General features: G+C 41.8%; 9 protein-coding genes across 14 annotated transcripts; 3 read left to right on the top strand and 6 right to left on the bottom strand.

Annotated features, from left to right (window-relative positions):
* Nucleotides 1–1269: 1269 nt before the first annotated feature.
* Nucleotides 1270–8368, bottom strand: slc30a8 (solute carrier family 30 member 8). Its single transcript, XM_080734468.1, has 9 exons — nt 8232–8368; nt 7173–7339; nt 6238–6384; nt 5482–5635; nt 4087–4244; nt 3766–3878; nt 2790–2895; nt 2157–2291; nt 1270–1530 (listed from the first exon to the last, which is right to left on the bottom strand). The coding sequence occupies exons 1-9, from the start codon at nt 8297–8299 to the stop codon at nt 1385–1387; spliced, it is 1194 nt and encodes a 397-aa protein (XP_080590594.1). The 5' UTR covers nt 8300–8368; the 3' UTR covers nt 1270–1384.
* Nucleotides 8369–26569: 18201 nt separating this feature from the next.
* On the bottom strand, nt 26570–27148 carry aard (alanine and arginine rich domain containing protein; the record flags this gene model as incomplete). Its single annotated transcript, XM_080735562.1, has 2 exons — nt 26570–26692; nt 26927–27148. 2 exons carry the CDS (start codon nt 27146–27148, stop codon nt 26570–26572), a joined length of 345 nt encoding a protein of 114 aa, XP_080591688.1.
* Nucleotides 27149–38465: 11317 nt separating this feature from the next.
* On the top strand, nt 38466–51176 carry rad21b (RAD21 cohesin complex component b). 5 transcript variants are annotated; one of them, XM_080734465.1, is made up of 15 exons: nt 38466–38561; nt 39770–39963; nt 40631–40760; nt 41662–41761; nt 42037–42143; nt 42515–42724; nt 43077–43199; nt 43613–43750; nt 44515–44738; nt 45729–45882; nt 46611–46756; nt 47465–47662; nt 48190–48273; nt 49780–49975; nt 50216–51176. In XM_080734465.1, exons 2-14 carry the CDS (start codon nt 39820–39822, stop codon nt 49969–49971), a joined length of 1950 nt encoding a protein of 649 aa, XP_080590591.1. In that variant the 5' UTR covers nt 38466–38561; nt 39770–39819; the 3' UTR covers nt 49972–49975; nt 50216–51176. The 5 variants fall into 5 exon arrangements, with proteins under 5 accessions (XP_080590591.1, XP_080590590.1, XP_080590589.1 ...); XM_080734464.1 differs by having other exon boundaries at nt 49780–49994; XM_080734463.1 differs by having other exon boundaries at nt 49780–50002.
* A 185-nt stretch (nt 51177–51361) lies between these two features.
* On the bottom strand, nt 51362–55088 carry utp23 (UTP23 small subunit processome component). Its single transcript, XM_080734469.1, has 3 exons — nt 54711–55088; nt 53491–53665; nt 51362–52388 (listed from the first exon to the last, which is right to left on the bottom strand). Exons 1-3 carry the CDS (start codon nt 54896–54898, stop codon nt 51993–51995), a joined length of 759 nt encoding a protein of 252 aa, XP_080590595.1. The 5' UTR covers nt 54899–55088; the 3' UTR covers nt 51362–51992.
* A 7576-nt stretch (nt 55089–62664) lies between these two features.
* Nucleotides 62665–77955, top strand: rnf5 (ring finger protein 5). The gene is made up of 6 exons (XM_080734498.1): nt 62665–62942; nt 68898–68916; nt 72037–72149; nt 72480–72537; nt 72643–72754; nt 74788–77955. The coding sequence occupies exons 1-6, from the start codon at nt 62746–62748 to the stop codon at nt 74904–74906; spliced, it is 618 nt and encodes a 205-aa protein (XP_080590624.1). The 5' UTR covers nt 62665–62745; the 3' UTR covers nt 74907–77955.
* Nucleotides 77956–80910: 2955 nt separating this feature from the next.
* On the bottom strand, nt 80911–105610 carry slc44a4 (solute carrier family 44 member 4; the record flags this gene model as incomplete). The annotated part of the gene is made up of 22 exons (XM_080734534.1): nt 80911–81029; nt 82642–82726; nt 84565–84659; nt 85245–85315; nt 85689–85762; nt 89460–89563; nt 89698–89792; nt 90728–90987; nt 91562–91664; nt 91842–91934; nt 92397–92496; nt 93127–93249; nt 93964–94076; nt 94376–94459; nt 95379–95499; nt 95762–95822; nt 96161–96292; nt 96571–96670; nt 97415–97493; nt 99200–99273; nt 99528–99576; nt 105562–105610. 22 exons carry the CDS (start codon nt 105608–105610, stop codon nt 80911–80913), a joined length of 2184 nt encoding a protein of 727 aa, XP_080590660.1.
* Nucleotides 105611–108367: 2757 nt separating this feature from the next.
* On the bottom strand, nt 108368–130743 carry ehmt2 (euchromatic histone-lysine N-methyltransferase 2). The gene is made up of 27 exons (XM_080735561.1): nt 130708–130743; nt 129944–130013; nt 129534–129689; nt 128913–129151; nt 128098–128182; nt 127861–127940; nt 127184–127255; nt 124705–124822; nt 124480–124590; nt 123888–124024; nt 123580–123723; nt 120691–121001; nt 119892–120125; nt 119417–119499; nt 119182–119288; nt 118284–118406; nt 117840–117941; nt 117067–117171; nt 116376–116530; nt 113892–114059; nt 112706–112850; nt 112464–112541; nt 111812–111927; nt 111536–111622; nt 110988–111066; nt 108814–108989; nt 108368–108583 (listed from the first exon to the last, which is right to left on the bottom strand). Exons 1-27 carry the CDS (start codon nt 130732–130734, stop codon nt 108403–108405), a joined length of 3489 nt encoding a protein of 1162 aa, XP_080591687.1. The 5' UTR covers nt 130735–130743; the 3' UTR covers nt 108368–108402.
* A 1132-nt stretch (nt 130744–131875) lies between these two features.
* On the top strand, nt 131876–137251 carry LOC308292736 (uncharacterized protein). Its single transcript, XM_080735153.1, has 5 exons — nt 131876–131996; nt 132579–132797; nt 133492–133686; nt 134040–134195; nt 134429–137251. The coding sequence occupies exons 2-5, from the start codon at nt 132594–132596 to the stop codon at nt 135566–135568; spliced, it is 1695 nt and encodes a 564-aa protein (XP_080591279.1). The 5' UTR covers nt 131876–131996; nt 132579–132593; the 3' UTR covers nt 135569–137251.
* A 982-nt stretch (nt 137252–138233) lies between these two features.
* Nucleotides 138234–142632, bottom strand: nelfe (negative elongation factor complex member E). Of its 2 annotated transcripts, none has more exons than XM_080735099.1 (11): nt 142566–142632; nt 141716–141803; nt 141532–141601; nt 141221–141366; nt 140842–140916; nt 140675–140712; nt 140301–140569; nt 139478–139622; nt 139120–139174; nt 138662–138764; nt 138234–138470 (listed from the first exon to the last, which is right to left on the bottom strand). In XM_080735099.1, exons 2-11 carry the CDS (start codon nt 141785–141787, stop codon nt 138391–138393), a joined length of 1053 nt encoding a protein of 350 aa, XP_080591225.1. In that variant the 5' UTR covers nt 141788–141803; nt 142566–142632; the 3' UTR covers nt 138234–138390. The 2 variants fall into 2 exon arrangements, with proteins under 2 accessions (XP_080591225.1, XP_080591224.1); XM_080735098.1 differs by having other exon boundaries at nt 141716–141817; nt 142566–142615.
* Nucleotides 142633–144179: the final 1547 nt, after the last annotated feature.

Below are 144179 nucleotides of genomic sequence, written 5' to 3'. Positions count from 1 at the left end.
CTGATTATTTCTCTGCTCAAACCTTGTAAAAAAGAAGAACCTGTTTTGCCAAACCTTGAAAGTATAGATTGGAGTTCCTGGGCTCTCTTCCAGGTGGTGTTCTCTGCAACTTATTATTTTATACTTATAACCTAGCCACAGATGCAGGAAAGCTTCCTTTGCAAAGACAATTGATTGTGTTGGATATTGTTATTATGTGTTCAGATACATCAACAATCAAGTTGCTGCTGATGAGCCGATGAGAAATTTTAATATTGTAAATATTATTATTTGGGTCCATTCGTTGAACTGGATTGCAGCACTGAGCAGCATTCAAAATCTTTCACAAATGAACTAACACTAGACAAAACATTTCTAAAATATTATATCACTGATAAATAGCTACAAATAACATAAACAATAATTTGTAGCACTTGATGATCACCTATCATCAGATTCACAATACAGTGATGTAAACATAAATGCACTTTAAAAACGGAAACTAATTAAATTCCAGGCAAAATACAGCATGGGAAGAGGATAGCCACTTTTCAACAAAACAAGATGCAAACCAAAATGCATTCGACATTCATCTTTCATATTCAAAATAACTCAAGCTATGGTAATTTGACAGAGAAATACACAATATCCCTATTATCACGTGAATAATAACTTATTTGGGAGGGTTGACACACTGTCAGTGACTATGTTTAGTGCAAGGGTCACTCGACCCTTGCACTAAACAAGTTCAGTGCCAGTTCATAAAGTCCAGTTACTTACTTTATCACCATAGTTCGCGTCAATTAAAGGTATATTCAGTGTTTGTATTTCATTCTAATAAAAATATAATTGGTACATTTTCCATTCATTCTCCTCACTAGAATGTGTGCTGACCATATAAGGACTTCCACCATGGCCTGTGTTATGAGCATAGCTAGATTCGGTTTTCAGAGGTGGCCAGGCCAATCAGGGTAGAGTATGGCCTTAGTTATGTTATGTTTAGTTATGATGGTCGAAATAAAAGTTTTGAGAACCACAGTCGCTCTGAATTAAGAACGTCTGCTAAATTCCTAGATTGTAAACTACTGAACTGAATAAAATGCCACAGTCTCGTAGTAAATCAGTATCATACATATCCTGAAGCTGGAGTCGTAGCTAGCCTACCTATATTCAGTGATTGGGTCTAATGATCAAAACGAGAACATTATAATGGTGTAAAAAATCTATAAAAAAACTAAACATTTCCACGCTGTAAGGCCAGTAAGGGACAAGATGACCCCCGGACACTTTCATTATCACTGAATACACCTTTAAAGTGGTGTCCTGTACCGTAGCTTTGTTTAAAGTGGCTTATTAGGCAACTCTCAGCAGGGCTCTGTTTAAAAAGAACGCCCCAAGAAGATGCCTACATCTTGGGCTCCTCGCACAGGGTACACCCAGGCTTGAGGTCTGCTTGCCTCTCCATCTGGATGGTAACAGAGTGGAAGTTGTATGCAGAGAAGCAGACCTGTGTCATCTCCCTCAGGACAGACTGCTCATCTTCTGAGGCATCTGTGGGAGGGGGGACCAAAATGAAAGTGATGTGAAAGGGGACAGTGATATACCTTGATGGTATAAGAGTAACAAAGTCATGACGTCACTCGCTCATCCCCCGGTTCGCGGAAGTCATTTCTCTATGGAGAATGACATTGAGTCATCTTAACATCGTCTCATATAAGCACTGTGGTCCAAAAAGAAACAAACGGTCTCCGCGATATTGTCGGGGAAGTGGCTCTGTATGGTTTATGATAGTCAGCCACTAATATTTGATGCAGTCTGTTTCTGGTGAAAATGTAACTAATTCGGCGACAGTAACATTAGCATTTTCAGTTGATTCTTCATATCCATATGAGTCAAATCACTGAAATCATTTGTTTATGTTTGGAACACAGTTCTTATATGATGCGATATGAAATAAGTCTATGGGAATTCAGAATGGGGGGGGGGGGGGGGGGGGACCAGGTAGGATGTGTAAAACTTCGCAGCTCTATTGTCTCACACACACTAAAAATGTACTCTTACAGGTGCATTATTTGGGTCAAAATTTACAACAGTTAAATTAAAACTGGATTTTTACTGTGCACCTGTGAATTGAAATGAACTGAACTGAATGTTTTTGGGTGGCCATTTCCTCTCACCTATGGCTACGTGTGCGGTCAGTACAGCCTGGTTCATGGTGAGGGCCCAGATGTGGAGGTTATGGACCGCTGTCACCCCCCTCACTGCAAGCAGATCCTCTCGCACTTCACTGTACCTCACCCCTGCAGGTGTGCCTGCGGGAGGGAGAGAGAGAGAGAGAGAGAGAGAGAGAGAGAGAGAGAGAGAGAGAGATTAAATAAAATAAAATCTGAGAACACTTCTTCAAGATGCCTGCTTGTTAGTGCCAGGCTTACATTTTACCCACAGATTTTATTTTACATTAATTCAATGCGTTACTGAAGTACATCAGGGTCGGAATGAATTGAGATTTGTCAATGTTACAGTTTAACAGCAATAACATTTCAGGGGTTATTTTGTCTTTTATATTTTTATGGTTGGGGAAAAGTTCAATATGAGGCCCAAGTCAATTTCTGTGCATTTGAACACTTGCTTTCACAGACTGTTGCCACATTGACCCCATCATCTTAAAAGTGTAGCCTAAAGTCTGCTATGTGTTTCAGCAACAAAGAGTCTTGCGAGGTAGCACTAACACGGAAATAACATTTTTTCACATTTTAAAGGTGTGTGAGAGTTGTGTGACATAAATCAGGCGTATGGGATTCCTGCCTTACCTTCCATCAAAACAAGCAGGAGGTCCCTCATGACGGTGAAAGTGGTGCACAAGACAAATATAGAGAAGAGGAAGGTACAGATGGGATCAGCTATCTTATACTCTGGCTGAAAGAAACAAACAGTTAACAAACATTGTGAAATCACAGAAGCGGGTGTTGCTTAATGGTCCTGGTGGCACAGCATCACGGCAAGGGAGATTAAATGAGATTAAATTGTCTGGTTTCAGTTATTCAGTATTTCCCGTGAGCGATGGCCATAACACGGCATTACTTCACAGGACACATAAGAGGAACAAAGAGACTAGCCCAAGGCTTCGTGTCCACTCAGTCAGGACAATACTTGAGAGTGGTGGCTTCTTGTTTTGTTGTTTTCAAAGTGAAGGATGTGCTCCTGCATGTCCCCAACAGAGCAGAGAGCTTAGTGTGGTTTCAACATTAGTGTTATGAATGAAAGATGAAAGTAATAAGCCCTGGCCATGGTTCACAGTGACTTTAGAACAGCTATGGGGCGTTGTTGAGTTAGAGATTATTATGAAAAACCTGAGATGTGTTTTGTTAAAGGAGCATTTGTTGTGTCAGATTTAATTTGTCTAGTTTTGAAGAGAAGACAGAACGTTCTGGTACTCTGTATAACCAGTAAGACGCCCTATGGGCGAAAATCGACCTTGCCCTGGTCGCACAGGACAGAATTCGCACAGGAAGTGTGATTCGAGTTGTGGTTGGTTGTTTAAGTGGGACAAAATGTGGACAAAATATGTTCCCAAATATCTATATGACTGACGTGAGGGTTTGTGTGCAGGACACAAAAATAAGAATCAATCAAAATCAATCAATCAATAAATGTTAGGAATGACACGGAGGTGAGCACCTAAAACTCTCTTACTTTAGCTCTTCTAAAAACACTGAAAGAGTAAACTATGGCCTCATGTACCTTATTACTTTTTAAACGGTTACTTAATGCACAGTGACTCCTCACCTTGAAATAGATGATGATGGCACTGACAAGTACACTGACGCTCTGCAACAGATCTCCCACCACGTGGACAAAGGCTGCACGCACACTGGCATTCTCCTGCTTGGCCCTCCCTCCTAAAGGCAAAATGTAAAAAGGGTATACTATAAAGGTAACTGCAATTACTATAAACTTCATATTATAGTATAAAGGGCATTAATAATAATAATAATATTAAAAAACAATGTTGTCAAATTTATGATGTAATTGATACGATCATCTGAAGCTCCTGTTTAGTTCACACCATACCATGCGCCACCCCTTGTTGCTCCACGTCCCTGCTACTTTGCCTGGCATCGTCCCTGGTCTGGTTTGGGTCCGGGGTGCAATCTTTATGATTGGGGGTGTGATCCTTGCCCTTGCTGTGACTATGACCATGCCCATGTGAACTAAGCCCACCATGGCTGTGACCGTGTCCAGACTGATGCAGGGTGAGAGCCATGCTACGCAGAGAGAACGAAACATACAAGTTCCTGATCAAAACTCTCTTCCATTTTTAGAGGGAGCCTGTCACTATTTTGTAAAAAAATATCCACTCACTGACACTCTCTTTAGTGCAGAAGGAAGAAATTAAAAGTAACACAGACTGTATGTGCAGTGCAGTGACTAAAGTCACATACAAAAGCTACAGAAAATATATATGTTGGCCGGCCAGTTGGTGCAGGTGTAAGGTTTCCTGCGCTCCATGATGACTGGGGTTCGATTCCTCCACGGTACCTCCAGCTTGACCAGTTAGTCCAAAAAAGACATCAGTCTCTGTGCATAACTGTAGTTCTAGGTTTTCAAAAGGTGGCATCGCCATTTCCTGTTCCAGTTCATTTTCCGATAGCTTAATTTGATTGGCAGCAGGTTTGAACCGGAAACACCTTAACATGTCTATCCATTTCAATTCTGCTGCCAATCAAACAAAGCTATGGGAAAATGAACTGGAACTGTAAACAAAAACCTGGGACTACATCTATGCACAGAGTCTACTGGCTGTGTTCTTCGGTGGGAAGACGGCAGGGGAAGGAGAGTACTGTCGCTGCCCTAGCAACCTCTACTGTTTGGTCGGGGCGCCTGTTCAGCAGATGGCAGAAGTGAGGGGGATAGCATGATCCTCATCATACATTACGCCCTCCCAGTTAAACTCCTCACTGTCTGGAGAAAGAAGTGGCTGGTATGTGTATCGAAGGAGCCATGTGGTTGCACCCTCCCCAGAACAAACAGTATGGGTTGGAGGTGACAGAGTCTAGATACGAAACATGGGGTGTAATTACAGCTATATAGATAATAGGTGGCATGGCCATTTAATTGGGGTTGGGCCGCTTAGTGGGTGCTGTCACGGAATAATGGTATTATTTTTGTTTGTTTTTTCTTTATTGAAAAAAGGTGTTGATTTCATTTTGTTCCTTGTCTTCTAATCTAGTGGCATATGTTGTTTACCTTGGGTGATACACAGTAGAACTTTGGTTAATCACTTGGAAAATGTTTGTAATAAATAGTTTTTCATAGTATGGACTCCTTTCTTTTCACTAAATTGGGATTACCGGTAGGTTAAATTAAGGACGTAAAGGATAGGAAGAAAAATGTAAAAGATCTTATGTCGTGATTAATGATCCTTGAAGTTGCAATGTCATATACTGTCTGGGATATACTCTAAGATTGTTAGTAGGATGAAGTTGTGTATGTTTGACTTACATAACGTTGGCCAGAACAGCACATCCAGAAGTGATGAGCATGATAGTTCCCTCGATGGTGTAATCATCACTGATGAGGCGCTCAACAGCCAGGTAGACCAACACACCTGTTACCAGCCATATTGTGAACACTGACAGAAGAGCACCCAGGATCTCTGCAATGGTCGCAGAAATGGAGAGAGTAGGTTGGAGAGGGACAAAAGGTGGACAATTTGGAGGAGAGAGAGGGAGTGAGAAACAAGAAATGAGATGCATACGGAGTTGAGTGAGTCTGAAGAAGAGCATGGGAAATATGATATCACTGTGGTTGATAGTAATAAAGTTTTTCAAAATGAGCCATAGTGTGCAGCTCTACTTGTCTTTGATCTCACTTTAGGCCAGCACCATTAGGTCAGATGTGCGTGACTTATCTTTGATCATGCATTATTTCTAAGATATATCAAGATAACATATCGTCGTTGTCGGGTGGAAACCTCGTATCTCCAAGTTGCAAATGTGTACGTTCTTTCGCGAAGTAAAGCCCTGCTTCATCATAAAAGGCCGTCGCACAAAAGTAGTGAAAACAGCAGATCGCACACAACGCAGCACACACAGGCGTTGTGTGCTTGTAGTTTTCACTAGTTTAAATCATTTTTAAAATGATAAATGCAAAACTGACGGTTTTGGACTTACAAGGTTTTCACCCGACAACGACGATATAGCAAGATAACAACAGCAATAACAAAACTAAAAAACTGCCTAAAACCCTGGGCCTGACCTGCACGGTGCCAGCCGTAGTTGAGTGTGTGTGTGGCGGGTCTGGAGGAGAGCCACAGGGAGCACAGGCTGATGAGGAAGCTGGTGAAATCCACCAGCAGGTGAGCAGCATCCGTCATCACCGCCAGGCTACCTGCAAAGTACCCACCTGCAGCAGGGTGGAGAGGACGGGAGAGAGAGAGAGAGAGAGAGAGAGAGAAAGAGGGGATGGGTGTTGAGAAGGAGGAGGTAGGTGGGTTACAGTGCATAGGGAGGATATTAATAATCAAGAAAGATGTGAGTTGGCAAGGATTGGGATATGGTGAGGAGAGATAAGTTTGATAAATTAGTTATTGATACATTTCCATTGAGCGACCCTTCAAAAGCTGACATCAGAGATCTGTCTGAGATCAGACTTGTCCTGCTGTAGTGATCTGATCTGATCTATACCTTGGTAGATTCAGTAAAGGCATAGCTGAAGAAGTAGGCCTACTGTAGATAAAAGTGGAGTAAAAGCAGTATTGAAATGTGGAAATACTCAACTAAAGTAAGAAAACCTAAAAATTGTACTAAAGTACAGTACTTGAGTACATGTAGGCTACTTTATTTTCCACCACTGTGTAGGCCAGTGGTTCTCAAAGTGGACCCCCATGGGTCCTTGAGGGGTGTCCATGGGGTCCCCCCATGGTTAAAATCAGTTTAACTACTTTAAACCTATATACACTGGCTGTACACAGTGTGAGCAAGTGAAAGAATTTGCATATATTTTTTTAAGTATTTTAACACAAATCTTGTATGGGTACACAAAATATTTTCACATTGGGTCCGCAGCCAGAAAATGTATAATTTGGGGGTCCTTGACATGAAAAATGTTTGAGGACCACTGGTGTAGGCTGTTATGCAGCAGTCAGGCAAAGACAAGGAGGGGAAGGAAGCAGGATTGAAGGAGAGACTCACCCAGGATCTCCCCGACCATGAAAATGAGGCAGATGACAGAGACGACATACAGCCTCTTCCTGGCAACTTTCTTCTCTCTCTCACGGTCCTCCTTGGCATGGCTGTTGTCATGGCAATGATTGATTCCACCATTGCTGATTTTCTGAATGCCATCTTCACTGGACACACTGGTCAATGGATAGATTAAGTATTACTACACAAGTTTATTTAAACTTTTTTTATTGTTTAATTTGTTTTTAGTTCTTTGCTTGTTTATTATTTGTATGAGTGTTATTAATTAACAGGGAATAATCTATAGCCCAATACATCAAGTTTACTTTACAAGCTTTCTTTCAAGATGTATCTATTGAATTATTTATCAGAGTTTTGTTTCTTAAATAGCCTAATACAATTAAGATAATAAGTGAATGAATGGACATTTTCAGACAGTCCTGTGACAGGACTGTCTGGAAATGTTAATTCCTCCTGTCGTTTTAAGTTTTAACACACGTGAGTGGCCCTGCCGTTCCATCTGCTAGAGCTTACATTGCCATAATCATAACACCTGTAGAGGTCGCTAATATTCGGACGTTACGTCTCCTGTAACGTCCGAATATTAGCGATCTCTACAGGTGTTTTGATTTATGGCTAGAGTCATAGGCTATAGGCCTACTGGTTGTTGAAAATGAAAACATAACAGGCTTATTGTAGCCTACATGATGGAGCGAAGTTTGCGCACTGCTGAAGAAAGAGACCCGGCCGTGTGTATAAAATATTGGACATGTGGGGGAGAGAAGGGACCGTGAGCAAAGACTGACAAAAAGAAAGAAGGAAATCGATTTCTATCGACACACAAATCAATGTGAGGATGTACCGTAATCATTGTGTGACTCAGTGAGCTGTTAAATAGACGATAATGTAACCATTATAACATATAGGCTAAGCCTATGTTAGAATGGTTACATTCATTCTGTTTGTGTATAGACAGACACACTTCAAATACAAATACAATACAATTAAATGTTGCCAGCATTTTTCATATTGGACACAATTAAAGTCAATCAGTTAAAGGTTTCTCACCTGTCCATATACATTGTCCTTTCTTCGATCAGCAGGAGAGATCTTTCTGGATTCTTCTTTTTGAACATTATTAAGTCAGACAGTCAAATTTAAAGAAATCGATCTAAGAAATTAAATTATTAAATACAAATTATTTCCATAGCCTAGAAATCCTTTGCATATGAACTTCTCTTCATTTTGAATGTTCACCCCTAATAGAATAGACCCCCTAGATTAGACTATAGGCAATAGGCATATCACCCTGTTGACTATCTCTCAACTAAGAAAAAGAGAAATAATACCAAGGGTGCAAACCCTTCACATTTCATGAAGCCATGTGACTATTGTTTGCACCGTGTGCAAGCTAGAAGTCACAAGGCCTCAAAGAGCCGCTTGCAGCAGCAGCAGCACCAGCAGCATCTTCGGAGGTGGGTGACCTGTGATCCATTATGAAAAGGTCAAATCGGGTCAATTTACTTAACTTACTTAAGGCAATGAGGATAGGAAAGCTATGGGACTACAGAGTATTGCTCACTATACATTATAAGGAAGAAGATTAGGCCTACTTTTTTGGTTTATGAGGCAGCAAGATCATATTCATAACGAAGTTTGCTCAACAACAACAACACAATTGACTGCTAAATGAAACGCTAAATGTTTAGTTTTCCCCTGACTTTATTCCAACATTTGCCACACGGTGGCGACAATCCACACATAATTCAGTTTGGGGCAGGATTCTGCTGTCAAATAGAGTTCTTCAGACTGCAGGTAGTCAGAAAAATGAACAATGATGAATAAATTGCTGTTACCAATACTTAACATATTTAATTATGCTTTACGGGTGTTGTAGTGATAATTATTTAATAGCACAGTTGCATCTCTTAATACATCTATTTTTTTTATTGTTAATAGGCCTAGTTAATATTTAACACACACACACACACACACACACACACACACACACACGCACACACACACACACACACACACACACACACACACACACACACACACACACACACACACACACACACACACACACAAGCTACAATCAAGCACTGTGTACATTGCGATTGATTGATTGATTGATTGATTGATTGATTGATTGATTGATTGATTGATTGATACAGTTACAGAGGTCAAATTAGTCTAATCATTGGAACCATTAGAATTGCACCCTAATCTCCAGAATGTATTGAGAACACAGTTGTAATGGCTATAGGCCTACTGTACATGTTTTCCTTTCAGAAACAACTATCTACGAAACATAGATAGATTCAGCTTAAACTGTTCTCTAATTTCTTTCATGTTTCTAGAACATCAAGAACGTATGTCAGATTTGTTTTGTTTTTCTTTTCTTAGATACAGAGTAGGTTTCAGTCTTTTTCAAAGTGCTCTAAAAGAGAAACGAATTGGACTCTAAAAATAGCCTGCAGTGCGTCAGCGTCCAGGCTCTATTTTAGTCCTATATTGTTGATAGACTTTAGAATCTGGGCCTGGGGGTGGCTGGCCAAGTGTTAACATTTCTAAATGGCTCAGGCCTATTGCGAGGGTTGCTAGGTGCTGCAGAAAGAAAAGGAAATAATCGCCCATTCGTTGTTTGCTATAGACCCCAACACATACAGGGGACGGATCTTGTACCGGAGTTACAACTTATCTCAGTTCAGTTGCAGTGTGTGTGTGTGTGTGTGTGTGTGTGTGTGTGTGTGTGTGTGTGTGTGTGTGTCCATATGGTAATCAGTCACTGCATGTGGTCATAACTGAGCATACGTACTGTGCAACATGTTTGTTTTCTTCTAATAGCGGTAGGATGACTACACAAGCCTAGAACATCACATGGCAAGTCCTTGTGCTTAAAGCACACAATGACAGTATCCTTAGCAACCCCCCCACCCCATTCCCACCCACTGGTTCTGCTGAAGTGTGTGTGTGTGTGTGTGTGTGTGTGTGTGTGTGTGTGTGTGTGTGTGTGTGTGTGTGTGTGTGTGTGTGTGTGTGTGTGTGTGTCTGTAAAAAAGTCACTGGAGGTGGTCACTCAATACCAAAGTAGTGACGTTAGCTCTGCTGTGGCGTCACACTCACACTGGACGCCGGGCGACCATGTCAACCAGTCAGGGTATGTGTGACACAGTGAGGGAGAGAGACAAAGAAAGACAGAGAGAGGGAGGGAATTAGAGGGAAAGAGACAATGTGTCGGTCTGTAAGTAAATGAGACAGAACGACAGACAGACAGAAAGGCAGACATGGAGGAGTGTGTGTGTGTAAGGGGGGGGGGGGGGGGGGGGTCCTCATAAATTCTGGTAGTCCACAGCAGAGCATCCAGGGAACTCAAGGCAGAAGGACTGGAGAGAGAGAGAGAGGGGGTAGAGGGAGCATTCCTCAGACAACGCTGTGATCTTAGCACAGCCGAGACAGTAGTAGAAGTCACATCATTTAAACAACAAAAACGCCCATTACCGATCCGTTTAATTAACAGAACAAGCTGAGCCTGCAGTGTACCATGATGGAAGTGGTCCTCACCAGGCTGCGAGACTTCTCCTGTAAGACCAGCACCTTCCAGAACTGCCTGTCAGCAGGGCAGAGTGCGTGCAGGGACGTCCGGGACCCTCGGACGCCAGGCGGCTGCTTCAGGGACGGGGGTACCGGCCAGTGGCCCCTGCAAACTGGACATTGGGAGTGCACTGGCTTGGCTCCGTGAGGAACTGGTAAGACTGGGGCCAGATGCACACAACGCTCTCACTCAAGAATTCAGTTTTGTTTTGTTTTGTTTTGTTTTTTCATGACACTGTAAAGTTACAAAACATGTATTGGAAATTCACTTAGTTCAAACTAAAGAATTAGAAGGAAGCTATTTTAGAACTAACTTCTATTTAAGCTCTATTTAATCAAATTCCAAAAAGAAAGGAATAGCTTTTGACTACAATTGAGTGAAATATAAACCTTCACTGAAATTGGCAGTAATAATAATCCAGCAATTATCACATTAAGGTATGGTATTAGATGTTTTTCATAGCCATAGAGGCCAATACTCCCAAACTGTGAAGCGTCCTGTGTGGTCCTGTGGTGACAGTAGGGTTCCTTCCGGTGAATACAGATGCATTTTTATTGGCCATAAGGGCCCTAAGGTCAAGTCATTTGTCATCTTAACAAAATGACCAACAAGCTCATTCAGAATGTTATTGTGTGGGAGGCCCCTGTTATTGTCAAAGTGGTGTGCAGGTCACGTTTTCACACAGTCACTGTCTAGAATAGATCCTCCTCCCCAGTTAAATTGTGTGTGTATGTGTGTGTGTGTGTGTGTGTGTGTGTGTGTGTGTGTGTGTGTGTGCGTGCGTGCGTGCGTGCGTGTGTGTGTGTGAAAGATAGTACATACAACAAAGTCAGAAAGACATGAGCTCACGTGTGCACGTGCATGTGGGCTTTTGAGATCATCTGTGTAGTTGTATAGGTCTTTTGTCATTGATTGATATATGTCTTGGCATATACAGCAGCTTGTCATGGTAACCAACACAAGGTGTTCAAACGAGCCAGCAGACATGAAGGCCTTCAGATTACATCTGTGGTCTATGTCTGTTGGTCAATCAATCGCGAAAAGTTGTTGTCGCGCTAATCTCCTCTCATCTAATTCTTAGACATCTCCAAACAGAATATGGGATGAATAAAATATATGGGGCAAAGCCATTTCCACTAATTTGATCATTCATAAATGTTTTGAATGTTAAACCATTGTCTGATGGACTTTAGTTCTTAGACATCAAGCAAGCCATAGGACAAGATCAGTATCACAAATCCTCTGATAGCTTATCTATCGGCCCGATAGATCCACACACTATATTACTCCTGAACTCAAAATAGTAAAGTTTAAAATTAGATGGATAGTGACTAATTGGCTTATACCGTTTATACATTTTAATTGGTTATTTCATTAGGCTCATAGTTCATATACAGTAGCATTGTACTGTATTCAGTATTCAATATTATATTGCTCTGTTCACTTAATCGGCATGTACCGTACAGTATATGCGGCAGCTGTAGCTTAGTGGTTAGAGGCCGTTGGTATTCTTGCCGTTGGTATTCCTGAGCAAGATGCTTAACCCCTAACTGCTCCTCCAGTGCACTCATCATGCCCAGCTGAAGCTGAATTTCCCCTTCTGGATTAATAAAGTCCAAATGAATAAATACATACAGTACACTACTATAATGTACAGGATCACAATCTCTCAATCTACAGTTATGCAGATGTGATTTTATTTTCACCTTAGTTTTATTTGATTCTATAGAACATAATATGCTATACACAGATTTGTCAGTATCTTGCTGTTAGGAGGATCTAAGTACAAGAATATCATATGTTGCCACAGCTGCTGTATCATAGTGCATGTTAAAATACAAACTTTGAAACTTGAACCTTGAATTTAGATTAGAAAGAGTTTTTGTATTAATTTATTTACAAACCATACACCCACCCAAGATGTTTTTTTTAAAATAACGTTTTAGTGCATACACATCTGCTGCCCTATTTCAGACACAACAAAATGATCAACTAAGAAGTGAAGTAGAACTGACACTCCAGAGACAAACTACAAAAGACAACCACTGTTTCAAAAAAGCATATTACTTCCACTTCACTGTGACCAACAAACGAACAATGCACTCAATACACTGATCTCTAAAGAGAGTTTCGGTCACTTGAGCTGAAATGGCCCCTCTACACATGTGCCTGTGGCATCAAATAGGCACAAAAGAGGTAGCCTACATTAGTTATGATCATCCCTTATGATTAACGGCCAAGGCCCAGCATTCAGTGGCTCCTCATAAAGAAGTAGGCAAGAAGCTCTGAAGGGCTCGTAAATGTTTTTTGGTGTTCTGTGATCCACAAGGCCCTGTGATTCATACCACTATAGGTAAGATCCATTCCATGCCCTGAAATAATCAAAGCAAATGGCATTTGCACATGCATGCCAAGTGTGTGTGTGTGTGTGTGTGTGTGTGTGTGTGTGTGTGTGTGCGTGCGTGCGTGCGTGCGTGCGTGCGTGCGTGCGTGCGTGCGTGCGTGCGTGTGTGTGTGCGTGCATGCACGCGCACGTAGGGGGTGGGACCCCAGGAAGCCTTTAGGCTCAACATTTTTCAAAGGAAAGTTCATGTTTCTTCTCTCATTCCCCCCGTGCTCACAAAGACGACGAAACCCAGCATCTTTCAGCCTGAGCCCAGTCCCAGCCTGGTGCAGTAATTATCAAAGAAAAGAAATGCAGATTGGCCATGATGTGTTTTTGTTTCGGACATACCTCACTCCTTTGGACGAATTTGGACTCCGCATTTGATGGAATGCCAAATATTCTGTTTTCACAATGCATGCAATTAGACAGCCGCTCTCGTAGAGACAAGAAAGGCAAAGACGAGAAAAATGCATTTGCATCTGAAAGAGGAGGGTACTCAAATGGACCGGCTGGAACAGCACACAATATTTCACGCTGAGGACATGATCCTGACCAGCTTGAAAGAGCCTGTTTGGAAAAGGACATGCTCAGCTTTCTTCTCACTGACAGCTTTTGTCTGCTATAATGTTTCATTTTCATAAATAAATACACAATTAAATAATTGACTGATGATATGACTGTTTAAGTCATCAACTTCTGTAACATTATTTTAGTCAGGAACACTCACGTCAAAGTAGATTTAACCCATTTTTGCAACAAATGGAATACAGTTAAACTTGGTGTTAAAGGGCTCCGCGTTCGGAGATGTTCCCCGAATTTTGTTCATGCTTGCTTGCTTTCTATATGCAAAATCAGGGAACTTTAAGCCATACCCCCTATAGGGATACAATAGTAGTACAATAGCAATACATTGGAATATCAGCTTGAATCAGCAGACATAAAATCACAAGTATTTAAGCCAAAAGGTGGAGGCTGGGGTGGAGGAGGCAGCTAAGCAGCAGCAGATCCGAGGCTTCGGATCAAAGACTACCAACGTGCTTCCCCACAGCCATGTTGTCTGAAAAATATATAAATCCTAAGTTGAAACAAAAGTACTTCATGTTCCTACCTACTGATCCCTGCCTGTCTGTCCATCTGTCTCTCTCCTCCAATTAACGACATAAATGAATGACATAAACGAATGTGCCTACTGCCTATGTGTGCAGATGGAGATGCGTTCCCAGGACCAAGCTTTGATCCGCCAGCTGATGGACCTTCACACTGGCATCCAGGAGCTCAAGCAGGAGCTGTCCGATGAGGAAGAGGAGTCGTCAGAGGAGGAGGAGGAGGAGGAGGAGGAGGAGCCAGTTGATGAAGATGATGGCAGCTACTGGGATTCTGCGAGTGAGCGGGGAAGCGGTAGTGTCTACTCCAGTTCAGGGGAAGCGGGGTTCTCCACTTCCTGTGTGAGGATGACGCCACCCTCTGCCTCGGGGTCTTGGCCCAAGAGGATGTTCAACAGGAGAAGTTCCGTGCCCTGAACGCTCGAAAACAAAACTCCCCTCAACTCTCTACCTGACTTACCTGTCGTCTGTGATTCTTATCGAAGGCCATAGATAAGCACCTAATATGTTTCCTGTCTGTTTCCAATAAGGATTTCTCTGTAGTACCCTTGAGTTGAACACTTGTGATCATACTATGGTAATTTCTGGTAATATATAGATTACATCCCAGTTACACCCTCTCCAATGCTGCAGTTACTAACTGTACTGCGACTGTATTTCCCATTTACAAAAAAAAAGAAAAAAAGAAAAAAAATTGCTCTAATGCCTTCACTGTATCATTTGCCATCAATTGTGTATTCATACAAATGTCACATGATGATTTCAGACAAAGCCATAGATGGCTGCTATAAATTGAAAACTGATGTGTAAAGCTAAGATGTGTGACTGTGGACAGCAAATGTCCTACATTATAAAGACCTGAGGACAACATTGTTGCCTTGTATCTATTAGAAATAGGATTTGTGGGGCGCCCGCTGGCCTACTGGTCCAGGCGCATACCTACATGTAAGTGCGCCTTGCATTTCCACATACTGTAGGCATGGATTCCTGGTGGCGGCACCGGTTCGATTTCCGATCCGGACAACCTTTGCCGCGTGTCTCTCCCCCCGTTTCCTGTCAGTCTACTGTCCTATCCAATAAAAGCCCAAAAACAAATCGTAAAAAAAGTAGGATTTGTATTGTGTCTGTGGTAGTGTGTGTGCACACCAAACCAACAAACAGATGTCAACATTGGAAGCATATTTATATTTTTTAACACAAATAGGCCTACATTGTGTACATTAGCTTGTGTCTTGATACTGAACTCATGCTCAGGAGAGTATACACAGTATCTGATAAAAGCTCATTGACATTTTCCTGACTGACTGCAACATGTTGTTCATTTACGTAAATCAGATGCAATGGTCTGGCTGGACATCCTAAAGTTCACCACAAACCAATTATGCAGATTGTTGTTATGGAGAAGCCCTTGTCGAGGACCTCAAAGCCAATGTCACGGCTTGATTGACTGGTAATTGAGATTGATGTCACTATGTCAATTGTGTTTTACAAAAAGAAAGGTGAATTATGTGAAATCGCTGTAAAATAACTGTTAACTGAATAAGCTACAATTCTGTGTGTGTGTGTGTGTGTGTGTGTGTGTGTGTGTGTGTGTGTGTGTGTGTGTGTGTGTGTGTGTGTGTGTGTGTGTGAGAGAGAGAGAGAGAGAGAGAGAGAGAGAGAGAGAGAGAGTGGATGTATCCATTAACCATCCTTCATCATCCTACCGCTACATTAGAGACTATGACAGCACAATAAAGACATTAAGACGATCATAATTGTGCACATTTAATGTTTGTTGCAGATCATAAAACATTCATGGCATTACATAATGTTTAGTAAACACAACAGGAATCACTGTCACAAAACACTACAATTCAGACTACAATCTGAATTTCCTCTTCTCTATCCAGTACAGAAACAGAACCTGCTACATACTGTACATTACACCTCAGCATAAGTGCCAGTCACTTGAATATAACAAGGGCTGTGTATAAAAAAGAACGCCCACTAGTATCACACCAACTTTTACCATCAACTAGAAAAATATTGTTCCTTCGAAACAATTGTGGGCTCGCTTCAAGCCAGAAAACAATGGCTATAAAAGTACAAAATGTCAAGATCGCAGGCAGTGCTCTCTTTGACGTTACTGACGTCAAAGATTGGTCCATTTTGTTCCAAAAATGTGTTGTGCAAAAGTTGACCCGCTGGTGGCGCTATAACAGGCCAATGTAAGAAGGGTGGTATCTGTTCCTTGACCTATTGGGAATGTGCTTACAAGATTTCACGCACATTGCAGGCTGTGTTCATGATTTGAGGTGTTTTTGGCTTTGGCCACTTTATCGCTGCTTGCAGCTATATTCATTATTATTATTTTTTTGTGTGTGTGCACTTCATAGGCATATTAGATAAAGGTCCTTAGATTGTGTGTAGAATGTTTCATGCAAATTGCAAAAAAAAAATCCTAACGGGTTTAAGCGTTTCACAAACTGCTCAAAATGATATAACGCCCCCCTTTGGCCAATTGGGGTAAGATTGGTTTTAGTGATATTTGGACTAACACTCTACATCTTTGCCAAATGCCATGAACATGTTACTTTGCATGTATGATTTAGAGGCAGAAGAATAATTTGCATAAAACTGCAATATTCATTGAATTTATTTAAAAAAGCATGTTTCAATTTTAAAGAAATCCGATCTGACAGATCTTTAGATATCGGTCCAAAGTTCACGTAAAAAAAGTTTTGTGCACGTGGAGCGTGAATTCCAGAATAAAAGCGGGTTTACGCGTTTTACAAACTGCTCAAAATGGCGGAAAATCGAAGGGCGGAGCTTACTTAACAACGACACAGATGTCTTCCGCTTGAGTCAAAGCACGCGTGTAACAAGTTGCATGTCTTCAAACGAAACGAGCCATGACTTATGCCCGTTTGAAGTTTGAATTTTCAAACGCTTCGTATAGCGCCCCCCTTTGGCCGATTGGAATAAAATTGGTTTCAGTGATACTTTGACTAACCCTCCACATCTTTGCCAAATGCCATGAACGTGTAACTTTGCATGTATGATTTAGAGGCCGAAGAATAATTTGCATAAAACCGCAATATATATTGAATTATTAAAAAATTATATTTCACTTTAAAAAAAATCTGGTTGATCAATCTGACCGTATTGGTCCAAAGTTCATGTGAAAAAAGTTTTGTGCACTTGACGCGAAAATCCCAGGAGGAGATAGATTTTTACTGTTTTTCATATAATTCCAAATTGTGGGAGACCTAAAGGTCAGAGGTCAAAAGTTAGAGGGTAAAAGTTGTTCGGCATGAGGAGACGCATAAGTGTATACAGGTTTCATGGCTGTATGTATAACACAGCATGAGCTATACCTGTTCAAAGATCGCACTTTCGAAGGCTTCCTACAGCGCCACCATTTGGCCGATTGCTATAAAAAATAATAGCACACTTCGCCACTGTAAACTGAACACATTGATGTTTTTATTTTCATTTTCTCACTAAGTATGTAGGAGTAGAAAGGAACCGAAGTTCCCGTCTACAGTATGATATGACTGATAGATAAATAACTAGAAAAATATTGTTCCTTCGAAACAATTGTGGGCTCGCTTCAAGCCGGAAAACAATGGCTATAAAAGCACAAAATGTCAAGATCGCAGGCAGTGCTCTCTTTGACGTTACTGACGTCAAAGATTGGTCCATTTTGTTCCAAAAATGTGTTGTGCAAAAGTTGACCCGCTGGTGGCGCTATAACAGGCCAATGTGAGAAGGTTGGTATCTGTTCCTTGACCTATTGGGAATGTGCTTGCAAGATTTCACGCACATCCCAGGCTGTGTTCATGATTTGAGGTGTTTTTGGCTTTGGACACTTTATCGCTGCTTGCAGCTATATTTATTATTATTATTTTATAATTTTTTTGTGTGCACTTCATAGGCATGTTAGATAAAGGTCCTTAGATTGCGTGTAGAATGTTTCATGCAAATTGCAAAAAAAAAATCCTAGAATAAAAACGGGTTTAAGCGTTTTACAAACTGCTCAAAATTATATAGCGCCCCCCTTTGGCCATTTGGGGTAAGATTGGTTTCAGTGATATTTGAACTAACCCTCTACACTATTTTGTCATGAAAATGTGACTTTGCTTGTATGTTTTAGAGGCAGAAGAATAATTTGCATAAAAATGCAATATTGTTTGAATTATTTAAAAAAGCATGTTTCAATGTTAAAGAAATCCGATCTGACAGATCTTTAGATATCGGTCCAAAGTTCACGTAAAAAAAGTTTTGTGCACGTGACGCGAAAATTCCAGAATAAAAGCGAGTTTACGCGTTTTACAAACTGCTCAAAATTGCGGAAAATCGAAGGGCGGAGCTTACTTAACAACGACACAGATGTCTTCCGCTTGAGTCAAAGCACGCGTGTAACAAGTTGCATGTCTTCAAACGAAACGAGTCATGACTTATGCCCGTTTGAAGTTTGAATTTTCAGACGCTTCGTATAGCGCCCCCCTTTGGCCGATTGGAATAAAATTGGTTTCAGTGATACTTTGACTAACCCTCCACATCTTTGCCAAATGCCATGAACGTGTAACTTTGCATGTATGATTTAGAGGCCGAAGAATAATTTGCATAAAACCGCAATATTAATTGAATTATTAAAAAATTATATTTCACTTTAAAAAAAATCTGGTTGATCAATCTGACCGTATTGGTCCAAAGTTCATGTGAAAAAAGTTTTGTGCACTTGACGCGAAAATCCCAGGAGGAGATAGATTTTTACTGTTTTTCATATAATTCCGAATTGTGGGAGACCTAAAGGTCAGAGGTCAAAAGTTAGAGGGTAAAAGTTGTTCGGCATGAGGAGACGCATAAGTGTATACAGGTTTCATGGCTGTACCTCAAACACTGCATGAGCTCTACCTGTTCAAAGTTCGCACTTTCGAAGGCTTCCTACAGCGCCACCATTTGGCCGATTGCTATAAAAAATAATAGCGCACTTCGCCACTGTAAACTGAACACATTGATGTTTTTATTTTCATTTTCTCACTAAGTATGTAGGAGTAGAAAGGAACCGAAGTTCCCGTCTACTGTCTGACTGACTGATAGATAAATAATGACAATATCTAAAGTGTGCTCGCCTTATAGGCGAGCCCACAACTAGAAAAATATTGTTCCTTCGAAACAATTGTGGGCTCGCTTCAAGCCAGAAAACAATGGCTATAAAAGCACAAAATGTCAAGATCGCAGGCAGTGCTCTCTTTGACGTTACTGACGTCAAAGATTAGTCCATTTTGTTCCAAAAATGTGTTGTGCAAAAGTTGACCCGCTGGTGGCGCTATAACAGGCCAATGTGAGAAGGTTGGTATCTGTTCCTTGACCTATTGGGAATGTGCTTGCAAGATTTCACGCACATCCCAGGCTGTGTTCATGATTTGAGGTGTTTTTGGCTTTGGACACTTTATCGCTGCTTGCAGCTATATTTATTATTATTATTTTATTATTTTTTTGTGTGCACTTCATAGGCATGTTAGATAAAGGTCCTTAGATTGCGTGTAGAATGTTTCATGCAAATTGCAAAAAAAATCCTAGAATAAAAACGGGTTTAAGCGTTTTACAAACTGCTCAAAATTATATAGCGCCCCCCTTTGGCCATTTGGGGTAAGATTGGTTTCAGCGATATTTGAACTAACCCTCTACACTATTTTGTCATGAAAATGTGACTTTGCTTGTACGTTTTAGAGGCAGAAGAATAATTTGCATAAAAATGCAATATTGTTTGAATTATTTAAAAAAGCATGTTTCAATGTTAAAGAAATCCGATCTGACAGATCTTTAGATATCGGTCCAAAGTTCATGTAAAAAAAGTTTTGTGCACGTGACGCGAAAATTCCAGAATAAAAGCGGGTTTACGCGTTTTACAAACTGCTCAAAGTGGCGGAAAATCGAAGGGCGGAGCTTACTTAACAACGACACAGATGTCTTCCGCTTGAGTCAAAGCACGCGTGTAACAAGTTGCATGTCTTCAAACGAAACGAGTCATGACTTATGCCCGTTTGAAGTTTGAATTTTCAGACGCTTCGTATAGCGCCCCCCTTTGGCCGATTGGAATAAAATTGGTTTCAGTGATACTTTGACTAACCCTCCACATCTTTGCCAAATGCCATGAACGTGTAACTTTGCATGTATGATTTAGAGGCCGAAGAATAATTTGCATAAAACCGCAATATTGGTTGAATTATTAAAAAATTATATTTCACTTTAAAAAAAATCTGGTTGATCAATCTGACCGTATTGGTCCAAAGTTCATGTGAAAAAAGTTTTGTGCACTTGACGCGAAAATCCCAGGAGGAGATAGATTTTTACTGTTTTTCATATAATTCCGAATTGTGGGAGACCTAAAGGTCAGAGGTCAAAAGTTAGAGGGTAAAAGTTGTTCGGCATGAGGAGACGCATACGTGTATACAGGTTTCATGGCTGTACCTAAAACACAGCATGAGCTATACCTGTTCAAAGTTCGCACTTTCGAAGGCTTCCTACAGCGCCACCATTTGGCCGATTGCTATAAAAAATAATAGCGCACTTCGCCACTGTAAACTGAACACATTGATGTTTTTATTTTCATTTTCTCACTAAGTATGTAGGAGTAGAAAGGAACCGAAGTTCCCGTCTACTGTCTGACTGACTGACTGACTGATAGATAAATAACTAGAAAAATATTGTTCCTTCGAAACAATTGTGGGCTCGCTTCAAGCCAGAAAACAATGGCTATAAAAGTACAAAATGTCAAGATCGCAGGCAGTGCTCTCTTTGACGTTACTGACGTCACCGATTGGTCCATTTTGTTCCAAAAATGTGTTGTGCAAAAGTTGACCCGCTGGTGGCGCTATAACAGGCCAATGTGAGAAGGGTGGTATCTGTTCCTTGACCTATTGGGAATGTGCTTGCAAGATTTCACGCACATTGCAGGCTGTGTTCATGATTTGAGGTGTTTTTGGCTTTGGCCACTTTATCGCTGCTTGCAGCTATATTCATTATTATAATTTTTTTGTGTGTGTGCACTTCATAGGCATATTAGATAAAGGTCCTTAGATTGTGTGTAGAATGTTTCATGCAAATTGCAAAAAAAAAATCCTAACGGGTTTAAGCGTTTCACAAACTGCTCAAAATGATATAGCGCCCCCCTTTGTTCAATTGGGGTAAGATTGGTTTTAGTGATATTTGGACTAACACTCTACATCTTTGCCAAATGCCATGAACATGTTACTTTGCATGTATGATTTAGAGGCAGAAGAATAATTTGCATAAAACTGCAATATTCATTGAATTTATTTAAAAAAGCATGTTTCAATTTTAAAGAAATCCGATCTGACAGATCTTTAGATATCGGTCCAAAGTTCACGTAAAAAAAGTTTTGTGCACGTGGAGCGAAAATTCCAGAATAAAAGCGGGTTTACGCGTTTTACAAACTGCTCAATATGGCGGAAAATCGAAGGGCGGAGCTTACTTAACAACGACACAGATGTCTTCCGCTCGAGTCAAAGCACGCGTGTAACAAGTTGCATGTCTTCAAACAAAACGAGTCATGACTTATGCCCGTTTGAAGTTTGAATTTTCAAACGCTTCGTATAGCGCCCCCCTTTGGCCGATTGGAATAAAATTGGTTTCAGTGATACTTTGACTAACCCTCCACATCTTTGCCAAATGCCATGAACGTGTAACTTTGCATGTATGATTTAGAGGCCGAAGAATAATTTGCATAAAACCGCAATATTGATTGAATTATTAAAAAATTATATTTCACTTTAAAAAAAATCTGGTTGATCAATCTGACCGTATTGGTCCAAAGTTCATGTGAAAAAAGTTTTGTGCACTTGATGCGAAAATCCCAGGAGGAGATAGATTTTTACTGTTTTTCATATAATTCCGAATTGTGGGAGACCTAAAGGTCAGAGGTCAAAAGTTAGAGGGTAAAAGTTGTTCGGCATGAGGAGACGCATACGTGTATACAGGTTTCATGGCTGTAACTAAAACACAGCATGAGCTATACCTGTTCAAAGTTCGCACTTTCGAAGGCTTCCTACAGCGCCACCATTTGGCTGATTGCTATAAAAAATAATAGCGCACTTCGCCACTGTAAACTGAACACATTGATGTTTTTATTTTCATTTTCTCACTAAGTATGTAGGAGTAGAAAGGAACCGAAGTTCCCGTCTACTGTCTGACTGACTGACTGACTGATAGATAAATAATGACAATATCTAAAGTGTGCTCGCCTTATAGGCGAGCCCACAATGACAATATCTAAAGTGTGCTCGCCTTATAGGCGAGCCCACAATAATGACAATATCTAAAGTGTGCTCGCCTTATAGGCGAGCCCACAATGACAATATCTAAAGTGTGCTCGCCTTATAGGCGAGCCCACAATAATAGCACACTTCGCCACTGTAAACTGAACACATTGATGTTTTTATTTTCATTTTCTCACTAAGTATGTAGGAGTAGAAAGGAACCGAAATCCCGTCTACTGTTGATTGCCTGCCTGATAGATAAATAATGACAATATCTAAAGTGTGCTCGCCTTATAGGCGAGCCCACAACTAGAAAAATATTGTTCCTTCGAAACAATTGTGGGCTCGCTTCAAGCCAGAAAACAATGGCTATAAAAGTACAAAATGTCAAGATCGCAGGCAGTGCTCTCTTTGACGTTACTGACGTCAAAGATTGGTCCATTTTGTTCCAAAAATGTGTTGTGCAAAAGTTGACCCGCTGGTGGCGCTATAACAGGCCAATGTAACAAGGGTGGTATCTGTTCCTTGACCTATTGGGAATGTGCTTGCAAGATTTCACGCACATTGCAGGCTGTGTTCATGATTTGAGGTGTTTTTGGCTTTGGCCACTTTATCGCTGCTTGCAGCTATATTCATTATTTTTTCTTTTTTTTGTGTGTGTGTGCACTTCATAGGCATATTAGATAAAGGTCCTTAGATTGTGTGTAGAATGTTTCATGCAAATTGCAAAAAAAAATCCTAACGGGTTTAAGCGTTTCACAAACTGCTCAAAATGATATAGCGCCCCCCTTTGGCCAATTGGGGTAAGATTGGTTTTAGTGATATTTGGACTAACACTCTACATCTTTGCCAAATGCCATGAACATGTTACTTTGCATGTATGATTTAGAGGCAGAAGAATAATTTGCATAAAACTGCAATATTCATTGAATTTATTTAAAAAAGCATGTTTCAATTTTAAAGAAATCCGATCTGACAGATCTTTTGATATCGGTCCAAAGTTCACGTAAAAAAAGTTTTGTGCACGTGGAGCGAAAATTCCAGAATAAAAGCGGGTTTACGCGTTTTACAAACTGCTCAAAATGGCGGAAAATTGAAGGGTGGAGCTTACTTAACAACGACACAGATGTCTTCCGCTCGAGTCAAAGCACGCGTGTAACAAGTTGCATGTCTTCAAACGAAATGAGTCATGACTTATGCCCGTTTGACGTTTGAATTTTCAAACGCTTCGTATAGCGCCACCCTTTGGCCGATTGGAATAAGATTGGTTGCAGTGATATTTTGACTAACCCTCTACATCTTTGCCAAATGCCATGAACGTGTAACTTTGCATGTATGATTTAGAGGCAAAAGAATAATTTGCATAAAACCGCAATATTGATTGAATTATTAAAAAATTATATTTCACTTTAAAAAAAATCTGGTTGATCAATCTGACCGTATTGGTCCAAAGTTCATGTGAAAAAAGTTTCGTGCGCGTAACGAAAAAAACCCAGGAGGAGATAGATTTTTACTGTTTTTCATATAATTCCGAATTGTGGGAGACCTAAAGGTCAGAGGTCAAAAGTTAGAGGGTAAAAGTTGTTCGGCATGAGGAGACGCATAAGTGTTTACAGGTTTCATGGCTGTATGTATAACACAGCATGAGCTATACCTGTTCAAAGATCGCACTTTCGAAGGCTTCCTACAGCGCCACCATTTGGCCGATTGCTATAGAAAATAATAGCACACTTCGCCACTGTAAACTGAACACATTGATGTTTTTATTTTCATTTTCTCACTAAGTATGTAGGAGTAGAAAGGAACCGAAATCCCGTCTACTGTTGATTGCCTGCCTGATAGATAAACTAGAAAAATATTGTTCCTTCGAAACAATTGTGGGCTCGCTTCAAGCCAGAAAACAATGGCTATAAAAGTACAAAATGTCAAGATCGCAGGCAGTGCTCTCTTTGACGTTACTGACGTCAAAGATTGGTCCATTTTGTTCCAAAAATGTGTTGTGCCAAAAGTTGACCCGCTGGTGGCGCTATTATAACAGGCCAATGTAAGAAGGGTGGTATCTGTTCCTTGACCTATTGGGAATGTGCTTGCAAGATTTCACGGACATTGCAGGCTGTGTTCATGATTTGAGGTGTTTTTGGCTTTGGCCACTTTATCGCTGCTTGCAGCTATATTTGTTATTATTTTTCTTTTTGTGTGTGTGTGTACTTCATAGGCATATTAGATAAAGGTCCTTAGATTGTGTGTAGAATGTTTCATGCAAATTGCTAAAAAAAATCCTAACGGGTTTAAGCGTTTCACAAACTGCTCAAAATGATATAGCGCCCCCCTTTGGCCAATTGGAGTGAGATTGGATTTAGTGATATTTGGACTAACACTCTACATCTTTGCCAAATGCCATGAACATGTTACTTTGCATGTATGATTTAGAGGCAGAAGAATAATTTGCATAAAACTGCAATATTCATTGAATTATTAAAAAAGCATGTTTCAATTTAAAAAAAAAATCCGATCTGACAGATCTTTAGATATTGGTCCAAAGTTCACGTAAAAAAAGTTTTGTGCACGTGGAGCGAAAATTCTAGAATTTTTTACAAACTGCTCAAAATGGCGGAAAATCGAAGGGCGGAGCTTACTTAACAAAGACAGAGTCAAAGCACGCGTGTAAGCAAGTTGCATGTCTTAAAACGAAACGAGTCATGACTTATGCCCGTTTGAAGTTTGAATTTTCAAACGCTTCGTATAGCGCCCCCCTTTGGCCGATTGGACTAAAATTGGTTTCAGTAATACTTTGACTAACCCTCTACATCTTTGCCAAATGCCATGAACGTGTAACTTTGCATGTATGATTTAGAGGGCGAAGAATAATTTGCATAAAACCGCAATATTGATTGAATTATTAAAAAATTATATTTCACTTTAAAAGAAATCTGGTTGATCAATCTGACCGTATTGGTCCAAAGTTCATGTGAAAAAAGTTTCGTGCGCGTAACGAAAAAAACCCAGGAGGAGATAGATTTTTACTGTTTTTCATATAATTCCAAATTGTGGGAGATCTAAAGGTCAAAGGTCAAAAGTCAGAGCGTAAAAGTTGTTCGGCATGAGGAGACGCATACGTGTATACAGGTTTCATGGCTTTACCTCAAACACAGCATGAGCTATACCTGTTCAAAGTTCGCACTTTCGAAGGCTTCCTACAGCGCCACCATTTGGCCGATTGCTGTAAAAAGTAATAGCACACGTCGCCACAGTAAGCTGAACACATTGATGTTTTTATTTTCATTTTCTCACTAAGTATGTAGGAGTAGAAAGGAACCGAAGTTTTTTGATACTTGCACTGACTGCCTGCCTAGTATAGAAATAATGACAATATCTAAAGTGTGCTCGCCTTATAGGCGAGCCCACAATGACAACATCTAAAGTGTGCTCGCCTTATAGGCGAGCCCACAATAAGGATTTCCAGGCATCAAATTCATTTTATTTGAAAATCAAATTGAAATCAATGCAAAGATTCAGATTATAATGCAGAATATAATTAAAATGAGTCTGCAATGAAATGTGATTTACAGTAATTGAAGGAAAGGCATCATGAAAAGGTAAAGTTCCGGAACCTGTATTCAATCTTAAGAATCGGAACCAATACTGAAAAGAATTTGCATACTAGATGCAACAGGGAAATGCAGAAACTGTCATTACCGCAAGTGATTTCTTTCATAATTTCTTCCTCGCAAGACAGGTGTGCATTACATTTGACTACATTCAGGTGGTTAAAAAACGTCACCAGCAGCTTCAGCAACCATACAGTGAATTAATTCCATCTGACAAGGTTCTGTTGCATGCATCACTCCTTGGATATAATAAACAAATAAGCCATGCTTAGGTTTTTCCTCAGCGTTGTTATGAAAGAAAGATTCTTCCTGATCACTTTCTTTCTCTTGCCACTCCAAGGCTTCTCCAGAGCAAGAAGTCTGCTGGGTAAGGTCACTGCTAATCTCTCAAGAGAGACTTTCTTTTTCATTTTATTTAACCAAATGGGTTCCCAGGTTGGGTCACTGCTGCTCATCTCCCTCTGCTTCCAGGGCTCCGTAACTCTCCCTTCTCAGTCTCTGGATCTCTGTGTTGAGCCCCAGTAGTGTCTGAGCCAACTGACGGTCCTGCGAGCGCATCTCCAGCTGCAAGGAAATGATGAGGGTAGAAAATCTGATCAAACATCCTGAGCATCAAATTACATACACTTGGTCACTGAAGCAAAAGGAGACATAACCTGTGTAACAACCTGCACAAACCGATCACAGTTTGTGTGCTCTAAAATAAATAGTTGTGAGCAACAGTTCCCATTAAAAAGAAAGAAAGAAACTGTAAAAGCAACCAACAATTACTAGTTTTCCAGTAAACAAAGAACTTACCAGTTCAGTTCTAAGCCAGGTTATTGCTCCATCTATCTTTGCTCTCCGTAGTTCCTCGTTGGCTTGGTAACTCCTGCCAATGCTGACTGCTTGGACAGTGGTGCCAGAGTCATGGGCTTCTCTGGGCTCCCCTGTTGTCCTGAAGGCATGAATCAGTTTGTTTTTGATGTTCTCCAGGACCATAGTGGACAAAGTGTCCTCGCTGTGACTGTCCCGGTTCATGCTGTCCTTCAAGGGAAGTATGTGTGTGAGCAGGTGTGTGTAGCCTTGAATCCTTCCCTGCTTAGTAGAGAGAACACCCTTCGCGGCAGGCAGAACTGTACACTTTCTTTGGACTGAACTTTAACAAGGGTCTTCTCTTCTGTTCCACTACACTGGATCAACGATTCCCCCCGTGTCCTGACACTCTTCCCCTCTCTCCGTGCTTGTTGGCCTCCCTGCGCGTGAATAGGACTCCTCCTCAGATTCGCAGCAGAAGTTTCTGAGCCTCTGTTGAGCAGCTTCACTCATCCCATTGCCTGCCTGGTGTGGAACCGGCCTGTTTTGTCATCGTTACTATGGAGAAGCAGCCCTCTGCCTGCAGACCCCTCCCCTCGGTAACCCCAATGAGAATGGTGGAAGATCTCGAGACAAAGACCATTGTTGCCCCCGAAAAGAACTGAAATCCCCCCCACATCCCCACCCACCCCACATCCACCACACCCCCCCCCCCCTCCCCCTTTTTCTTTCTTTCTCTCTCTCTCTCTCTCACTCTCCTGAGTCTATCCCGCCCCCATACAATTCCAGTGTGAGAAATGTGGTGTGAGTGAGCTCTCAGTTGGACAGAGTGGCAGCGTAAAAACCTGTGTGTGTGTGTGTGTGTGTGTGTGTGTGTGTGTGTGTGTGTGTGTGTGTGTGTGTGTGTGTGTGTGTGTGTGTGTGTGTGTGTTTTTTTTTTGAGTGAGTGTATGTGTGATTGTGCGCATGTATTGTGTACTTCCATCCAAGCCCCGGCCGACTTTTCAGCACCTCTCCCTAAATAAGACCTGCTTGTCAGCTTTGGGAGACAGACAGGTTGGGTGCGGAGAGAGACACAGCCTCAGTGTTAGCTGATTCACTGGCATAAAGGCCATCCAACAGTGAAATATAACCAGGCCTATTGTGTCCGAGTTAAGTCCATTCCCCATGGGGCTTCTGGGATGTTTTTTTGGCAGCATTTATGTCGTTTCTTTCCCCTGACTTCTGTACACAGATAAGACAGGGGTCTAGTGTATTCTCCTCCCTGACATATGGGACTGGCAGTGGGAATTGTGCTAGGCACATTTAGAGGGGCATCAGACAGTGAATGCTTTCAAGCCTGCAGCATTTTCCCAAGGCAATTATTTACTCAGTGGAGGTATTTTGTCTTATTTTCTTTTACCCGCCATCCGAAACACAGCCTTAAAAACACTTTTACACTGTGAGGCATTATGAGCTTGTACATCAGCTATCTTTGCAGAATGTTGGCATGTTCTTGCCAAATGTTCACCTATTTTGGCAGAATATTCACCTATCATGACATCATTCAGGACGCCGGGGTTCACGTGGTTAAAGAGTTTCATTATGTGTTCTGTCATAGTGTGACCAGCAAGATGGATGAGCGTGTTATGGACAAACAGTCAGAAGTGCACTAGTGTCCAAGGCAAACTATATGACTCCATTTGTGAAGCGGTCTCTGGAGCGTGAGAAGAGCTTGGAGGGATTGGGCATTCAGTCTTGAAGGTCAAGGAAGCAGGGCAACACATGACGAGAATGACACGCACAAATGACCCACAAAGTCTGAGGCTCAGTCCAGATTTAAGTGTGATGGACAGAGTGGGAGGGTGGTAGAGACTAAAATGTGTAGCAATTAAATGTGTTTTTGCATGTGAGTGAGTGACAGACTGACTTGAGCTGCTCTCTTTGATCTGGAAAAATAACATTTTCATCTGAGTAATGGTATGCTAGTTTATTTATTTCTATTCTAAATTCACACTGTAGATAGGTGTAAGAGTTGGAATGGATGTGTCAGACATCCTAAAATGGTTAGGTAGCTTAGATACATTTAAATTGCAAGAAAGGAGTAGGCTCCCCTGTTGTGTGTATATATATATATATATATATATATATATATATATATATATATATATATATATATATATATATATATATATATATATGTGTGTGTGTGTGTGTGTGTGTGTGTGTGTGTGTGTGTGTGTGTGTGTGTGTGTGTGTGTGTGTGTGTGTGTGTGTGTGTGTGTGTATTCTGATCCAAAGTTAAGCAAATCCTTGACTCTGCAAAGACCAGTGATAACTTTGCCATGGAGAGAGGCCGCAACAGGTGGACCTGCTGGCTCCCATAAGAAAAGACAGACATGCATTGGCTGTACACAAAATGAGGTGGAAACGGACCAGCACTTTATATCAGAGACTGCACTTCCAGCAGATTACAAACACCCCAAATTACTTTGAAAGAGAGACTTTGAAGAGAGAGATTGAGAGAGAGAGAGAGAGAGAGAGAGAGAGAGAGAGAGAGAGAGAGAGAGAGAGAGAGAGAGAGAGAGACTTGGTATTTCCTTGTGTAGCAGTATGGGCGTCGGTCCCCACCGCCCATCCTCCTCCCCCTTGTTAGTTGCCTGATTGAAGGCTGTATTTAAGCAGCATGGCTTCCAGCTGCGAGTTAGCTGGTTGTCTTCTCTCGCTGGTGGGGCACACTAAAGGTGCCCTCCAGCCCATGCTGGCCTGATGGGCTTCAGCTACACACACTATCTTGTTCTGGAAGGTATGTTCCCAGGTTTTACTGTCCAAGTAAATACCTTTTGTATATTGCATGATGAACTTGAACCTGACGGCTGCCCAGGGCTCTGGTAACTCCTGGTTTGATGTGTTTGGTTTGATTTAGTTTTGCTGTGATTATTTGGAGTGCCACTGCCTTGGGTTAGTTGGCCTGTCCCCTTCCCATAGCCCTCAGCACTGGCCATATAAACACTCAGTTTTATTGTTCACTGTTATCCTTGTCCACTCCCCATTGAATGCATTCTCGTTTTACTATTAACTGATGATGACAAAGACATTAACTGCTGTTGATTAAGTAAATTGTCTAATTAAAATAAAGCCTTTTTGTACTTTGTTATATATACGTTTCTGCCTTGGTTTATTTAAGTAATAACGAACTTGTGTGCTTTTGTATATCAAGGTATTTGAATTAGTTAGTTCTACAATAACTATTTCCGGGGGTGCAACTCCCCCGGTGGCGTTGTCTGGCAATAACTTCAATATACCACTATGCCACATTTGACGTGGGTTGGCAGGATTTACTAACAAGGCAGAAACGTGTATTTTTTTTTTCTTTTCTTTGGTTCTATGTTGTATCATCTGGTTCTGTTAGTCCAGTGACTTCAGTTAGATTAGTTTTGTTTGGTCTGTCCAGTAGGGAAAAAAAAAAAAAAAAAGTGGAGAGAAGTTGTGGTTTGTGTATTAACTTGGATTTTATTTCTTTTGAAGCAAAACAGCAGCTTGTCAGTGGCGGAGAGGAGCTGTGGGTCGCCCAAACTGTTTCCCTGGTCTCTGCTGTAGAACCTGGTTTGTGACCTCAATCTGGTTGTAAGTCTTAAAGTTCTGTACCACTATGGAGGCTGAGCTGGTTGCTCAGCACAGGGCAGATTGTTCATTGAGACAGGAACCGAGAAATGCACAGCCAGGTAGTAGTATTGTCTCCTCTGAGGTGCAGGCAATGCTTAAAAGACAGCAGGAGCAGTTAAAATGGCTTACACAGACCGGCCATTTTGCCAGGGAGTGTAGGCCCCAATGGCGTCCCCCTCCCCCATGTAGGATAGGTGAGTCCTTCCAGTTTTGTTCACCTCCAGAGGAGCTGAGCAAGTCAATGTTAAAGTTTGACTGGCCCTTTGGGTTTCAGTTTTCAGTCTGCATACTTCAGGTGTGCTTTCAATAGTTGAGTTGTCAGTTTTGCTCACCTCCAAAGGAGCTGAACAGCCAGAGTTTGTTGACTGGCCCAATGGGTTTCAGTTTGTTAGTCCGCGCACTTCAGTGTGCTTCCAATAAAGTTCCAGTTGTGTTCTTCTCCTGAGGAGCTTAACAGGTTCGATGACTGGCCCGCAATGGGTTTAGTCGGTTCGCTGTGTTCACCTCCAGAGGAGCTGAATGCGTCATGTTTTAAAAGGTTCGATGACTGGCTCGCAATGGGTTTAGTCGGTTCGCTGTGTTCACCTCCAGAGGAGCTGAATGCGTCATGTTTTAAAAGGTTCGATGACTGGCTCGCAATGGGCTTAGTTGGTTCGCTGTGTTCACCTCCAGAGGAGCTGAACACGTCCTGGTTTTAAAACTGTTTGATGGCTGGCCCGTGGGGTTTCAGTCAGTCCGCACACTTGACTTCAGTGTGCTTCCATAAGTGAGTTTTTTCTGTTTTGTTCACCTCTTAAGGAGCTGAGCAAGTCATGGTTTTATAATGTTTGACTACAGCCTGTTCACTTGTTAACAAGCTGGACAGTTTTTGCCCGTCTCTTCAGGAGCGGTGCAACTGTAGTGGTGTTTGTGTCCTCAGAGTTTGAATGTGTTAAACTATGCTGGCCCGCTGGGCTTCAGCTACAACCCACAGTCTGTGTGCTTTTTAGATTATATTTGTTGCACCTAGTGAGCCTTACGAAATGTTGGGTGTTGCTAGGTGGGTCATCGTCGGGCCGACGACGCAATTGGGGGGGATGGATTGTAGCAGTATGGGCGTCGGTCCCCACCGCCCATCCTCCTCCCCCTTGTTAGTTGCCTGATTGAAGGCTGTATTTAAGCAGCATGGCTTCCAGCTGCGAGTTAGCTGGTTGTCTTCTCTCGCTGGTGGGGCACACTAAAGGTGCCCTCCAGCCCATGCTGGCCTGATGGGCTTCAGCTACACACACTATCTTGTTCTGGAAGGTATGTTCCCAGGTTTTACTGTCCAAGTAAATACCTTTTGTATATTGCATGATGAACTTGAACCTGACGGCTGCCCAGGGCTCTGGTAACTCCTGGTTTGATGTGTTTGGTTTGATTTAGTTTTGCTGTGATTATTTGGAGTGCCACTGCCTTGGGTTAGTTGGCCTGTCCCCTTCCCATAGCCCTCAGCACTGGCCATATAAACACTCAGTTTTATTGTTCACTGTTATCCTTGTCCACTCCCCATTGAATGCATTCTCGTTTTACTATTAACTGATGATGACAAAGACATTAACTGCTGTTGATTAAGTAAATTGTCTAATTAAAATAAAGCCTTTTTGTACTTTGTTATATATACGTTTCTGCCTTGGTTTATTTAAGTAATAACGAACTTGTGTGCTTTTGTATATCAAGGTATTTGAATTAGTTAGTTCTACAATAACTATTTCCGGGGGTGCAACTCCCCCGGTGGCGTTGTCTGGCAATAACTTCAATATACCACTATGCCACATTTGACGTGGGTTGGCAGGATTTACTAACAAGGCAGAAACGTGTATTTTTTTTTTCTTTTCTTTGGTTCTATGTTGTATCATCTGGTTCTGTTAGTCCAGTGACTTCAGTTAGATTAGTTTTGTTTGGTCTGTCCAGTAGGGAAAAAAAAAAAAAAAAAGTGGAGAGAAGTTGTGGTTTGTGTATTAACTTGGATTTTATTTCTTTTGAAGCAAAACAGCAGCTTGTCAGTGGCGGAGAGGAGCTGTGGGTCGCCCAAACTGTTTCCCTGGTCTCTGCTGTAGAACCTGGTTTGTGACCTCAATCTGGTTGTAAGTCTTAAAGTTCTGTACCACTATGGAGGCTGAGCTGGTTGCTCAGCACAGGGCAGATTGTTCATTGAGACAGGAACCGAGAAATGCACAGCCAGGTAGTAGTATTGTCTCCTCTGAGGTGCAGGCAATGCTTAAAAGACAGCAGGAGCAGTTAAAATGGCTTACACAGACCGGCCATTTTGCCAGGGAGTGTAGGCCCCAATGGCGTCCCCCTCCCCCATGTAGGATAGGTGAGTCCTTCCAGTTTTGTTCACCTCCAGAGGAGCTGAGCAAGTCAATGTTAAAGTTTGACTGGCCCTTTGGGTTTCAGTTTTCAGTCTGCATACTTCAGGTGTGCTTTCAATAGTTGAGTTGTCAGTTTTGCTCACCTCCAAAGGAGCTGAACAGCCAGAGTTTGTTGACTGGCCCAATGGGTTTCAGTTTGTTAGTCCGCGCACTTCAGTGTGCTTCCAATAAAGTTCCAGTTGTGTTCTTCTCCTGAGGAGCTTAACAGGTTCGATGACTGGCCCGCAATGGGTTTAGTCGGTTCGCTGTGTTCACCTCCAGAGGAGCTGAATGCGTCATGTTTTAAAAGGTTCGATGACTGGCTCGCAATGGGTTTAGTCGGTTCGCTGTGTTCACCTCCAGAGGAGCTGAATGCGTCATGTTTTAAAAGGTTCGATGACTGGCTCGCAATGGGCTTAGTTGGTTCGCTGTGTTCACCTCCAGAGGAGCTGAACACGTCCTGGTTTTAAAACTGTTTGATGGCTGGCCCGTGGGGTTTCAGTCAGTCCGCACACTTGACTTCAGTGTGCTTCCATAAGTGAGTTTTTTCTGTTTTGTTCACCTCTTAAGGAGCTGAGCAAGTCATGGTTTTATAATGTTTGACTACAGCCTGTTCACTTGTTAACAAGCTGGACAGTTTTTGCCCGTCTCTTCAGGAGCGGTGCAACTGTAGTGGTGTTTGTGTCCTCAGAGTTTGAATGTGTTAAACTATGCTGGCCCGCTGGGCTTCAGCTACAACCCACAGTCTGTGTGCTTTTTAGATTATATTTGTTGCACCTAGTGAGCCTTACGAAATGTTGGGTGTTGCTAGGTGGGTCATCGTCGGGCCGACGACGCAATTGGGGGGGATGGATTGTAGCAGTATGGGCGTCGGTCCCCACCGCCCATCCTCCTCCCCCTTGTTAGTTGCCTGATTGAAGGCTGTATTTAAGCAGCATGGCTTCCAGCTGCGAGTTAGCTGGTTGTCTTCTCTCGCTGGTGGGGCACACTAAAGGTGCCCTCCAGCCCATGCTGGCCTGATGGGCTTCAGCTACACACACTATCTTGTTCTGGAAGGTATGTTCCCAGGTTTTACTGTCCAAGTAAATACCTTTTGTATATTGCATGATGAACTTGAACCTGACGGCTGCCCAGGGCTCTGGTAACTCCTGGTTTGATGTGTTTGGTTTGATTTAGTTTTGCTGTGATTATTTGGAGTGCCACTGCCTTGGGTTAGTTGGCCTGTCCCCTTCCCATAGCCCTCAGCACTGGCCATATAAACACTCAGTTTTATTGTTCACTGTTATCCTTGTCCACTCCCCATTGAATGCATTCTCGTTTTACTATTAACTGATGATGACAAAGACATTAACTGCTGTTGATTAAGTAAATTGTCTAATTAAAATAAAGCCTTTTTGTACTTTGTTATATATACGTTTCTGCCTTGGTTTATTTAAGTAATAACGAACTTGTGTGCTTTTGTATATCAAGGTATTTGAATTAGTTAGTTCTACAATAACTATTTCCGGGGGTGCAACTCCCCCGGTGGCGTTGTCTGGCAATAACTTCAATATACCACTATGCCACATTTGACGTGGGTTGGCAGGATTTACTAACAAGGCAGAAACGTGTATTTTTTTTTTCTTTTCTTTGGTTCTATGTTGTATCATCTGGTTCTGTTAGTCCAGTGACTTCAGTTAGATTAGTTTTGTTTGGTCTGTCCAGTAGGGAAAAAAAAAAAAAAAAAGTGGAGAGAAGTTGTGGTTTGTGTATTAACTTGGATTTTATTTCTTTTGAAGCAAAACAGCAGCTTGTCAGTGGCGGAGAGGAGCTGTGGGTCGCCCAAACTGTTTCCCTGGTCTCTGCTGTAGAACCTGGTTTGTGACCTCAATCTGGTTGTAAGTCTTAAAGTTCTGTACCACTATGGAGGCTGAGCTGGTTGCTCAGCACAGGGCAGATTGTTCATTGAGACAGGAACCGAGAAATGCACAGCCAGGTAGTAGTATTGTCTCCTCTGAGGTGCAGGCAATGCTTAAAAGACAGCAGGAGCAGTTAAAATGGCTTACACAGACCGGCCATTTTGCCAGGGAGTGTAGGCCCCAATGGCGTCCCCCTCCCCCATGTAGGATAGGTGAGTCCTTCCAGTTTTGTTCACCTCCAGAGGAGCTGAGCAAGTCAATGTTAAAGTTTGACTGGCCCTTTGGGTTTCAGTTTTCAGTCTGCATACTTCAGGTGTGCTTTCAATAGTTGAGTTGTCAGTTTTGCTCACCTCCAAAGGAGCTGAACAGCCAGAGTTTGTTGACTGGCCCAATGGGTTTCAGTTTGTTAGTCCGCGCACTTCAGTGTGCTTCCAATAAAGTTCCAGTTGTGTTCTTCTCCTGAGGAGCTTAACAGGTTCGATGACTGGCCCGCAATGGGTTTAGTCGGTTCGCTGTGTTCACCTCCAGAGGAGCTGAATGCGTCATGTTTTAAAAGGTTCGATGACTGGCTCGCAATGGGTTTAGTCGGTTCGCTGTGTTCACCTCCAGAGGAGCTGAATGCGTCATGTTTTAAAAGGTTCGATGACTGGCTCGCAATGGGCTTAGTTGGTTCGCTGTGTTCACCTCCAGAGGAGCTGAACACGTCCTGGTTTTAAAACTGTTTGATGGCTGGCCCGTGGGGTTTCAGTCAGTCCGCACACTTGACTTCAGTGTGCTTCCATAAGTGAGTTTTTTCTGTTTTGTTCACCTCTTAAGGAGCTGAGCAAGTCATGGTTTTATAATGTTTGACTACAGCCTGTTCACTTGTTAACAAGCTGGACAGTTTTTGCCCGTCTCTTCAGGAGCGGTGCAACTGTAGTGGTGTTTGTGTCCTCAGAGTTTGAATGTGTTAAACTATGCTGGCCCGCTGGGCTTCAGCTACAACCCACAGTCTGTGTGCTTTTTAGATTATATTTGTTGCACCTAGTGAGCCTTACGAAATGTTGGGTGTTGCTAGGTGGGTCATCGTCGGGCCGACGACGCAATTGGGGGGGATGGATTGTAGCAGTATGGGCGTCGGTCCCCACCGCCCATCCTCCTCCCCCTTGTTAGTTGCCTGATTGAAGGCTGTATTTAAGCAGCATGGCTTCCAGCTGCGAGTTAGCTGGTTGTCTTCTCTCGCTGGTGGGGCACACTAAAGGTGCCCTCCAGCCCATGCTGGCCTGATGGGCTTCAGCTACACACACTATCTTGTTCTGGAAGGTATGTTCCCAGGTTTTACTGTCCAAGTAAATACCTTTTGTATATTGTATCTTGAACTTGAACCTGACCGGGCGTTGTTTGTTCTAGGCTCTTACCAACACTCCTTCTGGAGTTCCTGCTCTGGCGTGCGGCGATAATTTCGCCACGCACACCAGGTATGTTGTAATCCTCATGTTCAGCATTATGATCATTTGGTGTTCCACCAGTATGAATGTGAACATTGGGTTTGTTTGTATTACAGTTTAATTCTGCCCGGCATCCGCTGCTGCGGATGGGGCATGGTGTTCGTTGCCCAGGCGAACACGGTAGGTTCACAATGCATCTCTCGGTTCTTGTCTTTGAATGTTAATCTAAATTACACTAAAATACTAAGTTGGCCGTTTGCCTATTTCAGAGCCAGATGACACTGCTGTTTTGCTGACCGTGTATTTACCACTTAAATCCATGCAACTCCTGAATCCTCCATCCATCACATGTCGGTTGGAAAGAAGACATGGCATTCGGTGGTTGTAATATAATGTCCACACATGGTCCACGACTTATGTTTTATTGACCTAACTGGTCTTGTTTTATTTGATTATCCTGAGTGACACTGTGTTTTATTTACAGGCCTGGTGCGGGGACCCTATACTTGGGACAGGTGACGGCTGCCCAGGGCTCTGGTAACTCCTGGTTTGATGTGTTTGGTTTGATTTAGTTTTGCTGTGATTATTTGGAGTGCCACTGCCTTGGGTTAGTTGGCCTGTCCCCTTCCCATAGCCCTCAGCACTGGCCATATAAACACTCAGTTTTATTGTTCACTGTTATCCTTGTCCACTCCCCATTGAATGCATTCTCGTTTTACTATTAACTGATGATGACAAAGACATTAACTGCTGTTGATTAAGTAAATTGTCTAATTAAAATAAAGCCTTTTTGTACTTTGTTATATATACGTTTCTGCCTTGGTTTATTTAAGTAATAACGAACTTGTGTGCTTTTGTATATCAAGGTATTTGAATTAGTTAGTTCTACAATAACTATTTCCGGGGGTGCAACTCCCCCGGTGGCGTTGTCTGGCAATAACTTCAATATACCACTATGCCACACTTGCATCAATGAGAACAGTATTGTGTTCACATCTGCCACCTAGTGTCCCATAAACAGAGAAGACAAGATGGAATATATAAGTCAGGGGTCCCTCCCTAGTGGCTCCCTGTAGCTTTACAAAACAATTAATGGAAATTAACAATGTTTATTTTTAAATGTATCGTTGCTGCCAAATATGAATCACACATTCTTACGTGCTCCAATATTATGAGAAATGTGTAAAATAATTTAACCCACCTCTTGTCTATACCTTCAAACCATCAGCACTCTATAATCTTTATATTATTGTATTGTATTTAATTAATAACTCTATATTCCCATAGCAATCTATAAAGAGTGTTTGTTCAGTGTCTCCCGGTCTCTCCAGCAACAGAAAGTACATTTCCAGGTCAGGTTTCATCCAATCAGGAAAAATAAAATAGGATACAGGTACGGGTCGGGTGTAACGATGTAGTAACTGAATCGAAATGCAAACAGCAAAATATTGTACTTTTACAATGCAAATAATCGGTATCGAATCATTTTGCAATGCAAATAATCGATTGTACACTAAGTAGGCCTACTTGTGCCTTGTATTTAGCGATTTTAAGAGGAAAACTTAAAAAGAAGGGTCTAATTACTTTTCCATTCCATATAGCTACTCTTGGTCTTTCAATAAATGTGTGTAGCCTACTTTCGGTGTTCCCAGATGATTAACTTAATGTGCAACATTGTTTTTTCTTTCTTTCTACAAATCAAACATTGTCAAATATTAGAAGCAGAAATTGTGGAAATAGCAGATCTACATGCTCATGACGCCTCGCAAAATAGAACTATGTAAAATGTAATGCCTCAACTCTTGGTGCTTGTATAGGGTGGCGGGTCCCATATTGGGGGTCGCAGTCTGAAAAGGTTGAGAACCACTGTTCTATTGCAATGATGCATCTTGCTTTTAAATCTATATAGGCCTATAAAAAAATATATAGGCCTATAATAAACTTTAACTTTAAACAACAGTTAGGCATACAGCACTTTGGTAGACCTAGCTGTCATGACGCGCCGAACAGTCGCATCCTTGCAGCAGCAGCAGCAGCAGCAGTAGTGCAGCAGCAGCAGCAGCATCAGCACCACTCTGATCTGACCGACAGCAGCAGCAGCGTGGATTCAAAGCGCTGCTCTGGGCGGGCGGGCGGAAGAAGCGAAGGAAACGGTGCCATCTTGTTTGTTTTTGGGAAGAGGAAGGGAGGGAGGAGAGGAGGAGGAGGAGGAGGAGGAGGAGGGAGTAGAAACAGCAAACGGTAGCAGGAAAAAACATCTGCCAAGCATACGGGAAAACCACAATAATTGCGCTTGGTGAGTTGATAGGTGTACGGGCTTTTTGCACGGCCGCTCAGCTGACTGGGTTTGTGCATGTTTGTTTATTTACGTGGAGCAAGAAAAAGAAAGAAAAAACATCGGGTCTCGCAGTGCATTTGTATTTATTTATATATTATGAATGTTAGTTTGCTAGATGAATAATTCAATGCCGCACGAGAATGGTATGATCACCATCTATCGCCTGGTGCGATTTGTATATTTGTAGGCCTACGACCAGCTATGCGGCTTTCCTTGCCGTTTTTGTCCCAGAAAAATGCGACGGACTGTCATAGAACAGGATCCTGTTTCTCTACCTCTCCCAAATAGGCCTATGTGTATTTCACCATTCATCGTTTCTAGTTTGGGGTGTATGTAATGTACTGTTAACTCGTGTTGCGGTTCCGTGTTTTTTGTAGCAGACACTGGAAAAATAACAGTGCGATGTGCAGGGCCAGTCAGGGTATTGGTAACCTGGCTGTCAGTGAAAGTCGTGCGGCAACATAACCAGCCTCCGCCCCCTTCTGCTATATTAGGCTACATGCAGCACCAGATTTAGGAATGTGCCACTGACTGACAGTTATCCAGATTCTGGATAACTGTCAGTCAGTGGCATCCAGATTATTATGTTATGATTATGTATTCAAAGTTTATGACTTATTAGTTATCCAGTTATACTAGTTATACTCTGACTTATCATTGTCAGAGTTTTGAAATGACTTTTTAGACCAGTGATTCTCCTTCAAGGATCCCCAGTTTGATATGCATTTTTGAAAGAAAATTGTAAACAAGCCACAGGCCACAGACCCCTCTCACCCATTTGACACAAATAGCCACAATCCACAGTGTTATTTAACTTGAATGTACAAAATCTGTACACGGTTTGAATTACAACTCTCTAAAGGTCTTTGCGCACAGGGTCCGATTTTCCGCACATGGTCTCTATGACCTCATGCATACGGGTCAGACTTTGTCCACATTTCAGAGAATTCGGACAATATGGTGCATTTGGTTCCTAATCCTACCCATACATTATTGATCTGGGGACTCCCTCTCCCAGGACCCCTAGGTGTCACCAGACCCCACATTGAGAACCAGTGCCTTGACAAAAAACAAAAAAAAAAGAAATACGGTAATCAAAGATTTTTATTTCATGATGCTTCATTCATTTGCCTGGATGGTTGTCTTGTCTCTCCTCCATCACCCAGGCTTGGCGCCCAGCCTCCGCCTTCCCCTGTTGTGAGAAGGAGCTGGGACAATGTTTTATGCCCACTTCGTCCTCAGCAAACGTGGGCCGCTGGCCAAGATCTGGCTGGCGGCCCACTGGGATAAGAAGCTGACCAAAGCCCATGTGTTTGAGTGCAACCTGGAGAGCAGTGTGGAGAGTATCATCTCACCCAAGGTAAAACCCAGCACCATGATATCACAGGTTACAGGTGTATAAGAGTGGGTGAAATGCATTACAAGTTCCATCATTGCAAATTAAATAAAGTTGAAAGAGATAGGGAAATAAATTGAAAAACAGATCAGATATCAATGTGCTGTGTGAAGTGTTACAACGCAGTTTAGGGGTTATTAGGTGTAACATAAAATACACTCCTTCCTTTAACAGTCCACAAACAGCAAGGCCACACAGGTTTAGAATCCCAATAATGAAGGATGTGTTTGTATACTTAAGATAAACTACATTACTCATTACCTCTGGGTGGGATCATAAAAGCCTAAATACAAAACAAACCTTTTCTTACCTTTTCCATAAGGTTGCATGAATATTTCCTTTTTCGGGGCAGTTTCCCTTACCTTCGTTTGGTTCACTCAGCTGCAGATTTGAACTGGAAACACCTGATACCTTCATATTTATTTCTGTGTTCAAATCTGCTGATGAGCCAATCAAATTAAGCAATGAAAAACGGACTCAGAACAGGAAACGGGCATGCCACCTTCTGGAAGAGGGAACTACAGTTATGCACAGAGCCTATAGTAACTGTATTTCAGTTGTGAAATACAGAAAGGTTGGTTCTGTTCAGCTACAGTATACACCATAGTTATCCTTTTTGTATTCCTTCTAGGTGAAGATGGCCCTTCGCACATCAGGTCATCTGCTCCTGGGGGTGGTGAGGATCTACCACAGGAAGGCCAAGTACCTGCTGGCTGACTGCAACGAGGCATTCATCAAAATTAAGATGGCCTTCCGACCAGGTACTGTAGAGCAGTCGTTCTCAAAACCCCCTAAATAGACACCACCGTCCATGGCTTTGGCTCTTAAATTACTTGTGGGTAATTGATCATCATCATCAGGAGGTCACATGTAATTTATCTGGCTGGTGAAATTGTGTTCGCAGTTGGTGACTGGATGTACGACCAGCATACTGACATAAACATGAAAACAAAAACAAGACAATAAAATGCATACATTGAAAACGTAATTTGTTCATTAAAAGGATCAATTCCAATGAGGGAATCTAACTTCAAATCCTTTTGTAGTAGATTCCAAGAGAATGGTGCAGCATAGCTGAAAGCCTGTTTCCCCCACAAAAATCACTTCTCACAGTTGGGAACATAAGAGATATTCATGTTGTGCTCTCCGATTTTGTGTCCATATTCAGATTCATGTAAAGTTATAAGTTGGTAGCTGCCCCATGTATACAAACAAATGTCAATGTTACTGTCTTCTTACGGTCAGAGATGATTGACATGACAATTCATACAATCATATTCAAACAATTTTAACAAAGCTATCCTTTATAGAGTTAATGTTAGATTATTATTAGTTGAGCCACTGTGAAGCTGTGAATCCAACTCTGTAAATTAGTCCACCAGAGGGGGCTGCAGCTCAACTCTGAGTCTGAACACCTCCTGGTTCTCAAAGTGGGATCCGGTGACCCCCAGGGTTCTTTCCCCAGCTAAAATCTTAGAAATTCCATAAATAAATAATAATAATTAATAACTAGTGAAAATAGCCGATCTAAAAGCTTGCGTGCGCTTGTAGATCTGCTATTTTCACTATTTTTGGTCTTGGGGAAACGTCTCTCTTGGATCTCGACCTGAAACGTTTTGCTTCCACAGCACTAAGCATCTCCTCTGTGTTGTATTCTTGTAGGTGTGGTTGATCTGCCAGAGGAGAACAGAGAAGCAGCGTACAATGCCATCACTCTACCTGAAGAGTTCCATGACTTTGACCAGCCACTCCCAGACCTAGAGTGAGTGTCTGTCTGCATGCATGAGCGCTGCTACATATCACGTTCACCATGTCTGTTCTGTTGTAGCATTTGACGTGGCATCCAGTAGCAATGGATCAAATTCACTTTAGAACGTTGCTGTCGGAGCTTGTAGATCTGCTATTTTCACAGTTTGTTTGCCTATTTTCACAAAATGTTTGTGACACCATAATTGTCCCAGAATTGGAATGCTGGGGGTTCATGTGGTCAATGCAAGTGTTGACGCAGCAGAATGGCATAATGTTTTTGCACCACAGCGACCTTGACGTGGCCGCACAGTTCACTCTGAACCAGAGCCGAGTGGAGGAGATCACCATGAGGGAAGAGGTGGGAAACCTCAGTCTGCTGCAAGACACCGACTTTGGTGAGCATCTCCTCCCGTCTCCTGTCATCTCATCCACCGCAAGCCTTATTGTTGCTTATATACTCCCATTCTCTATCCTTTCTTTAAAAATAAATAAATTGTGTCATCATCCACTTCTACTACCCTGAATTCACTGTGGTAATTCACTGAAATACTGCTCCAAATGGAGTACTTTTAAAAGGGACCAAATGGACCCGTAAGTTCATATTTGATTCCCTTTGTATACTCTCAGAGTTACTTTTGAAACTTTTTAGTGGTCACTAATGACTTCAGTGGTTTTGGTTTTGCCCTATATACTTAAAATATCACAAACAGAATGTGAAATGTGTGTTGTAAATAGTGAATAAGACGTGTCGTTGTTGTCCCTGCAGCTGACTTTGGGATGGACGACCGAGAGATGATGAGGGAGGAGAGTGCGTTTGAGGCGGACATCATGGGGGCGTCGGCCTCCAACCTGTTGCTGGAGGCGGAGGGCGGAGCTAACCAGCTGACTGACAAGTCCAACCACCTGGAGTATGATGACCAGTACAAAGACGACTTTGGAGACAACCCCATGGAGAGCACAGAGGGAGGCATGCTGGGTAATTAGGGCAGTGTTTCTCAAACCTTTACATTTAAGGGCTCCCCTTAACTCTGACAGTGTACAAACAGTGTACCGGTACATGTGTATACTGTTAGAGTTACGGACCTGTATGGGTCCATTTAGACCCCCCTAAAGGAACCCACAGAGTCTCTGGATACCATGTTCTAGTTTCCATTTCCAGTTTTGGTCAAGGTTTCTGCCTGACAGTGGTGAAATGGAAGTTCTGTTATAACTGTTATGTTATTGTGTCATCTAACAACTAGTAGTGGGGAGGATGTGAACGAACTGTGAAGCGGACTGTGGAAGGTGTTTGGGTGACTCACAATTGTGTGCATTTGCCGTCTCTGCAGTGGACAAGCTGCTGAGTAATGAGGATGGAGGAGGCATCTTCGATGACCCTCCTGCCATCACAGAGAGCGTGCTGATGCCACAGGACCATGGAGACGACGAGGACGACTTTGACGCCCTGTCAGGTACACTTACCTGCACAGTTTACCTTGTCGGTCCAGCCTGAAAAAGAAAACATTGTTTGTGTAAGGGCACGTCCCTGCTGTGTTGCAGTGTATGTGTTGATGTTGGTGTGCATATTTCTTATCTATTCTAGAATATACAAGGGTTATGTTTTCATGTCAAAGATTTTGTGCCCGGGATCCCCATGAGAGATGATTTGGGTAATTTATCGGGACGTGTCGGCAGCCTGTAGATCTAAACTGATTATGATGGAATATTAACACATTATGAACCTCCTCACAGACCCCTGAGTGTCCCCAGACCACACTTTGAGAACCAATTAGTTAACCTGTGTGTGTGTGTGTGTGTGTGTGTGTGTGTGTGTGTGTGTGTGTGCGTGTGTGCGTGCATGCGTGCGTGCGTGTGTGCGTTTTAGCGGGAGCTCCAGACAGTCCAGACTCTGGTGGTCCAACAGAGCCCCCACCAGCAATGGCTGACCAGACAGAACAGACTGAGACCACACTGGTTCCCAACGAAGAGGAGGCGTTTGCACTGGAGCCCATTGACATCACAGGTCTGTGAGTCACATTTCAAACACAAGTATTCCATCAGTTAAAATGTAGTCCCCCAACGTATAAATGCAGAAGCGTTTCAGTTTTCATTTGTCTTGAATGTATAGTTGCACCGTGCATGTAGTCACAATGATTGCCACAATGTCGAAGCTTGTCTGCGTGTAGCCGGTCGTGTACACGTGTACACATTTTTACAGTCTATGGGTTTGCCGCTCTGACATCATGCTCTGAAGGTCACGTCTGACACTGTGGTTCCCTTGACATATCACTGTGACATCACAGGTGACATCACCTATGTAAAAGTCCATATATGGGTATTCCCCAGAATCCCTTTTATGCCCATATATGAAGATCCCTGATGTCATCATTATATATCACTGGCCAGATGGCCAAGACATGGCCCATATCTGTGTGGCTGGTTCAGATAGGGATCTCCACGTATGGGCATAAAAGATATTGTATGTTGTGATGTCATGGGAACCACTCTAACAGAATCCCTTTTAAGCCCATACATGGAGATCCCTTATGTAATTAATAGTAAGCCCATATCTAACAGGACTTGGATTAGCCTAGGAATGTGAAAAAAAAGAAAAAAAAAACGTATCCATGAATTCAACTCTCCATGGGGCGAGTTATCGATAAGAAGGAAAAGTCATTTGGGGGGTGAACTATCCCTTTAATCCAAAATGACAACTTGTGTCTTAAAGACGCTTTGAAATTGTCACGCTGTCCATTTTATCGTGGTTTCCGTGTTCTCCCCACACAGTGAAGGAGACCAAGGCCAAGCGCAAGAGGAAGCTGATCGTGGACAGCGTGAAGGAGCTGGACAGTAAGACCATCCGAGCCCAGCTGTCTGACTACTCTGACATCGTCACCACGCTGGACCTGGCCCCGCCCACCAAGAAGCTGATGATGTGGAAGGAGACGGGAGGAGTGGAGAAGCTCTTCTCTCTGCCTGCACAGCCACTCTGGAACGCCAGGCTGCTCAAGGCAACGACAACACTTTCCCATGTTTTTTAATGTTATTTTAAAATGTAGCTTTTTTTTCTGTTTTAAAGTTTAACGTTTGTTTCTCCTTCATGTTAACGGACGGAAGCAGTGTTCCAACAGGTCAACAGGTTTAGCTATTGAAAAATAGCAGATCTACAAGCTGCGAGCTTGTACAGTAGATCTGCTATTTTTGAAAAGTTTTGACAATTTCTGCAAATCTTTGAATATATATATTTTTAAAACATTTGTAACTCAAATATTTGCTTCTTGGGGGGTCCCTGATACATCGGGTCCACTGTCAAATACATATAATTCTAGGGGTCCTTGACATGAAAAAGTATGAGAACCACTGACGTGGTTTTTCAAAAATCTTAGAAGGATTTAGAAAACATTTATAGTATCGGGTCAAAATATTCAAAGACTTCATGTTCAAGACATATTCAAAGACAAATATTCACGATCTTTCAAAAATAGCAGATCTACAAGCTCGCAATGCGTCACTCTGTGCCGTGCTATGAGCTTCCGTGAACTTCCGTTACTCGCTGTTCAGGAGCTGTCGTACCAGACTATATAGCATTCGGATATTGTGAAATAGTTGTCTGGCTATGCAAGACTACTCAGCAGTAGTTTTGAATTGGAAACACATAATAATGCTTTCACATGCGTTTCCAGTTCAAACCTGCAGCTGACTCGGCCAATCACACGAAACCATGGGAAAATGAATGTATTTATTTTACGTTGTTCATGGAATATCTTTTGTTATATGTTAAGTCTGGTTAAGCATATTTCACTCACAATGATGGGAAGTCTAAGAGCTGATCCCACCGTCATGGTTCTCATGGTATTGGTTGTGTAAAGTAGTCGCTAAGTAAAAATGTAATTGCCAGGAAAAGTCAGGGAATTTCACCTTGCGTTTGGGAGCGTGAACCCTGTGTGTTGGTAATGTGATAGTTTTCATTCATTGGTTTAACTCTTCCTGTCCCTCCCCAGATGTTCACTCGATGCCTGACGCCACTGGTCCCAGACGAGCTGAGGAAGAGGAGAAAAGGCGGTGAAGCTGACAGCCTGGACGAGTTCCTCAAGGACCTGGAGAACCCTGATGTGCCCCGAGAGGACAACATGAGCCAGCAGCAGCCGATCATTGGTATGATGAGAGAGATACCAATCAGAATAAGAATCAGAATAGATGGATCAGGATGCATTTGATAAACCTTTTCACACTATATAATCATCACACTTGCAATAACTGGCATCCTTATCTTGGGCATGTCAGCGTATGCAAGAATGTTAAAAGAAATACAATAAAAATGTTCACATTTAAAATGTCTATATACATATATAAAATCAGAAATAGATGATCTACAAGCTCATAACGCATTGTGAGCATAATAGATGGGCTATATATTTGCTATTTCTGAAATGGGGCTTTCGAAGTGTTTACATTTGTACCACCGAGCTCACCAAGCCCACCTACTTACTCATGTGACAAATAGAATTTTGACCTTCAGGCAATACTGCTTGTCAACCAATAGGAGCCCTACCCCACCATAGGGTCTGAATTTATCTATCCACCTGTTTCCGCCAGAATTGACGGTAGAATTATTTGGGGGACACATCCGGTTAACAGCAGACATACAAGATCACGTTGCCTCGCAGATGCAACCGCTGTGAGCTTGTAGATCACACTCGGCTTCGACGCCGGAAATGCCGAAAGCCTTCTGCGCAATGGTTTTAGCTTGTAATTAGAGAAAGGAAAAGATGAGTGTTAAAATGTTTTCATTTACTGCTCTATTGTTTTCACAATTTTATAATATATATATAACAAAGTTGTCCTGTTAAATAGTTGCATTTACCCCAATCCCCCACCTCCAGACCAGACCATCATGGAGGAACCCAGTGTCCTGCAGGCTTCAGCCATGGAGGGAAGCCGGACCACTCTGGACGAGTCTGCCATGCCCCCTCCCTCCACTCAACGGGGTCTCAAACGCAAAGCCCAGGAGGGAGAGCCCGCCCTGCCTGTGAGTAGAGGCCTTATTCTCATCCCTATCGTCAGTGGTGGAATAAGTACTCACATTTTTTACTCAAGTAAAGTATCAATATATTGCAATGTAGAAGTGCTCTGTTACAACTAAGTTTACTTGAGTAAAAGTGCAAAGGTATTGGTATCCAATTTCACAAGTTTTCAAATGTTTAAAATGTGTAATCCTTTTTAGAAAATAGCAGATCAAAAAATTCACATTGCTTGTAGATAGTCTATTTTCAAATGACCAAAATATAGCCTACTGTATAGGGCTGAAGTGGTTCATGTATTTTTAGTAATAATCATCTACAAAGTAACTACGGTAGTAACTAAAGTTTTAAAATTATTGTAGTGGTATAAAAGTACAATATTTGCATCCGAGATGTAGTGGAGCAGAGGTAAAAGTACTGAAAATTGGAAATACCCCTGTTAAGTAAATGTAGCACTAATGGTACATTACTCTAGTAAATGTAATTATTTACTTTCCACCACTGCCATTGTGTAGTTATGTTCTGTTCCTTTCTTACTTCTTAGTCCTTCTCCTCTGTCCTTTACTTCTTTTCTCCCATCCTTCTCCTTCACCCATCTGTGCTCTTCACAATCTCTCCTCTCTTTTCTCCCTGCCTCCTCTCTCCCCATTCCTCTGTTCCCTACCTTGTTTCCCCCCCCCCTCCTTCTCGACTACCTGTCTTCCTCTCCTGTCTAGATGGGTACCCTGGACCAGGCTCAGCCACAGCAGCTGGAAGCCAGTTCTTCGGCGGCGCCCGAGCAGCTGGAGACATCTGATGTGGCTCTCCCCCCACCAGAGGAGCCAGCCAGCACTACTACCATGAGCCAGATGTTTGAGATGGAGATGCAAGACAAGACCAAGGAGAAGAAGGCTGACAATGATTCAGACGACGAGGTTGGGATGGGGACTCGGGGAGACGTTTCATACATAGGGATGGGACGATAATTGTTATTATTGTTTATCGTGATAAAAAAGCGCTCACAATAATCGTATCGCAGAGATTTTAATACATTGTGAAATTGTCCTGTGTCATACGCTGGGTTCAATTCACCTTTAATCCACTTAAACATACTTGATACAGTCTTTTTTACTCTACCAAATCTCTTTTCCACAAAACATCACATTGTGTTGTGAGCTTGTAGATCTGCTTACCGTACTTTTTGGCCAACGTTCCGCCCCAGAATATGGATGCAGGGGCTCAAGTGGTTAATAAAAGTGGCATTTTAAGATCATTATGCATATTTTGATTATCACAATATCGTAAATCGCAATTATTTTGGTCACAATAAATCGTGACATGACATTTTGATATCGTCCCATCCCTAGTCATGCATAATTACATACATGTGCTTTGGTGATTTAACATTGCTGATAGTTTTACCTTCCCTTAGATGTTCATGGCTGTGTTTTGTCTCTCTCAGGAAGAGGAGGGACAGACAGGAGACCAGGACCAGGAGGAGAGGAGGTGGAACAAGAGGACCCAGCAGATGCTCCATGGCCTTCAGGTATGTCACATGCAAGCTTGGGTTAGCACCGAGTGCCACACTGCGAGCTTGTAGATCTGCTATTTTTTTGAAAGATTGTGAACATTTGTGCAAGTCTTTTGAATATTTTGATCTGATTCTATAAATGTCTTCTAAATCAGTGGTTCTCAAGCTTTTTCCATGTCAGTGTGGACCCTCAAAAATACATGTACGGTATTCAAAGATTTGCACACATTTTCACGGCTTTTCAAAAATAGCAAATCTACAAGCTTGCATTGAGCTTGTATATCTGCTATTTTTCAATAGCTATTGGGTTAATTCTATGTAGCTTGTATACAGGTCATAGCCAGATGGGATTTCTCCTCATTACATTTCCACCTGTTGTCAAACGTGCAATTTTGGTCTGATTGGTAGCGACAGATTTTAAGTTTAATTGCAGTCAATCAGCACTTTCTCCCCGTGCAATATGAAATATTTCTCTTACTGAGGGCACTTTTTTTACCATTGTCTAGTCAAAATAATTTGCCCCAGATAATTTTATACGTATTATTGTGTCTAGTGCAAGCTCAGCTCATAGCAAAATGCCAACTAGGGCTGTCCCTGATAAGCGACAATTTGAGTAGTCACTCTGAGCCCCCTCAGTTATTTGATTTGGTTGATTTCTGCCATCAAGTTAGTTTAACCTTGGTACTACTATTCAAAATTTAACCTGTGCTGACTAATCATACAGTATTGCAGTTTAAAAAAGTAAGTGTCTCTTGACTCTCTTATTATGAAATCTGCCCATTTTCTATTTATATCGAAGCCATCTTGATGCTGGTCGGAAGTAAACAAAATAACATGGATTAAAAGAAAGATTTAGCGAAGAATTTGACATGGTGCTACCGAGTTCTATTTCGAGCTCGGTAGCATTGTGATACATACATACCACAATCTGCAGTCTGATGCATTGTCATCAATTAAAATAAACCATCTGCCGTCTTACAGTATGTCGTCTTGACGGATTTATTTAAAATGCTTAACATCTTCATGAGACTATGTGGCATAACTCAGCACTGAAATGATTGCAAATGTACTATTTCATCAGATAGTTGAATATCCCAATTGTGTTTAAACCAATCACATGTACATTCTGACTCCGAGTCGGTACGGCTCTAATTAGCCCTATTCACGGCCCGCCCACCTACTTCCGTTTCTCAGTATCCCCCGGGTGCTGACTTCAATTTAGAAGGGGAAACTATACTGGACTTAAAGCCAACAAATCGTTATTTCTAACGGTAAAGTAAATTATAATGCTTTGTGCCGTTTACTATCTTGTGTTCTTGATCATGCTAGCCGTATTTTATACTTTACTATTCGGAAATTGCATTAAATTTGCGATTTCTGTGCTAACTCTATAGGCTTATAGTAGGATTTTCCCCTTCAAAACGGGACTTCAGCACCCGGGGGATGCTGAGTGGGCGGGTCGTGAATAGGGCTAATCCCAACACGTCTTAAAACTCCTTTACTGTCCTCTCTTCTGTCCAGAGGGTGATGGCCAAGACAGGTGCCAACTCACTGGGCCTGCTGGACTTGTGCAGGGACAACAACAAGAAACAGGCAGCTGCCAAGTTCTACAGCTTCCTGGTTCTGAAGAAACAGCAGGCAGTGGAGCTCAGCCAGGAAGGGCCCTACAGTGACATCATTGCCACGCCTGGACCCCGATTCCACATCATCTAGAGAGGTGCGGCTCACCACTCATGGTAATCTGGTAATTCATGGTAATTCCATTAGTTCCTGACTTTTTCTTTCAGACCCTTAATCGCTGAAACTTATGAATGACCACGTTATACTAAGCTCACACTGTATTAACCACATACCTCATTTCCTGGATAAATTGAATACCCTGTGGTTAGAAATTATAACAAAAATAAATAATACATTGCAAATCTGGTGAGGCAACCCATTGCAAACTCACTTCCAGGTTTTAGGACTACCAACCGCGGCGCTATTCCCAATCCCAAAAGAAACACCCGCTGCTCCTTGCCCCTGCATCTGGTCAACTCAACACTGGCTGTTTATGTTTTACTCAAATGTTATTTGCCTTTGATTGTTGTTTGTATATTATGTGTATTTTTACTATATTATGTAGTTTTATGTATCCTTTTTAATGACTTCCTGTTTTTTGTTTGAATGTGATGGGAGACGAGATGTCTCAGTAACACAGTTTTGTGGTAAGATAACGTGCATAATAAGTCATTCAACTCTGGTACTGAGGGATTCATTTACCACCCCCTGTATTATACCCCTTAGCCAAATGAGCATGTCGTGTATTCATCCAGCGTCTGCAACGTGCTGTTTTGCTGAAAAGGTAGTGATTTGCAAACTCTATCAGCAGTTTCTTGGTGTACCAAACATAGTGTCACCGCCTCAAGCATTCCAAATGCATAGAAGTTCTCAATTTTTGTTGTCGTCCGTTTATGCCACCCCAAGAATGAGCGTGTATTTTTTGACAATATAAGCTATCATAGTTGCATGCTCCATTTTGAAATGTTTTATAGGAAATAAGCTACTCCAGGAACTGCGTTTTATACAGTTACTACTAGAATTCCCTTTGACCTAAATTCAAGTTTCATTCTGTGACATGTCTTTCTATCTGATCCCCCTTGCAGAGTGGTTTTACAGCTGGACTTACTGTAACCATGTTTTGAAATTTAGGCCTTATCACTTCCAGATTACCCTCGACAGTTTAACTCAAATTGCTATCCTTATGACTGTAAAACTAAAACTGCTGTTATGTATTACATATTCAGCAATCTGTTCAGCATTATATATTTATAAATCATTTGATTTAAAAAAAGAAAAGAAAAATATATGCATTTTTATAATATAAAGAATGTCACATTGCACAACTATATACATTTAAGTCTGAAAGCACATATTATGCGTAGTTTGGACTCTAAACTGATTTTAAATGGACTCTTGAAACGGAATATTGAATAAGCTATAGCTTGTCATACCGCAAATCACAGTTAAGACAAATTCGCGGCTCATTCAAGCTCCACCTTTTATCTCTGTCCTCTTTTCCAAAGACAGCTGAATGCATTGTTTTTGATACCCTCTCCCTTTGAAATTGTATATCATGTAATGTTCCAGTGCATCTTATATTTTAAAATATGTGCCTGTAAACTTGCTTTTTTATTTTGTATAAAATCCCAGTACAAATGTAGTACTAAAGTAAAGTACAAGTGTGTAGATACATGGGGAAAAAAATAAAATAAATGTCAAAGTGTTATGAAGCCTGTTGCCCCAACAACTGTTATGGACTTTTTTTTTTAAATAAAACAAATACAGTATCCAACAGTATTCTTCTGTGGCTAGCATTGATTGGAGTACATGTATTTTGTATGAAGACAACCAGCAGGCTGAGGTGGAAGTGTCAATATCAGGATATGGATTGTAGTTACGGTCTGTAATCAGGAATGATAAGATATAGGACTGGGCAATTAACCAAAAATATATTGAAACCGATATTTAGAACCAATCTACGGATCTACAAATTAACGCCATGTCGCAATGCGACATGTTTCGAGCTTGTACATGTGCTATTCTCACCAATCCAAGTTTGAAAAAGATTGTGATACTGATGAAGTCATATCGCCCAGCCCTACCCAGATATATTGTATATGTATATATTTAGGAAAGGTTTTAAATATAAATGAATGTCTGCTTTCACATATAAGTCTCAGGTTGCCTGTATATTATGGATTTGTCGTTGGGAGAGTAGCCGTACCCTCCCCTGCCTCCACCTTCCCCGTCTTGTGCCTTTTTCGTTTACTCTTCTCTCCCTCAGATGTCTTCTTTGGTGGTGTGGGTAGTCCTTTCTTTTTCTTCTTTAGGCAGCTCAGAGGGTTGGGGTTGCTCTGTTTCTTCTTGTACCTCTTGCCCCGCCGTTCTCTCTGCTGGCCAATCCCCTGTTGCTCCTTCAGGCTGCGTATGCTCTGCTGCTGCGCTGGGCTGACCAGTTCTCCCATCTGGATCCTCTGGACCTGGTCCAGAGACACCTTGCTGGGCTTGTCCAGCACCATGGTGTTGAGAATGATGTATAGCAGAGGCACGCCTGGGATACTCTTCAGGCGCTCGGTTACCTTGAAGTCCTGCATATAAAAGGCATGAGAGGAAGATTGCAGCTGTTTGTCAATTTGTATTTTTGTTACATTTTGTAATTTTCTTAAAGCAGCACTATGTAACTTTAAAAACTTTGGCATAGTATGTCCCACAACAATATAAAGTTACATGTTTCAGCAATAATAACACAGTGTTTGTCTCCTTAACCTGGCACTTCCCTCTTATGTGATCATTCTTTACCATCCCAAAAGGGGGTACTCCCTATCTTCCCCACTTAAACCCCAAAAAAGGTTCTAGATACCCCAGGTTCTGTCCCCCCCCCCCCCCCATCTGGGCACTAAGAAAATGTGGCCAATCCTAATTTAGGTGCCCACTTATCCAGTTGTCCAGGTGTCCATAGTGCCCAGATGTCTCCACCCCTAAGTGCCTAACACGTTCAGGTGCCGACTCATTCAAATGCTCAGTCATAACATAAATATGGTGCTCAGATGTCCCTAGTGCCCCTGTCTCACTAGTATTCGTAATTTCTCCCCATTATGTTCAGTTGCGTGTGTTTAGAGTTATTAATAATAATAACACTTTTTCTAGTTGAGTGGGGAACATACAACCTTTTTTGTGGGGGTAAGTGGGAACATAGAGCATTTTTTCTAGTTGAGTGGGGAACATAGAACTATTTTTGTGGGGGTACTGGGGAACATAGAACCTAGGGAACATAGGTACAGCCCCTTACTAAAGCTTTGTCTGTATAGTGGGTACTGGCCTGGGTACTATAGCTGATGCTCATTATTGTAACTTTCAGCAAGCTAGGAACATAAGGTTATTCTGCTGCTGTACTTGTCTTACGTCACTGTTTAGTATGTATAAGTACATAGGATAAATGCCTAAAAACAAACATAGTACTCTAATGCCGCCTAATTTCAGTCCAGAGAGCAAGGTAGCCCTAGAATGTCTCCAATGTTCGGTCGATTGACACTCGTGTCTGTCAATCGACCGAACATTGGAGACATTCTAGGGCTAAGAGCAAGGCAGCTTATTTTAAATGTACATATTAAGCCTGAAGGTTCTTCAAATCCTCTTATAAGAGTACTAAAGAGAAAAAAAACCTTAGATTAATTATGAAATTATACAAACCTGTGTAGCAACAAAGTAGTGGTGTGGGTTTGTGTCTTCTAACATGGAGAGCAGGCACTGCCCGGCAGGAATGGGCTTCTCCAGGTGACGACAGTTCCTGACTTGAAACCTCTGGAGGATCATTTTGGCTCCATACAGTTCCTTTCCCAGAGACTCCAGTTCCTTCATTACACAACTGTGGTGCATGAGAGATGTATTAATCAATATGATACTAGCCGCAAATTGCAACACTAGATTTTTTTATACTCGGATGAATCTAGGGTTGGAATACCTCCCATAGGGATCCAATGCATGAAAACAGTTTTTTGCTATCTGATTGTATTAAACGACTTCAAACTCACCAATATTGTGGCTCTATGGAAAGCTTGGAATTTACTCTTGCTATCTGCAAAGTGTTTGTTTCTGAGAATTCCACCGTGGAATTGTTATGATTTATTTTCTGTCAATAAAATCCGAGCAGCCATGTTTTTTTTTCTAAGTCTTGAACTTAGGAAGCGCTCGTCTTCTATAACACCACGTCCCGCTGCCTCCTGCATTAGGCTATGTGACAGAACCAGCTGGTACACAGGACTGCTGACTCTGAGTGACTTCCCACGAGCGCTTCCAAACTCCAGCACTTAGAAAAAATAATCACCCGAACTGAATTTCTTGACAGAAAATACAATCATAACAATTCCACGGTGGATTTTTCAGAAACAAACACTTTGCAGATAGCAAGAGTAAATTCCAAGCTTTCCATAGAGCCACAATATTGGTGAGTTTGAAGTCGTTTAATACAATCAGATAGCAAAAAACTGTTTTCATGCATTGGATCCCTATGGGAGGTATTGCAACCCTAGATTCATCCGAGTATAAAACAATCTAGTGTTGCAATTTGCGGCTAATATGATACAATGATATGTTTAATTTATACACTTACAAGTAACAAGCGTTTGTGAAAATTATACATTTTCAGGAGAGAGTACCCTTTATATAATTTCATTCTTGTGTTATCACATCAAATTTCAATTGTTTATCCTATAGCCTTTCCCTCTCCTGGCTGGATCAAATTTGGTGTCTGTCTGACGCAATTTGATCTTTACTAAAGAGCTGTAGTGGGGACTGCCAATGATTTCTTGGCATGAGAATATAGTTACTATCTAACACGTATTTTTAACCAAGAAAATCACGTAGTAGCTTACACATGTTCATATGAAAGCAGAGGACAAGTATACACTCACTTGGTGGTGCAGAGTTGCACCTCTCCCATCAGGTATTTTGGCATTTGCTCCTTGATCTGAATCTTGTTCTTCAGTGCCGCCTGGCAAAAGGTCCCGTCGATGAGAATTTGAAAGGGTTGTCTGAAGTTAAAATTGAACTTGTAGAAGCTTATATTCTTCTTGGCTTGCTTTTGTCGTTTGATTTTCATGGTGCCTGGTCAGCAAAACTATCTATTAATTAATGTTATCCCCTAGAACGTTAGATCTTATGGAGCTGGATAGGAGGAATCAAAACGCTACTTTACATGTAAGGTTTAGATAGCTAATATCAACATTATTTGTATTTAAACGCAACTGATATAAGCCACAACACGACAACAGCCCAGCATGGCAGGGTAAACATTCAACATGGCGGAGCCAGTGCCACTGGAATTGAGTCCGGGGGGAAACCTTAGAGGTTTGTCAACTCTGGTTCCAACCTTGCTCTCTCTGGTCCATAGCTACGATGTGTTGTCTCAAAAAAAAGTTACTGTTATTGGGTTTTCATAACAAGGTGTCATTCTCTGGACATTTTAAAGCGCATTACATTAAACATTCCCTCTTTGAGAAATCAATCATCTATAACAGTGGTTCCCAAACTTTTTAGGTTGAGAGACCCAAAAGAGAAATTAGACGTTTGCCCGGGACCCACAGCAGATTGTAGATTGGCTAGTATTTTCACTACTTGTCAAACATTTGTCTTATAATTTATGGAATTTCTTAGATTTTTCATTTATGTATTAATTAGAACAATCATTGCATTATATATATATATATATATATATATATATATATATTTTTTTTTTTTTATTATGGAAAATCTTTTTGGGGAAATGTTTTTTTGAAAATGTTTTGAAATAATTAAAAACAATCTAGGAAATCAAAAATTAAGGGACCCATAAAAATGTGTCCGCGACCCACAAATGGGTCCCGACCCACTGTTTGTGACTGTTTGGGTTTCCTTACAAATAGTCAACAAAGCTGACGTCATAGGACCCGCCCGCGCAGTCCGTTCTGCATGTGCGTTTTTCCCAACTGGTCTTGGGCTTTAAGCTAGATGCAGAATATAGACCCAAATTTGAAATCGACAGCGTGGGCGGGAAAAGATGGCGACGGCTGACGGCGGTTTGTTTGAAATGGAGTCAGGAGGAGAAAATGATGAGGAGGATGACAAGAGAGGATTTGGGGACAAAGTTAAAAAGAGGAAAGCAAGTAGGTTAGAAAGGGAGCCTGAAGAAAGAAAAGAAAGGTATGTCTTGGGAATGAAAGCAGAGACGAAAGCTGACGGCGTGTTCGGAGTAGCCATAAATTATAACTTCCAGCAGAGGGTGCTAATATTCGGACGTTTTGTCTCTCCTGGAGTTATAACGCAGAGTCAAATAGCTCTCGCTGGTTGAGCCTCCACGTCCCTAATCGCCTCAAAACATGTTTAAATCATGAAGTTACTCACCTCATCGTCGAAACAGCTTTATATCTACCTATGAGCCCACTCGTTGGCATGTGTCTAATAAATTAATGTTTACTAAAACTTCTCCGAGACTCGCGTTTCCTCGTCGGAATCCTTCCGCCTTCAGAACGCTTCAGAACTACAGAACGTTGGAATACTTCCGCATACAATAAAACGTCATGTCCTAGTATGAGCGAATCGCAACGGCGATCAACGTCACGTGATATGTTCGGCCATTTTTACCCAAGCAGTTCAAAAACAAGGAAAGCGATGAGACTCGGTGAAGTTTTAGTAAACATTAATTTATTAGAAACATATGGACTAACACATGCCAACGAGTGGGCTCATAGGTAGATATAAAGCTGTTTCGACGATGAGGTGAGCAACTTCATGATTTAAACATGTTTTGAGGCGATTAGGGACGTGGAGGCTCAACCAGCGAGAGCTATTTGACTCTGCGTTATAACTCCAGGAGAGACAAAACGAATATTAGCACCCTCTGCTGGAAGTTATAATTTATGGCTATGTTCGGAGATCCGTACAAGGTGGGAAAGTTTGTAGAGGAAATAGTGGGTAAGGTGAAATCCGTGAGGATAACTAACGGTGGGATAGTGATCATCGAGTGCAGGGATGTCGATCAGTTGTACCGGGCATTGAATATAATACGGTTTGGAGACGTCACAGTGGATACATTTATACTTGGGAACGAAGGAATCAGGAGGAGAAAGGGGGTTATCAGCGGTGTGCCTCTGAATGTCAAGCCGGACATATTTGAAGACGTGGAGGGGGTTTGGGATGCAAGGAGAATGACGAGATACAGAGAAGGACAAAGAGAAGACACCAAGTCCATATGTCTGACATTTAAATACCAGAGAGGATTTATGTAGATTATATGACTTATAGAGTCAGGCCATACGAGAGAGGACCCATAAGATGCTATTGTTGTCAAGAATATGGACATGTTGCGTCGGTCTGCAGAAGAGCTCGGAAATGTGGAAGGTGTGGGAAGGAGGGATGTTCTGATGAATGTAAATCTGAAGTACCAAAGTGTTTACACTGCAGTGGAAGTCATTATGTAGGGTCGGCGGACTGTCCTAAACGTAGGGAGGAAGCTAAGGTGAACAGGATCCGAGCTGAAAAGAGAGTCTCATATGCGGAGGCTGTGAGATTGAATGAGAAAGGAGGAAGAGTGATTCGACAAGGGGAAACAGAGGATTGATTGATTGATTGATTGAAGGCTTTATTAGAAGTTTGCATAGGAAAATGTACAGATTCATGACGGTACAGTTCACTGGTACAAGGTCTACTAAAAGGAGATCCATGAAAAGACTAAGCTTATTTCAACAGGAAACCATTAAAGTATCTCATATAACATTGAATGACAGACAAATAGAACACAGTACTATGCAGTAGATATGTAAAGAAAAAAAGAAAACAGTAGGTCTATACAATCAGTAAGTACAGTATATACAATATATACAAGGAAGGGGCAGGTAACAGTAAGTCTAAACAATCAGTATGTACAGTATATACAAGGAAGGGGCAGGGAGGGTAGGGTTGGGCTAGGTTTTTACCAGTTGTGAACGGCTGCTGCCTGTAAGTGGTTTTTTAGGGCAATTTTAAAGGATGCTAGTGATCCACACTCCTTTATGGCCTTCGGTAAGGCATTCCACATTTTTGTGGTGTAGCAGAAGAACGAGTTCGACCCTTTCTTTGAGTTGACTCTGGGTTGAACGTGATCTGTGGCACTGCCTCTGGTGTTGTAATTATGGACATCCTTAACGTTTTTAAAGTATTTTGACAGGTACTTGGGTATCATAGTGGTGTAGTGTATCTTGTACACCAGGCCCATTGCAAGTTGCTGTACTCTGTCATCTACTCTGAGCCACCCCACTCTTAACTGGTGAGTAGCGGTGAGGTGAGTCTGATTGGGAAGGTTAAGCAGGACCCTAATTAGTTTATTTTGGGCTGTTTGGAGTTTAGTTTTTAGGGCTTGTGGGGCGTCACGATACCATACGTGGACTCCATAGTCAAAGAGGGGCTGGATTATTGCACCAGCTATGGTCTTCAGTGTGTTGAAGTTGACCATTGGGGCGATCCTCTGTAGGAAACGAGTTCGTTGGTTGATTTTTTGTATTACTTTTGAAGTCATCTTTTCGCTGGAAAGATTAGCTTCAAGGATACATCCTAAGTAGGAGATTTCGTTTTTTCGTGTTATGACCTTGTCACCCACTTTGATTGTGAAGTTCTCTACCTTTTTGAGGTTATGATTTGATCCAAAGAGGATGGACTCGGTTTTGCCCAGGTGAATTGATAATTTGTTGTCGTTAAGCCATGTGCAGATCTTACTCAGTTCAGAGTTAAGTGTCTTTTCAACCTGCAAGTGGTCCTTGCCCGAGACTAGGAGAGCCGAGTCATCCGCGAACAGGAACAGGTTGCAGTCGCAAGCAGATGCCATGTCGTTCACGTATATTAGGAACAACAGAGGTCCCAGTATGCTACCTTGGGGAACTCCACAGCTTACTGGGAGGGGGGGGGGACAGGGTACCGTTAATCTCCACCACCTGTTCCCTCCCCACCAGGTAAGATTGCATCCAGCTCACTGCTGCGCTGTCAAGACCGATGGCTTTTAGTTTCTCAATCAGAATAGCATGATCCACGGTGTCAAATGCCTTCTGGAGGTCCATCATGACCATGCCACTATACTTGCCCTGATCCGCTTCGCGTTTGATTTGGTCAGTCAAATAGAGAAGGCATGTGTCAGTGGAATGGGATTTTCTGAATCCAGATTGGAACTCGTAAATCAGATTATTCTCATCGAGATATCTTGCAATCTGTTCGTAGACTATTTTCTCCATGACTTTGGATATGGAGCTAAGAATGGAAACGGGGCGGTAGTTTCCAGGGTCTAGTTTGCTACCTTTTTTATGCAGGGGGGTTACTTTTGCTAGTTTGAAGTCCTGGGGGACATGACCCTGTTCGATGGAAAGGTTAATTATGTGGGTAATGATTGGAGCAATGGTGGCGGCTGAATCTCTGAGAAATCTAGCTGGGATTTTATCAAGGCCAGTGGCCTTGTGTTGAGGTAGGGCGCTCAATTTTTTAAACACTTCATCAGTTGTCACTGTGGAAAGTTTAAAGCTGTCTTTACTGACGCCCAGTTTTTTGTAGAATGTATTAACAAATTCTTCACCATACCGCCCAGATGGGGCGACCAGTCTTTTGACCAGTGAACGGGCTGTGGTGGTAAAGGTTTTGTTAAAATGGGTAGCCACTTCACCTTTGTCAGAAATGAGAGCGGCGTCCGTTTTGATGTTTATGTTGTGGCATATGGTTTTTGATTTTAAGCCTAATTGGTTGTTAAGCAACTTCCATAGGTCTCGTGGGTTGTTTTTGTATTCATCGATTTTGTCGTCGATGTAGTTTTTTTTGGCGGATCTAACTAGGGCGGTTGTCTGGTTTCTAAGTCTCTTGCATTGAGCAGTAAGATGCTCAATGTGTTTTTTGAGGTCATGGTTGAATTTTTTCTTGAGCTTTTTGCAGCACTTTCGTTTTTCATCGTATTTTTTGTCTCTGAGTCTAGCTGATTCTGCAATATCTGAGTTATACCATGGCTCTTGGCGGGCTTTAACCCTGGTGGTATTCAAGGGGGCCACGTCGTCTAGAGCATCGGTCAATTTGGTTTTAAAACCGCACCATGCTTCCTCGACATCTGTACACTGCAGCTCTGGGGAAAAGTCTACACCCGCTAGTTTGAGATTAAAAGCCTCACTGGAGTAGTTCTTCAGGCTTCTAGCAACGACAGTTCTGTGGCCACTAGCTTTGGGTTTGTGTATTTTTCGGGTAGAGTAGATCATATAATGATCACTAAGACCGCATACAATAGCCCCGCTAGCGGTGACTTTGGACTTGTCAGTGGTTACGACGAGATCTATGAGGGTTTGAGAGTGCTCTGTCACCCTGGTGGGTACTGTGACAAGCTGAGTGAGGCTGTATTGCTTGCATAACCCATCAAAGGACTTGAACATGGGTGCGTCTTTACGCAAAATGTCCACATTCCAGTCGCCCAAAATGTGACACTCGGTACCGTCCACCTTTGCTAAGCTCTCATCAAACAGCTCAAAGAAATCATTCTGATCAGGTGGTCTATAGACAGCGCATATTAGTATGTTTTTGGCATGTTCAAAGATTACCTCAATCCATACAGTTTCAAGTGAACTGTGGTGTAAGTCTGGACGGGGGACAAAATTGACATCATTGTGTACATACATGCAAACTCCGCCTCCATACCTGTTTCTATCATTCCTGATTACAGTATAGTTGGCAATTTCAATGCTAGCATCCGTAAACGAGTCATCAAGTTTAGTTTCAGAGAAGGATAAAATCTTTGCCTTACCGTCATGAAACATTCCCTTAATTAACTCCAGTTTTTTGGGATTCAAGCTATTGATGTTCAAATGGACATGATGAAGTCCTGGTTTGGCAAAAACAACAGAGTGCATGTTCTCTGTAGTAATCGAGCCATCGTCGTAGCTGGGGGGCTCTTTGTCTACGACCGAGACAGGAAAGTTTGTCGTGGGGGGGAGGTGGTCATCATAGTCCGGTTGTAGTTGAGGCTGAAGTGGGGGAGCGGGGGTGGGGGTGGGGAGCTCAGGTTCCTGTGTCGACTGTGAGCTCAAACAGGAGGAGATCCATGCCTTTTCGACCGCACGGGGGGTCGGTGTAGCGGCGCCGACAGCTTCAAAGCCAAGATATTGCGCCAGCCACGACTGATCACGATCCCTGGGGGGTGGCGGGACCAGCGGGGGGGCATCCGGCTCGACGGACATCTCCGGCGATCCAGCGGCTGCGAGCTGGGCACCAGCATCCTCGGTGACGAGGGGGGGCGGCAGGGGGACATCCTCGGTGACGAGGGGGGGCGGCAGGGGGACATCCAGGTCCACGTCGGCGCTGTTGTTATCGGGCGGCGGCTCGAAAACCACGGCCGCGAGCTGGTCACAAGTAGCCTCAATGTTGGGGCTTTGCTGTAGAGAGCCGCGTGGGCAGCCATAGCACTCGTAACCAGTAGAACCCGTATCGATGTTACCACCGCTGGGGTTCTTTGTCTCCGAAAGCAGTTGTTGTTCCCTCGTGAGACGGGCGGCTTGCCGAGTGACTACGGGCCCTGGATGAACCTCAATATCACCAGAAAGAAGCAGAATAAAGTAAATGATGGACCGCCTGTCCATTCTGCCCATCTGGGGTTTGTTCTTAGTCAGCAGCAGCGACCCAAGGACCGTCAGTTTACCGAAGCCGAGATGTTTTGGCTCCGATCCAACGTGAAGGAAAAAAAACACTGCGTGATTCCTCTCCATTCCGCACGTTGGCTCCGATCCAACGTGGAGGGAAAAAAACACTGCGTGATTCCTCTCCATTCCGCACATAATTCTCCGTATATACAATTATGAGCGTTCCACGAGTCGGCAAACCATACAAGGAACAATAGGAAAAAAAGAAGAAAAAGTATCCCTCCTTTTCATTGTCCCTGGACGTTGCGAAAATGCGACTGCTCTGGCCGACTGCCAGCTTAGTTAATTAAGTTAGTTAATTAAGGAAAGAGATGAAAGAAATGTGTGCATGGACAAACGGCAGTTCTTGGCTTTTATAGCCATGGTGATAAACTGTGCGGTTGAGATGCAGGGGAAATCTGAACGCATTAAAATGGTGTTGGAAGCAGCGAGGAGATTCCTCAATATAGTGGACATAACTGGAGAAGATTTGGACAGCACTTTGAGGGAAGGGTTTGCGACACCTCAAACCAGTGGGTTTGAGAAATGAGAGAAATTTAGAATGTCTGGATATGTATGGGGGATTATGGGATTGTATGGGTGAGCATAGTAAAAGAACATTTTAAGACTTTTGTTTGATCCAGACTCTGGATCAGAAGGTGGCGGTAATGCACCAAAAATATGGTTGCCAACCGCCGTAAAACAACATAAAGAAGAAGAAGTAGACCCAAATTTTGAGTGAACATTTTTAACTCAAATCTTTGCTTCTGGGGGTGGGGTCCCTGGAACAACATCCTTTGAGATGGGGGTCCGTGGCCAAATACATATCATCTTGGGGGTCCTTGACATGACATGACAAAGTTTGAGAACCACTGATCGATATATAGCAACAAGTTTTTCCAGAAAATTGTTAGGATTTAGAAGACAGTAGAATGGGCCTATATCAGTGGTTAAGGAAGGACCCCCAAATTGATATGTATTCGGCCGCGGACCACAAAATATTTAGTTCCAGGGACCCCAAGAAGCAAAGATTTGCGTTAAAAATGTTCACTCTGAATATTGGTCTTGCCTTAAGCTAGATGCAGAATAGATACACGCAGCTCAGACCCGTTGGCAAACGAAAGGTCGCGTTCGTTCGTTGTTTTCGGCGGAAACGGAAGTGCTCACAGGTACGACGACAGAGTGACAGACAGTCGGGTGACAGTGACAGTAGAGACAGACGTCTGCAGGGCGAGTGGGTTTCGTGGAGCTCAGGTCTAGGTGGGCCGCGTTTCTTCCCCCAATCGACGACAACGCAGCTATTATGGCGGCCGCGGATCCCCGGGCCTCGAGTGACGGTGGAGCGGCCAGCCGGGAGAGCAACACCGGCCGAGACGGTGGTCCGGGAGGCGGCGGGGGAGAGGGCGAACAACGGGAACGCGACCGGGCCACGTTTGAATGCAACATTTGTTTGGACACAGCCACGGACGCTGTCATCAGCCTGTGCGGCCACTTGTTCTGGTACGGAGAGAACGGGATATTAGGATCATGTTATTATAGCAGTGGTTTTCTGTGGTGGGAAAAGTACTCAAATGTTTTACTTTAAGTAAAAGTATCAATACTGCAATTATGTAGAAATACTCTTGTTACAAAAGTAAAAGTCTGGAATTCAATATTTACTTGAATGAAAGTACAAAAGTATTGTTATGAAAATGTCATTAACGTACCAAAAGTAGAAAGTACTCATTATGCAGAATATCCCATTTCAAGTGTGTAGATTGGCTATTTTCAAATGGCCAAAATGTTAAATGTATAGGGCTGAAGTGGGTGTTATGTTTTGTAATAATTAAAATCTACAAAGTAACTAATAGCTGTAACTAAAGTTTTCAAATAAATGTAGTTTGGATCAGAGATGTAGTGGACTAAGTGGAGTACTGATAAAAGTATTGGAAATTTGAAATACTCAAGTAAAGTACAATTACCTCAAGTAAGTAGGCCTACTTAAGTAAATGTTACTTTACATGGTGGCTTTCAACCTTTTTCATTTATGTCAGGGTCCATTATTTATTCAGCATTTGAGCCATGGACCACCATTTGATGATGAGATTTAGCCTCAGACCCAAAACTTAAAATGTTTTGTTGTCGTTTGATAGGATTATGTCCACAATTACATGCTGTATTGATGTGTTGCCATAGGACTAACATGCAAAAGTTGGTCATGATAATAATTCTTCTACATTCTCTAATTGTGTAGACTTCTTGTAAATTGAGTAATACAGGTGTTTGACAATAATCTAACTCTTCTTGAGAGCGTAAAATGAAACCACTGCTTTTGTTTTATGCTCTCAAGAGTTAAAGATCTATAAGGGTCCATTTGGTTACCAACTCTCCATTTAGCTGGGTAGTGGGTACCACCTGGAACCCCCTCAAGGATCCCTGGTGGTCCCGGACCACTGGTTGAGAACCACTGGGATATTGTTTTTACTTACCAAATCATCATGAGTATACATGCTTCTCATTGTATTAACTTATGAACTCTCTGAGAGTGTACACAAATGGAACCAATTTGGTCCCTTTTGCACGTGCTCATAGTTGCAAATGGATTTTTTAATTTGAAAGGTCCCATGACCCATAGGCTGTGCATAGGCTTGTGTTAGACAAGATGGCCAACTGGGTTTGATTGCCTGAGGTGCACAATTATGTCGGCTGATTACAGCATTTGAAGATCATTTCTAGTCTTGGTTCATTTCTAGTCTTAGTTTGTAACGAATGGGCACAATTTTGGCCTTAGCGTTTTCATATACCGGTAGATCAGAACGGTCACCAACAGCAAACATGAAGAATCATACACACCTGGTCCTGGTGACTTTCTGTTCTGTGATACATTAATATACAGTAGATATTTTCCCTTCAGGTATAGGTGCAGCCCCTTGCAAATCAAGCCATCTCTGTGCTCTAGTGAGTCCAGCCTGAAAATGCTCATTCAACCACTACTAACTGCAGTGCCCACTACGACCTAAATGTGTCTGCAATTAACCATGATGAGTCTAATGAATTTTGGTTGGTTTGTTTTTATCAAAGCTTGACCTTAAAAGTATTTTCACAGAGGCTGTGTAGATGTAAACAATCACGAGGGCCTGCTGTCAGCAGTGTTTCATTCATGCAATTTTGTGTGTTTACTCAGCGCTACTACTAGCCGGCTAACGTGAGATTAGGGCCATGAGTGTAGGATTGGGGTTAAACCTATAGGCATTACAGTGAGATCCATAGCATAGAATTCTCACACCCAAGTAGTAAACAATCACTATTGCAAACAATGACTTTGTGGTCAAGTGTGATTTTCTCTGGACCCTTGCTAAAGTAGGTTATGTGAGTGGAAATGCTTGGTTGAACTGCACAGCTGGGATAGTGTTCCTAAGAAGACTGTTTCTGACTGTGCTGCACTTGGCCTGGACTGCTGTGTATACTCTACAAACATCAAATGAGACATTTTAATATAGGAGGGGCACCGCAGATTACTTTGTGTGGAGGGTCAAGTTAGACATAGCCTACAACCATTTGGAATCAATTTGAAATACAAATAATCCAAAACATAACTTGGCACATAACTCAGCTTATGGCCCTGTTCTAATACACTAGTGGTTAAAATAATTTACATTATTCTATTTGAGCCAAAATTCTCATGGCCAGGTTAAACATCCAGTAAACAAATGGCCACATTGGCCAGTAGACATGGGAACGGTGGGTTGTTTTGTTAGGCCAATAATATTGGATTAAGCTTATAGTATCCCTCCATGACCAGGCTATTGACCATAATATGGTATTATATACACAGGTTATTGACCATATATATACACAGACATGGTGGCCGTTTTGCTCTTACTGTATGTCATACTCGGGGTGGGTAGGGGAAGTGAGAATTGCGTCTATTTAATTCCGGCATGGCAGGAAAAATAGATTGCCAGTTGCCACATGAACCAGATTATCAATTGGTGTCATCTGGTTGCATCCTTGTTCCTTGTCTGATAATCAGCTTTTTATCTGTGAGTGTTTTCTAAGAACACTTGTTTTGCTTTCCCATTGTATTTTACAGTAGCAGCACACTTGGTTGGTTCAAGTTTGTGCCTGATTTGATGGATAGTGGACTATTCAACTAAATAACTGAGGGTAGCACAGCACCATAATGATATAAGATTGATGTTTGGATATTTCAGCCATGATGTCTCACTTTGGCAAAGCTTCCAAAAAACGGCACCATAAAATAAGACGTACATAATGTACTGTCTCCTATTTTCCCATTTTCTGTTCTTGTCAAAACATAGACTGATACTATAACATCATTTATCATGTTAATTTGTTGTTGTCTGAATCAAGGATTGTGCATCGTATTAACAAGAATGATATTAAGGTTACATAATTGGGTCTGTGAAATCTCGCCCGGATGATATTTGAGCCATAGTAATTGAAATGGGAGTTCCTCATTTAACAGCGACTAGGTGAATAATAGGCGATACATGTGGCCACATGTTAAATCAGAGTTGAATGGTTTGATATGCCAGCTCAGCCCCCCCTTTGTTAAAAGCTGTTTTCACCCAAAGGAATGCAATTCTCAGCAGTAGATTTGATAGTTGGTATTAGGCCATGATACGGCGTGAGGCATACTCACCCAAACAAGTTTGGCTTAGACTGAAAACATTACCTACAGTATGTGTTGGTTTAGGTTAGATGGTTTCCATCTTTACAGTGTAGTTGTATGATGGCCTACTGTACTTAGTCACCAGTGATGGGAATCAGTTATGAGTTGAACATTTCCAAGCCCGCTTCGTTCCAAAATATGTGCAGTTCTCTCTGGAGGTTTTATGTCAAGGGCACATGAGCTATTTCTGACACTGTGACCTATGAGCACAATGAAGCCAAACATTTTACTGTAAGCCGAATTGATAATATACTATACCACTGTTTTCATGTGATCTATGATGTTGGATCATGTGGGTCTTGTTCCGACAAAATTAAAGTACTAGTAACAGCAGTACTGTACATTCTGTTATCAAGTTTAAGAGCTCTACCTTTCAGCATTCTTCAGTTTTTACATGTATTTAGCCCGGAAGGTAAATTGTATATTTCTTCCACTATACTGAAACAAATACTTATTTGACCGGGGTCAGTGGATCTGCTCTTTTTCCCTCACTACACCACGTCTTTGCTGAAAATAACCCATCTACAAACTCACAACGCGTCTCTATGCAAGACGTTGGTGAGCTTGTAGATCGGCTATTTTCTGGAACTCGTTGTGAACTTGCGGATTTGCTATATTCGGCGAATGTTAGCCCCAAAATATGGACACTAGAGTTAATTTGATTAAATCACACTTGTAATCAGGGTAGTTTTGCAGGTTCTCAAGCAACTCAAGTTCGATCAGGCAGGGTCAACTTGATAGAATCTTTGCTCATTTCGATCGAAAATCGTTTTTTATTTACCATCACTTGGCTTCTAGGAGTTAGGTTCTAGGTTAGCAAGTTTAGTAAAGTATAAATGAAAATAGAATAGATTTCACCATTTCACCTTTAATACATAACCCTAACCCAAGTCGAATTTTCTTCCAGGGTCTAGCCACCAGACACATGATGTTAAATATTAACTGTGTGTGGTGAGATTGTCAACCCAACCACTTGTGTTAGGTAAACAGAAATTATTCAGAAGTACTGTTCTGTTAAACAAGATATTTGGCTTGTAAAGACCTGGAAGAAGTGGTAGGTACATTTTGGGATCCGTCAGCCTCTGTGGTAGACTGGCTGCTGGATAAAAATTGTTTCTGCCAGTTAATGAGCAAAAGGCCTAACCTTGCGTGTGGAATTGCATTTGCATTAAACCACTTGAATCTTAGCAACCCTTTATTGCAGTGGGATTTCAACTGATTATGAACCGCCAGAACCGGGGACCTCCAACCTGACATCAAACTGTTGTGTTGTGTGGGGACTCTTGGGAGGAGATACAGGCGTGGTGTTGGGGTGGGGAATGCTTGAAATGTAATATTGTTAAGGGATTGATTCACATTTTTAAATCATGCCCTTAACAGTCATTATTTAACTGAAATATGCTATCGGTCCAGACTCCAGAGCTCAAAAAGGGTTGATAACCACTGATCTATTCCTATCCCATGGTTACCCTAAGTCAGCTCTCTTAAACCTCTATATTACACTCATGTTAATAATAACTGATTGTAACTTATGAGTAGACACATGCAATTATATGGGCACATTTCCTAATAATGACTCAACCAGTCAATCCGGTACACTTTACCTTCTTGAGATTCAAACTCCTTTTTCTGTGGAATTTCTTGGCATCTGACTTCCCAGTAACTGACAACATTGACGTGTCATCATCGCTCACCAGGTCATTTATTGTTTCTCAACTGGTCTTCACTTTCCCACATTACTAAATGCATAGTCAGGGACCACATCATGCACTACCTTCATGGGCCACCCGTGGTCCACAGACCACCAGTTGAATAAACCCTGCATATTGGACATTCACTGAAAATAGCAGATCTAGAAGTTCACAATGTGTCATAGCGCAATACGTGAGCTTATTTTCAGTGAATGGATGTGGTGTCAAGCAGTGGTTCTCAAGTCTCAAATTATTTTGGGGGGTTAACCTTAATGTGAAACATTGTTTTCTCACTAAACAGTAAACAAACCAACAAAGTTTTAAGGGTATAGAGAGGGTATCTGCACATTTCAAGTGACAATTTAAGGATTTTTTAATTTCTCTAAAATGACAAATGAAACATTGGCCAAATTGTCAGATATTAGAGGCAGAAATTGTGAAAATAGCCGATCTACATGCTCACAACGCCTTGCTATGCGTCTATGCGAGGCATTGTGAGCAAAATGTAATGCCTCAACTCTTGGTGTTCGTAGGGTGGGGGGTCCCCAGTTAAAATATGATTATTTTGGGGGTCGCAGCCTGAAAAGGTTGAGAACCACTGGTGTTATAGAGACCTGGGGGACCGCTTTAAAGTAATCATATAGGTATTAAGTGGTTAAAATAGGAATAGAAACCTTGTTCTCCACGTTACCGTCGTCTCTGTTGCCATGGTCTTTGAAGCCACTGACCAATGTGGTTGCTCTGCACCGCCCTGCGCTCCCAGAATGCAGTGAGCTGTCTGGCCACAAGCATGAGCGAAGCGAAGGTGATACTGTGCTAACGAGAGATGACAGATGGTGCTAATTAGCTGTAACGACAGGGAGCTAGAATGAGATAAATCACTCACCTTGTTCATATCATATTTGGTTAGGTGGTCTCGGGAGAGTAATCTACATTATTATTCATCTACATCTACATTATAGACAAATCGATTCCAAACTGGAATGTCATTACTATGTTGAGCTAATGTGATTGGTCTTATTAATCTATTATCTCTCATCTCCCTTTCCCCCCTCCCCCTCTCTCTACCCCACCTCACCACTCTCACAGCTGGCCATGTCTTCATCAGGTGAGACACACAATGTTCTTTCTTGCTCTGCAGCATTGGTAAATATTAGCCATGTGCATTGGTCTCACTGGAGGCTGTGATAGAACATATCCACCTCTTTCCGCGGGAATTTACTGGAGAATGTTTTGCACCACACTTCCGGTTAACAGCAGACATACAAGCTCACGTCGCGTCGCAGATGCAACCGTTGTGAGCTTGTAGATCACACTCGGCTGCGACGCCGGAAGCTCTGCAACTTCTGTGCAATGCACGATGGAATGTTGGAAAGTTGTGGATAGGGCACAATTTAGCCAATAGGCATGTGTGTTGCAGCATATGACCAATTGCAAACAAGCAATTTTTACAGCAGAGCGGCATATTTCAACAAAACTATAATAGCAAACAAATCAACTGTGTGAATGTGTAACTTGATCTGTTTCAGCATCTTCAGCTGTTGATTGCAAGCAATATCACAGCCATTTCGGTGTGTTTTTGTAAACTTATGCCATGTCAAGAGAAACGTACTGAAGCACTAAAAAGCCTTGTGCTTTTAAGATATGAAACTCAAACTAAGCCTGCTTTACTAACCTGACTGCGCCAGATAGTTGCAGCAGTGCGTAACGCTCTGCCTTACATCTGGGCTCTCTCGGGCAGACTCGATGTAAGGGGCGGGCCATTTTTTGAATTTCTTTAGCTGGTGATTGGATGTGGCAGTCTCTCTATCACAGTGTGGGAGTGCCAACTCCAACCACTCATATTGGCCTGTCTGCATCCACGTGGTCTGCAATCAGACTCTATTGGCTCAGAGCCGCTCAGAGCCCGCCCGTAGCTGCCGCTGATTGGTCCGGCCCGGGGCTTTACGAGCGTTATCAACTCCCACCGAGAGAGCTCAGATGGTAAAGTAGAGCGGCGCACTACTGCCACCATCTGACGAAAGTCAGGTTACTGCTTTACTGCTTCGATTTTTACAATGCCTGGGTTTCAGCTGAACATAAAATCTAAATGACACATTCATTTTATGGAAAACATGATGACGCAGCATTTATAAATTAAACTTGATGATATGGGTATGCAAAAGCACAATAAAATGGCTTTGCTATTGCTTGAAAGCAGCCCACGACTCAAGCAGCTGACACAGTTAACTCCCTCCCCCAGGAAAGCCAAAGTGTTTGGTGCTCTACACTAATGGTAAATGGTGCATTTATATAGCGCCTTTTATCCAAGGCACTTTACATTCACCCATTCACACACACATTCATACACCGATGGCAGAGGAAACCATGCAAGGCACCAACCTGCTCATCGGGAGCAACTATAGGGGTTCAGAGTCTTGCTCAAGGACTCTTTGACACTAATAGTGGGAGAAATATGTAACAAAAAAAGGCAAATGTGTTCACTTCCGGCAGAAAGCGTGAAAATTTGCACCTAGGGGTATTTTTGCGTGCTGAATTCAAAAATTGATGGTCCCAAGCACTTTTCCCATGGGATCTGGTGGCTCTCATTCACTTACCATACTAGGGAAAAAAGACCCCCCAAAAAATCTTCTTCAAGTAGCATGTGAGGGGTCAAACTAGGTGTTTTTCGGGATTCTGAATCCATTGCAAGCATTTGTTTTGCACGAAAAACATTCCTTTCCGAGAAATGGACACAACAAAACTTTGAAAAGTGATGTTCATCACTAAACCATAGTTTGTGGGGTCCATTTCTTCCCCAAGGAATGTTTTTTGTGCAAAACAAATGCTTGGAATGGATTCAGAATCATGAAAACCCCCTAGATAGACCCCTCACATGCTACTTAAAGAAGATTTTTCGGGGGTCTTTTTTTCCTAACCCTAACCCTATGGTAAGTGAATGAGAGAAAAGTGAATTTGAGAAAAGTGCTTGGGACCGTCAATTTTTGAATTCAGCGCACAAAAATACCCCTAGGTGCAAATTTTCACGCTTTCTGCCGGAAGTGAACACCTTTTTCACATATTTCTCCCACTATAACTCTGGGGGAGCCCGGGATCGAACTGGGAACTCTTTGGGAACCCTCTGTGTTCTAATAATGGTTTCTCTAACCCTGAGCCACTGCCGCCCCACTCTTGCCCAAAGAGAACCTCTCACGATATACACCGAGCAGGACGCTGTGCGAATGTTGATGGCATTTTCCAAGAGAATTGAGTGCTTTTATACACAATTGTTAACTAAACATATTTGCAGCATAAGTAAATAAAAATAAAAGCATAATAAACCCAGGATGAAACCTTATCTCACTAACTCCCAATCTTGCTTTGTAGTACAGGCCTCTGATTGAGTCATGGCCAAAACAACAAATAAACGTGGAACAAAAACAAAGAGCAGCGGACTAATCAAAAATGCCAAAGAAAAGGACACAGTCCTTAAAAACGGGATGGGTGACTGTAAAACAAAAAGGAGAATATATTTACATCTGACTTCACTGATAAATGTCTCCTGAGATCAAAGGTAAATGATTAAGAGGTTGTGGGGAGTTGATTGACGATTGGCTATCGACGCTGCACAAGCGTCATCCAATCAGTGGAAGCAACAGTTGGAAGTAGGAGTGCAGCAGTTAATCCATTTAAAGTTATACCATGTAACTTTTTTTATAAAACAAATCTTAAAATGGTCCTAACTGTTAAATCGCTAAAGTTTTAGAACCCCCACTCCGTTATTTTCAGCTTCAAAAGCCTTCTCTTTATATGTTTTCTATGAGCCTTGAGGGGGGGAGAATTTCGCGGCAAAATGACGTCATCATACTACCGGCCAATCACAGCGAGGGTTATACACTGCCGGCCAATCACAGCGCATCTTGGAGTGGGGTCGCTAGGGCGGCCATATTTGTAGTCTCCCGTGTGTCTCTATACTCGGGTGCACGGTGAAGAATGGGTGAAGGAGTGTATCTCCGGAATGGCTGAACGCACAGGAACCAGGGACCCCTCAAAAGATAGATCTCGGCGAGGTGGAGGCAGACGCGGGGGTGTGAGAACCGAAAAACGGCCGAAAGACGCGGACGCGACCGAGGTTTGCTATAGAGCTACTGACCACAAGTTGAGCAACTTACACAGTATAGCTTTAACCAATTAAGAATAATAAATCGATAAGTGGTTAATAGCTTGATTGTCTGTCTGTCCCATTCAGTGGCTGGAGACACGGCCTAGCAGACAGCAGTGTCCAGTGTGTAAAGCAGGCATCAGCAGAGAGAAAGTCATCCCACTCTATGGCAGAGGGAGCTCCAGTCAAGAGGACCCCAGGTATTCCGCACAGCACAGTACAATCCTCAGTGTTAATTCAGCTGACAGTCAGTGTACTGTACATGGAACCAAATGGGCCCTTACATGGAACCATGCGTACACACTCTGGGTTACAAATGGATAAATGAATGCTGAGGATTCTTGTCTTGAGTGAAAGAGACTGTGTGATCACATTTGTTGTCTTTGCAGATTCACATACTGTATAACAGGTATTTGTTTGCACATATTTTATATACTTTGTCTGTGGAAGAAAGAGAAAAATCACGTTTGTGTAAAATCGGTGCAACAGTGATACTATAATAGGTGACTGCCTTTCCTCTTTGTCTCTAGGTTGAAAACTCCACCTCGGCCTCAGGGACAGAGAACAGAGCCAGAGAGTAGAGGCGGGGTCAGTCTCTTCTATCTATTGATAATTGCAGTAACTGAGTCAGCGAAACAGTTATCTGCTGTATGAGAGTATATAATGTGTCCATTTGTGTTTTTCATTCAACAGCCCTTCCAGGGTTTTGGTGACACCGGCTTTCACATGTCTTTTGGCATCGGTGCATTCCCCTTCGGCTTCTTCACCACAGTCTTCAACACAAATGACCCCTTTCACAGAGCAGGTAAGGAAACACAAGAAACAGGACTCACTTGTATGTGCTTGTTAACTCATTTGTAGCCAATCCCGAGAATACTCGTGAAAAATACTCGAGTATTTAGAGTGCCGATCCCGAGTATACTCGTGAAAAGTAATATATTACTGTAACGCCGGTTCTCCTACCCTGTAGCTGCGCGGAAGGTCCTGGCACGATCGCCCCCTCGCCGATTCATCATCATCACGGATCCACGACACGTGCACAAAATAGTAATCCCATAACATGGAGGCAGACGGGGAATCTCATCTTTAATGTCCATTATCTCCAAACAACACTTTTAAAGGGGAGGATGGCAGTAGATTGTAGCGAGAATCGGGTCCATGCTCAAGCTCCCTCAGCCCCATGTTCCCTCAGCCCCATGTTCCCTCAGCCCCATGTTCCCTCAGCCCTATGTTCCCTCATTCCAAAATAGGACCCTATGTTCCCTCAGCCCTATGTTCCCTCATTCCAAAATAGGACCCTATGTTCCCTCAGCCCTATGTTCCCTCAGACCAAAAATAGACCCTATGTCCCCTCAGCCGGGACTTATGGGCAGTCCCCCATGGCATTGGTCCGACGTCTCATTGTTCTGATGCCCCATTCGTCCGATGCTGGTGAATGCTAACCTGCCGACACTGTCGAATGCTAACCTGGTGAATACTAACCTGGTGAATGCTGACCTGCCGACACTGGTGAATGCTAACCCGGTGAATGCTGACCTGCCGACACTGGTGAATGCTAACCTTTTGAATGCTGGTGAATGCTAACCTGGTGAATGCTGACCTGCCGATGCTGGTGAATCTAACCTGGAGAATGCTAACCTGACGACACTGGTGAATACTAACCTGGTGAATGCTAACCTGACAACACTGGTGAATGCTAACCTGGTGAATGTTAACCTGGTGAATGATAACCCTAACCTCAGTAAAACTATGCCTTAACCTAACCCTGCAGGACTAATGAGATGTCAGACTTATGGGCAGTCCCCTAATAGGCCCTATGTTCCCTCAGCCCACATTTTTCTTTACACCTATGTTGATGGTAACCATCAAATTATACGTGCACTGTTGAAAGCACATGTTCTGGGGGTACTTACACGTGTACATCATGTTGCAAGGGATTATCCGTTTTGGTTAGAACTGATTAAAATAACTTTGTATTTAACACAAAAAGTAGGCTAATAGCGACCATCAGGTCGCAGTTACTATCAAAACCTCCACCCGCTGTCTGTTAGTCCGCCAGTCAGTCAGTCAGTCAGTCTGTCCGTCACACATCACGTCACACTTTTGCCCTACTCATATCTCCGCCATCGTTGTCCCTATCCATGCCAAACTTTGTACACACACTCCTTGGCTGCCAAACCACAACCAGGACCCCCCTGCCGCCGCCGCCAAAAAGTGCAAAAATGGGACGTCGGAACAATGAGACGTCGGACCAATGCCATGGCACCGTCTATTTTGGGCTGAGGGAACATAGGGTCTATTTTGGGGCTGAGGGAACATAGGGCTGAGGGAACATAGGGTCTACTTTGGAATTGAGGGAACATAGGGCTGGGGGAAATATGGGGTTGAGGGAACATAGGGTCTAATAAATTGTTAGGGATTGAGGGAACATAGGGCTGAGGGAACACAGGGCTGAGGGAACACAGGGCTGAGGGAACATAGGGCTGAGGGAGCTTGAGCATGACCCCGGCCATTTTAGCAAGCACATGGTGTGATGACCGCTTCCGTTGTATGACGTCAAACCGGAAGTGTTTACGCAATGGCCTTCTGGCCTTCAAAATAACGGTCGCGGATGAAGGCTGCGAGCGGCACGCTGGACATTTTAATCCGTTAATTTCAGGAGCACAAAATGAGTTAACAAAGTTTTTTTTTTTTTTTTTTTGTGGCCTTGCATGTACACACACACACACACACACACACACACACACACCTCTTCAGCTACAGTGCAGTCATATGTGTGAATACAGTATGAATACAGAATTTGGTACAGTATAACCCATATTTTTATCCCCACAACAGATCAGTATGCAGCAGGTGATCACCAAGGCAATGGCAACCCGAACAATGGCAACAACTGGCAGGACTCTCTCTTCCTGTTTGTGGCCATCTTTTTCTTCTTCTGGCTCCTGAGTGTGTGAGGGAGGCTGGCTGGATAGCATGCATTAAAAGGTGTTGGATGAATGGACAGACAGACAGATTGGCTTGGGAGGGATGAGCTCCAAAACTCACACACTGAACTCATACACAGATACACACACACACACACACACACACACACACACACACACACACACACAGCACACGCGCATGCACACACACACACACACACACACACACACACACACACACACACACACACACACACACACACACACACACACACACACACACACATACATACAAAATACAGTTATCTTTGCTCGCAGGTACTAAATAGAACAAAACAGTATTTTAAATCCAGAATGAGAGAGACTAGGGTGTTGCATTGTCTCTCCTAGCAAAGGGAGATTCATTCAAGTTGATATTGTTCTGTGATGTTTAATTGCCTCGTCAATTTATGTTAAAGGCAATAAAGTAGTAGGTAAGAGGGGAGATTCAATATTCATAGCATTTGGTCACAGACGTCTTGGTAGCAAACAGGTGATTGTGATCAAATAACAGAAGATTATCATTAAATGAGAACCATGGCCAATTAGCCCACATAATAGGGCAGAACATGTCATGAGTGAGGATGCTGAGTTCAACCTCCCCTCCTGTCCAGTCCTCTGTATTACTTGTGCAAGACCCACTTGGCAAATAAGATCATACGCTCACCAGCAGTGTTGGTACTCCTGAAAACAAGGGTCTCAAAAAACAGTCAAGGATCATCTTATAGTCTTTTCTCTCTGTGTGCACTTGTAGATAAATAAAAAGACAAGGGGGTTTAGGGGACTACCTTTAGAGCGTTTCACAATGGAAATGCAAGACTCTGTCTTGAAGGTGGCATTAGAGTCAGTATTAAATAAGTAGGATCAATTCTTAAAAAGAAAATTGGAATTTGGTGGTGTGCTGCACCACTGTTTTGTACAGGCAAGTCATAATTCAGGATCATGAACCAGAAAAGCAAACTGGGGGTGGTAAAACAATTAAAAACAGGGAAATGTGAATCCTGTTGAGACTTGTAGTCATTGCTATAGCAACTTTTATTTTATTTTCCCAAAAGGCCAAAGAGTAGCAGTTCAACACCATGTACGATCTTGGGAAAAACATATCTGGACAGAGTCCTGTTTACAATTTTCCTCATGTAATGATCAAAACCTTGCAGATTTTACGAAATACACATGGATAAGTAGGACTTAAATACAAATGGCTCGGTAGCGATAGTACAGATGGATATGCTTTTTATATATTTGTCTTAACAAATACTGCCATTGCACTGTGAAGTCATTTATAGACAAGACCTATCCTAATAAAATAGATTGGAGGGAGTGTTGGTGTTGAGAACCAGCCCTTCATTCTTTGTTCCTTTTCACTATCCTATAGGTGTACATGTTAAGTAACTACTTCATTGTACGACGCAGTCATACGACAAAGTATACCTTTAGACTTTATACTGAATGGGATATCACAATTTAAAAGGCAAGTGTGAGGTTTGCTCGGCTGCCATGTGTGCTCTGTACAGAGGGATTCAGACATGGAGCACAGAAAGTAAAAGTCAGTCCTTCACATGCGCATTACAACAATATTAGTTTAATGTCGAGTTATACTTGGTTATGCAACTGTCTCACACTGAAAATAACAGATCTACAGGCTTACGTGTTAAGCTGTGTCCCGTTGTGAGTTTGTAGATCCGCCATTTCCGGTACGCAACACTGGCACGTAACTACAGTATGTATAATTCAGGCTTTTGCGGTCGGTGGGAGAATCTTAACAAAGTAGCTTAACAAAGGTGCTACACAGTAATAACATGTAAGCAGAGTTGATACAGTGTTTAAGATGGTGGGTTAGAATCCTTTTAATACTTAATGATACTGGTAGTAGTCAGCAGCTTAACCTACATGAATGATGTGCTACAGTTCAGAGAACTGCCACAGTGATGAAATGGAGCACTGTTCTATTACGATTATTATTTTTGTTTGTTTTTTGATTGATTGGATTTTTCCTGATTGTACTTGTATGTTTGTGTCTATGGGTGAGAGTGTGTATATATATATATATTTGTATATATGAATATTGTAAATGCCATTTTTACTTCTTACTTTCTGAATGAATGGACAGCTTTGGGAAGTGAGAGTGTGTAAATGTGCGAGAAATGGCTAAATGAGTTCTTTATCCTTTCGAGCAAGCAATGATCTGACAAGTTCCTGAAATGCTTGGTTGTGTTCAAGCCTCCTGTGCCCTTCACACCTAAAAACTAGAACAAGTGACTAAACATGCCAGCTAAGTAACACATTTAGACCTGGAAAACCTATAAGTTTACCTTTCAAGCCGGGAACACCTCTGTCACATTAGCTGTTGCTATAGCTGCATTTTCTTTGCTGCTAAATTCGAATAAAACTTTAAAGTTTTTCAGAAAACAGCGATTTTAGAATCTGCCTCAGGTCTACGTAAATGGGTCTGAGTCAACATTACCAGTAGTTCATCATTCCCTGCTTCAAATGGATTGAAATACTAGGAACTAAAATAAGAAAAATGGTTGATTCAGCCCCTTTAACACATGCAATGTATATTAACTGACGTCTCCATCGGTACGATATTCACTGTAGGACAACAGAAAAGCAGCAACATCTGTAAACGTCCCCGTTAGTCAAATGTAACCACTGTGAAGCACATGAAATGGCTTAAAAGACCAAGGGCCAGTTTAGGGTCTAGTCTTTTTAGACCACTCCGTTAATGTACATAAATGTAGTTCAGTCTAGATGACTTAGCTTGACAGGTGTTCTACTAAACTGGTCCTAGTTGGTGTCAAGCCGCACTTTATCAAATATCATACAATGGTGAGAGATGGCAACAAGGATTGTCTATGGCACAGACAGGACGAGCAATGGGGCTTGTCATTTCTTGCATACCATTGTCTGATCAAGCTACACATTTGTATTATGAAGCTTTCGTGACACTGAAAATGCCACCATTACAGTATGTCTCATTTGGCAGATTAACATGAAAACATTGTGCAAAACCAAATTGGTGTAGGAGATTGAAACTTGTATTGAGAGATGTTTTCTGCAATCTGAATAAATAGATGTTTAATAAAATTACTTGTGTAATACTTATTTTTTCACATCTCCACATTAATGTAAGGCAAATGGATTTGAGCAATCTTTACTTTGCCAGTAGCCTATTTTTCCAAAGTACATGTACTTGTATGGGATTCCTGATGAACAACACTTGTTTAGAACTCTCAAGTACTGTATTTGCACACCTGTTTATCCTATATTAGGATTCAAATCCACATCCCCTGGCATGCTTCCACAGGTATACACAGCATTGGTTTGTATAAACAAGGTGGGGTGTAGGGGTCACCAGCGAAATGATTTATAGCGAGGAACCAAATGGAGCCTTATGGGCATGTAACTCAAAGTGTAAAGATTTAACCAAATAGACTTGCGGGTTAATTTGGTTCCATTTGTCCTTTGAGTTAAATGAACACTGAGGATTATACAGTGTAGATTGGGGTCCAAGAGATGAAATTGTATCAAATGGGGGTCCATGGCCTCATGCACAGGAGACTGAAAACACAACAGTATTGAAGCAAAACTGTAAAGGCCACTTCTAGCAACTCATTAGTCATTCCTCCACATTCCACAAACCTGTCGTCTCCTCAGACCCAATCTGGGAACCCATCGGCAAAAAAAAGCAGAGATTACCTGGCTGCTAGACACATGCATTCTGTACCGTAACCTTGTACACAGGAACCATTGCATGTTAATTCCATACTTCATTAGTATGGAATTAACAGCAGTGCATGTTCTGTGCAGTTACAATTTAAGGTGGAAGCCGGACATCAAATAGAATAATGGTGGATCAACTCAGCTACCACCCATTTTCAACATTGAACCATGTCTTTATATACCTTAGAGCTGTTGTTGGAAATAAGAAAAAAAGTCTACACCCCCCCCCCCCCCCCCCCCCCCCTCTGTGTTACCTAGAACTTAAATTGATTGTTGGGGTCTAGGCTGCCTCATTCTAGCCTTGTGAACCAACCTCATCCTGAAATTCTGATTCTATTCCTAGTGAGCAAATGAATGTAGCTCCAGGAGGAGGCGGTTTACGAGGCTAGCCTCATTCTTCTAGAGTACACCGACCGTATGTCACTCATGACCCCAACAATCAATTCCAGTTCAAGGCAACACGGAGAGGGGGGGACCTTTTTCTTATTTCCACACAGCAGCTCCAAGGTATATTATGACATGGTTCAAAATGGATGGTTTTCCCCTTTGAGATATACAGGTGATTGTGGGCTAATTACTTACACAGGAACCATAACAGACAAACAAAAAAAAAAAAACTCAGTAGAGAAAATAATGCATTGCATCTGGCTACTGATGCAAACAAACTGTTACTGCTGTCTCGCGGAAGTTTTATAGGCAATAATGATTGTAACTTAAGATCCTTGCAAGTTACAACTATGTGTTTTCTTTCATGTATACGGGAAAAAGTGGTAGAAAAGCTATTTACCACTCGGGGTCGGACATTATGCTCTCATAATGTCCTGAGTGAGGGTGTTATCGGACTCGGCTGCGCCTCGTCCGATAACACCCTCACTGCGGACATTATGAGAGCATAATGTCCTCTCACTCGGGGTAAATTGCTTACATATTTGTTGAAAAGGAGTAAGGACACAGATACCTCCACAGTCATATTCACAATTGTATTATTTTAATAAATATCTAATGCATTGTGTGTGTAATCAAAATATTTGCAGTTATAAAACAAACAATTATAAATCACTTTACAAATACGTGTAGTCTTAAAGCATCAATATCTAGAATGTGATAGCTATTACTTGTTCAGTTAAATCATTTTATTTTCTTCATCTGAAAGTTGCCGTTACATCACCCCTATTAGGAAATGGTCACACCGAAGTTTAATTCTACCTGGGAACAGAGCGTTTTTTCTTCTTTTTTTGCAGACATCCACAAATCGTAAAACAAACCGCTCCGTTCCCATTGTAAAGCATTGGCAGAATCCGCCCTCATACGTAGAATTACATTTTGGTGTGACCGTGCCCTAACCCAGGACAAATGGCAACTTTAAAGAAATCGAGTTGCTTTTGTACGTTTTTAAATATTAACTCATTACTGTGTGCTGAGACTGGCATGGACATGGCAAACTGCCATCATATAATAAAACTTGAACATGTCAACATTGTTGATAGAGGCTTTTTCTAGACACACAAATATCAGTGTTGTGCACATTATAAATATCAAATGTAATAAAAGTATTGCTTTGGCCAACACAGCAGGAATATTAAATCAAAATATTCTATGGTCGATTAAAAAATATCTATGAAGGATACCTAGTAACACTTCACATTCTTCAGTGGCTCATGCTCAGACCTTTCACATATACAATCATTAATACCACATGCATACATACATACATTCAATCGAAAGTTAAATAAAAGTGCAGAAACTGGAGTGTGTAAACTTTGGTGATATTGCAGAGAATGATATCAAAGTCTGATACCGTGTTTCCGCATTCCACCTATTATCGGCATAAAATGGGTGTCACGGAGAAGACGCATCACGCGTAGATCATATCATTGCTGTTGGGAAGAAACCTTGTATCTCCATATTTCATAATTTATCTTTTTTTTTTCTTCCTGTAAATGAATACCCTACTGTGTGTAATTGTGATCTTGTGAGCTGTATTTTCACTTTTAGATTAAAAAAAAAGTGAAAGTCTGTCTGGGTTTATACATATTTAAACAATACAACATATTAACAAGAGCTTGTGACTAAATACAAACGTAATAACTACGGTACATAGAATCCATTGGAACACAGTTTTTCTTTTTTTCTTAGAATCCATTGGAACCATTTTTAATTTATTCATTTATTTTACATTTCCTGAAAAGTTTTGGATATACAAAGTTTCCACCCTACAGCATAGAGTATGTATGTTGAGTACAGTCATAGATTACTTCACCGTAGTTTTAAGCTAGTCTTTTGATTTAGCCTTTTTTGGTGCCTTGTTGGATTTGTTGAGAATCTTCATCAGGCTCTTGGACATGTAGTATGGCTTCTGTTGTGATCCATCATTACGTTCCAGGTCCTCCACTGTAGGAGAGGAAGAGATGTGTATACATTTAATTTGAGTGAATCTAGAAACCGAGGAACAAGCTGATAACTGGATGAGAGAGAAATTAGCTGGAGCCAGAGAGAGAACAGAGTAGTGTATGCTGGTATGGAATAGCAAGTTCAGAGTGCATAACACCATCTGACACATAATGTGGTGTTTTCCAATTTGGTGATAAAAGTCGCTTTTAGCTCTGTGTTGTTTAGAGCAGTGGTCCTCAACCTTTTCAGGCCCGACCCCCAGAATAATCACATTTTAACTGGGGACCCCTACTGACGAGCATTAAGAGTTGAGGCATTACATTTTGTCTAACACGGTTCTATTGCAAAAATAGATCGACCATTTTCACAATTTCTGCCTCCAATATTTGACAATTTGGCCATTTATCATTTTAGAGGTATTTAAAATCCTTAATTATTACTTTAGAAATGTGCAGATATCTTCTATACACTTAAACTTTAAGTTTGGTTTGTTTACTGTTGAGTGAGAAAACAATGTTGCACAATAGGTTAATCATCTGGGGACCCCCCAAAATAATTTGGGGACCCCCCTGGGGGTCCCGACCCACAGGTTGAGAACCACTGGTTTAGAGGGCCCTTAATGTATGATTAAATGGACCATGTTCATGATCTTTGTCTTTTTGTTCAAATGGGCCCCTCCTGCAAATGGAATCATTGCCAATTGAAATGGAATATGAAACATCTGTGTTATACATGTTCATCACATGAATCCAGAGAAGACGTGTACTGATTTGTGTGAGTTTTGGACAAAATCTGTAGAAAATCTAGATTGGTGGACATGGGTCTGGCCTGTATGGGGAGTTGTTTCATGATCCAAGGAAACCAAGGAATCTTTTGATTGTACAACCTAGGGGTCAAGAAATAAAGCCCAAAATGTAAAGTGGCCTGTTATAGTGCCACCATGAGGCCTATAGGGTGTGCCAAATGTAGTTCTAAGAGCGGCCATTTCTTGGGTAAACACAGCCTTACACAGGTGTTCTGATTAGACTATAGCATTAGTTCTATGCAATCAAACAATTGAAACACCTGTGTTTTGACCCAAGAAATGGCCGCTAAGGACTACAATGACGTAGCCGCTGGCACACACTATGACGAATTTGGGATGGAGGTTCTTCCTTGGCCTACTGGGAGTAGGGTGCAAAGTTTGACACCAAATTGGGCAATGATTAGCTGTACACAGATAGACGGACACACAGACAGACACACGGACGGGGGCCGCTCCATTCCGAGTTCCGACATGCCATTCCGACATTGTAGAGGTTAGGGTTAGGTATAGGCTTAGTGTCGGAATGGGGGGGATGTTGGAATGGCAGTATGTCGGAATGCACCCCACACAGACATGGGCAAAAACTTCATCTCTTCCTCACGGTCTGGCGGAGATAGTAAGATAATATATAAATAAATGTATGTACAGTGTGTGTATGTACTGTATGTATGTATGTATGTACTGTATGTATGTGTCTAGTCTATACATAGCCAGTGCAGAGGTATTGACTGTGCACAGGTTTGCGAGGAGTGCATGTGCTAGATAGATAACAGCAGTCAGATTGTCAGAGATATGGTTTGTACTCACAGAAGCAGAGGAAGAGCGTATCGACACACATGTTGTACACACTGAAGAATCCATGAGCAATGAGGTATGTTCCAACCACCACCGTCTGGGGGAACACGTAGCAGTCAGACACCAAACAAAGCAATCATAATAACATACCGTACCCACATGCCCTCTATGTGGTCTAACCGTTCTCTCCACATGAATTCAAGTCAAGACATAAATAAAACCTTTTATCACCTACCCAGCCTTTATTTGCCCTGAGTGAGGGGAGTGATAAGTAAGTAACAGCTGCTACAGCTAATGACCAATCAGTGCTGCGCAATGTGCGCTGACTTATCACCCCAAGTGACCTCGATGTGGAAACTGTGTCAAAATGGGTTAATGCGGATGGTATTAACCGCTGAAGAGATACCGGAGTATACAGAAAGTAATTTATATACTGCCATAGTTATTCAATAAATGGTGAATTTGAGGTGAGTGATTCTTGACGGGTATATGATAAACAAATTAGCACACTATAAACACCATTATAAACAACAGTTAATTGATGTGTGGTTTGCTCCCATTTGAGTGACTTCAACAGTGTATGTTTTTACTTATTTAAAAAAGAAATCAATGTTTCACAATGTCTTTTGCAGAGATGTGATAAAAAGTGACCTCTGGTGGTGATGGGAGTCACTCACAACATGTTGCTCCATGTATTTTGGAGAATATTGTACATATTTCTGTATTTTTGTAGTAACAGAATTATGACTGCAATATTTGTACACAGGAGTTAATATTTATTTCTTAATGGTGTGGTCATACTGTATGTATGTATTGCGGTAAAACTCAAATCTATATTGTTGTATTTCATAAGAGACACTTTTGCGTCGACTGGCCAGTTCTATCAGTAGTCATATCATCGTTTGTTGAGTGGTGATGCGGAGCTGTCGATTACCTGGCTGGCTAACAACGATTACTGTACCAGTATGGGTTTAGTTATGTGTTGTATGTGTGAATGTGTGTGTGCGAATAAATATTTTGAGAGCCAGTATCGTTGTCCAAGCTTGAATGAAAACACTGTTATCACCAGTAATGAACACCCCGTGCGGTGAGAGTTATTACATTAATATAGTTTAGTAAAAAACGTACTAACTAATTAACTAATCTATATATTTTTTTCTTCTTCTTTTTTTTAATAAATCGATTTGAATTCATAACACATTTTGGGTGGCGGTTGAAATGTCTTGCAAAATGTTCCAAAAATACCTAATCTAAAATCTCACAACTCATCAAACCTTGACATCACTGTAAAACAAAGTATAAAACAGGGTTTAAGTGGTTAAGTGGACCTATCGATTTAGTTGATTTTTTCACATCGATATGTTGATATATATTTAAAACAATAGTCCTTCTTGATTAATCGAAAAATGTATTGATATAACAATCAGAAAGAAAATAATCGTTCGTTGCAAGCCCTCAACACCAGAGGCTAGGGCTGTTACGCCGGGCCACTGGATGGATGACCTTTGGCAACAACAAATGCCCAGGTGATAATCTAAATGTAACATAACTCTGACAAATAAATGATCTTCAGCAACATATGTCCTTTAAAGCCCGGATCATAGTCGGCGCGGTGTAGTCTTTTTGAGTCATGAAACTACAACGTTACATCATTCCTCGCGGTGGAGAGCTTTCCACCACGAGTCCCAACACATCTCTCTGTTTTTACTATCAGACAGACAGGCTCTACACCCCGTTCACTGATTGGTCGACCTGAACCGGTCTAGATGGGGTAAAGGACTTCACCGTGGGCCGTGACTATGATGGCCTGCACTTATTTTCTGACTTGAGGTGGAAAGCTTTCCACCTCAAATTTGCGGTGGATAGCTCTCCACCGTAGACTCTGATCCGGGCTTAAGAGTCTTATGCATTATTTGTCATTTGCAAGCTTCTTACAATGATTGGCATCCAGTAATAGTTGAGTACTTCTACACGGAAGGTGTTGCCCGGCAGCGGTATTCGGCCAGAGAAGAAAAAGAAGGACAAGACACCTGAAAAGCAAAGATTTGCTCATTAAAGTTGATCCAAATAAACTCACACTAAAGACGCTACAGAGGGGTGTTAATTCAAACCAAGCGTTAAGTTAGTTCACTTTAGTGTTTTTATTGCCAAGTAGCTTATGTTAACGCATATCCTGAATTTTCTCACTGCATTTAAACCATCCACCCAAATATTAACTTGATCACATCAGCAGTACACTTAATTAAACATTTCACACTGATTAAATCTTGCATGGGCACTGCTCCTTACCTTGCTCCTTATAAATATTCTTAAGTAACAAAAATATTCTAAAGTAACAAAAATAGCAGTTGTGAGCTGTTCCTTATATCCGGCCAATTGAATGCATCCTGTCTATACTGTCTACACACAGACATATTGTGATTTGTGTTCTGTGTGTGTGTGTGTGTGTGTGTGTGTGTGTGTGTGTGTGTGTGTGTGTGTGTGTGTGTGTGTGTGTGTGTGTGTGTGCGTGCGCGCGCATGTGTGTATCTAAGTCATGCCACAAGCCACATTTCCCATGTGGGACTGAACTCAATTCAACTAAAAGAGCCTTTTGGAAATCACTCCACCCTTACCTACTCCTCCAACCACCAGCAGCTTCCCAAAGAACAGCAGCAGGTCAGTCACTTTATCTAGCACCACCACTCTGTGGGAAGACACACAGCATTTCATGGAAACATGTCCCCTACAACCAAGCCATGGTTCCAGTCACACAACCATATAGATCTGCTATTTTCACAATATCTGCCTCTAATATTTGACAAATTGGCCAATGTTTAATTTGTAATTTCAGTATTAACAAAATCAATAACGAAAGACAATGCATAGTTCCAGGACCTTCCAGGACCGTTGATCAATTCCAGTACTGGAAAAATATTTTTCTAATTTAAAAATATTTCCAGGACCGTGGGAACCCTGCATATACTGTGTCAGTAACATTTACAGGTAAACTAGCAGTATACAAACAAACAGTATATATATAAGCCTTTGCCACGCCACATGTGACTTCAGCAACTAACCTGATTATATTCCTCATGAGGAGCATGAAAGCATTTTTGGCCGAGACACAGAAGTTCTTCCCATATATGGCGATCTGTCAGGAGAGTGAGATCAACATGTTTTGTGACATGAAAACAGAATAACTGCTGAAATCATACCAAATACAAATTTACATTGGTAGAGATATTTTAAACACATACCTATATTTTCATATTCATATCTAGCTACATACTAAATCTATATTTTCATATATCCAACTATATATGTACATGCCTATACATATGTTTGTACATGTACATAATATTGATACATTTGTGGTTTGTTTACATGATATAATTATGCCCGGTTAGTCCAAGTGCAGATGGTCATCTTTAGATCCTTAAATCTATCTATATATCTATATGACGTTTTTATTGGCAACAGAATGCATGGCTTATGTACTTTATGCGAACTTGACCAGCCTAGGAGCAGATCACTCGGTCACATCGAGATGTTCATTAACTTATAGATTATTATACTATTTTAACTAGAATTCACCCTTTGTCAGCCTTCTGATTGGTCCCTGACTGGCCAACCAGAAAAATCATTCACTTTTGCTACCAGGGGCAGAGTTATGCAGTGGGACAAAGTTCCATATTCTTTCATTTACATCCATGGAAAGAGTATAGTTTTAAATTGATATTTATTTTTATTTGTATTTTATTTCTTGCTTTGTCATGATAAATAAGAACATTTTGGAACACAATGGAGTGAATACACAGTGAATATTTGTTGAAATGATAAAAAAAAATCGCTATGTGGATTACAGCCTTGCATAGAGATCTCCTGGCTAGATTTCTGCATTGTGACTGATGCGGAAATCACCCCCGCTGCGGTACGGCCGCGGTGCAGTATGGTGCGGCGCGGTCTTAGCGATTTCGATAATTATAATAAACTAGAAGCTGGGCCGCCCTTCGGGCGGCCCAGCGTCTAGTCGGCGACCTGGCCAACTCGGAACAACGTAAATAGGGAATGAATGCCCCGCCCTTTAATGCAAACCCCATTATACCTGTTGTCATAGGACCCGTTTTGACCATCTGTTTGCCTGTGTCCATTTATGCCCATATATGGAGATATCTGTTATCTGTCTGTCTGTCAGCGTCCATTTTATGTCCATATATGGAGATCACTGCAGATATAGTTCTGGGTCCATTTTATGCCCATATATGCCCATATATGGAGATATCTGTCTATTTGCGTCCATTTCACGCCCATATATGGAGATCTCTGAATCTGTCTGTCTGTGTCCCTTTATGCCCGTATATGGAGATCTTTGTGATTCTGCGTAAATTTTATGCCCATATATGCCATTTGCGTCCATTTTATGCCCATTTATGGAGATCTCTGTATCCGTCTGTCTGTGTGTCTGTCTGTGTCCCTTTATGCCGTATGAGATCTCTGAATCTGTCTGTCTGTGTCCCTTTATCCATTTTATGCCCATATATGGGGGCATTCATTTTATGCCCATATATGGAGAACGCGCGTGCCCGTGGGACGAACGGTTCTCATATGGGGGCATTCATTTTATGCCCATATATGGAGAACGCGCGTGCCCGTGGGACGAACGGTTCTCGAGATACGCGGATTACCTACATACATACACACTCACAGAGATTTTTTGTTGACTCATGTGGCGTACGTCTGCCCATATATGCCCATATATGGAGATATCTGTCTATTTGCGTCCATTTCACGCCCATATATGGAGATCTCTGAATCTGTCTGTCTGTGTCCCTTTATCCATTTTATGCCCATATATGGGGGCATTCATTTTATGCCCATATATGGAGAACGCGCGTGCCCGTGGGACGGAACGCGCGTGCCCGTGGGACGAACGGTTCTCGGAGATCTCTGAATCTGTCTGTCTGTGTCCCTTTATCCATTTTATGCCCATATATGGGGGCATTCATTTTATGCCCATATATGGAGAACGCGCGTGCCCGTGGGACGAACGGTTCTCATATGGGGGCATTCATTTTATGCCCATATGGAGAACGCGCGTGCCCGTGGGACGAACGGTTCTCGAGATACGTGGATTACCTACATACATACACACTCACAGAGATTTTTTGTTGACTCATGTGGCGTACGTGATGTCAGAGCCTTTTATGAAGTGATGTCACAATGAGTCAGAGCTTTCGCCGATTTCCTCAGAAACAGCCTGATGTCAACAATCAACCCCGCATAAGGAGATTCCGAACGTTTCGCGCCGGTTTGGGAAAACCGCGCGTCGGGTCGGGTCGAGACCCGGCACTGCACTCCGTGCCGTGGCCATATATGGGGGCATTCATTTTATGCCCATATATGGAGAACGCGCGTGCCCGTGGGACGGAACGCGCGTGCCCGTGGGACGAACGGTTCTCGGAGATCTCTGAATCTGTCTGTCTGTGTCCCTTTATCCATTTTATGCCCATATATGGGGGCATTCATTTTATGCCCATATATGGAGAACGCGCGTGCCCGTGGGACGGAACGCGCGTGCCCGTGGGACGAACGGTTCTCATATGGGGGCATTCATTTTATGCCCATATGGAGAACGCGCGTGCCCGTGGGACGAACGGTTCTCGAGATACGTGGATTACCTACATACATACACACTCACAGAGATTTTTTGTTGACTCATGTGGCGTACGTGATGTCAGAGCCTTTTATGAAGTGATGTCACAATGAGTCAGAGCTTTCGCCGATTTCCTCAGAAACAGCCTGATGTCAACAATCAACCCCGCATAAGGAGATTCCGAACGTTTCGCGCCGGTTTGGGAAAACCGCGCGTCGGGTCGGGTCGAGACCCGGCACTGCACTCCGTGCCGCGGCGGGGAACGCGCGTGCCGAATCTGAAGCCGGTGGGACGAACGGTTCTCGAGATACGCGGATTACAAACACACACACACACACACACACGCAGAGACTTCTCGCATTTATAGATAGATAAGCTTCAACAAACTAGTTCACATGAATGATATCGATGTAACTAAGATATTCGATTGGGTACATATATTTTAAATGGGCAGAATTACAATTAAAATACATTTTATGTTGAGGGCGAGCCTATACTTCCTCAATTTCCTGGTCAGTGCGAGTCAGCCTAAGAGGTGAACATTTCTGAAAGTAGACCGGATCAAACACAATCTATAAAAAGACCAGCTTATTATAATTCTTTTTTTAAAATCTATTCTCTATCTTTACTGCTAAAGAAAAGACGTTCTCAGTACCATGAGTCGATGACTGTGCCTTTCGCATTATTAGACGACCTCTGCATGTCTACAAGTCATCCAGGCAGTAATGTTATTTTGTCTATCCAGAAAAACCAGCTTAAGAAGAAGCCAGAGCCCACATGACTGACAGAGACTGCATTTTTATTCAATTGTCTAACATATCATTTATGTCGCAATGGAAGGATTGGGCTCACGTTCCCAGAACGAGACACTTTTGTGGCACTAAACCCCCAAAATATGTACTTAAGACTCAATAGCCAAGGAAGGATGTATGGAACCCACCAATTTAATAAAAATATTTTTTGCTTATTTGTAATCATCAGAGCATGCTTTGATTAAGTCCAACTCGACTGAAATGTTAGCATTTTTTATCTGGCCAAAATGTCCACTCTCCGTGTCCTTTTTGAAAGTTGGTCAGTATTCATCTGCAATGAATGGCAAGTTAGCCAGTGCCTTACTCTCTTAACACACTTCAGTAGGTATAGAAGACTCTCTTGTGGGGTACAAACCCGTGGAATTGTGTGGTTACATACTGACCATAATGTATGCATTCCTGTTGAGGAACTTGATGAACTTCTCCAGACACCAGAAGCAGCACTTCAGACAGCACATAAGGAACCGAGCACAGGGATTCTGGGCAGCTGGGGAGGGGAAGGCAAAAGATTAGCCTTTCCAACTGTCTGAGACCACGACTTCAAATGGCGTTAATTAAAATTAGCAAGGAGCAAAACACAGAGAATGAAATGAAAGATGTTGGTATGCCTTCCAGTCTTACCTCTGGTTTTGTGGTCAATGTACTCCAGAATCATTCTGATTATCTGGACCAAGGTGAGAATCAAAGCGCCAAACGCCAAGGAACCCACATGGTACCTGAAACACAGATATGATCATCACAATAAAGAGTTTTGTTTGCAAATAATTAAGAGATTAAAATTGAATTGTCAAGGATACCTTTCTAGCCTGAGTGTAACTCTAAATTAATGTTCTTTTAGTCATCAAGGTTAGAAAGGAATTTCCAGATGCAAACACGTGAGTAATAAGTATGAAACTTTCTGATTAATCAGTTAATTATAATGAAATCCCATCTTGGTCACATTTATACAGCATCAATGATATCAAGGGATGACAAGATTATTTGAGCTCAAAGGTGAATGTTGTTGTAAAATTGTAGATAAGATAATAGTAGCCTACACAACATGAACATGTGTTCAACTACGCCCTCTAGCAGTCAGTATAAGAAACATCACCAAGCCATTACAAATGTAAGTACATGCCAGAGATTGTATCAACATGACATGACACAAACAGAAAAACAAGGCAGCACATACTGTATGCATCCTTTCTACAATTCTATATGGTCTCAATCACTAACATTTTAATCCAAGTGCCCAAAAAGTTATACTAAGTGCCAATTTAACTCAATGTAAAAATGGACCCACACTATGAAGTTACATTAATAATAAGGATTTTGCAGTGTATTTTAGAGATGGTCTTTTGATCGAATTATAATGTATATACATTATGCAATACATGCACATACAATAGTAAAGCTCCTCTAAGTACCGGTATCATATCACTATGGTGTAATTATGAATGTGTGGCTTCACATAATCTACACTCATGCATGCACCTTTAGGAGCAGCCAGGAGGGGTGTCCATTTAACAGGAAAGAACTCAGTGGCCACTAAGACACCTACACAGGGACAGAAATACTGACCACCAGAGATCAAACCCATTATCTTTTGGCACTGGACCTCCTTGACCTGCGACAATGACAAGGTTTGAATGGAGGCTCATCGCCTTACCTCAGTGACCGTATAAAGGCCGCTGACACAGGGAAGAAAGGGATGTCGCCAGGCTTGCTGAAGGCCCAGTAGTAGGAGGCAAATGCCCCAGCCAGTGTGCACTGTCCTAAGGCGATGACAAAGTTGACACACCAGAGGAAAGCCACCACATTGTAGATCTGCAGGTTGAAAAGATTCCTCTGGATGAGACCCTCGTTGTTGTACTTGATGAAGACACAACGAGCCGACGGGCAGCCGAGGTAATCAGTGTTGTTGAAGCCCTGAGGAGAAAAGGCAAAGGGAGAATGAAAGGTTGTAGAGGGGAGTTGAAAGAGAGGCGAGACTGAGTTTGACACCGAGATGTTGCACAAACAAACAAAAGAGAGTGGGCGGATATTGTGAGGTAGTGGAACAAGAGATGAGAATGTCCCTAACTTTTTAACTGTACAAAGATGTTTAGCCACCACTGAATCAATAATGAATCAATAATTATTCAGGCCGGGAACACGTTTTAGTGTATGGGAGGGGCTTACAGTTCATGTACAGTATGTAGCAACATATTTGTTTTTGTAGGCTAATTTCTGATTTAGGCCTAACTATAGGTTAGGCCTAAATGGGTTAAGTACAGTAACATTTTAATTACTTTGAAATTATTAAACAAATGCTGAATTCAAACAGGAAATGTTTCATGTTTATGTTTACGGTAATAATGTATACGTCTGAAGCTGTGAACAGACAATAAAATGTATTGACAGCCGTATTGTTATTTCATTCATTATGATATGAATAAATACTGTAATAGTGGCACTGACTGCTCCGTCAGACTAGGCTCATATATTCTGCTTGTCCACTCACCAAAGGGTCGCAATCCACAGTGCCATTAATTCTGTCACAGCCTTCTTGCGTGCTGTTGAGAGCCACCACTTTATACACTGGGTTCCCCGACGTAGCCAGATATCTACACACACACCCTGTTAAGTGAAGTAATGATATTGTGCTGTGCAGAAGAAGTGATTGGTGAGTGGTAATAACAACACAACTGAATAGAGGAAACAGAAATTGACGGTCTACTGAATAATGCCAATACAATTCATTTGTTTATAAATATAGTTTTTCTCCATAAGTGAAAGGATACAAAGCAACGATGCCCCAGTAAGCCACACACACCACCACGAGTACAAAGGTAATCAGAGGGTAGACGAGACTGCTCATCATGTGACTTATTGCCCTGTAGACACATGGATCACAAAGTCATTTCCTGGACTGATATCTTTCAATGCTTCAGTCCCACAAATGTATATAAAAAAAGCTTGAAAGCTGACAGGATGGAATGAAATCTGGTTCAAAGAAAAGAGCTGAACTTGTAGAAAGAGGTTACATTTCAATGGGCCGATATTTGACACAGGAAGGAAGAAGAGCCCCCCAAAGGCATATTTAATGTGGGGCAGCTCATATCAACATGTCGTCTGTTAAAAAGGTTATGTACTGTATATTACTATAATAACAAATAGATTGTTAAACAATGATATAATATTAACTAAAGAACTACTGGTAAAGAAATATATAACAATACAACAAAGCATTTGCAATTCTAAGGACCCTTCTGATTTTCTTTTCTTTTTTTTTTATCAAGAAAGATAATATACCATATTAAATCATATTTAAGTCTGTATTTCTAGGGAGTTCTCACTTGCTGGCCTCCTGGATGAGGGCGATGGCAATGAGGAGTCTAGTCCGCAGGAAGATGATGGTCAGCAGTATTATTGCTTCCGCTACAGATATGATTATCACTGGATGACAGAGGGACACAGGGGAGAACATGAACTTTTGAAAACATCACAACCCAGTGGTTCTAAACCTGTGGGCCCGGGGTATTGCAAGAGGGCCCACAAATAACTAGTAAAACAGTGGTCTTTTTCACAGCAACAGTAGGGTAAACATGGATGTTAGTTATGCTGCTATTTAAGGTTCTGTTCCATTTACAGTAGTGTAGCAGAGCCTTTCCAGTGAATCAACATTAAAAATGGCAGAATCTTGAACAGATTCTTAATTGGTATAACTGATAACGCCTGTATTTACCCTATTATACAAATAAATAAAAAATGGGAGCTGTGAAAAGTATTATTAAACAGGGTTTCATTAATCGAGTCTGGTTACAGTCAAAGTGCATTTGATTGTCTTTCTCTTACATGAGCTCACATGATTTGATTATCATCAACAAATACAGTTTTTAATTCAAAACATAGACCTGACAAGCTTACATAGATCCAGTATAGCAAAATGCTAAGATATTTTTAAATATAAACTAACATGGTATGCATGGTTTAAAGTACTCATTTTAATTTTGTGATATTAAGCAACTGATAAATTACAGTGATTGTGCTTTGGAACCCTAATACTGTTAATACTGTGCGACTCACAAAAGGCCAGCCAGGTTTCTTGGACCTGCAAGTAAACATTAATGTTGGTTGTGAAACCAACGTCCGATATGGTAGCAGAGGCTGTCTTGTAGTTATCATATTCCCAGTAGCAGTGCCATATTCCTAAACACAAAGAAAAGTAAAAATTCAAAGACAGCAACACATACCCAAAGGCTAATAATGTTATTCACTCTAGTCACAAAAGACATTATCGTCTACTATTTCATTAGCAGTCAAAATACACAATTCAGTACCATTAACTATCGAGTGACATACAATCATCTTACTGTACTGTATAAACAAAAGCAATACAATTGAGAAGAGAGTCAATAGAGAGTTTCTCTACACAAGTGAAACTACATACTGAAAACAGTGTTACTGTAAGTTAACTACTGTAAGTGTATAAATCAAACAAAATTGTTAATTTATCTCTGAGACCAGTAGTTTGAGGATGGTAAACTGATTTATTTGGCTGTTAACAACAGTCCCTGAGGTCCCTCTTACTTTTTTTTGGAGAACCAGGTAGAGTGGACAGGACACACATTCTGATAATAAAAAGGCTACATAAAATACAATAACAGCCAGTGTTGATGTGATAGAATGGTAGATTGTCCCTTTTCAATTGGCGCACCTTTTAATCCTTTAGGGCCAACTGTACTGGTTCCACTGCTGTGTGTCAAACTGGCAAACTCATCAATTGTGCTGCCGATAAACATGAACACCTATCACCCTCAAACTGGAGCCCCAAGAGTGTAAAAATGTACCCTTATGGTTGCATTTTTACACTGAATTAAATTTGGGTTTTAGGACTGGATTTTACTTAGTAGATGATTTTACCATAGGCCCCTGCTGCCAGCACTCCTATGATCAGCAACCACACCATGACTGGCGCTGTGAACCGTAACAGCAGCATGAACAGCATGCTGACCAACATGGCTATTAACAGACCACTGGAAGAGGAGAGGAGTATTAAACACTAATTTAATGTAGTGAGGAAGTTACATTCTAATTAAACAGATAGTCTTATCCTGCATTCACTGAATGTCATATCCAGACCTAAGCATAATCAGTAGGCCTACCACACTGAAACATTTCAGTAATGTGAATAACTAATAACAACAAAACAGGCAGAGGAGAATGCTTAAAATAAAAACAGACACTATCTGTACATAGATGTACTGTAATTACAGTGTGTGTGTAACATGGCCTAAAGGAGGCAGTCTGGAGCACAGCAATGCAGGGTACTCACAGGAGGATCCAAGGCCATGACGACGCAAAGTCCTCAAAGATTCGGACACCGACCTCTCGAGCATTGAAGCCATTGACAATGTCTCTGCCAGAGACAAAGGAAGAGGAAGGCTGTTAGTTCAACAAACTTATCAATAACAGACAATATTGTACCAGACTAAAACTACCACTAGTACTAGGTGAAGCTTAAATGATGAAAAGAAATACAGTACATGTTTGTGACTGTGCGCGTGTATGTGTGTGTGTGTGTGTGTGTGTGTGTGTGTGTGTGTGTGTGTGTGTGTGTGTGTGTGTGTGTGTGTGTGTGTGTGTGTGTGTGTGTGTGTGTGTGTGTGTGTGTGTGTTGGGGAAAGGGATATCATCCCGATGCTTGGTTTTCCTATGCAAGAGAGTAACACCCAACCAATGCGATAACTCTGCAGGTTATCCAAGAAGCAACTAAAGCCTAACGACGAAGTATAGAAGCTATGTCTACAATAGATCAGGTGGGTTAGCACTGCAGTAGCACAGAACAACTACATCTACAAATAGCCCAAAGACAACCCTCAGTACAGAAACTCACGCTGTCGCAGACCCTGAGCTGGTGATGAGAAAGAGAGAAAACGTTTATTGAGGCGAGTGTGTGTGTGCTTGGGTAGGGTATGTCACAGTACAATTGTAAACACATGTGAGAATATTTGCCAATGTGGATGTGTGGAACCTGTTAGCCTGGTAAACCATCCCGGTTCAAGATAATCATGTGTCTTCAGCAGACCAGTCTGGCCCCCAGCGCTGGGTGGGCGTTTGGCAGAAGACAAAAAGTGGAAGAGCCAATCAGCCTCTGTCAATCACAGAGCCCTGGCTCTTCCACTTTTTGATTTCTGCAAAAACACCCACACAACGCTTGGGGGCAGACCGGTCTGCAGAAGACACACGATAATGTGAATTCACTCGACGAGCTGGTTTACCAGGCTAGTGAACTGTTGTAGAATTATGTAGATTTTAAGAAAACCGCTATAACCTACCCAGTTCCGTTTTTAATGATATTCACTGTGTCATTGACGCTGGAGGGCAAGCCTGGCACGTCACTGAAGTAGTCAGGGATAGTAGCCAGCTTGAATATATTAGGTAAACATCTTCCCAGGACTGAAAAATGTGAGAAAATAAAAGATAAAAGAAAACAAAACATTTGTGTTACATCACAGATCATTATTCATATAGGGGAAAGGACAAAAGAAAATACTTAAGAAGAGTAACCATATTACATTTATAAATTTGCTAGTGGTTGGTTCCATGTGCATTTGTGAAAATACATGTGTTAACACAGATTTCTTTATATCAGACATTATCACAAAAACATGCTTCTGAAGATATGAATCAAGTCTATGGAATGAGTCTGTCCACTCACCTGATGTAGTTGGAGTGTAGAAGAAAGGACAAAGCTCTTCATCCACAATTTGTAAAGGAGTCTGGGAAAAATCAGAGTTCAATCAGTGATTCAAATGTAAACAAATGTGTGACCCACCCTCCCCCGGCCCACACACACACACACACAGTGGTGTGATATGGATTTTAGAAGTGTGGGTCCTCTAAATTCATGACGTCATGCGCGCACGCTGTTTTTATTTGCGTGGGCTCGCTTATGGCATCTCACCCCTACACACACACACACACACACACACACACACACACACACACACACACACACACACACACACACACACACACACACACACACACACACACACACACACACACACACACACACACACACACACACACACACACACACACACACAAGACTTACCAATGTCGTTGTTGCAAGGTTAAATGATGGCACACATAGGCTTTGATTGAAAACCTTTTGTGGATCGCTTCCTGGAAAATAAGCATCGGGTCTAAGTCCCCAAAAGGCATCAGGGCATTCTTCCACACACACCTATGAATGAATGATAAAAGAGTACACAAATAAATTCCTTCATACTTCAAACCCCACTGCTTGCAAAATGGCAACCATGTGAATATCGTCAATGAACACTAAGATGGTCTGAAAAAAAACACTAACATTTATATTACTTTTTAAATAATGCCTCTGTAATTTTGACATGAAAGGACTATGGTGAACAAAGATGACTAATAAAATATCACCTATCATTTAGAACACACATAAATGGACAATAGACTTTGTAAAGTAGCTCATCAGAACAGCTTCTGTACCTGTGTGGTAGGGCACTGAAAGCCATCAAGGGAGGCTGCCATTATATTGATAGACGTGGCACATTTTAGAATGTCGTAGTAAAAGATATTGGGTCTGTCTCTAAAAGAAAAGAAAGAGAGAGAAAGATACATACATAGAGTGGAGACAAGATAAGCAAAGCATTTGAGTCACACATATTGAGAGGAGTCTGTTCTTGTTAGGAAATGCATAATGGATATACTGGCTGGCTTTATACTTAGTAAGTTATGTCTCTCCATACGTACATATTACGTTTTTAAACAATGTAAATCATGGATTGTTCTCATTTGTTGTCTCTGCCAGGCCGAAAGGCATGGCCGAGACTATGTTTTGCACCCTGTCCATCCGTCCATTGGCCTGTTATAGCGCCACCAGCAGGTCAACTTTTGCTAAACACATTTTTGGAACAAAATGCCTCAAATCATGAATGCAGCATTCGATTGCCGAAGAGGACATGGCACCCTTTTCACATTGGCCTATTATAGCGACCAGGAGGCCATAATAACATACATGACCTGGCGGAGACCTGTGCTCGGAAGAGCACTGCTTCTAGTTATTCATTTTATAAATTAGGTTAGGTAACGAAATGTTGTGTATTAGCATAACACACACTGACGGACAGATGGACATGAGGTGGACATTTTCATACTAACTGCAACCTGGCGGAATCTCTGTGTGGAACCTGCATTTCCAAGAGGCGAATTAAACCAGCCCACATTTGCATACTGGGCCTTGATTGGTGCCCCACAATTTAGAAATCCAATCACAACCGAGTGCATGTACAAAGTCAACATAATTATAGCAACCTTACTGATATTTACTTACTTATTTTCCCCAATGCCACAGAAAAATCCAGTCGAGTTTCGAGGATAAAGAACATGGCGAGGATCTCCATAAAGCCAAGCTGATGGAAAACACATGCAGACAGACACATTAACCAGACAGATTAACTTGGAAAGAAGCAATAGAGACAAAAAGGATGATTATCATTTCGTCTTAATGCATGGTTTAAATTCAGCCATGGATAATTGCCAAGTACTGTGGTGCATCTTAAAGTGCGTTTGCTGGAAGAAGAGGTCCTAGTGAACCTGAACCATACATTATGTTTATGTGCTGGTGTGTATGTTAATTGGTCTATGTGCCAATGTCATTCACACACATTCCTTTAAATTGATTGTATAATATTATATAGTTATTATTATTATTACTACTACTTCTATTATTACTACTACTACTACTATTAAACTACTAAAATTGCGCCTCCTCTGCAAGTAACAAGAAAATCTTGTGAAACAAATGCCAACCAAATTGCCACCCAATCATCAAGGACGATGATACACGAAAACAAAGAAGAAGAATTAGAAGCAATATGATTTGTGGTAAATGGCTATTTACCACATTGACCGTATTCCGAGTAGACACACATATCCTGTGACCTCACTCCATATCAGGTTGTTCTATTGACTCTAGATAAGAGCAATGGCTTTCTGTGTTGTTATGTGTTTGATGACAGCACCAGCAACAGCAAACCTGACAGCAGCTTTCCACACCCTCATTTACTAATCCTCATAGCCTAATTTTATGTTTCTCTGATGAATGTGAATTTTGACAATAATACCTAATAATACATGTTGTGGGAATCCAACGCACCAAATTTGATCTATCCAGCTGTGTGTGTGTGTGTGTGTGTGTGTGTGTGTGTGTGTGTGTGTGTGTGTGTGTGTGTGTGTGTGTGTGTGTGTGTGTGTGTGTGTGTGTGTGTGTGAGTGAGTGAGTGAGTGAGTGAGTGAGTGAGTGAGTGAGTGAGAGAGAGAGACAAATGCATCCAAATGTGCCTGTATGGGTTAGTTTGTGTTATTTGAGTTGCTCATTTTGTCTAGTTTAAATAATACAGCTCCATCTCCATCTGCCACAGTAGGCCTAGCACAGCTGGAAACATAATTAACAAGCTAATGAACAGGTAATCTCTGAAGACAGCACCGCTGCCCTAAACATGTAGTGTTGTTGTTAGTAGGAATAAACACAGAAGCACCCGGGAGGAAGTGGACTAATAAAGGAGCCAAACCAAGTTCCTATTTCTACACAAAAAGGAGGTAGTATCAAATGGTTTCCCAGATTGATGAACAGGAGATGTGAAAGAGTGTGTGTGTGTGTGTGTGTGTGTGTGTGTGTGTGTGTGTGTGTGTGTGTGTGTGTGTGCGTGCGTGCGTGCGTGCACGAGAAATGTAATAAAAAAGAAGACTAATGAAAAACATAACAGAGATAATTAAACAATAATAAACAATTCTTAAATAGATCTTACCAATGTGTTTGTTTCAGAACTTATGCTATTTGTTTTATTCAAAGTGACTTATATATTTTGCATTGCTGGCACCCCAGTGACTACAAGCAAACGATTCCATACATAGGATCACAGGTAGCTCTTATGGTGAGATGGATCATCCATCATACATGTAAGTGTATTTTTGTACACATTAGATTCCTGCACCTGCCAATATGCCTTGCGAGCCAGAGTGTCCAGAACCTGATTAGTCATCATGCATTCATCTGGATGAGAGCATCAGCTAAAAACATACATGGATTGGTATCACTATGACTTGACGGTCTTACCTATAACCCCCACGACAATGTAGCCGGCAATAACGGCCATGAACAGAATACAGCATATGATGTCAGTGCAGCCTCTGAACATGAAAAGAGAGAGGAAAATAAAGTGATTTGACTAGTCTCATATGAATTGACTCTGCTGGGTAAGATGGATATGGTTCAGTCAGTAAACAGGAACTTGACAAATGCAGATGGCTAAAGACAGACATGCAAAACACACTGGGACAGAGAATCGTTATACTGTAGCTAGACTATGTGAATGGAACCATACAACAACTCAAAAGATGTTCAGTCTGGGAACAGATACAGCCTGAAGCAAAAGAGAGATCACCTTTTATGTATGGGGCCGTGGAAGGTAGGGTCAAACTGAGCAGGATCACCTGGGAATAAAAGGCATTGACAGTTCAGTCCCTGATTATACAGAGGGCTTTACGGATGGAAAGTAAATGTCAACCTACTTGATGTTCAGCAGGCTGTCACACAAACACACACATTAAAAAGACTTTATTGACATACTGAGGTGAACAATCATCCTTCTTTGTAACTTCCTTGTTTGTCTACACATTAAGATGGATTACAGAGGGTGTACATTCTTTAGAATTTAGAATAGGAATTTCATAATCTGCAAAAGGGGAGATAGGAAGAGAATGAGTGTGTGCCGTGAACAATTAATGTGTAAACATAATGGACATAAAATCATTTTGGGATAGTGTACTGCAAACATTTTATCCAGTCCATAAGTTAGGTTTGGTAATGGTCCATTATGGGGAATGGATTAGTTATAACTCCATAACCGTAACGTAACCTATGTAAAACTATGCTTAAACCAAACCCTAACGCTAAGTCGGACTAATGGGAGGTCGGACTATCGAGATTTTTCCTGTGTGTGTGTGTGTGTGTGTGTGTGTGTGTGTGTGTGTCCCTATGAGAGCAACTTGAGTTGTTGCTAAGCAATGAGTAGGGGCCTTGTTATGCTACTCCAGAGTTAATAAATGTCAGAGCAACTATGAACTCTGCTTGAGGAACTGATGCAGAGAAATGACAGAATCGTAATTTTTACAGCTTTTATACCTTGTAAAGGTATCCGCTGCCTATAATCATCATCTTAAAAGAGGTTACAGAGTTACAGGAACAGAACGTCTGGGAGTCATTTCCTGGAACAGGGAGAAACCAGTCTCTTGCGAAAGGGGCAGGAACAAGGAACCAAATTAATTTTTACAGGCTGTCTATCAGAATCTTAACATAATTGTGGGCTCGCCTGGAAGGCGAGCACACGTATGTTATCTTCATTATTTATCTATCAGTCAGTCAGTATCCTCAAAACTTTGGCGCGATTCATCTCTTAAACGCTTACACCTTTCAACACCATTCAAATTTTTATGTGTTCAGCTTACTGAGGACACGTGTGCTTGTATTTTTGGTTTTGAAATGTTTTGTAGTATAAATATAAAAAAATAAAAATGTTTAACTTTAAGCACCCAATGCATTTCCAATGGGTTTACTGAGTGGAGAGAAGGATAATAGACCCATGTTTATGTTAAGGCGCTGTGGCTGCAGTGTTCACACTTCAGATATGCTATCTATATCATTGCGTTCACACAGGTCTGCTCTCTGATTTGATCCAAATGTCTAAGCTGTGTGATGTATAAAACTATAGTTATAGTTAAAACTATAAATAAATGTCCCTCTCCACTCTACTGATTGCACAGCTGTGATCAAGAATCAAGTCCGGGCGATGGGATGTAAATCCCATAGCCATATATCCTAGAGCCCGCAGGGACAGTCAGCCATATTAGTGGTTGTTGTTGGTTGTCAGGGAGATATCAAAACCAATGCATTTCCAAGTCAGATCCACAACACAATAAAAGCCATGCTCCACTCCTCAGTCTGGAGTGGCCACATAGAAGAATGCCTTGGTTATAGACTTATAGACATAGTGGAGGACAGATGTGATCTGGGATTGTTAGCCTACAGTATATGCACTCAATATACTCCTAGTGGAGTCCATTTGACAGTTGCTGGTTCCCAAACACAGAATCAAAAATGTAGATCTAGAACACATAGAATATGTACAGTACAGTAAGGTTCAGTAGAGTACAGTAAAAGTACAGTAAGGTTCAGTAGAGTACAGTAAAGTACAGTAAGGTACAGAAAGGTACTGTACAGAAAGGTACAGTAGAGTACAGTACAGTACAGTAAGGTACAGTAAAGTACAATACAGTACAGTAAGGTACAGTAGAGTACAGTAAAGTACAATAAAGTACAGTAAAGTAGAATAAAGTACAGTAAGGTACAGTGGAGTACAGTAAAGTACAGTAGAGTACAGTAAAGTACAGTATAGTAAGGTACAGTATTGTACAGTACAGTAAGGTACAGTACGGTACAGTAGAGTACAGTATAGTATAGTACAGTAAGGTACAGTACAGTACAGTAAGGTACAGTAGAGTACAGTACAGTAAGGTACAGTAGAGTACAGTAAAGTACAGTAAGTTACAGTAGAATACAGTAAAGTACAGTACAGTAGAGTACAGTAAAGTACAGTAAGTTACAGTACAGTACAGTACAGTACAGTACAGTACAGTAAGGTGCAGTACAGTATAGTAAGGTACAGTACAATACTGTAAGGTACTGTACCTTACAGTACCTTAAAGTATCCTATTTGTTGGGTTGGAATCGAGCCCACACTGTTTCGAAGGAACAGTATTTCTAGTTGGGTTATGATGCACTGCAAAACTTTGTAAGGGTAATGTTTACACTCTCGGATTTAAATGAACACTCTGTATTTTGCTGTCATGTCTTAAATTGTGAATCAATAGGCTATAGGAAAGAGTGCATGAAAATACATAGGAGTTGGAGTGGAGTGGAGTGAAATATTTATATTATACTACAGGTAGTTCTGACCAAACACTTGGTTGAAAAAGGCTCTCAATGTCTGTGGCATTGTGTGACAACATTGAGTTAAAGGAGTAGTTCACAAAAAATAAAACATATTTCTATTGGTTACACAGCCCATGAAGCTTTGAATTCATGGTGATGTTTTAGTTTTTCATCATCAAATTATTGGCTTGTGCATAGCGAAATAGGATGGGATAGGTCTACGCACCTGTATTTTAATGTATCAGTTATTATGGTGGTACTTGGAGAGACAGATATTGTCTGAGGTGGTACTTGGTGTAAAAAGGTTGAGAACCACTGTTTTAGACAAACACTTGGTGACTATTTTGATGGGATATTACTTAGTAATATCTGGATCAGATTTTAATTCAAAACCTGTCTCTGGGTTTGGAAAAGGTTCCATCATGGTTTTGTAATTACATAAAAATGCACCACGTCATAATGTAACCTGCTAGTCATGTTCCCAACAGGTAAAACAACCAAAACATTCCACTTCCAAGTCAGATCAATTACCTTCCTTTATGTTGTCCTGTGGGGCAGGAAATGTTGACACAGATCCCGCTGACATGCTGAGAGTATAGGCCTACTTTTCATGTTTTGATCTCACAACACTTCAAATAACCATTAACACAAGGCTAACAAATGGATTGTGCACAAAACATATTAAAAGCTGAATATGTTTTTTACATCACAGCCTCGTGGAGATGAAGGTTACCAACATGCCAACGGTAATTCTCAGACAAAATTTGTCCTCATGACCCAGACTGTGAATGGAGGTTAATAGGACCGGTTCTGGGTTGGTAGATGAATGCCTTCTGTACGTCGGGCTTTCTAAACACAATACAATATGAAGCGATGTTTAAAAGAGGATGCAATATGACTCTGGTAATACATAAGGCAATATGAGAGCCAGTCCCAGATTCTGTGTATGACTGACTATAAAGCAACATTGCAACTTGTGCAATAACACAGTCTTTTTACCAGCATTATTTTATTACGAGTGTTTATACATGTAAACGGAATTCCTAGTTTCAGCAGATACCTCAGATTAGAAAGGTGAGTTTCAGTGTTAGTGTTACAAACTAAACTTTACCACTAATTGCATAAAGGCATCAAATGCTAGTGAATGCCTAAGGAAAACTAAAGTATTGGCTTGTCTTGAGATGAATCAGACAGACACAATAGGCATCAATATTGAAGTCAGACATTTTTCAATCCATTCTTTAACCGCAGTGAAGTTGAGAGTCAACCAGGGACGTGTTGAGAATGTTTCCAATCATTAGAAGAACCCGTTTGTCTGCCTCAATGCCAAGATAGGGTCAGATTTCAGCACTACCCGTCCTGACAACGTGCTGTCTGTTTGGAGTAAATGATGACTGGAGGAACGGGCTCTCGGAGGGATTTGCTGATCGGTACAGGTCATGTTCTACTTTCCCAAAGGTCATGCCCACTTGCCCGAAGAGTAAATAGTTCATTATAAAATTAGAGGTAAAATTTGAATTACCATTCATTTGAAAATGTCACAGGAATAAAAACAATAAAGTCACACAGATGTAAATACTAGTGGAAAGTGCATCATTGAGGGCATTACTTAAGGAGAGAGCGCTCAACATGAAAGAAAACTCCACTTCCCCAAACGTGTCATTTACTTGCCATGGTCCGTGGGCAGTCGGGCAACCGTTAGTGTAAACCCCTGCTCAGTGTGACCGCTGACTGAGTTAATTACCCTACAAAACTTTGAACCCCAGGTATTTTAGAATTTTTATGGCAGGTTACGAAATCTCAAACAAGGTAAACATTTCCTTGAGCCTCACGGATGCTGTAAAGAGTGACGCTGTCGGTATGATTTTGAGTACACACCCTCTTCTAAAACACAAAACAAGCCATAGTGTAATTACTCAGTTTTGCAGATCAAGCATGGTTAATTATTGGTGACCCAGTCCTTCTGGGACCAACCCAAAGTGCAAGAGGGAGAGAGAGAGAGACAGACAGACAGACATACAGACAGACAGACAGACAGACAGACAGACAGACAGACAGACAGAGAGAAAGAGAGAGACACACACAGACAGAACGATGCAGACAAACAAACTGTATGCAAAAGATTCAGAGATGGAGAGGAGGAACAAGGTGATGGAGACTTTCGAAGGATGTAAAATGGCGGTCTCTCTTTCTTTGAAATATTAAACACAGCATCCAGCAAACATCACTGGCATTCCTACTTCCTGTTGCATGGCTTTGACAGCACAGGAGAACCCCTTGGGGAACAACCTCCCTTTAGAAAACAAACTTGCCGATGTGGGAATTACATTTACCTGAAGTGGGTCTTTTGAATACAAGTGAAGTCAAACATGTAAACACTGGTGATTACCTCTGAGTTTGAACCCCTTGTTCTTATTTACAACCTATTGAGAAGACAATTAGAGATGGTATACAGTAGCTGTTTACATCTGGGGAGGAGTGAGGAGGACATGTGTACATTTGCCTCCCGAAAACTCCCAGACTGTCAATAGACTCATGGCTCAAACCAATAGAACAAAGTAAGTCAGAAAGCAAACAGTACAGTAGAGTAGCCTAGGATTCTCAAAGACTGATGTGCTCTTGCACATGCATCACATTATGCCGAACTGAACATGCAAATTTTGCATGTTCAGTAAAAACAATAGCAACCAGCCACCACCAAGGCCTGGCCACACTGTCTCTCACTGCTTCCCCCAAGTTCATGCAAAACAACATTATTAAAGAACAGGGCCTCTCAATACATGGAAGTTGAATATAGCCAACCTTCTGTAAAAGTTGATAAAAGCCTCAGATAAAATAAAATAAATCTATTTGATTCAAATAGATGCATTATCATCATCATCATTATCATCATCATCAAATAATTTGAAAACAGATGTTAATGTAGATTAGTCTATGTCTACTATGGGTTAGCTGACAATGAATGAGATAAGATTAGGAAAAGAGTTTAGACATTCTGTCTTTCGTAGCCTACAGAAACGAGATCTTAACAACAGATAGATAGATAGATAGATAGATAGATACCTTTATTATCCCAAGGGGGAAATTCAGTTGTCCAGTTGTAGCACAGCAGTATACAGTTATTTACAAAGTTACGGAGAAGTAGGAAAAGATAGATAAGAGTAAAAAACAAGAGCAGTACAGTAACAAAAAAGAGAAGGTGCATCAATAGAGGGGGCGAATTAAATATAAGTATATATACATAAAGATATACAGGCTACACTTATGTAAATCTTTTGTTCTTTGTTCTCTGGTGTAAATACACACACAAATAAATCCAAATGATTTTGTTGCATTAAAACATGTGATGACAAGCCTATCTGTCTCAATTCTCTTTTTGACAAAATAACTGAAATGACCTTTGACCCATTTGTGATGTACATTAGCCTACATAACAACTATAGTTAGTGGAGTGACAGTGTGCCCAGGTAACGGTTGTCAAAACTCACCGTATTCTGAGTCCGAACTAGTGTTCTCCTCCTGCTTCTTTTTCCCCATGTTTATCAGCTTCCCTCCACCTTCGTTACTTAATGTCTTCTTAACTTCTAAGATAAGTCAAGAAACCTTGACCAAACCGTTCTTTAAAACAAGAAAAAACGAACAGCTACGGCAGACTATTAATTCTAAAGCAGCTATCGCAGTGAACAACCCTGTACTGACATGAGAACAAACTTCGTCAATCTTTCTTCCTGGCGACTGGCGTTTGTTACTAGGCGGTGACGTCACAGACGCACCTGCTGGGGGATGCATGATGGATGCACCTGACTGCTCTGTGCTCTGGAGCCCCGCCCACCCAGTCTGTGATTCTCATCCAACCCTTTCATTTCAACAACATTGGCCCGTGGTGGGAAAAACTACTCACATTTCTTACTTGAGTAAAAGTATCAATACGGCAATGTAGAAATACTAGTAAAAGTCTGGAATTCAAAATGTACTTGAGTAATGCCTCATTCACACTACAGATATATAGTTGAACGTTTTGCTTGGTAATTCAATGTAATCTCAATGGAAACCAGCTTTAAAGGCTGGATTCCAAGGACAGCCGACATGCCCAGCCTTAAAGCTGGTTTCCATTGAGATTACATTGAATTACCAAGCAAAACGTTCAAATATATATCTGTAGTGTGAATGAGGCATTAAAGTACAAAAGTATTCGTATCAAAATGTACTTAAAGTACCAAAAGTAGAAAGTAGTCTACACATCATGCAGAAAGGTCTGAAGTGGTTTTGTTAATAATTCAAATCTACAAAGTAACTACCGTAGTAGCCTAGGCTAAGTAACTAAAGGCATATACCGGTAATTGTAGTGGAGTAAAAGTATAATACTTGCAACAGACCTGTATGGGTCCTTTTGAATGCCCTCAATGAGCCCTGAAAACCACTGCATTCGGTCATTCACTATTACTATTTGTGGTCTCTGGGACCCCAATCTAAACTCTTAATTTAACACAAGTAAATGGTCCATATTATAAGTGTTCATTTATCTTTAAGTCAGTGTACAGAACAGACCCATAAGGGCCCATTCAGTTCCTACAGTAAACATCAATCATTTTGCTGGGTGGGGACCCCTGGAACTCCCTCAAGGGCGTATGAGACATCAAAGCTGTCGTAGAATCATTTGATACACTTTTAGTATTATTTTTGTTTCACAAATGATCCCATAGCATAGTCTATTTCAAGTAAAACATATGGGCTTGAACCAGGCCAGGCATCCATATTGCACACACAGGAATACCTGTCCAAATATAAAAAGCTAAGCCACCCTCTTGTACTGTATTTAGCCTATTGTATTGTATTTATATTTTTATTTCAAGTTTCATTATTTAGTTCTCGGATGATGATACAGGCATCCTTGGTTTAATGCAAAGCCATCATTGAAATACTGTAGATTTGAGGGCCCACTTGCAATTCTTTCATGACCCACTTACAGGCCCCGGGCACCCAGAACAGGCTTGACTGTTATAAACATTCATTTCTGTCCATTTAGATTCTCAATACCAACAGGTACAGTAATTAGGTTGTTGGCCATGGGGGTTTTACAATGTCACCACAACAGTAACAGGTAACGTAAGATGTTGGCCATGAGGGTTCTGTAATATTAGCCTGGTTAATAAACCAGACCGCACAACACCACCCCCTGGCAGTGAGGAATTAGTATGAGCAACGCCAGGCTAGTGGCACCATTGTCAGAAGGTGTGTATGTGCAAATACTTACATAAAAGCTATTTGTTGTCAAGATGTTACTGTATAGCGTTTATCTTCCACTGAACTGCTGGACAGTCCACAACAATTTGTCCTTTGGAGGCCATTCAGGCCGGGAACACATTTTAGTGTAGTACAGTTACAGTACATGTACAGTATGTAGCACATTTGTTTTTGTAATTTTTTCAGAAAACTTAGGTCAAGCCTAAATGGGTTAAAGCACATCTTATTTTATCTATACTAGTGGAAAGCACCACAAAGACATTTTTCAACAAGTGCAATTATTTGCACAACAATTATCTCAAATAATGACAAATTAGGACAGATAATTCTAAAAAGCATAAACACATTTATTAAATGGAATATGTGCTAAACAAAACAAATACAGTATAAATGTTCAGCAACAAAGCTTACAATCAGACACATGTTCAGATATGAATGCTGCCCACACGTGACGTCCACTCTTCAGTTTTGACCTATTCCCATATTATCCCGACAAGAACCGTCTCTTGGGTACCGTTGAACTTCCACAGCTGATTCCTAGTGCATATAATTTATGTTTCATAATTATGGCAAAAGAGAATGTTGACATTACAGTAAACATATACTGTACAGTACAAAATATCATATAAAGAGGAACAAAACTTGTAAGGGCTAGGATCCTAAAGAAATCCTTTAGTGTGACAGTGATTTGATTGACTGAATTCACCACATAGTAATAAAAAATCGAACCTCTGTTCGAAGTGGAGCTGTGTGTGTGTGTGTGTGTGTGTGTGTGTGTGTGTGTGTGTGTGTGTGTGTGTGTGTGTGGGTGTCTGGCCTGGCCTGAACAACAGCGCCCTCGTGTGGTCACAAAAGGTCCTGTAGGCTACAGACAGACAGACAGACAGACAGACAGACAGACACACAGACACGGCCACACACACGGCCACGTATAGGGAGCTTGTGTTCCACACAGCTCCAAAAAAGAAATTATATTGACAAGACAACATGTCAGGATGACACAATACACCCCAACAGTTTATTTCCAATGTGGTCCTTTGTGTATGTAAAACTGTAAATGTTTCAGACCAAGGGTCCATCAAGGCCTAACAGCTTCCTAGCATGGTCATCCCAAGATCAGGTCCTCCTTCTGGGCAGGCTTCCAGCCGAGCGAGCCTGCTCTGCTCCAAGGCGATAGCCTCAGCCGAGTGTTTACATTTCTCTGAACCACATTGACAAGTGAAATACTTGCTCTTGATGTCCCAAAAGCGATCACCATAGTCAAACCTGATGAAGCAAACAAATAGGATGTCATATTCAACATAAATATATGGTGGTGTATTATACAGTATATATATATATACATACCGTACTTTTATGTACTTTTATGTACTATCAAATCCAGTGTGAATGAGCCTTAACTAGGGATGGGACGATACGCGATATTATAGTTTATCGTGATTCACGACAAGTGTATCCACAAAACCTGACTGTAGCAGACTCCAGTGCTTTCTTACCCTAGCTCCTGTCCAGTGAGGATATCCCTAGAGCTGAAGAAGGCGATGCGGGGAAACCTCAAGTCCTGGTGCAGCATAAACACTCGCACTGGGATGAGGTTGGGGTCACACAGGTGGTTGATGAAGCGGCTGATGTTGCCATAGTAGCGGGCATCGATACAGTACACCTCTCCATCCTAGAAGTGACAGACCAAACAGAAACTCTGAATTATCTTAATAAAGTTAATAAACGGTAGAGATGGGCAACATAATCATAACAGACTATGATGCCTTGACTATGGCATAATGTTGCTCTATCGGTATTTCTTTCTTTGTTGATGGTGCTATTTGTTTTATGTGGATGCACGAAACAAAATGTTATTTTCCATACAGTGACAAGAACAGCTACCCTCAGGCCGGTCTCTAGCTACCCCCTCTCACTACTTCTTTGTTTTGGGTACGTAAGAAAACAATAGACAGCAGTTAACAACACATCCAGGGTCTAAACAAGGAGTTTAATGTCAATATTAACATGCAAGGCATGTTGAACAAATATAACATATGGGAAGGGAGATTCATCAACATTTTAAAGTCTTTGTTTGCTCAGTGTACATGTACATGAGATGAATTAATAACACAGGGGGCTTGGTAGCTATAAATATTACTCAACACAAAGCCGCTGGCCATGACAAAATATCCCCCACATTTCTCATAGACTCAGCCGCCACCATTGCCCCAATCATTACACACATTATTAATCTATCTATTAAGCAGGGTTACGTCCCCCAGGACTTCAAATTAGCTAAGGTACCCCCCTGCACACAAAAGGCAGTAAACTTGACCCTGGCAACTACCGGCCAATCTCGATCCTCAGTTCCATCTCTAAGGTAATGGAAAAAATTGAAAAGGCCCTTAACTGAACTAAACAAGATCTGCACCTGGCTAAATGAAAACAGACTCTCAATTCAAACTGAATGTATCCTCTTTGGATAGTCAGAAACTTAGCCAATTAAAGTAGGTGACACTGTGATATAAAGAAAAAAACACATCTGCTACCTGGGTTGCATCCTGGAGGCTAACCTATCCAGTGAAAAAAATACTACCAAGGTAATCAATAAAGTCAACCAACAAATTTGTTTCTTGCAAAGGGTTGCCCCGCTGATCAATATTAAATCTCGAAAGACACTAGGAGGTGCTCTTATTGGGCCCCTCATTGATTACGGAGCCCTTGTCTGGTATCGCGATGCCCCGGCTGCCTTAAAGTTAAAGCTCCAAACAGCCCAGAACAAACTAATTAGGGTCGTGCTTGGTCTTCCTCCTCGGGCTCACCTTACCGATCATCACCACGAAAGCGTGGGGTGGCTCAAAGTAGCTGACAGAGTACAGCATCTTGCAATGGGCCTGGTGTACAAGATACACTACACCTCCAAAATACCCATGTACCTGACAAACTACTTCTTAAAGGTCAAGGATGTTTATGATCACAACACCAGAGGCAGCTCCACTAATCATCATCAACGTAGATTTAACACTAAACAAGGCTCTAACTCGCTCTCCTGCTACACCATCAACATGTGGAACGCCCTCCCACAAGCCTTAAAGGAGAGCAAATCCCTAGCCTCCTTCAAAATCGGTATGAAAAGTCACCTTCAGGCGGCTGCTACCCGTGACTTGTAAATAGACTAAGCCCCCATGCTCCCCCCACCCCTTTTTTCTGCCTTTGTATTTGATGTTAAGCTTTTTCTGCTTTTGAAATTGAGATTATCCTAGATAAAGTACTATCCGTCTGTCTTTCAATGTTATATGAGATACTTAAAGTGTGGTTCCTGTGGAAATAAGCCTCGGCTTTCTAGGATCTCCTATTAGTTGACCTTGTACCAGTGATTTGTACTGTCATGAAACTGTACTTGTTTCTATTGCAATCTTCTAATAAATTCTTCAATCAATCAATTCACAACCATACGTAAAGGTTGTGTTTAAGCTGGCAGATAAAGTGGCTGCATTCAAAGTCAAACAGGAACGATCACATAGCTTTGCTGTCAGTGGAGATCGCGCATTACTTCCCAACCATCAAATACCCTCGAAAAGCAAGATTTGAATAAATGAATTATTGACTATATGAAAGTGGTTCTTGGTGCAAAAACGGTTGTGGGCCCCTGTAGTAAAGGAAGGGGCCTGAAGTTGCTTTTGCTTACCTTGTTGTCCAGATCAAACAGGTAGGAGTCATCTTCTCTCACATCAGCTTCTGCATCAGAGATCAGCTCCCCCACATATCTGTGTAAAAAGCAATAATTGCATAAATAATAATTCCCTTACACAGTAATAATTCACTATGACTGAATATAAGCTTGACAGAAGAGTGTAAGTATGTGGAACACATACATGTACATCATCTGTCAGGTGGAAACCTCACGTACAAAGCTGTTACTTTTCAGGATTCAAATAAAAAAACAGCAAAAGCAGCAGTCTGGAATGATTAGTTTACCAGACATTTGTAAAAGAAAATGGACACACATTTTCAGCATTAGATTTTGGATTAAAAACTATTTTGACATAGAGGTAAATATAGGTTTATCTTAAAATGAATTATTTCAGTGGATGGCTGCATGCATAATGATTTGTGATTGTTTCATCAGTTTATTAGAACACATTTTCTTCAGTACTAATGCATGATAAAGTAATAGATATGTACTTACTCGTGTGCTCATGCGCATCACACACATCTACACAAACACACACTTACTCGCAAATGAAGCTGCCTTGGGGAATGTCTTGTAAGGCTCTTACTCCCCAGCCCATCTTCTCTGTTCTATAGAGCTGCAGACGAACTCTGAATGGAGAACAAAGAAATTATGAGTTTAGAGACTGAAGAGCCCAGTGTAAAAATAACAAAAGTAACAAATATAACTTTAATCAAGAAGTTTTGCTGTGTACAATGTAGTTCAGTGCAACACTGTCTCACTATTTGTTTTGCCAATGTTGCTTTTATTTGGATTGTACTAGATAACCAAATGCTTACTTGATGCCTGCCTGCACCACTCTGTTCTTGCATGTCCGGTAGCAGGCACACGCCAAATTACATTCAAATATCAGCGGGGGTTCAATCTTGTTGAACTCTTGAAGCAACCTCTGATCCTGGTGAGAGAGATAACAAAAACTCAGATTAATTTAAGTTTCTTTTCAATGATTTAAAGCTTTTCTCCCAATTTAGTAATTCTGTCAATTCCCAAAGTCCCATTGCGCTGTAGTCCCTCACTGGTTGCTGCTGCCCCCTACTGTTTGGTCTTATCTCCTCCTCATAATGACCCCACAGAACACTATCCTACCCAGTTCAGCTCTCAGTAAACAGGTGTTCTGACCAACCTGTAAGACTCATACGTGTAGCGACAGACATCACCTCCACACCTGGCTTCCCACTCTTGAACATGAGCCAGATGCACCGGAGGATTTGAACCCCTAATCTCCATAGAGGTGAGCTGGAACTTTACCCCTATGCCCCCCAAGCGCCCCCTGAGCAGATACTGGGTGTCTTGCAGTTATATCACATTTTAATGGTTTGAAGTTAACTTTTTTTTTAACACTAGTAATGCAGTTCAAGTAAAATTAACCTCCTGTATAAAATTCATCAAATATACTGATTATATGGCATGTTATAGATTGTTTTCATTCACCTTGTCATACCAGCAGCGGATACTGAGCTGTCCACATAGACAGTTACTAGAAGAGCAGTCATCTGCACAGCTACAATGCTGTGGGAAGAACAGAGAGTGAGCTTCATTAAAAAAAGAAAGAAAAATAAATTAGACCACCTGCTGTGTGTGTCCTGGACAACAATAGAGAGGGCTTGGGGGAAACAAACAGAAAGAGGTAAAGAATCAGGGAGACAGAGTGAGAGCATTCAACATCTAACTACCTGCAAGTGTGTGATGTTGCGATCTATGTTCATTGCTGAAGTTTCACAGTTCTCCGACACGTATTTGTAGTCTGAGGGGCAGCCTTCATCGTCCACTGCATTGACACATGGGATGGGGACGTTCTCATATCCCTGTGCTATGTCACTGGAACAGAGGAGAAAAAGGGTTCAAATGAACTAACAGAGTCAAACATCACAACAAAAAGCAGCATTTCACAACATAAATACAAATCTAGCACAGGAAATAGCAGTTTCAAACACACTTGAAACACCAGTAAGACTCCCTAATCGGGAGATAAGCGACCGTAGGTGGCTTATCTCCACAAATAGGGCAAAAATGTGTTTTTCCAAATTCTTCCTGATCCATGTTGATGACATGAGTGTAGACATGCTGTGTAGTGATATTCGTGATTTTAGGGCAAAAACTGTAGGAGCAGTGTCCAAAAATGTGTTTTAAAAATCGGCCTGAAGGTGGCGCTACAATAGGGCCATGTGAGAAATGAGGGGTGGGGTCTCCGCGTTGCCTTGGCGGACGAATAGGTACCGGCCCCGGCTCTCCCGGACGCTCCTAGCCCGAGTTACGGCATTTTATGTGCGCTGCAGTGGCAGGGGGTCCTCCACTGGGGGCGCCACCACTTTTGCATCCGTTCTGGAGCACCAGGAGTCGGTGGTCCCCGGGAATTCCCCGTGAGCAGCCCCGTTGGGGTGGTCATTTGGTCATTTTTGCACATTTGGTCATTTTTTGTGTAAAATCTGGCATGGATCGGGTCAACGGGTGCGGAGATATAAGCAGGGAAAAGGTGTGACGTGTGACCACATTTGGTCATTTTTTACATCTGGGGGTCCCCCAGGGACCTGGGGGTCCCTGGGACTCCGGGGGTCCTTGGAGGTTGTAGTTTGGCAGTCAAGGAGTGTGTGTGCAAAATTTGGCATGGATGGGGCAACGGTTGTGGAGATATGAGCAGGGCAAAAGTGTGACGGACTGACTGACTGACTCAGCCACGGACAGCCGGTGGAGGTTTCTACAGTAAGTAGCTCCCTACGGTCGCAATCATGGCAAACATTATTTCATGTCAGTTGAGTGTTAGGTAGCCAGACAGCATTAGGAAGTCATATTCTAGTCTAGAAATGTGGTTGCTTGATAAAATACTGAATAGGGCTCGTACACTTTTCACCAATGGCCTACCTGCAAATGATTCTCTCCGTTCTAAGTATTCGATTGGCTACCCCCCTTCGCAGCTTCCTGTTGATTTGGAGTGCCACCCAGACAGGCGTGTCAGGTCGAGCCAGGGAGAGGGCTGTGTCTCCTTCCCTGTTCACAATGTCAATGTCTGCCCCTCTGGAGAGGAATAACCTTGAAACCAAATCAGTAAATACATTTGAGTTTTATAAAGAGGTATGACAATGAACGAATCAAAGATTCAAAGATCATTCAAAGAGTGAATGAACAATGAACACCTCACAAAAGCTTGGCCCAAATTTGCCCTTTGGTCAGTCAGTTTAGGATAAAAACATTGAGCAACATAACTTTGCTCCATCTCTGGTGGACAATATGTTATGAGCCTGAATTAGGTAGCCTAGTAAACTAGACTTCTCCTGCCTTCTGATTCGAATTCAAGGAGGAGAAAGAGAGTCTGGTTTACGAGGCTATCAATTATTTTCATAGTGATTTATTATGCTATTACTATTAGCATAAAGTGTTTGCTAATTAGTAAAGATCTTTATATATCAACGAATTGAGGCAAAAAAAGAAATGCATTTACTTTTTATAAGCAACTAAATTGATTAGTCTAATTCATTATTTAAAACTTCATCATACAGCATTGCAAAAAAAATGCCAAAATAGACAATCTACCCCTACTTTGGGCTACCCAAATCTGTGGAATCAAAGAAATACAGTATACACTAGGAAACCCACTCAAACCGGGAAAGCATCTGTGTCGTTTTAACCACTTTAACTTTATTTTATACTTTGACTGTTCAAAAATAGCAGATATACAAGCTCATGGCACGTCTTCGTGCCACACTAATCTTTGCTTCTGGGTGTCCCTGGAACAAGATATTTTGAGATGGGGTCCAGAGCTGCCAACCCTCACGCAATGAGCGTGAGACTCACGCAAATGACCCTCTTCTCACGCTCTCACGCCACACATCGTATTTCTCACGCCGTCATATCACCAGCTGTCAAAAAGTGGAAAACTGCGTCAACTCAAGTGTCACTGAGACATCCACTTCGGCCGCGATTTGAGCAATTAGGGCTTAAAATACTGTATCTGATTCTGAAGTAATGATGCGTCGCTGTGTGTGCGTGAGCGTCTGGTGTGAGGAACGCTGCGTGCACGTTCCTGCGCACATCATTCTCTACAGCTCTTTTAGGCGACAGGAGGATGATGAGGATCTGCAACACGTCCAAAATCCCCATTGCTTAGCAGGCAGTTTAAATGAGGAGGGACTTTTGGATGGATGCGTGTGCAAAAAGAACAGATCTTCAAGCAAAAGACGTGTTACTTGCAGCTTAATGTAAACATTTATCCATAATTTTCTCATCCTAGTAAAGCCAGATAAAAGTATCAAACTCCCTGTAAAATGCAACAGAATACAGGAAATAACATCTACTCTTTACATTTTTTTATGGGGGAGGACCCCCAGACCCCCCAACAAAATGATCCACAGTATAGGCTATTAACTACGTTTCTGCCTCAAAAGCTGTTCATTATTGAGGGTTAGATTTGGAGAATTAAATAACACCCACCCAGAGCAACATACTGTACCTGGTTGGTGTAATATTGACTCCAAGGGACGATACAATTATAATAATAACCAAAATGATTGTAATATTTGTTTAACATATAGGCCTATATATATTTTTTATATATTTCTTTTGCAGCACCAAAGGCCCCCCCCCCCCCCCCCCCCCCCTCGCAAAAACAGAAAAATCTCACTCTTAGGTTTTCCTGAAAGTTGGCAGCCCTGATGGGGTCTGTCATCAAATACTAAATATATCATTTTGGGGGTCTTTGACATGAAAAGATTGAGAAGCACTGAACATAGCAACAAAGGTCAGGATTTAGAAAACATTTTTAGAATCGGCCTCAGGTCTTAAAGGGTTTTAATGAAGCACATTCAGGGACAAAGCTGGCGGAGCTGCGAGGTGCCACTCACGCAGGGGTGTCGCACCAAATTATGGGCCCTGGGTACAAGGATTCAGTGTGGGCCCCCATGAATGTTCTTCATAGGGGGAGGGGTTTAACCCATTTAGACTGAGAAAGCATTATTACGCATTATTTTGTGATAGATCTGCTATTTTTGAAAAACCGTGAACATTTCGTGAAAAGTCTTTGAATATATATATTTTTGGTTGAAAAATCTATGGTAAGGACCACCAAAATGATATGTATTTGGCCACGGACCCCCATCTCAAAATATTTAGTTCCAGGGACCCCCCAGGAGCAAATTTTTAGTTACAAATGTTCGCTTAAAAAAATACATATATTCAATGATTTGCACACATTTTCACCACTTTTCAAAATAGCACATCCACAAGCTCACAGTGAGCTTGTATATCTGCTATTTTTCAATAGCTAAAGCATAAAATAATTAAGGCCCCTCCACCTTGGGCCCTAGTAACTCAGTCCCACTTTTCCCCCCCTTGTGATGCCCCTGCACTCACGTAACGCATTCCAGGAAGCCCTCTCTAGCAGCGATGTGGAGGGGCGTGTCTCCATGCATGTTGACTGAGGCCAGGGAGCAGCCGGCGTTCAACACCAGCTCAGCTATATCCACACTCCCAGCAAAGGACGCCCAGTGGAGACACACGTTCGTCTCCTGGAGGGAAGCAGGATGAGGAGAGAAACAGATATTGTTGTAGTTGGGCAGAAGAAACCTCTCCATAGCTAAACGGTTTGTTTTTGCGTAAATTAAGACCCTACTTTCATAGTACAGCGTCACACAAAAGTATCAAAAGTAGCAGATCCACCAGCTTGTTTTGCGGTTGCAGATCTTTAATTTGTTCTACTTTTGAGATTGAATCCTGAAAAGTAACAGTTTTGGACACATGAGGTTTCCACCCGACAGCGACAATGTATATACAGTATATACAGAAATTAAAATGATCTCATGAGGAGAGACTTCCTGGGCATTAACCACTTGAACCCCAGCATCCATATTCTGGTGGGGAGGACATTAACTAAAAATAAAAATAGGTGATCTACAAGCTGTGAGCTTGTAGATTGCCTATTTTTGGTGAAGAGATTTGGTTTAGATGGAAAGCTGTGGTACAGAAAAAACTCTGGTCCAGTTCACCAAGTCAGTAAGGGTACACCACCCATCAATGGTCAGTACTGTACTGGTCAGTGACTGACCTTATCCTTGATTGTAACATCAGCTCCTCGGTTCAGCAGTGCTCTGATGACATCCAAATGTTTGTGTTCTGCAGCCCAGATGATCGGCGTCCAGCCGCCAGTGTCCTGAGATGGCAATTCCAAACACACACAGTTAAAAAAAAGTTTAATTCCCTAATGGCATAATCTCAACTAAGTAAATAAGTAAGCTGAAGACAGAGAACTCATGATCAAGAGCAAAAACTAAAAAGTCAATGCAGTCACAACATTGGGTTGTCAATTATTGTTGAAATGGGTCCACATATAGAGGAGTTGAGCTACAGGCTATTAATGAGGGATTTGATCCAAAATAACCAAGGTGAGCAACAAGGATTCTTTCTGAAGAATTAATGCAAGGCAGGTTTATTTGCATAGCATTTCAGCAACAAGGAAATCAAAAAGTGCTTTAAACAAAACATTAAGCATTAAACATTAAGAGAGTGCAAAATAAACAAATTATGAGACATTTGAAAAAGAAAAAGAAATACAAATAAAACAAAAGAATTACAGAGCATATAAAACAACCCTAACTAAAATGCAGCACCAAACATAAAGGTCTTTACAGGAATTGAGGTCTACAAACACTGAACTCCTAACACACACACACACACACACACACACACACACACACACACACACACACACACACACACACACACACACACACACACACACACACACACACACACACACACACACACACACACACACACACACACACACACTTTAGTAGGTCGGTCTGACCCTCCTCTCACCTGTGCATTGATATCCACTTGCCCTGTCTCCAGTAGCATTTTAACAATGCCCAGGTTTCCTAACTTGGCTGCGTGATGGAGACCAGTGTACCCATCATCCTCCTGGTGAACATGGAGAAATGAGAGGAAGAGACATCGAGGACACAGTGCTACTGTTAACACACAGCAAACTAGATTATCACCTCTGTCTCTAGCTGTGTTCACAAAGTGATTTATGAAATTCATTGCTGGAGCTTTTGACAGTATTCAATTCTAAATCCTAACCTTGGTTTTCTAATTCTATTTACAAATTATGTTGATATAAATATATAGCAACAACTAAAATGACACAGAGCCGTTCCCGGCTTGAAAGGTATAACAACGTATAGGTGTAACAGGTTTAAATGGGTTAACACCAACATTAACGATGGATTGTATGGTAGCTTTAATTTAAATTGCACTCACAGTATGGTAGACACAGGCACCACTCTGGATCAGGTAGCGGGTCACATCCGCATAGTTGTTGATGATCGCCTCCAAAAGAGGGGTCCTCATGGCTTTGTCTTGGGCATCCAATTTAGCACCTGCCTGTGCATACAAGCCAAGATATGATATTTACCTCTGCACTCTACTGCCACTATAACAGTACAATGCCTAAAATCAATATACAGAAAGTAAATACATTAAGTTTAGGAGAAACTCCAAGAGGCATTAGAGGAAATGCCATGGGGTAACGAAAATCTGTAGGCAGGGTTCGTTCAGAAATCTGACTATAAGATTATGATTAATTGTGTGAAAAAAGTTAATCCTCAAGTTAGAATGAATGCACACAGGTTTCATGGAAATGTTCCCTTTATATTTTGAGATATGTATGCATGTGGAACTTTTGGCCTAAAGGTGGCACTAGAGTAAAGAGCATGGGGTCAAGAGAGTAAGGGACCATCCTTTGGAGTGCTGAGTGCATGAAGGTGCACAGAAAGTTCCATTGCAATCCAGCCAGTAGCTTTTGAGGTGTAAACAAACAGACTAACCAACATTACCGTCCTTAGAGCCCTGCCACCAGCAAGATTAAAAATGATACATTATATATTTTTTTAAATAGATATGTAGAGAGATTTCTACAACCAAGAAAAATACCCAAAATGAAAGCACTTTTGTCGAAGAAGACTGCCTATGAAACTGCTTGTGTAGTAATATGTACAATAAGGAAAGAGCCTGAATCCATTCTGTTATACTTCCCTTTTTCCCTCTCATTTCACTTCATCATTCAACAATCTTGGATATAAAGAACTAGAAGCAAAAAAGAAAACAGTTCTCATTCTTCTTGGAACAAGGACAACGTAGTACAGTAAAGATGTCTCACCTGTACCAACATGTAACAGACCTCCAACAGGCCTCTCTGAGCAGCAGCATGGAGGGCAGAGCGTCTGTTCTGGGAGTCAGGCTGGTAGGTGGCATCTATGCCTTCCACTGGAACACGTCAACACGCACACAAAGTCCATTTTAAGCACAAACTCAGTGTAGTCAGTGTCTTGTACACGCACAGCTGATAATTAAATATGATAAAAGTTACACAATAAGGTTGATGTGAAACTCACTCAGCATGAGCAGGACTCTCTGCACCTCGCCTTGCTTAGCAGCAGGATAGAGCTGGCGAGGATGGAACCTTAATTTCTTTCTCCTGGATAATCGTAAAAAAAGGTGGAATGAATTCTTACATGCGTTCTTACATTCTCAAATATCTCATTGAAATAGAATCTGTATCAGCAGATCAGCCAATACACATTCACACTTTTACCACAAACAATATCTAGCACCTCAGCTTTATTTCATTTTATAAAATCAGATTAGACTACAGGATTCTAGTTTGAGGGCAGACTTTTATAATAACTCCACAGTGCAGTTTTCTTTCACCCACAGTTACACAAAGGCACTCGCGGAATATCCATAGTATTTGTATTGTCGACAATTACAAACCAATCAATTACACTTCCACTAAAAATTAACGTAACCGCCATCAAGATAGAAGCCTCAGTTACCAATCTACCAATATAATACCAATTAAAAACCCACCTCTCACTGTCCTGTGTGAGAATGGCTTTCTGTAGCGCTGCCCTGCTGGGTCCAGGAGGAAGAGCACTTGGGCAGATGTGTTTCCCGTTGGGCAGACACAGGGAGGGCCCCACGCTGTCCACTCCCTCCTCCGCTGAGGGGACAGTGCCCAAGGGCCCTGCTGAGGCCACAGGCTGGGTCTGCTGCTGCTGCTCCGCTTCTCGTATCACCACACCATGACTACGCATACGTGCACTGAGAGAGAGATGTAAAGAATGTGGTTAGGAGTTACAGGGCTTCGTTCAAGCTACATCGAACAACGCAGCGCAGGGTAAACACGCTTAACTAACAATCACAATCTTCATTTCACTTTCACTCGCATTGACCCCTCTCTTACGCCACAGTCATACTTTATCTGTAATGCAATAATCCTGCTACACCTTCAAAGCATGCTATATTCTGAGCTCAAATGTGCCGATATGAAAGTCATTATGCAGGTATGTTAAATTTAACATTAAAGTATACATTTTCTATTGCACTTCAAGTCACCTAATTAAATGTTTGCATCAGAAAGAGATCAGACAGATCTAGCATGACTTTCTCATAATCATGGATACAATATCAACCCATAAGCAAAAGCAATCAAAGCAAACACTTGCAACATTAGCAGCTTAACACATTCTTACATAATACAGCAGCAAGCCAGCAACAAGAACCATCCTCAGAAGAAATTAACTGACTTTTTAACGTACACTTTAGACGTACACTTTTGACACACCTAAAGAGCATTCTGGGGGATTTCTCTATCCGCTTTCTTTACCTGACGGGACCCTCTGGCCTCTTCCCATTCTTCATGCCTCCCGTGGAGGCTGTGAGGGACGGGGTCAAGTTCAACGGGACAGGGGGAGGAAGGGAAGGAGTGGTGGTGGAGGAGGCCGTCATGGTGACGACCGTAGCGACAGAGGAGGGGATGGTGACCTCCTGCGCCTCGGAGGCGTCCTCGCCGCAGTGGGGGCAGAAGAGCATGCCGCCGCCGTTCGCCCTGCTGCGGCTACCGCCCAGCACCGTCACACAGCCGCGATGGAAGCGGTGAGCGATGCGTTGGTCGGGGCAACACTCCAAGAAGGTGCCCTGAATGACGGGTGAGAGAAAATGAGGTTGAGTCAGAAAGGAGAGAGAGAAAGGACGTGTGAGTAAAGACCAGTAAGACTCCCTAATCGGGAGATAAGCGACCGTTGGTCGCTTATCCCCACAAATAGGCCAAAAAATTAGTTTTACCAATTATCAAGACATACGGGCAGTTGACAGTTTGCCATGGTTACTCATTGAAGTTGAATCTCCATATATGGAGATAACCTACGCATCACACTAAGTCTGACCTCACCAGCCCATATTTGGGCATGAGCAACTTATGTCTCCATATATGGAGATATGATGACATCACACAGTCCTCAGCCGATGATGTGGCGTGATGTCATACAATACACAAACGAGCCCTACAGTATAAAGGGGCAATTCTTGCCAGGAAAGAAGCATTTCTTCGACTCAGACCTTATCGCCAGGGTTGGCTTATAGCAGCTGTCGGTAGGACCATATATGGATTCTGTTAGTGTGGATCTCCTAACAGGGCATCATCTGGGATACAATCCCTTTTATGCCCATATATGGAGATCCCTAACAGAATCCCTTTCATGCCCATATATGGAGATCCCTAACAGAATCCCTTTTATGCCCATATATGGAGATCCCTAACAGCATCCCTTTGATGCCCATATATGGAGATCACTAACAGCTAACAGAATCCCTTTTATGCCCAATTGCCCATATATGGAGATCCCTAACAGAATCCCTTTTATGCCCATATATGGAGATCCCTAACAGAATCCCTTTTATGCCCATATATGGAGATCCCTAACAGAATCCCTTTTATGCCCATATATGGAGATCCCTAACAGAATCCCTTTTATGCCCATATATGGAGATCCCTAACAGAATCCCTTTTATGCCCATATATGGAGATCCCTAACAGAATCCCTTGTATGCCCATAAATGGAGATCCCTAACAGAATCCCTTTTATGCCCATATATGGAGATCCCTAACAGAATCCCTTTTATGCCCATATATTATGGAGAAATCCCTGCTCTGAGTATCTGACATCAGTGTGATGTCACCTGTTTATGCCCATATATGGAGATCCCTGCTCTGCGTATCTGGTTGCTATGGTAAACAGTTGGTTGCTAGGGTAAAAAAACATGGTTGCTATGGTAAACAGTTGGTTGCTAGGGTAAACAGTTGGTTGCTAGGGTAAAACCATGGTTGCTAAGGTGGTTGCTAACGTACACTAACAAACCAGCAACAACAGACTGTTGCCACAGCAACGTACACAAAGGTTTGTGTACACATGTGGTGTGATGTCATACTGATGCGGAGATATGAGCAGGGCAAAGGTGTGACGTGTGACGCGTGACCGACCGACCGACGGACGGCCGGTGGAGGTTTTCATAGTAAACTGCTCCCTGACGGTCGCAACCAGTAAGACTCCCTAATCGGGAGATAAGCGACCGTTGGTCGCTTATCTCCACAAATATCACAACCTCCACCTCTCACGTCATACGGGTAGCCATAGTTACACCTGGAATGTTGAATCTCCATATATGGAGATAACCTACGCATCACACAAAGTCTGACCTCACCAGCCCATACTTGGGCATGGACGACTTATATCTCCATATACGGAGATGGCCATATATGGAGATACGATGACATCACAGAGTCCACAGCTGATGATGTGGCGTGATGTCATACAATACACAAACAAGCCCTATATAAAGGGGCAATTCTCACCAGGGAAGAGAGCATTGCCTGGAATGTTGAATCTCCATATATGGAGATAACCTACGCATCACACAAAGTCTGACCTCACCAGCCCATACTTGGGCATGGACGACTTATATCTCCATATACGGAGATGGCCATATATGGAGATACGATGACATCACAGAGTCCACAGCTGATGATGTGGCGTGATGTCATACAATAAACAAACAAGCCCTATATACTGATGCGATACGATGACATCACAGAGTCCACAGCTGATGATGTGGCGTGATGTCATACAATAAACAAACAAGCCCTATATACTGATGCAGAGATATGAGCAGGGCAAAGGTGTGACGTGTGACGTGTGACCGACCGACCGACGGACGGACGGCCGGTGGAGGTTTTCATAGTAAACTGCTCCCTGACGGTCGCAATAACTTAATTTTTTTTTTAACAATGACATTTCAAAACATTTCCAAAAGCATTTTATCCCAATTCCAGGCCAATAGCACTCAAACCAGTGTGTTATCAATGCACCAAGACAGACTCGAGCAAAGGCTTAGGGTTAGATGTTACATCTTTCACATTGCTGTCGGGCAGAAACCTCTTATCTCCATATTTGAACCTAGTTTTTTCGTTAATTAATGCCCTACTTGATCATACTAAAGCACAAAAGCATCAAAAGTAGCAGATCCACAAGCATGAAACGCAAGCTCAAAACGATGCGTTTTGAGCTTGTAGATCTGCTACTTTAGCAATGTTAGGTATTTTCCAAAACATTTGATTAATTCCAGAACTGGAAAACAGTTTTTCTCATTTCAAAATATTTTCAGGAATTTCATGACCGTGGGAGCCCTGTAAAGGATATGGCATTAAAAAAAGCCTTACTGCAAGGCAGAAGAATCCACATCCAGGGCAGCAGTGGTGTTTAACCATGTGTGAACGATGGTTGTCGCAGAGCAGCATGAGCGGAACACGACTGGACGGCCGCATGGTCTCCCCTTTCACAGTTGATTTGGTACAACCTCTCAGCTGAGTAAAAAAACGGAAGCAGAAGAAAATGATGGTGATTTAGGTGGTTTCGATTGGCGTTCAACTATTCAAGAAACACTAGAATACATTACTTGCAGGGTTTTAGGATTCAAACACGCATGCATATACGGTATAACCTCACACGATCGACAATACCGACACACCTCTCCATTGATGCTCTCAGTGGCCATGCATTGCCTGGTGATGTGTTGACCGGTGCCGTCGACACGGGGTGCCTCCATCCTGCAGCTGCACAGAGGCAGCTCCTCCAGCCGGTCTGTCTCCCCTACATCACTTCCTTCTACAGACACATAGACGAAGACTAGATTAGATCTAACTCCATTCAATGTGAAACATCTCATTACATTATCAAAGAAGAATACTACTTGCATATAGTTTGAGGGTATACACAATAAGTGACATGAAAAAGCTTGAGATTACATGATATATAGTTAAATACCCCCAACCCCACAATAAAAAATATTATAAGCAGAGGGTTTCATGCTGTGTTCACACTAGCAGTGATACAAAACAACGAAGTGTGGTACATTGCTGCTTATTTGCTGTTTGAGTATAAATGTGTAAATGAAAAGGGTAGGGTTAAGTAGCACAGGGAACATTCAATCATATGTTTTGGTTTCAATGGTTTTTTGTAGTGCATTATGCCCGTCCTGCAGCAGCAGACTTGTAGCCTGTTGCTTTGTCACCGCTAGGTTGAACGCAGCATCAGACCAATGTTAAAATGCATATACCTACCATGATTAGGAGAGAGTGTCAGACTGTCTGCAGCAGCGATGTCTAGAGCACCCAAGGGGATCTCTGTGTACTCACTGGGCCTTCCTGAGGCAGCTGCTGTGTCTGTTACTTCTACAGCCAGAACATAGTATACCAAATTAAACTACATACAATGCAGCCTCTGAATTCATTCAAATACAAAAGCTGATTTGTATATATGTACCATATTTGTATTGCCCCACTCACCTCCAATTGTCTCCACCCTATCAACCGCGTCTGTCTCATAGTCTCGTGTCTGCTTCCCCGGCAACTCACTGGTCACAGTTTTACCGTGGCCCTGGCTCTGTGCATCAGACTCGGTCCTCTGCAAAGGAGATGCTTGTTGGTTTAAACCTGTCTTTTTCAACAGATTTATGGAAATCTAATCCACATGTCAACATTACCGCCTGATCTGTTAAATGACAGTGTCCTGGTGCACAGCCAGTTATTGTTGCACTAACCACATGCTTCTTGTGAGTCCTGTGGAGCCAAGTTCATATGTGTCCAGAGCACACTGTACCACAACAGCTGTTTATCATAGTTTTGTCTGACAAACCTAATTGATTTGTGCATTTATATTCCTTATATATTTAAATCTATCTTTTTTTGGAGAGGCTTCTTCTAACCTGACTTCTGTAGATTATCCACTTAAACCCTATATACAGTACTTAGTTGGCGGGGTCCCCCAGGGGTCTTTATTTGGCACCATCCTGTTATTTGTAAGTGATCGGATTTGTGTATTCACAAATCGTCAACCTATCCGCATTGGTTGCTGTGGTAATTCATGTAAGAATTTAGTGAGTAAGCCTTTATACAAAACAGTGCAAACGACAAAACAGCTACCGAAAGAATAATGGACAAAATCTATCATCTCGCCCAAGCTCACAATGCATGGTGACTTGTTGAGTTTGTAGAAATATTCCGGTGCAAATATTATCTCAGCCACACCAACTCAAGACGGCCAAAGACTGATTTTGTTCGGCGGTTCCCGACATTCGGTCGTGTTGGAAGTCACCATTATTACAGAAATATATACTGCATGCTATGCTGAACGTAATCCACTTAGTGTCATCTTTTCAAAATGCATATTTACCGTACGGTTTGTGTTTGTATGCTTATTTCGCAATACCTATTGCGCAATCCTCTGTAGAGTGAATTTGTCATTATCATCACAAAAGTATCGGGTTTCAAGAGGGAAGGGGGGGGGTTAGAGAGAGAGAGAGAGGAGAGAGAGGAGAGAGAGAGAGAGAGGTACAGTAAGATACAGTAGATTACAGTACAGTAAGATACAGTACAGCAAGGTACAGCATAGTACAGTACAATACGGTACAGCAGGGTACAGTAGAGTACAGCAAAGTACAGTACAATACGGTACAGCAAGGTACAGTAGAGTATAGCAAAGTACAGTACAATACGGTACAGTCAGGTACAGTAGAGTAAAGCAAAGTACAGTAAGGTAAAGTATAGTACAATACAATACGGTACAGTCAGGTACAGTAGAGTACAGCAAAGTACAGTAAGGTAAAGTAGAGTACAGTAGAGTACAGCAAAGTACAGTAAGGTAAAGTAGAGTACAGTAGAGTACATTAAAGTACAGTACAGTAAGGTAAAGTAGAGTACAGTAGAGTACATTAAAGTACAGTACAGAAAGGTAAAGTAGAGTACAGTAGAGTAGAGTACATTAAAGTACAGTACAGTAAGGTAAAGTAAGGTACAGTAGAGTACATTAAAGTACAGTACAGTAAGGTATAGTAAGGTACAGTAGAGTACATTAAAGTACAGTATAGTAAGGTACAGTAGAGTACATTAAAGTACAGTACAGTAAGGTACAGTAGAGTACAGTAGAGTACAGTAAAGTACAGTACAGTAAGGGACAGTAGAGTACAGTAAAGTACAGTACAGTAAGTGGATGGATGGATGTGGATGGATGGATGGATGGATGGATGTGGATGGATACATGGATGGATGGATGGATGGATGGATGTGGATGGATGGATGGATGGATGCATGGATGTGGATGGATGGATGCATGGATGGATGGATGGATGCATGGATGGATGGATGGATGCATGGATGGATGGATGGATGGATGGATGTGGATGGATGGATGTGGATGGATGGATGGATGTGGATGGATGGATGGATGTGGATGGATGGATGGATGGATGATGTGGATGGGTGGATGGATGTGGATGATGGATGTGGATGGATGGATGGACAGATGGATGTGGATGGATGGATGGATGGATGGATGGATGTGGATGGGTGGATGGATGTGGATGGATGTGGATGGATGGATGTGGATGGATGGATGGATGCATGGATGGATGTGGATGGATGGATGTGGATGGATGTGGATGGGTGGATGTGGATGGATGCATGGATGGATGGATGGATGGATGTGGATGGATGTGGATGGATGCATGTATGTGGATGGATGGATGCATGGATGGATGGATGGATGGATGTGGATGGATGGATGGATGGATGTGGATGGATGGATGGATGGATGTGTGGATGGATGGATGGATGGATGGATGTGGATGGATGGATGTGGATGGATGGATGGATGTGGGTGGCTCACTGCTGCAACGTAGCTGTGAGCGCCTGCGAAGCAGGCGCGATCTCTAGATGTGAGCGGCCCGAAGGGCCGCGAACCTCTAGTAGCTACAATTTAAGAACTCACCACATCTTCCATGTTCACCAACTCCTCTGTCTCTTTAGCATGCAGCCTTGCTTCAACCCTGCCATCTTCAGGCTGTAAAATGTTAAACAAAGAAGAGATATAGTTGACGTATGTACCACTAACATAATAAATAGTTGCATTCATAAAAGAGTCATTTGATACTTATACGCATTCAATTGCACAAAGTGCACCAGTGCTTTTCTGTTGCATGAGTGATAACGATCAAAGGAGAGTAAACCAATCAAAGCTTATGACCTTGAGAGCTGAATCTCTAACTTGAGAACTGAAGATCTGACATTGTTCAGTGGTCTTCTCCTCCAAGTTCCCCTGCCAACTATAGCTCTTCACTGGCGTTGCCTTGGTAATAGGCACCACCTCCTTGCAGAAAATATTTTCTGCCTGGGGTTTGTAATAAATCACAAACAAGAAGCAAATGTACTCATAACCTCAAATGAAACAGGAGGTAGATCATTCTCTATAATTAATGATATGATACCGTATGTACCAGCAAAGAAGCACAAGTACACAAAATTCATCAGCATCATGCCAGAGATTACTTTGCCGGTATCTCTTACACTAACAAAAAGAAAGATCTTGTTTTGAAATTAAACTAATCATACTGAGTAGTGTGACTGGCATTATTCCCAATCATTCATCCATTGCCAAGCTGACATTACCTTCATTGCTCTGTCTGGAACTTTCTCTGTTTTCTCAGGTGTGCCGTCAGATAACAGGCCCAGTTTTCGCCTTTTCGCTACTGTTAAGAAACAGAGACACGATGATACAGAAATACAAGCAAAGAACATAATAAACTCAACAATACAATATAAAGTCTACCAAATAGCAATGTATGTACAACCACATAAACATTACAACTTTAACATTACAATTGCATTTATTCATCTGCCACTCACCTGTTTCACTGTCTGAGGAAAGGCATGCAGAAGGCCCTGACGGAATAACGGGTACAATCGGCGGCAATGCTTCCATACGACTTATCTGTAATTTAAGCATTTGAATTGGTAAAAAAGCGAACAATTCCGAAATAAACAAAACAACTCGCATTTTCAGGTCCAAGGATGATGCAAAAATGATGACATATGAACTCTTATGTATGACACATATCAAATGTCAGCTGTGTTCACAGTAAGCTTTTTTTTTTCTTTTCTTTTTTTTCTGGCAGTGCCTGTCTGCCATGGTCTTCTGCTTCTATGGTAAAGGCGCACTGGTCTGGTGCGCTTGTCTTCCCAGCACCTGAGCATTGTGTTTCAGCATTCTCTGTGCTGAGCGCTTTGTTGCTGGAGCAACATGTGGCAGGCATTTGATCCTCCTGATTTTGTCTGACAACCCAATAATTTACAACCCGATCCTGAATCGTTACCTCAACCATGTGAAGTCCATGTTTACACTCTTTTAGCTAACTGTATTTGTGCTAATAACACAGACGACAGGACGTTTGAGCACAGCAACAGTTGAGAGGTTTGAACATTGCGGGCAACAATAAACGTTATATGTACCGGTATATAATATATATCCACAGTGCTTTCCGAAAAAGCCCCTTACTAAAACCACTGTTGTGATCTTGTACATATAAGCTATTTCTGCTCCAGAATATGGACACATATTTCATGTGGTTAAAGTATTGGAGAAGACAACACTGGCACACAACTATTTACTGACGCTTTGTTAATTGAAGACATGATCTGCTGGGAATCTAGAACGGGCTTACCTGCATTGGGGGCGGTCTGTTCATGGTCTTACGGGCCCGGTGGATCTTATGTGGGGGAGTGGAGGTAGATGAACCTGAAGAAGAGGAGAGGGGTGCAGGTGGCAACTGTAATTTGCTGCTACCAGGACCAGAGACACTCATCTTGGCTCGGACAGGGGACAACGCTGAGGAGGTGGAGGGAGAGGACAGCAAAGAGGACGATGTTGATGGAAGGGATGGAAGGGGCTTTGCTGTATGTCCTGTAAGAAGGGGACAGAAGAGCTTCAAGAGGACTGGATTACATAAAATAAAATAAGTAAAGTTCACAAACCACACACACACACACACACACACACACACACACACACACACACACACACACACACACACACACACACACACACACACACACACACACAGTTCAAACAAAAAACAAACAATCCCAGACACTGGACAGAAAAATGTATTTAACCCATTAAAACCAGGAAAGCGTCTGTGTGTCATGTTTCTATGTTACATCAAATAAGAGACAAGGAGAGAGAGAGACTAAGAGAATGAAGAGAGACAAACAAAAAGCAGCACAATCTCCCATCTACTGATATTTGTGCTTCATAACCATGAATGTAACCGGAATGGACTCACCTGCAACGGCTTTGCCTGGTGGTGGATCAGCAGGAGACAACTGTTTCTCACCCTCCTCTCCGGCTTTGACAGCATCTTTACCAGGCTGCTGAAACAGTGACAGGGACGCGAGCCCGCCCATGTGATGCGTCTCCTTGGAAACTGTGTTGGGGTAACCTGCAATACATAGAATAAGATCATTGAAAAGTTGAATACGTTCATTGAATACGTTCACAGATCATTGAAAAGCTAATTAAGTTGATGTGCAGATACAAAGGAACACCCACAAATATGATTGCAGTCTTTCTCTCTCTCTCTCTCACCCAGCCAACCACCATATATGTCTACTTGTCGGTCAACTGAGGATATGCCATTCATGTGTCAAATGTTGAGCGTTAGACTAGGCATACATACATACATACATTACATACCTTCCTTCAATTTTCCTGGACTAGCTATCAGCTCTGCCTGAAATTCCAATGAATTTCCATTAGGAGGCTCCTTAGAGATGAAAACAAGCATGTATCAGGCAGGAATGGTATATATCAACAATATGCGTTTGTCAGCGTTAATATATCCTTAACACTGACATTCTACATTTTACAAATGTTAACTACATTTAGTCACATTCTATGTGTTTGTGTACAAGCTCAAGACAGGGTTAAATGCTTCAAGTGTTGTTTCTATCCTTCCTTGGCCATGCAAGATAAAACACAACTGCAAATCTGACTTCTTTTTTTGCCATGTTATAATAGGATAACACTGTTTACAACCTCGCATGCATCTGCAAACAAAACACCATGGACTTTTATGGGGGTATAAATTGACCCATACAAGTCTGTAACTCTGACAGTGTACTCGGCTGGCTTTCGTGTACACTGTCAGAGTTAAGGGGAGACCTCCTTGAAATGCAAAAGTTGGGGAAACACTGGGGTAAAGAAAAAGCCCTGTCCTTTTGTTCACCATTCAACAACACATCTTTACGTTAGGAGGCTAGCGGTTGTAGCATAGCTCGCTTCCGAGCTGGAAGATTTAAATCGCCAACCCAAAGAGCATACACTGTTCACGTTTTGCAACGAGCCACAGACTGCCATTCGCTCGCCGTATTCTTGCTGTGATATTAAGGCCGCCGGTGGTGGAATATTATCCACAAATGTACTTTACATTCCATTATAAGATGCATAAGATTTGCTACCTTTGTCGTTGTCTCGGATGCCGACATGTTTCTCCAATGAGCGTCGGCGTAATGACACGTGATCAACGTGATTTTACAGGGCCCCGCCCCCATTTGATCCAAGTGATGCCACAAAAAAATCGCCCATTCATTTTCCCCATAGACTTTAACAAAAATATTTATATCAAATATTTTAAGCCCAGAATCAAGCCAAACAGGATCTCATATATATATATATAGATATATATATATATAGTCTATATATATATAGACTATATATATATATATCCCCCACACACACACAGAATCAAAGGTGTCATGGTCATGATTCATCATAATCATGGCTTAAAATAATTGATAGAAATAGTTTTGTAAAAGTCTTTGGGGAAAACGATTGCGATTTCTTTTTTCAGTGGCACCAGTAAACCAACCCGATCCACTGCTATGTCCTATTCACTTTGTATTTTGCATATCCGGGATGGAGCGGATACGGAAACAAGATTTAAGTGCATCTTAGTCTCGCGTAGCCAGACAACTATTCCACAATCTCTGAATGCTATATAGAGTCTGGAACAGCAGCTCCAGAACGGCGAGTATCGAAAACGGGCATTAAAGTTCAAAAATCTATATTTTAAAATGTCATTTCTGCTAAGCAGCAAGCTAAACATGCTTATATGATTTTTATTTATATAATGATAAATATTTGTGGGATGTGAGACGGAAGCGGAAGTGACGAGGGCTTCACTTCCGCTTTGACCGGGTACTCACATGGGTACTCATCGTTCTTCTCTTGATGCGCCAGACTGTATGCTGGGAGCATTTGACCAAATCGCGGAGGCAACAGTCTGGCCACGCGAGACTAAGTGCATCTACGTGTTCATAGAAATGACCGGATACCGTTAAGCGGCACCCAGACCGGGCCCGAGCACTGACAGCAAATAGGAATCATGCTTTCGACGGGTACAGCGGAAAGCACGGTGACGCAACACGAGGAGGTTAACACAGATCAGAAGTCAGTTCTATGTTGTTGTTTTTTCAGGGGACAGTTGCAGGACTCAGCTCACAAAACCGATTCCGAGTCAGTTGACGGCTCTGAATGGTTTGGTTGTGTGTTATGACGGAAGGCGAACCAAACCAGTAGGGCCAGAAGTAAACAGATACATAAGTGTATGTGTGTATGTGTGTGTGTGTGTAGGATGCATTAGGATGTTCGGCTCTTAACAGCCACGCAACGTTGCGGTGTTAAAAGGTTGAAAGGCTGACGATCATTTTAAAAGACATTACAACATCAAAAAGGAGTTCAGCGCCGGGTGAGTGGGTGATTATAAAATGTGATGGTTCTCGCCTCATATTAGCCAGCCAGCAGGTCAGCAACAAAAACCAGCTAGCTTGCTAAACGTTGGGCCAAGTAACGTAGTGCTGCGCGCCGAAAATAGACGATCTAAAAGCTCACACAACGCGATGTCTCGATGTGACGCGACGCGTTTATGGAGCTTGTAGATCGGCTATAAGGCTTTGGGCTAGCAGCAGCACAGGAGCAATATTAGGGCTGTGCTGTTGGGGCTAGTCTCATCAGCATGGAAGGATACAGCAGTCAGCTGCATGTTGGAGATCTATTTTGATTTGAGAATCATTTTGGAGATATTATTGTACACCATTATTGCTAGGTTACTACTCCTCTCCTCTAATAGCACAGGTAATAATCTGCTGATGTTATTACTAATTTATTCACTACCACCAAGATCATTTACAGACGTTTCTTAGTTTTTATACTATTTATGAATACAATATATAGAATTAATGTTTTAGAAATATAGATGTTTTAGGACATTAGGCTATATGCAGTTTTTCTATACTGTGGCCAACTTAACACCTGTTTCTTGTCCTCCAAGTCACAAAGACACAAGATGGAGATGCTGTGCTTCCGCTTGCCTGGCCATGGGGACACGACCCTGAATCACATGAATTCACTGAGGTCCCATCAGCATTTCTGTGATATCACCATTGTTGCCAGTGACAATCAGACATTCAGAGGTCATAAGGTTGTGCTGGCTGCCTGTTCACCATTCCTAAGGGACCAGTTCCTCCTAAACCCTTCTTCCAAGCTACAGGTGGGCATGATATAAATATAATATGTTATTATGTAGATACTGTAATTAATCTCTCTCTCTCTTCCCCGTGCCCCCGACAAGACCCGGCCACAGTATCGAGCTTAGCTCGATTGGCATGGTGGGTTGTGCGTCGGGTTGCAGAGTGGAGTTTGATCCCAACTCGGTGCAAATCACTACATATGCATATATTTGCTGCTTATCCTTGCACAATCAAACCATATCATACACACCTCCCCTTTCCCACTCAGAATGGTTCCCTCTCAGTCACCGTCTCCTTTGCGTGCCGGTGTCGTTGCGTGTGTCACACACATGCAACTAACTTTAACTCAGGTTAACTCATGTACTGTATATTCTACTCACTGATGAACCAGGGCTCATCAGTTAACACTGTTAACTTAATGCTGTTAACTTAACAGCATCCCTAATATTTGTTGAACAAAATTTGAAAAGAGTATTTTCAAAGAGTATCATTTTACATACCAGCCTCTGAGAAACTGGCTTTCCATGAGGAATGCCAAGCATACCTGTCAGCCAGACAGGACACACCCACACCCAGTGACATTTGTAGGTTTATTTGAGGTCAAGCTTTGATGTAGGCTAATTAAGATAATGAAGCCAGACCATGGACATTTGTCTTACCTCTGCCACTTTTATCTTAAATGTCATGTTTTCCTCACATGTACAAATTATACAGGTGTCAATGCTGCATAGCTCCACAGTGGTTTGTGAATTGCTCCAGTCCTGCTACACTGGTGTGCTGCAGTTCAACCCCGAGGAGATAGTCAACTACCTGACAGCTGCCAGCTATCTGCAGATGGAACATATTGTTGAGCGGTGCAGAGGAGCCCTGAAAAAGTACATGCAACCAAGGACACACAATCCACCTCGGGTCAGTCACTTAACTCTATGGAGTGAATGATGGAAGTGGAAAAGTGTGTATTGATATGTATTGTATTGTTTTTGTACAAATTGTGGGGTTTGCCTTTTCTTCAGTGTGATGGCATTTTTATAGCGCTTTTCTAGGCAAGTTGCGAACCTAAAGCACTTTACAATGGTCCATTCATTCATACATTGGGATCGTTACTATGACAATATAATAATGCCCTAGAGAGTCTAGACCTAACTTCACACAACGCACATCTCTGTATTATCCTTGTTTTGTTTCCTTTTCAGAAACAAGCCTGTCACCGCAATTGACTCAAATTCATGACAAGTGCTGTTATTTTACATTTCACCTTCCAGGTGAAGACAGAAGAGAGCCTGTCTCGCCCAGCGATTGTTAGTGGCAGTGCACCCCCCCCTGTTGGGCAGCCGCACAGCCCTGTAGTATGTTCCCAGGATGCAGAGGATAACTCTAACAAGTGCACCAGTCCCTTGTTGGATGACACAACAATTAAGGTAAGTGTGTGAATGTGTGTGACAGCAAGGTTGGTTGAATGTGTCAGGAAGCCAAAATGTAGTCATTAACATGATTTCTGTAACAGGAACCTATATGACATATGACACATGACCTCAAATCACACAGTTTATCTATGCTTAGTTATTTTAGTGACTTGTACTATTATAATGACAACATGAATCAGGAGGATGCTCAACCCCCACACTCATCATCATGTCAAATGCTGTTCCAGGTGAATGGATCAGATGAGGAGCAGTCCAGACAGGAGGACTATGACATGTACACCGTGTACCTCCCTGAGGAGGAGCAGAGAGCAGAGAACAGGAGAGACCCAGGAGAGGACAGGGGAGGTCCCTCGGACGGGCCTCAGGGTGCTTGTTACTCAGAGACAGATGGTGTCTTAGTTGGAGGAGGTGGGGGTGAATGTGGCTTGAATCCCTCGGAAAATGATATTAATAACGGGAGTCTGGCAAGGGGGGGATTCGCAATGGAAGGGCTTCGTGCCTTCAGGCGTAGACTGTCTGAGCCTAGAGTTGGCCGGGGGAGAGGCAGGGGGAGGGGTTTCAAGAGGAGGAAGTGGGTCCCGTCCCAGGAGAGGAAGCCTCAAGGTGTTGCTCACCACCAGGATCTGTGGTACCTCGCCACCTCCGGGATTGGAGGTGGCTTCGGGTTGGACTACAGCCAAGAGGGGCTAAAGACAGGTAACTACATGTCGGTCGACCTCCCACAGATGGACTTCAGTATGGGGGAGGCTCAGGGAGAGGAAGTCACCCCCATAGCTGCAAACAGTATGGGACGGTACCCCTTGGATGAGACCAGTAACGCTGGAGAGGGGGGTTCTGGACTGGGAACGGTTCCCACAGACGAGGGAGGGGATGAGTCTGTGCCGGTGGTGGGGTCCACCTCCAGTGTCTCGGGGCCTGTGATCTGTGAGCACTGTGGGATGACATTCCCTTCTGTGAGTTCCCTGGCTATACACTCCCGCTCCACTCACATGCTGTATTCTTGCCCCTGCTGTGGCAAACACTTCCACCACTCCGCCAACCTCACCCGGCACATGGCTGTCCACCGTGGAGCCGGGAAGTCCCACCAGTGCCCCCTCTGCTACAAGACCTTCACCCAGAAGTCCACACTGATCGACCACATGAACCTGCACAGTGGCGAGCGCCCGCACCACTGCGCCTACTGCCATGCACGCTTTGCCCACAAGCCAGCCTTGAGGCGCCACCTCAAGGAGCAGCATGGGAAAACCACAGGTCAGAACTCCCTACATGAGCAGGAGGAGAGGGAGAGAGAACAGGTTGCAGAAGCCGCCGCAAGAGGAGTGAGAGAGGAAGAGCAAGAATGCCTGGTCACTGAGCAAACCTCATAGTCCATGGTGGCATTGGACAATGAATGCCCAAATGTGTGAACACTCCAGAGTAGACCAGAAAGCAGCCACAGCTGACCTGTGGTCTATTGTCTACAAGAGGATTTTCTTTTTTCTGTGGACATTTCACCTGTAACAAATGACATCAACCACAGCTGTGCTGGGAACAGCTTTTGAAAAGGCTTCTAAAATGTTAAAATAGAAATAAGGTTATTCTACGTGATGAAAGGATGTTTTCAGTCAGTCCACCCACTTGATACATTGGAAAGATTCTACTTTGAGGACTGAGCAGCACTAAAGATCGAGTTCAGTGACAGTGTACCTGCCTACCTCCAGTTAAATATTTATGCCTACTCAGGTTATATTACATTGAAATCTTGCATTAATCGGGATGGATTAGCAGTGAAGCAGATAATTATTTTCAGCCGAAGAAGTGGGATATATCTTTTAAAACGATGTACTTTTCACCTCCCTAAAGCAAATTCTAATCACGTGGCTAATTGTATTAACTTTATAGTATTGAAGTCAGTCTTAATTCAGTTTGAAAAGTGTACATAATATATTTGGTGTTGACACAGGCAGGCATGGGGCTCAGTCCAAACAAAATCTGCAGTAAATCCACACTGGCTTGAAACATGTTACATGAAAACAAACATGACGTTGCATAATCAATGACAAAAATGCACCCAATAGAATTCAGGCCTCAACCAAGGCCTACAAATCTCCCACTGCTCATTGGTAAGTTTGGCCTGATGTAACCTCGCCTACCAGGCTTTCTGGGGGAAAGCCTGGTGTTCGTTCACAACAGGCCGTTTGGTTTCCGCCTAAAGCGCGGAAACCACTAGAAGAAGCGGCGTCGCTTTGATTTGGTTCCCTCCGTTTGTTTCCCCAATCCCTATTAAAATGCTCGAGTAGCCTAGTGTAGTCTTGCCAGTCGCTAACAGTTGGACTAAAAGATGCATATACCAAACACATTTTTCAAAAGCAAAACTACTCTGCATCAAGGAGTTTATTAGGTAGGCCCTAAAAGTATGTCCTTGAGCGCAGGGGAATTATTTTAGGTTAAAACTGAATCCGGTTTGATCTTTCCGGCAAATTGTAGTCCTTTGAGTACTACAACATGACATGTTGTGGTTTCCCCTCCAGACCAGTTACAACCCCGAAAATTGAAGTGATCCCAGACTAGGCCTGATGGGAACACTAGAGGAAATGGTGTCATTAAAATCTATAGGATGTCTTCCTTTTTTGGAGCATGAATAATATGCACAGCAAATTTGACGCAAGAAATTTGTTTTTTTAACCTTCTTGGGGAAGGTAACAAACTTGTACTATACAATTGGATCATGGAATTTCTATAGCATCCACACACAATCTTAAGTAGATGTTTTGTTATGTTGATGCACATCACATGCCCATGTAGTGTTACAGATTTTCAGTACATAAGGCTGGCATTTTACAAGTAGTTTGTTAGTAATCCCATGTTTCTTTGCCAGTGAAAGAGTCAGTTCAGATATCGATCCACAGCCCCATATTGGAAATATCAAGGTAGTTACAAAAACTCCCAAGATATTTAGGTCAAACTCTTACTGGCTGCTCCAAGTCAGCCTGACTTTCAAAATATGGACTACATATTTTGGGTTTAAAAAAAAGTGTACCAGATAAAAGGAGCAGAAAGAAAAAAGAAATGTGCCTCAGGCAAATGTGTAAATAAAATAACTGAAGAAAACTGCTTGTCAAAATAAACCACCATACCTTGTCCATATTTTACATGGTAGCCTCATGACTGTAGTCTGCATAGACACAGCAACTAGCCATAGGACCAGGATACTCTTCATTCAAATGAATCTAACATTTGCCATAATGGCCATTTCACAAATGCACAGGGTGTTGTCTAATCTTAATATGGTGCAGAACTTCTACAGACCGCACAAGTACCAACCTGTTGTGTCAGGGGTGAAATCTCGCTATTTCTTTAAAATATATATTTTATTTTTCCATTTCTGCTAAGCAGCAAGCTATACTGTATATGCTTAAGACTAAATTGATTTACAGTAGGAAATGTGATTTTCGCCACTTCTGTTTGCCAGACTGCATGATGGATGTATTAGAAAAGTGTGAGTCAACAGTCTGGCTTGAGAGACTACAACTTCAGTAGAATCCAGTCCAGGGGAATAATCCTGGACTGATGACTATTTACATTTTACCAGTAAGACTCCCTAATCGGGAGATAAGCGACCGTAGGTGGCTTATCTCCACAAATAGGGCTAAAATTTGTTTTTCCAAAATCTTCCTGATCCATGTTGATGACATGAGTGTAGACATGCTGTGTAGTGATATTCGTGATTTTAGGGCAAAAACTGTAGGAGCAGTGTCCAAAAATGTGTTTTAAAAATCGGCCTGAAGGTGGCGCTAGAATAGGGTGAATGCTGTATCCCATGAATACAAATGGTTGCCATTGCTGTACATGTTAAAGCAATGAGATGTTATTTGTAAGACGTAAGTTGCTATTCATGCATTTTTTTATCAAGGCCCCCAAAAAGACAAGTGGGTAAAAACATTAAGTATTTTAGTGGACACCACAAACCAAAATATCTGGGTTCAAGTACAAAGCGATGATACAAAGCATTACATACAGTTATTTGACTATGTCAATTAAAGTAGACAAAAGGACCTCAGAGATATTTTGTATTTCTCCTGAAACAATGTCACAAAAAACAAGACTCAGCTAGCAAAATAGTATACAAACTTAAATGGGGGTGGGGATTTAACCATGTCCTGTATTCCGTACAGGCGAGTGAGTTGACCATTAGGTTCTCATTGAGAATCTAATGGTCTAGAAAATCTTCACTATATACAACTTGGTTCCTCTTGTCCCGATATGAGCCTTTGGCACTGTTCTGCACCGCTGTAAAAGGAGGACATAGTGGTTAAAGCAAAGAAGTTAAACCAGAGAGTACAGTGACACTTTACACTTTATCTAACGACCATGTTATATGACAAAATCAACGTATAGTCAACTGGAAAACCAGTTGATGCTATTGGTCGCATGACATGATCATTTTATGGAACTTAAGCCTTAAGAATGCAATGTTTTACCTATGGAAGCCCACACTGATTTTCCAGTAGCTGCATCCAGCATGGGCTGTTTCCTGGCGATGCTAACTTTGATGTGAATGTCTCCAACAGTGGTTCCATTCAACTGTAAGAAAAACAAAAAAAGTAGTAGTAAGTATATTGAGATGTGATTTCCATCTAATTTATTATATCTAAAAACATGATCATCTGATTCGTTTTTGTGATTTGGTTACACTGTAACAGCCATTTCATATAAAAGAGTCACAACATGGAATAAAACTGGCAAATCTTACAAAACAGTTTTGTGATTACAAACTAAGATTGGTACAGAAAACATAAAGAGTATTACACAAATGCAGTAAACGGTTTCCATAACATCGCATTTATAAATGCCGGTTGACTTATTCTCTATAACGTTCTGTAATGGTTTTGTCTCTGCATGAATCTTTGAGCTGAACTTGGCCTTCCACTGTACCAACCTCAGCTACAGCTGTGTCAGCAGACTCCATCTTCTCAAAGGTGATGAATGCACAGCTAGGAAACAGAGTCAGAAATGTCATGAAGTAAAATACAATGTAGAAATGTACTGTATGCCTGTTTTATACTTGGTTGCATGCCATGTGTCGTTCACTGAAAGTAGCCACGCTCAAGATTGTGTGAAGTTGTAGATCAGCTACTTCCAGAGCGCAACTGTGATGCACAACTGAGTATAATTTACTTTTTGCAGTCTGCAATCTTAGTCTATAGCGCTATATTATTCTGTTGTGAATATGATGATGAAAGCATTTGCAATCACAGATGTACAACAGCGCATTCAGTTATTATGGATATATGTACTTGCGTGGGTTGTCCACTCTCAAGTCAATGATGTTGCCATGTTGAGAGAAGGCAGATCGCAGGCTGTCCTCCACAAGACCAGAGCCGTACACATAGACTGTATTTCCCTTACGTGCCCCTCTCCGCTCTGGGAACGAGTCTGACCCTAAGGAGACATTGGAAGGGAAAGAAGGGTTTTTATTTTAAAACTAGGGCTGGGATGCGATAACATTTTTTAATCTAATTAATTACAGGCTCTGTGATTAATTAATCGCAATTAATCACACATCGATATTTGACCTGAGAAGCATTTTTTTCAAGTAAAACATTTTGTTGTACGAGTGAATCAACGAGTGAGTTTTTTAAATCTAAATTTCGCATCCACTGGGCCAAGCAAAGCGCTCTCCCTTTGCGTTTGCCGTCTCTTCTTGGTTGGTGCATCGCTATGATCGGTATGCCCGAAACTGAAGGTTCTGTGGTGCAAAAACTAAGTGCGATTAAAATGCGTTAATTTTTTTAATCGCGTTAATTTTCTGTAATTAATTAATCGCAATTAATCAGTTAAAGTCCCAGCCTTATTTAAAACCTTTATTTAGTCATGAATGTCTTGCTGGATATTAATCCTCTTGGTTTAGCAAAGCCTGATTCACACAATTGCATGTTACTGGACCTTTGACTCAAAGGTAAAAGCTTCTTAGGTGAGGGTAAGACTCTTTCTATCCACTTTTTGCTTCAACATGCCCCAGGCTTTCTTTCTGAAAAAACAAGCCTGGGAACCGAAGTTACACTTAAACTAACACTGAGCTTTTTGCAGTACTTGAGAAACAGCGTTATATCTACTCACGCCTGAAGGGTCCATCTCTGTCTCTTTCTCGGTCCCGCTCACGTTCCCTGTCTCGACTGCGGTCCCTCTCTCTGTCTCGATCACGCTCTCTGTCCCTGTCCCTTCCTCTGTCACGGTCTCTCTCTCTCTCTCTATCCCGCTCTCGGTCTCTGTCCATCTCTCGGTCACGGTCCCTATCGCGCTCTCTGTCCGGGTCACGACTGGGCGGCATTCCCCCTACGTCCTCCTCTTCTCGAGGCCGTTCACCCCGTTCACCTGGGGTAACAAAGCTGCAGGAGCACAAAGGGAGAAATGTTGGACCTGCATATGCATCATCCCAGATGATGTATGAATGAAACATGATCAAATCAATCAGGTATAGAACATAGAATTACCTCTCATACAGGGATTTTCTATGGGCTCTCTTGATAGCCTAGAAATGTTACAAATATGTAAAGAGGTAGAATCAGCTGCATTTTGTTTCTTGTTTTATGCAGTCACAATATAATCTGCAATTATTCAGCCTGCTCATTCAGGCTGCATTACAATTGTTCTGCCATACCTCAGCTTGTTCTTCATCTGTCGAGATGCTCCTTTGGAATGGTAGGAAAGCTGGAACTGTGCCTTTCTCTGGGTCCTGTGGGGAATGCAGAGCCATGAGTTCAAATAGCCTCGACAGAAATAAACACAACTGGGAAATGTTTAAAAGGGTGTGTCGTTAAGTTTTAAATACAAGTTTTCTTCAAGTGTTAATACACGTTCTTCACTTGTATTGTTAATCTTAATAGACTTGCTATCAATATTATTTGTGGTAGTCCACCAAGACGTCGATTCCTGGAACCTACGATGAATGGGATGTTCAGTTATTTTGCTTAGTCCTTTCCAACCTGGCACTACAATTAATCAATGCACCAGAATCACAAATCCAGATAAAATCTCACCTTGAGCTTGATCTCTAGTTGTCGGGAGCGTTTAAAGCCAGAGTTTTTGTTCTCAGACTTGATGGCACTTATGGCCCCTGATTTGATGAGCATCTTTGCCTGCTCTGTTGCTGTTGCTGTGTCAACCACGGGCTGGTCGGACAATGCTACAAAGGAGGAACATTTAATGTAACATGGTAGTAAGGAAAAACAAGCTAAATGCAAGTCACAAGAAAACTGGGACTCATCCTCCTAACATAAATCATTTTAATGATGATTAAACTATACCAAAATTCCCTGGAGAAGATTTATTAAATTGCTGAGCAACTTACTTCGTTTCAAGCCACTCTGATTGGTCTGGTTGGTTGAACTCTGCTTCTTTAAAGCCATAAGGGTTTTTTTCTTAACAAAGGAGAATACAAAAATGAATGCTAAAGTATGACTTAAATGTGTCATGTTTGAGTCATGTAGCTATAATGTTAGAGTGTCAGTGTGTGTAGTGCGACACAATGATACCTTCTTTTTGAGTTTAGCATATTTCTTCTGCAGGGACTCCTCTTCTTCCGTCAAGGCACTCGGGAAAGCCATGATGACAATCCCTCTGCTGAAGAGAAATGCCTAATTTATATTACTAACAGAGACCTTGGCTTTCACAGAATCCATACGTATTTTATACGTAAATTGCATACAATGCAATTTATCCTCTATGTTGGAAGAAACAACAGTTGCATTGATATGAAATGTACACTACAGTATATCAACATAGTAATATATGTAATAATATGGTGTCTGGTTACTGGATCTCTTGTAAACATGTCACAGTGGAACAATAATGTCATGTTTTCCTCATGTTTTACCTAGCTACAATGGCTGTGATATTACTTATATATCATGTATGATGTAATACATAAAGTTTCCACTACATTAAATTCCACTATCAGCCATTCTATCTAGGTCTATGTTTATACCTCTATGACTCTACCACTGCACAGAAATTAGGTATTTTCATTGGAATAAAAACGAATATATTTGTATATATACACAAATATTCCGTGCATACATAGTAGCCTCATGGATTTATTTACTTATTCGGAAGAACAAATGAAAATATCACTAAACCACTTACAATTGTGTCCCAATTTTGGGCGGAAAAAAAGCAAAATATGTTTTTCTAACATTAACCAACCAGTGCAACCAAAACACCTAAGCAGCCCACAGCCAGACAGCTACCGTTAGCTACTTTGATCCCAAATACACAAGAGTCGGGGGGACCACCCAGCAGGAATGTTCTACAACAGTACGAAATTAAAAGTTCTATCAATAACATGTAAAAACATATGGTACTGTCCAAGACATTATAACTTACTAGATATAAGCTTACACACAAGCTCACTGATGAAAAACGTTGCTTTGCTCCTCCTCTTTCTTCTTCTTCGTCGTCTTCTCTTCTTTTTGAGTTTCCGGCAGACTATGCAGACGCCCATTGTTGGGCTGCCTCCCGCTGTTGGTCTTGGGTACTGTTGTGGATGGATGCTGAATTCAACTAAAAGTGGTTCTCAAACTTTGGTTTCAGGACTATTTCCCTCCCTGGAATAAGTTAACTAGAGTGTAAAACATGTTGGACCCCACCTCCCACCACTGGAATACTGAGGGTTCCTACAGCACTTTTAGTGCTTTACAGAAACAAAGGAAAGAAAGGAATAAAACAAACGAGAAGCTAAATAGCTGTGCAACTTAACCAATTCACTTCATGTATCATGAGAGCTCCTCTCTTAAGGCCTATCCATACTTCGACCGAAATGTTCGGTGAGTTGTGTTTTCCGACGTGCAAATTTCCGAACTCTCGTTCGGTCCAATGCTTTTCAGAAGTCCCGAGGGATATAATTTTATGGTAGAAAAGGACCTTTTGACCGAAAACGGCGGTTTCGGTCGAAGTATGGAGAGGCCTTTACTTGCTTTCAAGCCACTTGGTCTGGTGGTGGGTTGACACAGAAACCCCTGTTACTGAAAACTCTACAATGATTACTATGGGAATATGGAGCTATTTCTTATTTAAACCAAAAAATATCGCTTACACTCCCTTTAACAACATGTTTTTATTTATTTATTACAAAACAATATAAAATAAAAAATAAAAAAGTACTCCTTCTCATGGCTTGTGTGGGCCATAATTGAGTCCTGGTTTAGACACCTGTCTGTGAGGAGCACTCTATAGTGTAAACAACGTAAACAACTATTTTAATTCAGTAACTTTTAATCTAAATTCTATATCCATGAAATAGACATGCAGTAATGCAAGTAAGACTAGTGGACTATGCATCGGCCTTATCTGTCTTCTGAAAGGCAAAAAAAAAAAAAAAATCTACAAACAACCAAATGATTTATTAAACATATTTATTCTAAGAAAGGTAGGCCATTGCAAACATAACTCAGCCCTATAACATTTTTTTTATACCTTTTTCAATAGGCTACATGCTGGCAGGGGAGAGAGTTGGATGAGTGAGAGTGTGGGTGGCTAGGTAGCTAGTTTTTACAGATACATGTGAATTGGTGGGTGGATATATTCTATGGATACAGGTGAATTGGAAAGTGGGTGCCAGAGACAGCTGGGAACTTTTGCAAATTGGGCACTGGTGAACTGGGAACCTTCATGAAGTGATTACTGGAGAACTGGGCCCTGTGCAAATCTGTATATCTTTAACACATCTTTACCATTATATGTTGTACTATATGTCAAGAATTAAGTGGTGGCGCACACTATTGATTTTGGATAACTAGCCCAAAAACACCAGTCTTCAACCCCTTCAGTGTCAATGAATTCTGGGCTGTGTGAATGACCCAGTTTAGCATCGTTGGTGATGTAATAATTACCTATGGATGGATACACACAATGTGATGTCTCCTAACACAATAAGGAAGGACAGCTGTTACTGTACAAATTTAGTAAAGTATTAACTAAATCAATACCACGTCAAACTAT

This window comes from Nannobrachium achirus (genome assembly GCF_963921795.1).
Source record: "Nannobrachium achirus genome assembly, chromosome: 10".
Lineage (NCBI taxonomy): Eukaryota > Metazoa > Chordata > Actinopteri > Myctophiformes > Myctophidae > Nannobrachium > Nannobrachium achirus.
The sequence above is the reverse complement of the archived record's forward strand: the minus strand, read 5'-3'. Positions and strand labels throughout refer to the sequence as shown.

Excerpts from the sequence above, each read along its gene's own strand:
- slc30a8 (XM_080734468.1), bottom strand. The coding sequence starts at position 8,299 with ATGTTCAAAAAGAAGAATCCAGAAAGATCTCTCCTGCTGATCGAAGAA. Across the intron at positions 5,636-6,237 it reads CTACGGCTGGCACCGTGCAG|AGATCCTGGGTGCTCTTCTG; the intron begins GTCAGGCCCAGG and ends CGACCATTGCAG. Across the intron at positions 2,896-3,765 it reads CCATCATCATCTATTTCAAG|CCAGAGTATAAGATAGCTGA; the intron begins GTGAGGAGTCAC and ends TGTTTCTTTCAG.
- rad21b (XM_080734465.1), top strand. The coding sequence starts at position 39,820 with ATGTTTTATGCCCACTTCGTCCTCAGCAAACGTGGGCCGCTGGCCAAG. Across the intron at positions 42,144-42,514 it reads GCTGCAAGACACCGACTTTG|CTGACTTTGGGATGGACGAC; the intron begins GTGAGCATCTCC and ends TTGTCCCTGCAG. Across the intron at positions 46,757-47,464 it reads AGGGAGAGCCCGCCCTGCCT|ATGGGTACCCTGGACCAGGC; the intron begins GTGAGTAGAGGC and ends TCTCCTGTCTAG.
- utp23 (XM_080734469.1), bottom strand. The coding sequence starts at position 54,898 with ATGAAAATCAAACGACAAAAGCAAGCCAAGAAGAATATAAGCTTCTAC. Across the intron at positions 53,666-54,710 it reads GTGCAACTCTGCACCACCAA|TTGTGTAATGAAGGAACTGG; the intron begins GTGAGTGTATAC and ends CATGCACCACAG. Across the intron at positions 52,389-53,490 it reads ACTACTTTGTTGCTACACAG|GACTTCAAGGTAACCGAGCG; the intron begins GTTTGTATAATT and ends TTTTATATGCAG.
- rnf5 (XM_080734498.1), top strand. The coding sequence starts at position 62,746 with ATGGCGGCCGCGGATCCCCGGGCCTCGAGTGACGGTGGAGCGGCCAGC. Across the intron at positions 72,150-72,479 it reads TCCAGTCAAGAGGACCCCAG|GTTGAAAACTCCACCTCGGC; the intron begins GTATTCCGCACA and ends CTTTGTCTCTAG. Across the intron at positions 72,755-74,787 it reads TGACCCCTTTCACAGAGCAG|ATCAGTATGCAGCAGGTGAT; the intron begins GTAAGGAAACAC and ends TCCCCACAACAG.
- ehmt2 (XM_080735561.1), bottom strand. The coding sequence starts at position 130,734 with ATGTCGGCATCCGAGACAACGACAAAG. Across the intron at positions 129,152-129,533 it reads ACCAGGCAAAGCCGTTGCAG|GACATACAGCAAAGCCCCTT; the intron begins GTGAGTCCATTC and ends CCCTTCTTACAG. Across the intron at positions 128,183-128,912 it reads ACAGACCGCCCCCAATGCAG|ATAAGTCGTATGGAAGCATT; the intron begins GTAAGCCCGTTC and ends CTTAAATTACAG.
- LOC308292736 (XM_080735153.1), top strand. The coding sequence starts at position 132,594 with ATGGAGATGCTGTGCTTCCGCTTGCCTGGCCATGGGGACACGACCCTG. Across the intron at positions 132,798-133,491 it reads ACCCTTCTTCCAAGCTACAG|GTGTCAATGCTGCATAGCTC; the intron begins GTGGGCATGATA and ends CAAATTATACAG. Across the intron at positions 133,687-134,039 it reads GGACACACAATCCACCTCGG|GTGAAGACAGAAGAGAGCCT; the intron begins GTCAGTCACTTA and ends TTCACCTTCCAG.
- nelfe (XM_080735099.1), bottom strand. The coding sequence starts at position 141,787 with ATGGCTTTCCCGAGTGCCTTGACGGAAGAAGAGGAGTCCCTGCAGAAG. Across the intron at positions 141,367-141,531 it reads TCAGAGTGGCTTGAAACGAA|CATTGTCCGACCAGCCCGTG; the intron begins GTAAGTTGCTCA and ends CCTCCTTTGTAG. Across the intron at positions 140,570-140,674 it reads AGAAAATCCCTGTATGAGAG|CTTTGTTACCCCAGGTGAAC; the intron begins GTAATTCTATGT and ends GTGCTCCTGCAG.